At 42.3% G+C, this 144,179-nt stretch overlaps 2 protein-coding genes and 1 non-coding gene across 6 annotated transcripts; 1 reads left to right on the forward strand and 2 right to left on the reverse strand.

Moving 5' to 3' along the window:
- Positions 1-228: 228 nt before the first annotated feature.
- On the forward strand, positions 229-50,882 carry LOC103183823 (speckle type BTB/POZ protein). 4 transcript variants are annotated; one of them, XM_007901516.2, is made up of 11 exons: positions 229-357; positions 14,633-14,699; positions 21,143-21,282; positions 22,432-22,553; positions 26,473-26,624; positions 31,364-31,491; positions 37,087-37,264; positions 39,984-40,039; positions 40,768-40,890; positions 43,840-43,982; positions 50,533-50,882. In XM_007901516.2, exons 3-11 carry the CDS (start codon positions 21,205-21,207, stop codon positions 50,675-50,677), a joined length of 1,125 nt encoding a protein of 374 aa, XP_007899707.1. In that variant the 5' UTR covers positions 229-357; positions 14,633-14,699; positions 21,143-21,204; the 3' UTR covers positions 50,678-50,882. The 4 variants fall into 4 exon arrangements, with proteins under 4 accessions (XP_007899707.1, XP_007899709.1, XP_007899706.1 ...); XM_007901518.2 differs by having other exon boundaries at positions 229-320; XM_007901515.2 differs by lacking the exon at positions 14,633-14,699.
- trnav-cac lies at positions 33,443-33,514 on the reverse strand. The gene has a single exon. It is a non-coding gene; the product is annotated as a tRNA-Val (tRNA).
- Positions 50,883-123,231: 72,349 nt separating the features above from the next.
- Positions 123,232-124,026, reverse strand: LOC103183863 (neurexophilin-1; the record flags this gene model as incomplete). The annotated part of the gene is made up of 1 exon (XM_007901578.1): positions 123,232-124,026. A coding segment is annotated over one exon (681 nt), but the record flags the coding sequence as incomplete, so codon positions are not given.
- Positions 124,027-144,179: the final 20,153 nt, after the last annotated feature.

The raw sequence follows: 144,179 nt of genomic DNA on the forward strand, positions 1-144,179 counted from the left end.
AGCGAAGCTTGCACCCTTGGAGTTGCCATATAAATGCAAATTGTATTGTACCGCAGCAGCATCACACACTGCTGCCCACCCATCCATTGCAGTGGCATTTAAAGCCCACTTTTGCCAGCATCAAAGATGGCGGCACCCGACTTCAAATAGTCACAGGCTGGCAAAAGCGCATGCGCAACGTGGCTGACGGCACCGCCTGGATCCTGCGGTGCCACGGGGTTGGAAGTGCGCAGGCGCGGAGACGCCATTTCCAGTTGGGGGCGCCGGATGCCAGGCTCCCGTTAACCCGTGAGGCGCCGGAGGGGGCGGAGAGTGAAAAGGTGCGCAGCGGAGCGAGCGAGCGAGCGGCCAGAGAGTGTGAGTGCGGTGAGGGAGAGAGGGGAGGGGTGGTGGGGGGGGAGAGAGAGAGTGGGGGGACTCGGCCTTCCCTGAGCGGGGGGCCTGGCCTGGGCCTGGGCCTGGGCAGGGAGTGCGCCTGGCACAGGCCCCTGCGTGTTTCCTCTTGAGGCTGCGGCAGCCCCGCAGGCCTCCCCTCCCCTCCCCTCCACACACTCACCCACGCCCCTCCCTCTCCTACACACGCATTCTCTCTCACCCCCCCATACACACACTCCCCCCTCCCCCCATACACACCCTCCCCCCCCATACACACCCCCCCCCCATACACACCCCCCCCCATACACACACTCCCCCCTCCCCCCAAACACACACTCCCCCCTCCCCCCATACACACACTCCCCCCTCCCCCCATACACACACTCCCCCCATACACACACTCCCCCCCCATACACACACTCCCCCTCCCCCCATACACACCCTCCCCCCCATACACACACTCCCCCCTCCCCCCATACACACCCTCCCCCCCCATACACCCCCCCCCCATACACACACTCCCCCCTCCCCCCATACACACCCTCCCCCCCATACACACCCCCCCCCATACACACACTCCCCCCTCCCCCCATACACACACACCCCCTCCCCATACACACACACCCCCACCCCCAAACACACACTCCCCCCATACACACACTCCCCCCCTCCCCCATACACACACTCCCCCCCCATACACACACCCCCCCATACACACACTCCCCCTCCCCCCATACACACACTCCCCCCTCCCCCCATACACACACTCCCCCTCCCCATACACACACACCCCCCACCCCCATACACACACTCCCCCATACACACACTCCCCCTCCCCCCCACACACACTCCCCCTCCCCCCATACACACACTCCCCCCACCCCCATACACACACTCCCCCCACCCCCATACACACACCCCCCCACCCCCATACACACACTCCCCCCCACCCCCATACACACACTCCCCCCCATACACACACTCCCCCCCCCCACACACACACTCCCCCCTCCCCATACACACACACCCCCACCCCCAAACACACACTCCCCCCATACACACACTCCCCCCTCCCCCACACACACACTCCCCCTCCCCCCATACACACACTCCCCCCACCCCCATACACACACTCGCCCCACCCCCATACACACACACCCCCCACCCCCATACACACACTCCCCCCATACACACACTCCCCCCCCCCACACACACACTCCCCCTCCCCCCATACACACACTCCCCCACCCCCATACACACACTCCCCCCACCCCCATACACACACACCCCCCACCCCATACACACACTCCCCCCTTCCCCATACACACACTCCCCCTCCCCCATACACACACTCCCCCCATACACACACTCCCCCACCCCCATACACACACACCCCCCACCCCCATACACACACTCCCCCGCACCCCCATACACACACTCCCCCCTCTCCCCATACACACCCTCCCCCCATACACACACAGACACACACTCCCCCCTCCTCACCCCCTCCCCCATACACACACAGACACCCCCCTCCTCACCCCTTCCCCCATAGACACACACACACCCTCCTCACCCCCTCCCCCATACACACACAGACACACACTCCCCCCTCCTCACCCCCTCCCCTATGCACACAGACACACATTCCCCCCACCCCCATACTCAGACACACACTCCCCCCTCCCCTATACAGAGACAGACCCTCACCCCCCCCAGACACACACTACCCACCACCCCTCCTCTACATGCACACACAAATAAACTTTCAACTTCATGCGACTCTTATGGGGGGTGTATGTGTATGAGGGGGGAGAGAGTGTGTGGGGAGTGTATGTGTGGGGGGGTAAGAGAGAGTGTGTGGGGAGTATGTATGAGTGTGATGGGGAGAATTGGGAGTGGGGTGGTGTGTGTGGTGGGGGAGTTTATGTGTGGGGATGGGGAATTTGGGGGCGGGGGAGTGCATCTGTGAGACTGGGATGTGGATGCAAGTGATGGCTATGCATGTAGGGGTGTATATGTGTAGGTATGTAGGTATGTATTTATTATTTATTATATGTGTGTGTAAGTATGTAGGTATGTGATTATGTATATATGTGTGTGTAAGTATGTAGGTATGTGAATATATGTATGTGTGAGTAAGTATGTAGGTATGTGTTTATATGTATGTGTGTAAGTATGTAGGTATGTGATTATGTATGTATGTGTGTGTAAGTATGTAGGCATGTGATTATGTATGTGCGTAAGTATGTAGGTATGTGTTTATATGTATGTGTGTAAGTATGTAGGTATGTGATTATGTATGTATGTGTGTGTAAGTATGTAGGCATGTGATTATGTATGTGCGTAAGTATGTAGGTATGTGTTTATATGTATGTGCGTAAGTATGTAGGTATGTGTTTATATGTATGTGCGTAAGTATGTAGGTATGTGTTTATATGTATGTGCGTAAGTATGTAGGTATGTGAATATGTATGTATTTGTGTGTAAGTATGTAGGCATGTGATTATGTATGTGTGTAAGTATGTAGGTATGTGTTTATATGTATGCGTGTAAGTATGTAGGTATGTGTTTATATGTATGTGCGTAAGTATGTGTTTATATGTATGTGTGTGTAAGTATGTAGGTATGTGTTTATATGTATGTGTGTGTAAGTATGTAGGTATGTGTTTATATGTATGTGTGTAAGTATGTAGGTATGTGATTATGTATGTATGTGTGTGTAAGTATGTAGGTATGTGTTTATATGTATGTGCGTAAGTATGTAGGTATGTGTTTATATGTATGTGCGTAAGTATGTAGGTATGTGTTTATATGTATGTGCGTAAGTATGTAGGTATGTGTTTATATGTATGTGTGTAAGTATGTAGGTATGTGCTTATATGTATGTATATGTGTGTAGGTATGTGTTTATATGTATATGTGTGTAGGTATGTGTTTGTATGTGTATGTGTGTAAGTGTGTAGGTATGTGTTTATATGTATGTGTGTATGTAGGTATGTGTTCATATGTATGTTTTGTAACTGCAGGTATGTGTTTATATGTATGTGTGTACGCGCGCGCGCGCAGGCTTTGGTGGGTGGGGTGCATCATCTCTGGATTTGTGTGTTGAGAAGGGAAATGCATGTGGGTGGGTGGAGGGAGAGAGTGTGTATGTGAGTTCTTTCTCTCTCTTGTCGTTCTGAGTACTGGTGTGGGAGGGGAGTTGACTCCTGTCTGTTGTAATGATTTTGATAGCAAAACAAAAGGTCGTTTTCTCTCTGCCCTGATACTATGAGCTGGGCAGTGAACCAGCGGATAGTTCATTTACTGGCCATGAGGAAAGTGTTGAAGTAAATATCAACTATATAAATATATATATAAAGCTATATCAAATGTGAGGATTATTATTATTAATGTTGAAGGTTATTTACATGTGGCCTCTCTCTTCATAAAATGTAAACCTCTCACTGAATTAAATCTACCTACATTAAGGAATATTGTTTGGCGTTAAGGATTAGGTGACAGTTTGTTGCCTCAAATGTTTGCGGAAATTTTTTGTTGTGTTTGGGAAAACAGAGGTTGACTCCTATTTTTGTTGCTCTATTATTATTTGAGGGTACCGAGGATGAGTTAGATTTATTAGGTTTGCAGTTCAGTCCTGAATGGATACTGTTATCGTTTTTCTCCAGGTCACAGTAACTCTGATGTCATAGCACTTACCCTATGACAAGATAAAAGTAGTTTAACTACCATTAAATGTACTACAGCTCAGGACGATAAAGATCCTCTCTCTCCCAGTGTCCTGGCCAACATTCCCCCAAATAAATTTGGTCACTTGTTTCATGGCTCTCTGTGGCACATTGGTTTTATTGAGTTAGGTGATAGTATGGAATGTCCATGGGGAAGAGGAGTATTAGCAATGGTCTGGCAAAATATTACATTGACTGGAAAGGTCATATTTAGATATGTTTATGTGTGATTGTGATGCTCATGATCGCCAAAAGACTGGCAGACTCCTGTATTATCTATCTGCATTTATATAGCGCCGTTTCATACGGGGTAGAGTTTAGGATCACTGATGAAGAATATCTACTTCAGAAGTCCTATTTTTTACAATTTTAAAGGGGTTCTGATCATCGCAAATATCTCTCGAGGGCTTATGCAGTATTTTAAGCTTCAAAGGTACTTTTTTGATTTTTCCTGATTGTTTGCCTTAAGTTTTAGACAATTTTGTTCATTGCTTTTTAAATGTGTAGCGATGACCATTCTCTTCTAGATGCCTTAGTCAGCTCTTCTAGTGCAGTTAAGGATGGGAAGGAATCTTGTTTACAGCAGCAATTTCTTTTCCCTTTTATGAGGAGCAGAATGATCAGGAGATGATCTGGATCTGTCTGACCCTGGGAGGCAGGGGATTCCTCTATCAGTGCTGTTGCTGTCAGTGGAGTACAGATGAAATTAGAAGATTTTGGGTTATACAATGTAATATATTTATAATTTTTCTTTCATAGTTTGGGAGATTGTTTATAGTGTAGATGAAATAGTCCTTTAGACCATTTGGAATTTAAAATGTGAGTTATTGCAGGAATTACAGTATATCTAATAATCTTTGTATTTGATGTAGCACCTTATCATGTCTTTGAGACGTCTCAAATATCTAATAACCCACGGGGAATTAATGGTGTTCTATATTTTTTGTATGGAATTAATCTAATTTTGGAGATTACAGGACTTCCTGTGTCATATGAGTGCATCTTTTACATGGGAGATTGGCTCGCTGCTTTCAGTTTACTTCAAGGTATCTTTTGTTTCTAATATTATACAGATTTACTTGCACCTCCAACGCAGGCTGACTGTAGAGCTTTCCATGTTGCTCTGAAATGTTGGGTGGAGGTGTACTTGATTTAGGACCAGTTTAATGACCCCAGATCTTATTGTACATTTATTCACATCATATGACGTGTAGTGCCACCGGGTTAAATGGATTATCTTGTGTATATTGTAAACCATTCTGCTGCATTATCTTTGCCAGGATAGCTTTGAAGCAATTGAAACAACCTTTTGTTTGGATTCAAATTTTGAAACGTTGATCCACTTGCGATAATTGAACACAATAGTCAAAGGATCCTAAGAGAAAAATCCAACAGAAGGTCATCTACTGTATTATCTGTTGTCGTTTTGTCAATTGTATACACTTTTAGTTATTTCCTCCATATTTATGAATTAAGCACCCACAATACAGACTATCAGAATTATCAATATTATTTTATTCTTTTTCCTTAGAGAACAAGTTCTTTGAAGAATTCTCTGTCCTGATTGAAAAACAAAACTTGAATGGACTAAATATAAAATTAACACTTCCACAAGCAATCATGTCATGGAAGTCGACATTTTGAGTCTATTCAGTTTGAAATTTCAAAGTACAGGATGTTTAAAGACTGAAGTCTTTGTACTCTGCTGGAAAGGTTTAAGATAAATTCATCATTTCTGGCCTAAGATTCTATGGGAAGATAAATCTGCTGTTTCTTTGGAGGAAGGGAGTTGTCTTCTTCCATCTTGTTTACTGAGCGCTATAAGTAGTGTAAGATAAGGTGAACACTGGTGAAATTACTGCCTTTTAATTTTGGGAGGGGAAAATGAAAGCAAATTAATTTAAAACAAATAAGTTCCTGCAGCAGAGAATTATTGCATCTCTCGTAGTCAATCTGAAATCCTATGCAGTGTTGACAAGGTGCAATATCAAATGCAAGGATTATAATACGATAATATTCATTAGGTTTGGTGCATTTCACGTCAGGAGGTTGTCTGAAAGTAAAAGTTAAAGTAAATTCTATTGTATTTTTTGTAGACGAAGGTGGCAGCAAACTTGTGGTTAGATAAGGGTTAACCAGACTCGTGAAGTTAATTGACTACTTTGATGCCTCCGTTCATTTGAGGCAATATTTTAAAGCTATTTTATCTCCAACTGAAGATCTAGATCCATATAAGCTCCAACAGAATTTAATAGGAAATTTGTAAAGAGCATTTGTAAAGTATTTGATTTTAAAAATGTCTAATCCGCAGAAATGGGGGAGGGGTTAATGTTGAAAAAGTGTTCATGAGCACATTATGCCAGGAGATCCTGCAGAGTTTAAACAATGAGCCATTCAGAAGTCTTTCAATATTTGTTAACTCAGAAGTGTTTGTTTAAGAAAAAGTCAATTGTGGTTAGAACAGACTAATATCTTGAAACCTTTTACATAGAATAATTTTGGGTGAGCTGAAAAATTGGTGTTCACCCGTCCAGAATTCCTGTGTTTTTTGTCCAAATGGCAGATCTGAAAATCTGACAGATATTTTACTTTCTCCAGCAGCTTTGTGATTAGTTTTTCTAAAAGGCTATGAAGCATCGGGAAATATTATCTTGCACCAATGGTGTACCCTGGAGTATAATTATTACATAGGTGTGTCTGTGACATTGAAGAGAACTTTGTTCATCCCACACATATTATCCATGATTAAGTTACAACAACTTGCATTTATATAGCACTCTTTCCAAATAGGATAATGTCTCTTTGTTCACAAAGATAGTGTAAGATGCTGAACGAAGGAGGCGGGGGTAACTAAGCATATATTTTTTCTTCTCCCTCAGCGCCTTGGGATGTCCTCCCAATGTGAAAGGCGCTTTACAAATGTCATTTTGTTGTTGTTGTAAAGTTTGCTATAGAATGCCAGTCGATATTCTCACTTTTGGCTTCCAAATTTGAAAGAAAGCATTATATTTTGCTCATAATAAGTCTGCGGAGTTATATTATTGTACTTGTGTATAGCTCGGAACGTACAATACTGCACCAAGCCATCCAAGAATCTATTTGTTATTCTTCAAAAATGTAGATTGTCTCATGCTGTTTGGAAGATACTGTAATGTGGTCTGACAAGGGTTGTACAACACAGATTAAGACCTTTTGACCCATTGTGTTTGTACTGATTCATTGACCTGCTTTTTCCCCAAACCCCTACACATTACTCCTTTTTAGATATCTATCTAGTTCTCTCTTAAAAGCTAATGTGGATTCTGCCTCAACCACTGCACCCGGTAAGTCATTCAACATTCTAACAGGACAAGTTTCACCCAAAAAATATACAGTCAATTCACTTTATTCTGTGAAGCGCGTTAGATGTCTCGAAGACCCGATAAGGCACAATATCAAATAATAATAATAATCGTTGTATTTGATGCAAGGATTAGTATTATTATAACCCTAGTTAGGCTTTTCTTGTTTTCAGATTTGAAATAACTTTTTTCTAAACTACTTGTGTGTTCTGACTGGGTGCGTGTATGCCATTTGGCACGTCCAAATCTCAGGATTTTCACTTGCAAAGGACTTTAAGTGGCACACACTTTTTCTCACTCTGTTAAGCTGTCTGCAAATTTAGCCTTGGTAAAGTTTCTTTAACACGATTGCTGCAAGTGTGTGAGAATGAATTCCACATATTATCTCAAGATTACTAATGCAGTAATAATATGACTACAGTGCTGTCAGTGGGAGCCTGGTTAAGTAAATGAAGAAGTCATCTGTCTCCAAAGAGGCAAAGCTTCAAAAGGGGTGGCTTTTTAAACAAAAATAATTTTTTAAATTAATTAATTAAATTAATTTGGCCACTCAATCCATGATTGTTTGTGGGACGCTGCTGTGCGCAATTGACTGCTGCGTTTTGCCCACAAATATACAGTAAATTCACTTTACAGTATATTCTATGAAGCGCTTTGAGACATCTAGAAGATCTGTAAAGCGCTATATCAAATGCAAGGATTATTATTATTATTTTGCTCCCCCCCCCCCCCCCCCCCCCCCCGGGGCAGTGATGCCCTGATGATAGTGTATTTGTAAACGGAAACGTACAGGCCGAGGCAGCCTTGTTTAGCTGAAAGACAGATTCAGCTTGCCTGGACAGGCTTATGAACCATTGTAGCTCTTGCGATCATGTGTGTGTGGACTGATGTGGGGCTGTTGAGCAATGCTGTATGAATAGGTTTCTGTTTTATTTCCGTATCAGATAACCTTTATACTAAGAATAACCTACTTGAAAGACTTTAAGCCCATGCTTCATGATAAAGTAGGACAGAGTATGCAGTGTTCTGTAAATGAAACTGCATGTATCACTGAATAATTGGTTATTTTAAAATGTGTGAACTAAACTATCAAAGGCTAATGTCAAAATACTGGGAGCTGTCTACTCTGCTGTTGTGTAAGTATGCTTCAAATTTCTTTCCTGCGTCGTAATAGCATGGGATTCCTGTATGATAATGCGATTGGTTTGTGTGTCTTAGTACCGTAAGTTATCATTGACGTTATCTTTTGGAGCCATTGGAGTTCTCTGTTTTTCCCCAAAGAGGTTAGTTTCTCTTTTGTGCACCTCCCAGTTAACCAATAGATTATTCAGTAGGTGGATAGACAGCTTTGGGGCCTTCATTAATGCTGTTTTCTGCTACTAAGTGCAGAGATTCCAGAATTCCATTTATTGTCTCTATGAGAACAGTGTATTGCAGGATATGATTAATGCAGCAGGACATGAATAAAGAGAATCTTCCAATTCAAGAGCAGTAGGAAATTTATACCACAATCCAAAATCAACACTTCATACCATCATCCTTTAAATGCATTTTATAAAGGCAACACATCTTTAGATACGGAAGTTAAGCTGTACTTCATGCAGACGATTACATCTTCTCTAAATGGGAGTGTGGCTATTATTGTATCATGCAGAAGTTCTTCACATTTTACCATCACCAAAATAATAAGTGTCTAAACAAGTTTGGTATTTATCTGCTCCTGTTTTTTCTTCATTCTGAACTTGAAACAGCAAAGTTTTAATGGTGGATGTAACAACAGCCCCTTCATGAGTTTAGGAACTTCAGAAGTTGAGTGATTATAATAATAATCTTTGCATTTGATATAGCACCTTATCACGTCTTAGACGTCACAAAGCACTTCACAGAATATACTGTAAAGTGGATTGACTGTATATTTTATGGGCGAAATGTGGCAGCCAATTGCGCACAGTATTTGTAAATACAGTAAATGTACATATTTGTGTGGAAGATGGTTTGCTTTCATTAAGTTTCCAGGTCACTATATTTTATACAAGTTGTAATGATGCGGCAAGCAAAGTGACCACTCATTTTTTTAAATACAATATTTACTTCAGTTACTGGTTCAACAGGAGTAGTAAGGTTTCAAAGGTGGTTAGGATCCAATTGTAAAATACAAGTAAAATTCTGACACTTGAGCTCGTACCAGGAAGTAAAAACAGAACTTTTTAATTGACCACTGAAGAGAGTGGCTTTCCTGGGTTTAATTTTGGCTTCTTTCATGATGTGATCTACACACATGCTTTTTTCATTCATTCTGACAAGAGCAATAGTTGACACAGTTAAATGGGCGATTTTTAACATTTGACATGCATTCTAGTTATTGTTCTTGTCCAAAATCTCCAGTATTTTTTTTAAGCCCTCTGAGATGCCATCCGACGTGAAGGACGCTATATAAATGCAGGTTGCTATTGTTAAAAAAATATAATTTTACAATTGAAAGGTTGTTAAAGTAGACTTGGAATGGAAACGGACATTCTTTCTACCTCAAATAATGGTGGCAATTTTTGATCAACTCATCAAAATAAACTCAAAGAACCAGCTAAATTGATTCAATACATTCGATTTGGATCAGTGGTAATTTTCTAGTCAATCCTTTGTAACTTATTTGAAGTTGTATCATAATTTAATTGGTTATTCAAAGTAGGAATACTGGTCCTGTCAATTTAGGGGAGTCTTTTCTTTTGGCTCAATAACTATTCCAACTATGTTTGTATGATTATAAGGTGTAGGATATTGATAAAGAAAAGTACAGTGAATCCTGTGAAGTGCTTTGAAATGTCAATTCAGGTTCAACATCACATTTCCTTGGGCAGGAGGGATACAGTGTGGATTACAAATAATTTGTTTTTACGGTGATGCTCACAGATTTTATTTTATTTTGCATTGTTAGCAATGTAAAATAAAGCAACGTTCAATTTCATCTCCATCACAATCTTCACTGTGTAGTGATTTTTAAAAAAAACACTAATTCAAAATCCAAGTTGCTGAAGACTTGCACGAACATCTTATCGGGTCTTTAAGGCAGTAATTCAGTTGTGGGTGTGGGATGGGGGGTTCTGCTGATTTCATATATGTCCTTCTAAGAATCTCTCAATTAAATTACTCATGGAAAGGATACAGAGTATAGTATAGTCTGTGTTGAACATGCCCAACCACATATCAAGCTAGGTAAATGGACGATTATTTAATCGTATTTTAACAGTAATATAAAAATAAATGGAAGGAGAATGATTGTCCATATTGCTTTATACTGAACAGCTCATATGTTTTCAGTTCATGGAGTAATAGATTTGAAGGGCATTGATTTTTTTTTAGCTGTGCTTGGACAGTTATTCATGGTGCTCAAAATCATTTATCTCTGGGGATTGACTTGTTTTGAGTAAATCTGTGGGTGCTAAATTGTGAGAATGTGGGAATCCTGGCTCAATTTTCCCAACCAGGGACTTAGAGGCTAACTGTAACGTCCAAACTATTGCCATGGTTGAGATCAATTTACTCAATACATGTTTCACACCTATGAATCTGTGGTTTAGTGCTACGCTTGATACCGTTAACCACCAGGTCAGCAGGGAGCATAAAATCCAGTCCAGTGTGATGATAAATTTGCAGCTGTTTGCTGCAGTATTTTCCATTTATTTCTGGGTTGAACCCAGACCAATTGAAAGTTCAATTTTCCTATGAATGGTATTTATTACAAAACAGAATTTTCTGTCAGTGTTCACTTGAAACTGATAACATTTTAAGTCATTGTTGTCGTAGAAATTTACAGAACTAGAAAAGATAATTGCAGTGCCATCCGGCTAGTTTCAAAGTTCAAACAAGAGTTGCAGCTTTTGTCTTCAGTATATTTTAAAAATTTGGCCCAATGCCATGTTGGTTCTGAAACGTGCTACAAATTGGTAAGAGGCTGGTTCGTATCTGACTTCACATGGGCTTAGAACACTTAGGTATTCAGTGGACGCCAAATGCTTTGACTCAAAGGGCAAATTGACATTACGAGTTCCTGCAAGCTGTTGAGTTACTAAGCTGCAAAAGCAGAGGCCAGTTTAACGCATTTTAAAAATCCGGAGAATCTGCGAAGAGTAAACTTTGCATGAAATATTTGCATTGATGGAAGGGCACTTTTGTGGCTGAAAGAACATTATGTTTGAATCAGAATATTTGATGAGGTAGATTGTGGGTTGGTGTTGGCAGTAAAATTGTATATTTTTCACTGTACTGAAACACTTCTGGTTTAGCAGGTACCAACCTGTATGTTTTATGTGGGCTGGAGTTTTGCTACCTGTTACTTTTTGGATTCTTTCTTAACTTAGTACGTTGGAACTTGTCATTATAATTGCTGGGTTTCAAAGCGCGTATGGTAATGTTGTTCTAAAAAGCAGGTGAAGATGGTGTTCAATGTAATCTTCGTGGTCTAAATGATAAATGGTCTTTTTTTGCAAGGAATTAAATCCCAGGTACCAATACTGTTGCTTGGTATTAAATGAAGAAAATAATATGCTTGGTGTATGGTGAGGATTTGGGGTATGAGAGGTTAGTTGGCAGCCAGTTACCTAGGTTGCAAATACTACAGATGTGTGTTTGTAATATCAGACTACATTTGAAGCCAGAAATTCGATTGAATTCATGAAAAGACAGTTTTTATTGTTCAAACATGCTTAGTGATTGAGTGATCAAAGCTTCCTTAGTACCCAGTGAATTTTTCAATGGAGCATGATATCTGAAAATGATTTTAAGTGATTTGGTTTTCACTTCACTAAGGCTCTTCATTGCAGAATCACTCTGCTGCCTTCTATCATTCTATCTTCAGATACCATTCCTAATGGAGGTACTGTATTTGTAAGGGGAGGGTTGAAGTACTGACTATTAGACTACATTTCTTGTGGATATAAAAGGCTAGGAACCTAACCTGCATCTAAATTAATGGTTTCAATTTACTATGTAATGTTCTGCTGTGTTTTGAAGATTGCTATCAAATCGAGATGGAAAAGATGTGCGTTATTCATAGCACTGTCTTAATTTTTCTAAAGTAGTTTTGTTTTGGCACAAGTTTTGAAAATATAACGACATTTTAAATAAAGCTATGAATCAAGGCTACCAGTGTAGGTTTCTACCACTTTCATTTAAATTACTGAAGACATGATAGTTTAAAATGTTAACTATTTTGTTCATACAATAATATTTTGTCCTTTGAGTCTGGGTGTACTATCTATCTACATCTGCACAATACCTCAGCTAATCTTAAAACAGTCTAAAGTCACTGTGCTAATGGATTGTAAGATTGGAGGAAAACCTTTCATAAAGGCCAATTTATTCCTGGCGTAAAGTGGAAAAATACCTTTTTTTTCAAGAAGCTTAAACTGCAGGAAGATGACCACTACATATATGCAGCACTCCCCCAGGACCCCAGTGGAGTGTCAGCGTTCCTAGACTATGAGTTTGGATTCAAGTGTGAAGCTTGAACCCACAACTTTCTGCCCAGACACTGGTGCTACCAAATCAGCCAAGCTTTTTTGGGGTTCAGCTGGGTGTCTGACATGTGAACCAAGCTGGCACGTGGACAGGTAGCAGATAAATAGATTTGTTTCTATGACTGACATGAATTCTCACATAGGTTTGGTAACAAATAAGGGTGTGTTTTATTCTATGATCTGTAGCAATATTTGTGGTGCTCTTTATTTGACGAACATGATTCGGTAGCATTTGCTGCACAGTATATTGGGTGAGGTGGTTAAATATCTACTAAATGGGTTAATTTGCTTCAAACAATGTCTTAAATATTGGAATTAAATCAAATTTCTTGCTTTGTGAACACTGAAAAGAATGAACAAATTGACTAGATCCCCAGAGTCTGGGATAAACTGTCTGATCTCAAGAACAAGGTGCAAGTGTCTGAATGAAGAGAGGTTTTAGAATGAGGATGAACGTCTGTGGCCAGATTAGAGGAATTACACTGGGTTGAATGAGTTTCCTAATTTGTTTTACTTGCAGTTTGGGTAGAAGCCAAAAGAACCACCAAAACTGGGGAGCTTTTCTATGGTTTGTTTAAAATGGAAGAGGTAGCAAATTCACCAGATTGCCTGTGGATCATCTTCTCCTACAGGTGTGCACGCTTGTGGAGTTTTGTAGCTCAGTGGTTGGAGCGCTCGCCTCGCAAGTGAGAAACCTGGGTTCGATTCCCGGTAGGGCGAAACGTTGGGCAAGTTTCCTCACTCCACACGCCTCTGTTTACCGAGCAGTAAATAGGAACCCTGTAGTTAGTCGATTAACGGATCGCTTTTCCGGGTGCAATAATTCCTTCATAAAAAATTGGTCACTCAATCCACGATTGTTTGTGGGACGCTGCTGTGTGCAATTGGCTGCCGTATTTCGCCCACAAAAATACAGTCAATTCACTTTATAGTGTATTCTGTGAAGCGCTTTGAGATGTCTGGAAGACATGATAAGATGCTGTATAAAATGCAAGGATTATTATTATAGGTGAGGAGCGTTATAAAAGCAGGAAGGAAAAGAAAACCTTCACGTGTGATCTTGGTTGTCCTGGCTATCTGGCTAGGTTTTCCTGTTTTGAAATTGAGATTCCTGGGACCTTGTTAAGGTGCCAGTTTTGTGGGTTGAAACATCAAGGTAGCCTTGGAAGCCAATGAATAACAGGGAATGCTGAATTCCCAGCTTCCCCCTCCATTGCCTTACCCCACCTTTCCTCTACTACTTTCTCAAACTGTACCAATCAGGCTACTCCCTCATCAACCTGCTTCACCACCCAGCTACACCATCTGCATTCGTGCTTTCAGTGTATATCTTACCCAACTCTCTGGAATTCCATCCCAGAGCCCTTTGACGGGCCCTTTCCTTGTCTCCTTCGAGGTTTGCCTCAAAACCTTGCTGTTTGACCGCACTTTTGGCCATCTTTGACACGCTCCTCATCCCCTCTTGGCCCCAGCCAGCTCGGGTGCAAACCCTGGACTATCCCAACACCTTGGAACGTCCTCCCGACCTAAAAATGTAAATTTGTGTTGTATTATTTTAGTTTGTCACCAATTACCTTGTTCAAAAGCATTCTGTTTTACCCTACGATATTCCAAATTGATATCCACTGGATAGTTTTTTTAAAAAAATACGTAACCCTTTTTATGTTTACAGGTATGGCGCTACCTGAATATTGGGATAACATTTTTCTCTTGTGTTGGAACACATACAAACAGTAAAGGTGAGTCTTAATACAATTGTGTGACTTTTGACTTTGTTGAGTCCACTTTGACGTCAACGGGTTTAAAACAATTTCCTGTTTTGAGAAGGAACACAATCTCATTTTTTATATAGTCTAGTGTGTTAGGTCAAGATTTAATTATCAAATCCATTAGTGTTTAAGACTCCTGTTATATTTTAACTTGCTGCTAGACACCTGAAGATGTATATCTCTACTTGGTACTTGAAATTTACATTCCATAGCAAAAGGCAAAACAGAAAACCTGAAGGAGTAAGAGCTAGATTTCTATATTATGAAGGAGGATTGATGATCAGTGTAGAGGTTAATCTATACACTAAGCAGCAAAATGTGTGGGGATTATCCACTCCACAACCATACAGGGAAACTGTCACATACCATAAACAGTTCTCCCCATAACAAATTTGTTGTGGTAGCACTTGTGAAGTGGAGTGAATGAGTGATGGTATTTTTTGCCTGAACCTTGGAATGTACCAGGGATTTGTGGGTCTTTCCCTAAATTTATTAATATATTACCAGGATTTAACTAGATAACTTCTTGTTAGGAGAAAAAAACACATACAAGATTTCGCCCACAAAATATACAGTCGATTCACTTTACAGTATATTCTGTGAAGCTCTTTGAGACGTCTCAAAGACGTGATAACACGCTATATCAAATACAATAATTATTATTATAAGGTTTGGCAATGACTGCCAAACCAGGCAAGATCCAGAGACTCCATCCAGTGGGACAGTCATTCAATGTAGGCAACACTTTGCCCAATGCCAAAACTGCATTAGTGGCTTGGAAGCTAAGAAGAGACAGTAAGTGTGAAGCAACAACACAATGAGATAAGATATGTTTTTCCTTGGAGAAATGCTGAAGATGAATCATTCTAATACTGTAATTACAGAATTAAGCTGCCACTGCTGCAGTGACAGCTACTTGGATAATTGTGGAAATTTGAGTCCACAGCTCATTCAGAGAGTTGTCAACAGATCCATCTGCCATGTGTCCTTAACACTAACAACAGCTCACCACCTCTTCTCTGGGGAGTAAAATTCAGATTCAATCTAATTCTCCTCCCCGGCCTGCTACCATTCACCTATTTATTTCTTGCAAGACTGAGTGATATTCACGCTTAAAGTTTCTTATTGCATATTAATGCCTGGTTTATACTGAACCTGTGTTACATAGCAAAAGAAGTCAGATCATGTGCAATGCACAAAAACCTGAGAGAACCTGTATTTGTTTGGGCTTTGCATAAATAACTGCAGCAAAAGGCTGGGGCTGCACCCGAATAATCACCAGCTTTGCTCCCAAACATTTTTGTTTTCATCTTACTTTGCTGATCTGATCTTTGAATCGCAGGACGCACTTTGAACAAGAGAAACATTTTGCTATAGTTTTGCAGTTTGGAAAAGGACTGCTTAATCAGGAAGAGAATGACTTGAGTGTTCCACCTTTTTGACAGTCCCAGAGTTTACCAAATTTTACGCTCATTTGCAGAATGAGATCGATACTGGTTCTGTGCACGGGTGGAATTTAAGAAATTGACACTGACCATTCGGTTACTGAGAGCGCCATTGACAGAAGAGTGTTCTGACATCCAGCATTAGGATTAGTGTTCAAGCCAGGCCATTTATTTATCCCTTTGGGTTAGGTGTCAGAAGTCAACCTGAATTGTAAACTCAGCACAAGTTAGGAATAAAAGAGGTGTTTTGTTCCTATCCCACTAAACGCACTACCTATAACTGTTGCTGAATTCCACTGCCAAACCTGCAAATGTTCAGCAGCTGCCACCTGTCTTCTCTCTTTACAGCAGTCTTGCCAGCATTTATGATTATTTATTTTAGAGTCAAATTATTATTTTTTTAAAAGATCAGAGCTAAAATATTCTGTTTTTTCCTGCTCTTTCCATAGGGTGGGTGCTGTCACATATTTTCATATGTCTCTATTGCCTCATTACACAGAATTTTTGAAAATTCTATTAAGTGTAAATGGTGGGATGATATATGGGAAGCAGCGAATGTTGTGACGGTCTTGTTTTTGTCCTCTTGCAGCTTGGCTGATGACCTCCTGATTCAGGAAATTAACCCTCAAACTAAATAGGTCAACTATCTTGCAATACTTGGAATCTGCAGGATAGTTTTGTGTCTTAAGTATAAACAGGATATCAGATTGACAGTGGTCAATCTGCTCCTATTATACTTGTCTTCCGGTGTACTTTCTTGTGCTGGACTTGGGCTGATGCCCACGATTGAATTTTGCTCATTGTGCAGCTTTGAACTTTCATAAATCTCAGATTTTCCTAAGTTTGTCCTCTGTACATGCACATCACCACTGCTGTTGGACATTGCTGTTCGTATTTGACTGCCACGTTTCGCCCACAAAATATATGGCCACTACACTTTACAGTGTATCCTGTGAAGTGCTTTGAGACGTCGCGAAGGCATGATAAGGCACTATATCAAATGGAAGGATCATTATTATTGTTATCACTGATACCTTTGCCGAATCCATTACTTGATCGGCCTCTATCTAAATGACAGTAGCTTTCACTACAGTTATTTAGCGTATGGCTCTTACTTTTAATAGAGTGAACACGTTGATACAGTATGTTCTTATTTGTTCCAATTTTAGGGCTTATTGCACAACATTTATATTGGTGGGCTGGTTGTTTAGCACCTACTGCTCGGGTCTAAAGTTCTTCTTTTTGGGAGTTTTGCTGGATTGTTATTTCTGATTTCATCAACTTGCATTTCCATAGAAAGTTTATATTCTTCAATGCTTGCCTCTGGGTTATTGGGTTATATGGTCTGATTTTAGTCATTACCAATTCAGGACAAATTATGTGACCATTTAATAGAGTGAACATTGTGCATATTTCTCCATATCCATGTAGGTTATACAAACTTGATCAAATTAGTGGTTTCTTGCTTGATCACAATTTCAAGCAAATATAGTTTCGTACAGTATATCATATGCAAATCGTGTTAATTTGTCTTAAAATTATGTTGCTCTACGATGTAATGGGTTCTGCTTCTGAATGGCGAAAGTAATATGATACAAAATATCCCATATCCTATCACATCTATTTACTGAGATCTAGTATAAACCTTCTAAGGAAAGGTTTAGGTTTTCAGTGATATTAACAGCTTGAACAGTACATACGTGTGTTTGGATTTGGCAGGAGGAGAGTTTCTCTATCTATTGAAGCAATATGCCACAGTTTATAAATTTACCTTTGTTCCTGGGAGATTTAATATTGGCTGACATCAGTTTTAAACATAGCAGTTATTTTCAGCCAGAAGCTTCTGTCGCTGATTCTGTTTCTTAGCCATTCTGTAGGAGTAGAAGTGTACAGCCTTAGTACTTGAAAGCACCTTGACAATCTACCACAAACTATTATCATTAGATCATACAACTCTGTGAAATCAAGCGCTCCAACATGCAATCCTGTGTGAAGGGTGCTGTTATATACTGTAAATGCAAGTTGTTCAACAGAACTGTGTTCACTTCAGTTGGAATGATCTTTATTTGAAGTTTGAAACACTCAAGTTTTTTTTAACAAAAATGAAGTTCACGACATGGGTCATAGTTTAGGATAAGTTGATATATTGCAAAACAGTTGGAACAACATCCATTCTGCAGAGGAAGTTGATGGTGATCGAATTCAGATTTTATTTCAATCCAGCTGTCTTTCTGTTTGGGGCTTTTTTCGGCTGTTTGCCATTTTTGTTGGGTGTTGCTTTAACACTAAGTTACTGACTCTATTTGAAATGCAAAACACAGTGGGGTCTGCTGCAGATACAGATACAGGGAGTTACAGCTGTACTTGAGTGTGAATACTCATTGATTTATGTTTTTGTGCAGCAGTAGCAGGCTTCAGAGTTTAGCAGACTGGCTCGCATCTGTTTGGCTAACTATAGCTGACTGATGAAGAACTTTGTTCCCACTAGAGTCAGTCAGTGATTGAGTATTAGGGTTGGTGTGCGATGTTACACACTGCATTCACTGTATTTGCAATCTGTGGTACTGCTTTAGGCTATCTTTAACTGGAGTCCGCACACTTCTGAATCGTTCAAGTCAATGAGAAGCTGCTACAATATCTCAATTACGCTAACTTGCTCTCTCTTTACCAATTGTACTTTGGAATAAATCTGTCAATTTGCGTCCGACACTGTCAATCTAATGTTCCATAAAATAGAAGTATTGATGGTCATCTTTAGGTTAACCCTTGATATTATATTTTCTGTTTCTTGGATTCGAGTATAACATTCTGCTATTCCTGGTAAATTTATGCACTGGATATTCATCTTATTCAGGAGTTTGGGTCATGATGAATGGATGTGTTGCAACACCAATGTTAGTGTCCTCTGGACAAGTGTCGTCCTTGATTTTATCAGTAATTTTTACGTTTGATGCAATGATTCACTCTCTTACAGAGTGCTTGATTCTCCATGTGAAAGTGAAGTAGTGATCAAATCTTTGCAGGCGATAGAGAAGGAAAAGGAGAATGGTGCTAACATTCTCACATTGGTGCTTAGAAAAAAAAGCCAAATGACTCCAGAGAAGGAGGCTATAAAAATTGAGTCATTTTTCTGCGTCGGCCTCTGTAGTCTGATTCCTGAGCCAGGTGGGTCCGATTGACACTGCTGATCATAGCAACCAACTTGGCACATCAGCAGGAACTTGGGAGGGGCAGACCAGGGAGCAGGGAATTCCATGTGTAGATAGCATACCTATGTAGAACTCTGTCTAGTTCGGATACCCTTAATTACGGTCCTGGGTTTTCGCAGGAGCCAGACATCTGGCTGACCAACAAAAAAAAAGTTAGTTGCGGCCAAACTCTCTATGATTGACCTGATTGATCTCAAGTAGGGACTTACAGCCAAATAAATATATGTGGAAGTTTAGCGTTGGCACCCTGATCTCTGTAATCTCTGTCAACTCCAAAGTCTGCAGGATGCATGCCACCAAAAAATTACCACTTTACCACTAATTAGAATATTAATTTTGGTGAAATACACAGACCTATAAAATCATGTCATTCAAGACTTTTTATATAATCTGAAGATCGTTGCTGGATTTCTTTGACAAGCGATGCCTTAGTGGGTTGAATAATTGCGATTCAAAAGTTGCTAGAAATAGGAGAATCCCTGCTTGCACAACTATCTTTGCCAATTTAATAAAGTAAAACTTCTTTCCTTTCCGATTATAATATTTTACTTTAATTTATGATTTAGGGTGCCAACTTCAAAAGGCGACAGTGCTGCAACAATTGGGATAGCTCAGGGCCACATGGAGCTGAATTTTAAAATGTATTGAATTACTGTGTGCGCAGCCATGGGTTTGAGCTGCCTATAATAGTTGTAGAACTTGACGGTTGCAAAACCGCATTCACAAGTGTGCTTTCATTGGCAACTGTAATGGTTTCCAGCTTTCTTTTGATGCTGGCAGGAAATGAGATGCACGGTTTAGCTGCACTATATCTTTCCATATCAGAGTCTTCAAACGTTGCAAGCCAGTTTAATGCAGGTTCTAAAGGAATTCTAACTGCACATCTGTATTTGTGTGATGACTTTGGGTTATCAGATGGTCTGCTGCCTGAGATGGCAGAATTCTACAGCCTGAATATATAGATGCTTTAACTACTGAAAAACATCTGTAGTATGTGCTGTATACAAACACACTTTTTGTTGCTGCCACTTCAGATTCCGGCAGAATTATAATAGTGAACATTATAATTTTTTTTGCCTAGTTCTGCTCTGCTTAAGATCGGGGTAACGTGTGTTTTTTTTAACACAGCTTCAAATTCAATTTTTCCAAGTGAGATGCGACAGCTATCTTGCCTGTCTCAGGGAGTAGGCGATGCTGCTATTTTTCATTTATTGTCTCGTGTTTATTTGACTTAAGAAAATAGTGGTGGGCCTGATCTTTAAACCACTGCAATGTTACATAATAATCTAATCCTTGCTTTTGATATAGCGCCTTATCACTTCTACGAGATGTCTCTTAAGCGCTTCACAGGATACCTGTAAAGTGAATTGATGGTATATTTTGTGAGTGAAACGCGGCAGTCACACTCACTCAATGTTCAGTTTGGATGTGGTGTTTGACCCACTCATGATGAAGGAGCAGTGTTTTTATGTACAAATCAGAGTGGCGTGCGGCTTGGAGATAATTTAGAGATGGTGGTGTTTCAACAACCACAACAAATTAAATTTGTACAGTGCCTTTCATGTCAGGAGGACGTCCCAAGGCACTGGGATTTCAGTGATGCCGTTGCCCTTGGTCCTTAGGTGGCAGAAGTCACTCAGGGTTGGGAAGGGCTGTTGAAGTCATGTTCAGTGAGCTGCAGCTATAGTGTGTCAGAGTGTTCCACAATACACAGATTGATCTTTAAATAATAAATGTGTGAATTTTCTTCCACTACTAGGGTAAACCCGATAAAGATTTCTTTCGCCTGCCTTGTGAAATCCTATAATATTCAAGCTGGCGATGTCAAGGGTACCAAGTCCGCCACCTCCGGCTGAAATGTCAAGTGGACCTGTAGCTGAAAGCTGGTGTTATACACAGGTATGTACAGTGGATCGTTCTTGCAAAATCCGCTATAGCGTGGTATGAGAGCATTGTTCTCTGGCTCAGCAGAGTGCTGGTCACTGTGACAATCCACTGCCCTTCCCCAGAGGAAGTGCAGAGGCTGAACCCGAATGTGGAGGAATAATATAACATCTAAGAATATCTTGCTTTTATATAGTGCCCCTCACGCAGAGTAGTGTCCCAGACCACTTACGTCAGGATGTCTGGAATAAGCTTGACACGTTAGACATCACAGCTGCACTTTTCTATTGGCCCAGCTTATAGCTCATTCCTCTTAACTGGAGATCATCCTTGTCATTCTTTTGGTTGGTTTGGTTTTCATTGACTGGTAATGGAATGCACACAGAGGGATGCACCTTGCTTACCTAATGCCACAAACACAGGTTGGCAAGAGCCACGCTTGGGTCCTCCCAATAGCCTTCTTAACCCCCTTTGAAACATCTCAAAGTGCCTTGTAGGCAATTGCTGCAAGCTTAATGAATACTTGTAAGTAAATACAATGTGAATGACCAATTCACCCATGAAATGAAGGATCAAACAGTTTGCATGCTGGCTGGAGCACAAGCAGAAATTTATCTGTTTTCAAATAGTCTGAAAAGTTGTTTTTTTAAAAAAAACCCACAGAAGTGGGATTTCGATACTCTTGCTAACTTTATTCATCTAGGACTTTGGTTTAATGGTCAACAACCATAAAACTAGTTTGCTTATAAAGCAGGACCCTCGTGACCCACAGTTGGCTTAAGCACATGCACACATCATAAGTGGTTGGGATTTTATGGATCCTAAGCATCATCTTATAATCAGGATTATTATTATTATTATTCTACTGGACCTTATATAAATGCATATAGGAGCTAGTTTAACTGAAAAAGTCTTGGCAAATTCATAATCTGCACTGTTCCTAGATGCAAGGGACACAAGTTACGACTTATACAACCAATACAACGGTGATCATGAATTCTGTGATTTTCTATTTCGTGGCAGTAGGACTTGTGTGGCGGAATTGAAACATTTGTATTCTTTGATTGATTATGAATTACAATATATTGAAAAAATATACATTTCACGTTTGTTGTGGGATAGAGTTCATTCAAACACGTTTTCTTTTATATTTCTAATTGCCAGATAAAAGTGGTGAAGTTCTCCTACATGTGGACCATCAACAACTTCAGTTTCTGCCGCGAAGAAATGGGAGAAGTTATCAAGAGCTCAACCTTCTCATCTGGAGCCAATGATAAATTAAAGTGGTTAGTGTGGAGCTCACTGCAGTCATTTTGCTTTACAAATAGGGGTTCAAATAAGCCTTCAGTTATCTGTTAGGAGCTAGAAACAGAGAGCAAAATCATTTTTGGGGAAGGGGTTTTGTTAGCAAAAGATTTGTGAAGAAGGTAAAATTGATTTGAATATAATATTTTGTAACTTCCCAATTGAAACAGTGGTTTGGCATATTTGTTCAAGCACCGTAACTTCCGTTGTTGAGGTTATGAAAATTTGGTCTAAAATGTTGAAGCGATGAATGAGGAACACTATATTACTTCAGAATCCTTTTTGAACCTCTGTCTGTAAACCTTTTGGACGACGCTGATTGCAGCAACTATTTAAATTAAAGCATTGTATTTGTACTGTAAAGTCAAAGGCAGGTTGTATAAATTTGAAGCTCAGCAGTCAAATTTACCTTAATATTGGCCTGTTTTGCTACATACTCTTTGGGCAAGTGTCCTACTACCTTTTGGGTCCAAACAAGATGTTCATTTCTTTGACATACTAGTTGAAAAGTATTTTTTGAATCAGTTCATTCAGTGTTTTAGGTTGTTTCTCTATCTTTGTGTAAATAGATGTTATTGAGGAGTTAGTTGTATCGTCATGATACAATGTCGACAACTTGAAACACAGTTTCTGTTTCTTGTGGAACTTGTGATGAAATCTAGTTTACACAGCTATACTGGAAAGTTATCTCACTTTGAGCAGCCAGCAAAGGTCCTAAGTCTTGAGTATGTGGGGTGTAATTCAGCACTAGTTCAAATTAATTGAGCAACCTGCTGAGAGAGCACAGAGCGTGCATCTCAACATCTAAACAAGGATGTGGGAAAAAATGACCAAAATCAGGCTGACATCATGTTTTCCTCTTCATTTTTTCATAATTTATTTTAGCTTGCTTTCCCCAGAGCTGCATGTATTTAGTTTTTCCGACTATACATCAGTCTTTAAGTAGGGATACAGTAAGGTGATAGATTTGTTTGTTTGTGTTTGTATTCTGCTTCCTTGTTTATTGCCTTTGTTTTTGGTCGCAGTTTCTCAGCTGATAGAATATGCCACTGCCAGCGTTCCTTGCTTTCTCCTTTTCCTTCTGGCACTATCAGGCAATAGCAAGACAATTCAGTTTGGAGGCAGGACTAGTGGTATTAATAGACCTTCTTTCACTACGCAGATAAACTATGCAGTAATGAAGAAATTGTAAGCTACTTTGGCATCTTCAGAGGCTTTCAATACTTTAAGTGCTTAAAATATGAAAAAGCATTTTGTGGATTAAGGAGCCATCTGTCATCAATTTCTCTGCAGATAGTTACAATGCCAATAGTGTTTATTAATGTTCCAAGACTGTAGATTGAACAGGCTGAGGTGATGCTATATTGATACACCTTTAAAGTCATTTCCTTGCCCCATTTAGTCATTCTCCTTTTCTGAATGTTCTGGCTCGTATTGAAGAACGGTTCCACAGTTTGGGCTTGGTTCTTCCCTCTGGCACTTTGGCGCACTTGACCATTCTTCAAGTGTGAGCTTAGACCAAGAATGTTGGTTGGCCTGTTGTCCCTCAGGGCCATTACTGCCGAGCCTGATCCGAAACTCACACACATGCACTTTCCTGCAGGGTTCACTGTATAGTGATCAAAAGCAGGATCCCTGATCGTTTCTTCCCGATGCCCCACCTCTGCTAACCTGGGACCTTTCCCCTTATGACTATTTTGTTTAAGGTTTACGAACTGTAGTCACCAAAGGAGCCACTTCAATGTTTTAATGGCTGATTGTTCTGTTTGTTATTGCTGTGCTGGTAGCTAATCATTTTGCCAAAATTCTCATTAACTTTGTGAATATTGTCTTTCGTGTTGCATGCAGGGCTTGTTTTTATATAAGTTATAATATATTAAAACCCAAATGGGCTAAAATGATTTGGAATTTGTTGAAAGCTAAATAGAAGATTGTGCTGCTGAAAGACTCTACAGTATTAGAACAGGTGCAGTATTAGAAAAGGTATTTTTGTCAAAAATGTTGATGTTTAATAGTAAAACATCAATTGCTGGTATTTGGTCAGTAATGCATGGCTGTGTTTGATTTATCCTCTAGTTCTAGGATGATTAATTTCTAAATATGCTCAAAAATTGTAGTCAGATTGAAAGAGTAACAAAAATCCATCAATCAGCAGAATATATTTTCCCTTAGCTTGAAAGACAATAGATCATTGGAAAAGAACCTTACATTAATTTCTACTCAGGTCATCGAGTCTGTGCCAGCTCTCAGAGCAAGATGNTTTTTCAATCCCACTGTCCTGCCATATCCCCATGCCCCTTCAAGCACCATAATTGGGCTACTTTCATATTTTAATTTTATCCTGGCCAACTTTCCTCAAGATGAATTGGTCATTCACTTACTTCATGGCAGTGTGTGTGACATTGCTGATGGAATTAATTCCCCTTAGTCGGGAGAAAATAAGAACTATATCCTTGGCAGGTTACTGGGTGATATTGCTTAAATAATTGGGAGGAGAAATGACAGGTTAATATTGTTAGAATTGTTCTATCGGTAATTCTGCTGCTGATATTGACAATTGACATGTGGAACCGAAAATTGCCTTGATTGTTTTGTGGAGTGGGGGAGTAAATCAATACATTTTTGGGCTGAACAGAATCATGAAGAGCCACACATCTCATTTCAGTGAATGTCCTGGCACTGTGTTAATGACCTATTTCCACTTCTAGACAAGAAATGTCATCCTTCAAATCTATAAATGGATAAAGATGGTAGCATTCAAGTGTTAGAAATGTGGGGGAAATGGACAAGTAACTAATTAGAGGGAGCTAGAGTATTTACATTTGTTGTAAAAGGCAAATTACCAAATTAAGGTTTCGTGGTTACTGTATTAATGGGAAAACCAATTTGAACCAAATATACTTTAGCATTTAGCGCAGAATACAAGAATATCCTATTTTCCCATTGTAATTATCAATGTGTTAACACATCAAGTTCATCAGAAATTCTGACAATTTGGTTCTATACTATATCTGCTTCAATAATGTCCCAGTTTTAAGTTTCGTACTGCTATCGTGAAGTAGTGTGTGAATATCCTCTGGTGTGTTTTATAAGCCTTTGTCCTATCAAGGCCAAGTAAAGGCACATAGAACCGTTTCATATACAGTTTTGGTATTCATAGCATCAAAACATATATTGGAATTTTTCTTTTAAGTTACCGGTCAGTATTTTCTTTTGTTTGAATTCGCCCATTTAACCTTTCAGTTGGTGGGAACTTTTAATCATAAACACAGAATGTCAGGTCAATGTTTAGCAATAGATGGTGAACTAGAAAAGGGGAGAGAGAATTGATGTTCTAAATTTGAGCTTAAGGGACAAACATAACAGTGTTACTCACAAGACCGACATGCTTTGCCTTTCAGTGGCTCAGAGGTGAAAAGTAACTTGGCCTGTGGCACTTAGGGAATGAAATAGTGAACTACCGTAATATAGTGTAACAGAATAAATAGGTAATATTAAAAAAAATTAGTTATGAGATTGAGGGCTGGGGAGGTCTTTGTAGGTATTTTGAAAACCCTATAGTAGCAGTAGAATAAGGTGGTAGTTTCTGTATTCAGGTGGGTTATTTGTGGTGTCCTGGATAGTCCTTCAGAATAGTTAAAAGGTAGTAGGTACATAAACCCTGAAGTGATTCATAGCAACTAATTGATGTAGCGCTATCGAGAGTGCAAGGGGAAAGTCAGACAGAAGCAATAATAGCATTTTGAAGTAACCAGATTTTAGAATGGTAAAAGCCTCGATGCCCCAAAAAAAGAGAATTAAAAAAAATAGGCCAGGCAGGCACTTAATGCTTTTATTTTTTTAGCCTGTATGTGATTCATTCATTTTTTTTAACATTTCATTTTTTTATGTATATTTAAGGTGCCTTCGAGTGAACCCTAAGGGTTTAGATGAGGAAAGTAAAGATTACCTATCACTCTACCTGCTGCTAGTCAGCTGCCCAAAAAGTGAAGTCAGAGCAAAATTTAAATTCTCCATTCTGAACGCAAAAGGTGAAGAAACTAAGGCGATGGGTAAGTGAAGTGATGGTACACTTTAGATAGAGGCTCAGCATTTAAATGCAGTTCTCTTCAGCGGTGAAATCTGGTCCGAAGAAAGGAATATATTTTTGGCTAATGCTCCTTTCCACTGCTGTCTGCACGCATCTTTTTTTAAAAAAAATCATTCTCTCTTCTCTTTTTCTCTCTCTCTCTCTCTCTCTCTCTCTCTCTCTCCCCCCCTCACCTCCTCACCACTCCCAAGTTGCGAAGGTGATGGTTTGTTCAAGTTATCAAGTTTAATTTATACACTTACAAGTCGTGAGCGACTGACTACTCCTCACCTAAGGCTGGGATCCTTTCAAACCCAGGCTTGCTAAAAGCAATCTGCAGATCTGGTCTTTTGACCGGTGCAGTCTGTCAAAATACAACAAATTGCCATTGCAGTAACATTTAAAAATACCGATTGTTTACGATAGCAAATTCACTTTGCATTATCTGTAGTTCCTATGAATGATCTTCCCACGATCTATCTTTGAAACAGTACAAGTGCCGACTATAAACAGAACCTAGTTTTGTTTGAAAGCGTGTGTGCCCAGATTTTTTGGAAAAAATAATTAAACGTGACTTATTAGGATCTGGAAGTTTTAGCAAATACACAGCACTTAAAACTCCATTAACGTTTGCCTCACTCATTCTGTAACGATATAGAAATTGCTAATCGTTTTAAGGAGCGAACCCTCTTTGTTGGTTCACTTAGCAAAAAAATCACTGGCTATTAAATGTTTCTATACTTCAATGGTAACTGCACATTTATACCAGTGCAAAGTATTTTCACCCATGGCACTTGACCAGTTAGACCCGTCCTATCCATTAGGAGCTGCAGACACATCTACATCTCTTAAGTTTTATTAATAAACTAGACCAATGATTCCTTGGATTGCTGTGAGCCTGTGTGGCTTCATCAAGTGCGGGACTCTGAGCGAGTTCACCATGGAGATGTCCATAAAGAAGATTTAAGTTCATAATACAGGATGACCAAAAAGTCATGAAAACTACCCTATTATCTCAAAAAATATATATCATCGTTTCTTTTTAAGACTTATTAGACATTGTAATGGTATCACGACTTTTTGGTCACCCTGTATATAGGAAAAATAAGACCCGATGCTCACTTTTATCAACCACAAATGCCTAAACATCGGTAGCCTTAGTGCTGACCTGATCGAGCTACCTGGACTGTTGCTTGTTTTGCTTCCACTTCTTAAGAATTTTTTTTTTAATTGAATTTCTATAAGAACCACTCTTTTCAACCAGAACTGTAAATTTGGCAAGTGACAGGAACAAGAATAGGCCATTTAACCCCTTTGAGTCAATTCTGCTGTATTATTAATGGCTCACTAATAATTAATAATTAATTAATAGTCAATTCACTTTACAGTCTATTCTGTGAAGCGCTTTGAGACGTCTAGAAGACGTAAAAAGCGCTATATCAAATGCAAGGATTATTATTATTCACAGCAGATTTTTTTTAATCATTACCCCACTCTTTCTCCATATTCTTCAATACTCTTACTCCCTAAGTATCCATATCTATCTTGGCTGACTATTTTCTTCTCTACAAGTTTTATCATGAGTCGAATACTTACAAATTCACTGAAATTGATACCAAGTTGATCACTGGTACCATTAAACCAGCTAAACTGAGAGTGCTTTCCTCAATTGAATTAATTTAAAAGTAATAGGAATATTAAGGTTTTTTATTTGGTTAAGAGCTATCGTTTTTTTTAAAAAACGAGCTTAGGGTAAGTGTTCTCATCTCTGAATTATTGTTTGCATGTCGCTTTTTCTGCTCATACCATTTGAATAGCATGTTCAATGCTGATTAAACCCCTTCTCCCAAGCCGGAGGTGATTTTGTGGGCTTGACTTTTCTCGTTTGTTATTTTAAGATTGGAAGCTTTGCTTGTAATAAAACTAGTGCACATTCGGAGAAGGGGACATCCTCTCAATTTCTTTTTGCAAATTTGCTGTTGCTTTCAATTTGGAGAGCTAGCCAATATTGATGGTTGCAGATTTGCAGGTGGAAATTTAGTGGACAGTTTACCATTCCATTCCATCGTCGTGCTTTATAGTAACCCATTCCAAATCTCACACAATTAATTATCCATTGGATTCAAGGTAACTATTGGTAGTATTGTTCTGCCTTTCAGTTTAGTTACTTAGGCTATGAAGGCATCCCAATTGGAAGGTAATTGGCCTTTTAAAGAGAATTGCAATTACAAAAAACTATTGCCCTATGAAAAACCTAATTAATCTAATATTTGAAATCTTTACTGTATCCTGAGATTCAGTTGTGCGACTATGAATTGCAATTGGTGCATCCAAAGCTTTTGCGTATGCACAGTTACATTCCAGCTTAATTATATAATTGCTATAACCATCCTATTCCTTTATTGTATTAAGAAATATCAACTTGTAGCTTGGGTCTTATATATAACACTCCTCTGCAAATGCTGGACTAATATTTCTCTTAACAAGCTTAACATAAAATCTGTTTCCTCAGTCAGTGTGTTGAGTCAATCATGTTTTTTATAGATTCGGGGAGGGGGCTTTGCTTATCCAGGTTAGGGATGAGTCACTGAGAAGTTGCGAATGATTTCAAGGGTCAACTTCCGACACTACCAGGGAGTCTGGTATTTATAGCTGGAGAGTAAAGCTTTTAATTTTGAACAATGAAAGTGCTTCAGCTGCAACTTAAGAAGATTGCTCCAATTGTGTGCCTTTTTTTAATCTACTTCATTAACCAATTTTATTATTATCCATTTGTTATGAGCCCAGATCAATTAGGAACCGAATTCCAATTGCCCAGATTAATTTCAAATATTACACATCAGATAGACTAGAGACTTTTAGCCGATCAGTCTGGGCTGGAGTCAACCCCAATTCCTGGAGGTAAAAAGCAATAATCTAACTCACTAAACTGCCCAATCCTTAATATTTCCACGAGTGCACAAGAACATTTCAGAGGAAGAAAACGTTCTTATCCCATCCATCCAGAAAAGTGACACTATTTTCTTCCCATTCCTGAATTGAGCAGTTTGTCCTATCTCCCAGCTTCAACTACCCTTTCTGGTGACTTGTTCCAGCTGTTGATTACCCGTTGTAGAAATAAATACTTCTGGTATCTGTCTTGAACTTTAGTCGTCATAAGTCCCCCTCTGACTGCTGTTTTCCTGCTATAATATTGGGGAAAAAACAGCATTTGTTTCCACCTGCTGCTATATTCCTTTTCAAATCTTGCTTGGCTCCTCAAATCGTTTAACTTGCTTTTCTATATTTTATAGAGTTCTCTACTTGGCCCAAGGGTCCTGCTCTCCTCTCTCTGCTTTCTATTAGCTTTATAAATCTTATTTTTCTCATGATCTGTTTCGGAGCATTGCTATTCTATTTTGCTTCTAATGTACGTGTATACGTATTTGTCCTGCATGAATCACCTTTCTTTTTGAGGATGTCCATTTAATTTTGAACTGATTTATTCTTAAATAGTGTCTTTTCCCACATCTGTTTGGCTAACTAGCATTGCATAGTAGGTTTTGGTTACACATTGCTGTTTCTAAGTTCTATTGAATGTTATAATTCGGTTGGTTGCTATATTCTGGTAGTCTAAATACTATTCCTTCAATAGTCTCTAGGTCACCTATAACAATTAAATCTAGGAGAAAGCATTCAGTGCATATCTCTACCTGGCACAGTCATACATTTTCTTCTTCCCAATTTATATTGGGTTTGGGTGAAGTTCCCCATCAGTATCATCTTTCTTTTTTCACTCACACGAATATTGGCGCATTGCCGAGTAGTTCTGGTTAAAGACCAGAAATGCCAACCATACCCTTGTCTTAAACACTCCAGAGAATTTCACACCACAGTTTTTCCCTGTGATAATGGCCCAATTGCCTTAAGCTTCCAGGTGTCGTTTGCATATAAGCCAATCCTTTTACTTTTCCTGTCCATCCTATCTTTCCTGAATGCCATGGAGCCATGGAAATTATATTCACTTCTGCATTTTATTTTGGTTCAAGCCAGATAAATCTAGCACTTTCTGCAATGAGTCATCAGAACTGTTTATCTATGGGCATTGTAATGCTTTTGACGGGATTTGGTAATGTATTGATTATTTTAAAGATGTAAACCTATAAAGATCTATAATGTTTTTTAATGTTTAGCTTCTATATGCAATCAAGCTGACTTATTCAGGTGGAAGAGTAGTAAAACTGCAGTTGACAAATGCAAACTGCTCTAACAGGCCAGTGTTTTAAGTAAAAAGCAATCAAAATATTTGTAAAAATCTAATTGTTAATCTTTTATATTTCTGCTTTCAAACTTTTAAGATTTAGTTTTAATTGGGGTAAATTACAGGCAAATTTGTGCAAAGAGTTTTTGAACAGATGGGTTCACTGGCATACTGGAAGTGTTCAAATTATAACTGAATCCCTTTTCATGCTGAAGACTAAAGGCCATATTTAGATTAGGCCAGCTTCACGGCATAATAAATGGGTGTGTCTGGAATCTGAAAGTCTATTTTACCATGCTGTCATCTGTTGCTTGACCAAACTTGTATCACAGGATGTTGTCCAGGTAGCTGCAAATCTTTTTTGTTGATATCCATCTTGAATGAGTTGAACTGTAAAAAGTTGGCGAGACTTTCTCTGATTGATCTAGGTGACATTCTTGAATGTTTAGCTAAGCAGAAATGAATCTAATCTTGTTTTGCAGAGAGCCAGCGAGCATATCGATTTGTACAAGGGAAGGACTGGGGATTCAAGAAGTTTATTCGAAGGGATTTTCTGCTTGATGAGGCCAATGGCCTTCTTCCTGACGACAAACTCACATTGTTCTGTGAAGTAAGTTATCGAAAGAGATGAATTCATTGGGATTGTTAAGAACTATCAATATGTGTGTGTGTGTATATGTATATGTGTATGTATATATATATAATACATTCAAATACAAGACCTGCCATGATCCACAAAGATAACAGAACAAGCTCAAAGTATTGAAATCCCAATGCTATTTCTAATAATAGTTTTGCCCACAAAATATACAGTCAATTCACTTTAGAGTATATCCTGTGAAGCGCTTTGGGGCGTCTCGAAGACGTGATAAGGCGCTGTATCAAGTGCAAGGATTATTATATGAGGGCTTTAACAGGGAGAATGTGAATCAAGAAATTTATAGTTTCAGAAAATAATGCCTGTGTCTGTAAGTTCAGTGTCTTGAAAAATATTGTGATGTTCGCGAGATGGTGTATTCAGAAAACTAAATTGCAGCTGTGGCATGATTCAAAAAGAAATTAAGAGCTGAGTGTATATTATAATTCACGCTGCCAACCTCAAGTACATGCTAGATAAGCCAACTGTTCTTTTATTAATCTGCAAAATTGAAATTTTTTTTAGTATGTGTTCTAGTTTGTGCCTTTTCTGAATTGACTTCTGCACATTCAAGTAGTGCAATTAACCCTGGATTTTCACTGGACATCAATTCTTACATCTGGTTTAATGCAAAGCTTCATTTGCATTTAGTTTCACATCGAGTCCAGTCTCATGAAATTTGGGCTAAGTTCAGTTATCCTGAACTCTGTTTCTACAATACAAAATTATATTTGTATAGCAGCTTTCACGTCAAGAGGAAGTCCCAAGGTGCTTTGATTCCAACGTTGTGCAGTATTTCCCATTTGATTGTGCAAATTTGTTGTGCCACTGTTTTTTTTAAAAAGAGATTTCTACACTTAAGCAAATACAAATATGACTCTCCTTTGATGGATTACATAACATCTTGTAACCACGAGAAGCCTATTTGTGTTAGCCTAATGAAACGTAGCTTTGAGCAAGTAAGTTTCCCTCAAGGGCTTTCAGAGAGCTGATAGATTATTTCCTGTAGGAAGACAATATTAGTGTAAGCGTTGTCATTTCATGTGGTGGTAAACTGTTTCAAGCCAGTCACATGAGCTTGTTTAAGCTTAATCATTACTTGTGTTTGAATGCTTATGGTTTGGATTGTATGTCAAAGGCCCTATACAAATGTAATTTGTTGTGTGCTTGTTATTTTGACCAGTATTTTCATCTCGCCGCATAAGCCCAAATTGATTGAATTGTGTGCTGTCAACAATGGCAGATTTTACGCTGCGTTGTTGATATCTAAAGTGTGATATTTGCAAACTGGATTTGTTGTGATAATAGTGACTTCTGGTTTGTTCATGGTTTTGAGATGCAAAAAAAGCAAGCTGACTTTTGAGTCCATGAAATTGGTCAGAGAAGCCTACCTTTTCAGAACACGTGTTGACTGTCATTTTACAGTATATTCTGTGAAGCGCTTTGAGACATTTCGAAGACCCGATAAGGCACTATACCAAATGCAAGGATTATTATTATTATTTATTAGATTCTTTTTATTACAAATAATCTTCCATTTTCTTTTAAGGAGTCCTTTTCCTGATCCAACACTGAAAATATAGGGCTCCAGTAAATAAGAAGCCTTCTCAATTTTTTAAAAAATCTTTTCCTTTGAGACTGTTAGGCAAATGATTCTGCTGTAATAACAACTATCTTGGAAGTTTGTGGTAATAATAAAAATCCTTGCATTTGATATAGCGCTTTTCACGTCTTCCAAATATCTCAAAGCGCTTCACAGAATAGACTGTAAAGTGAATTGACTGTATATTTGCGGGTGAAAAGCAGCAGCACAACAGTGTCCCACAAACAGTCATGGATTGAAGAGACCTACCTATTATTGTTTTTCTTTTTTTCTTGAGGGATTATTATCAGGCGTGTGGAGTAAGGAAACTTGCCCAAGGTTTCGCCCTGCTGGGAATCAAACCCAGGTCTCTCGCTTGTGAGGCGAGCGCTCTAACCATTGAGCTACAGGACTCCATGGTACTTTGATTTGGAACGCAGTCTTCTAACCTTTGAAGTCTGGGTTTAATCTAGTGTAAAAAAAATGGAATCATCCTTTGATGGAGTTAGCAAATCAAGTATTTTTGAGCAGCTTGAATCCATTTCCCAGCAGACATAGCAAGTAGTTGACCTTAAAACTTGAGGTAAATCAACTGGATTAGAAAATAGAAGTTTGCTTGTGCTGTCTGAGGCAAGGTGGTATGAATTCTGAGTGCAGGGAGATTATCTGAGAAATGTAGGGAATTAGTGTCCCAAATCAGTGTGAACACAGACCAATGAAAGAAAGAAAATGATCTTTGTCTCAGGCCTCTACAGAAGANGGGGGGAATCATAAAAAAAAACCTGATTTAGTATGTCTATTAAAAGTTTTATAAAAATATACTTTTTGTGTTTGAAACAGCACCTTTCATGTCAGGAAGAAGTCTCAAATCATTTCACAGGATGTACTGTAATAATAAATAACAAGATTCCTTGCATTTGATACAGCGCCTGCTCAGAATATATAAAGTGTATTTTGTAGGCAAAAGCGGTTAACCAGTTTGCACACAGCAACAAAGTGAAAAAAATTGGTGAAAATAATTACAAACGAAAAGTTATATTTATATAACGGCCTTCACGTGAACAATGTCCCGGAGCACTAAATCAGTGTAACTGCAGAAACAGCTACAATATTCTGATTGCCAAGTTATCTATACAGGAAACTCTGGGTACATTTTTTTGCCTTAAAAAATTGCTACAGTGTAGAATTTTAAGTGGTTTACTTTTGACAATGCTCATCATTTATACCTTTCTCGCCATATGGCTGTTTGCCTGTCTGTGCGATACCCACAGGTGCTGCAGGAGTCTAATGGCAGAGTGCCAGTGACCTTGGTCTGTAGAAACATTCCTTGAGGTATCTTTATTCTGTAAATCTAATGTCTGAAGAGGGAAGGAGTTATCCAGTGGTCCCCTTGGACAACGATAGGAACTACCATTATCACCTTCACAGTGCCTACTCTGGTATCTTGTGCAGAGCACACCCTGTTGTTAAAACCGACTCCTCCACATTGGTAGAATGCTGAATTCTACCAATTCTACCAGTGGGCATTTCGCCCACAAAACCCACAGTCACTACACTTTACAGTACATTCTGTGGAGCGCTTTGAGAAGTCTCAAAGACATGATGAGGTGCTATATCAAATGAAAGGATTATTATTATTTGAATAAGATTTTACTTGAACAGGTGCATATTTTAGCAACATCTGTATTTTTTTAACCTGATTTTTTTATTTAAAAAAACAAAATGGTATCAATAGAAGCTAGAATACCTTGTCTTATTTCAGTATTGCTTCATACACTTTCACCTGTTAGTTGGCCTATTGTGTTTTTAGTGAGTTATTGTGGCTAGTATGTTCTTTTAACCTGATTTGCAGGCTTTTGCAACTGATGTCCTCAACAATTTGTTTATACGTCCAGCTGACAGTTGTGCTTTCCTCTTGTGGTTTAGGTGGTCTAGCATAGTTGCTCGATTTAAATTACCACCTTGTAATTTTCTGCTAGTCATTCGTTCTTCAGTATAAACCCAAACCAGTGAAATGCAAAAGGAGGCAAAACAAAAGTATTTCATTTTAATGGCACAGTCGTCCCAGGCTAAAATAAACAAACACAACTAAAGCTCCAGGATGAGCAAGTGCTTTGTTTTTGGTCCTTGCTCCAGTCTTCGCTTGTGAAAGTGATTTAGAATTAGATACAGTTCCTGGAGTGTCTTCTGCCAGCTGATACCTCACCAAATTGCAGCCTGTTCCAATGACACTGTGCTTTTTTCCAGTGCTGGTTTCTTATCCTTTATAAACGGAATTTATGATAAACTTAAGGTTTCTGGACAAAGAACTGAAGGCACAGACCAGAAGGATTCCTCTTTCTTGTTTGGCTGATTTAGTTTAGTGGGGGAGTAAGAAATCAAACCAACTTCTTGATAGTTCAGTAATTCTAGTGAACTATTTCTGTCTCATGGGGTGAGATCACAGTTGGATTGTTTTGTTTGTTGTTACCTGAAATCCTTGAAACAAAACTGACACAGCTGACTTTTGTCCTTCGAACCCAGTGCTTTATTTTGTATAGAAATCTTACCAGTTTACATGATTAATCACATTACAGTGGATGCATTGTTTAATCACTCCCTAACTAGCTATGGGTGATAGCTAGCTAGGTATATTCAGTTGTCCAGAAAACTTGACAGTGAACCACAAATTACACAATAATAATAATAATCCTTGCATTTGATATAGCGCTTTTCACGTCGGGAGGACGTCCCAAAGTGCTTCACAGAATATACTGTAAAGTGAATTGACTGCATATTTGTGGGCGAACGCGGCAGCCAATTGCGCACAGCAATGTCCCACAAACAGTCGTGGATTGAAAATGACCAATTTATTATTGTTTTGGGTTTTGGAGGGATTATTATTGCTGTTTGCTTCACAGCAAACAGATTGCTTCACACAATCTAATGAATCGTTTTTGGTAATGATGAGTATTCCACAGTAGTTATGAGCCTGTAATTTCATTTTCAAGGTGGAAGATGAATTGCTTTACATACTTGCAAGTCTCGAAGTCATTCCTTCAAAGTCATCAGCGCATTTATATATTTGTATAATAGCTTGTCTGTTTCGCCCACAAAATATAACATAACTAACATACCATGTAGAAGCAGGAGTAGGCCATTCGGCCCTTCGAGCCTGCCCCGACATTCAATCATGGCTGATCTTGTAATCCAACTCCAGCTAAATATACAATATATACTATGAAGCGCTTTGAGACGTCTGGAAGACGTGATCAGGCGCTATTTCAAATGCAAGGATTATTATTATTATCAAGAGATGCCTGAACACAAACTAAATGTAGTTGCCTCCTGTTCCAGGTTGTCTTGGTGTTACCATCACCATCTTGAGTGGACTTTATTGCACACAAAAGCTTCAAAACCATGTGAATGTATTTACGTGCAGAGAACCTTTAAAAACGATTATACAAAGAGAATTTTTCTTGGGGTGGTGGCGGGAACTAAATGAAATCTGTTTCAGTAATTTTAATTTGAAGCGACCATGAAAGAATATACGATCCCTTTAATTTATGAATTGCTGTTTCAAGCATGAATAAATTTTTCAATTGTTGCCTTTCAAGCCTTGGGCCAAATTCGTGGATTGGTATTTGAATTGATAAGGAAGCTGGCATTTCAACAAATCAATCGCTTATCAAACTAGGAAATGCATTGTAATGATTTCCAGGGTACCCTTCTAACCTGCATTATATTTCCACGGCCTGGCTACACCTGCTTTATACAAAGTTAGGTGATAAACTCTGTCAGTATTGATGCTTGTTTTGGTTAGTCAGTTAGTTATCTGACATGCATTGGAAAACCCATGACTTTGCTTGTGAGTAACCAAGCCAATGAGACTTTCACGTGTATATTGTTTGGGTAAGAGCCATGTGTCAATCAGCACAACTCTGGGTAAAAAGCATGGAATGCACGTTTGCTTAATGCTGCTGTTTTGTGTTTTCTCACTGCTGTAGGTTAGTGTGGTCCAGGACTCGGTGAATATCTCCGGCCAGAACACCATGAACATGGTGAAAGTTCCCGAATGTCGGCTGGCAGATGAACTTGGAGGCTTGTGGGAGAACTCCAGGTTTACAGACTGTTGCCTTTGTGTAGCAGGGAAGGAATTTCAAGCACACAAAGCAATCTTAGCAGGTTTGGAACATTCTAGCTCCCACAGATATTTTAACTGTATAATTATGGTCTGTATTATATATAGATATTATACCATAATCCACATTTTACAATTAAACAATAATATTAATCCTTGAATTTGATATAGTGCCTTATCACGTCTTCAAGACGTCTCAAAGCACTTCACAGCATATACTGTAAAGTGAATTGACTGTATATTTTGTGGGCGATAAGGTAGAAAATGGAACTGTGTTGACCTGAATATCAGTACTTTGCAAAAGAAAAGCAGTATTCAGTGTATCTTGGACTTTGCAGTCTTTATATAACCTGCTTTATGGCATAAAAACACTTTTGATAATGTGACGTTTAACTCTTCAGTAGGCGCTACACAACGTTATTCTGCTCATGAGATAAATGCTGCACTTAATGGTTTGTCATGGAGCATACTCTGGGTATCAATTCCACTCTAGGAATTGTTGGTAGAATATGTAAATCAATGTCACTTCCAATTGAAATTGCTCATGGATTTTATTCCGTGTCCCCACCGCCAAAAAAACATTCCTGCATTTATATTGGTTTCTGCACCTGCGTATGTTCTTCTAAATATTTTCTGTCCAATAGAGAGCTGGCAATAGCTACAATATTAAATTGTTATAAACTATTCGGAAAAGTTTAAGCCTTTCATGTGGAACAATTTTTAGATCAAGCCTCAGTAATATCTTTGTAAATTATCAGGACTAGTTTATTTTTTCTACTTGATTTGGAGAGTATATTTGTAAGAATGCTCGTTGTTTTTTTCCTCTCTCTTTCACAAACAAACCAGCACACACTTTCTTACTTTCTTCCAGACAGACTATTTAAATTTTAGTCGCCATGATCCCATGAATGTCTCATTTATGCTCCTGGAAGAGGTTTGATACACATGGACAGCCCACAAACTTCCAGTGGCAATTTATTCAACATCATTGAGACTGACTCTGAATTACTTTCTTTGGTAACACCATTTCAAGGTCCTTTGAGGAGGTTTTCTACAGTACAATGAACTCCATCGCCGTGTTACTCAACCCCAATTTATTCTGAGATTTTAGTTTGATCCTTTGTGTCAAATTAGCGTGAAAAATGCAGTATAAAGAGGGCATAAAGTGCTATGCGTGACAACTTGGCTCAGTTGTAGCACATCTACTTGTCTTTTGTTCAGAAGGCAGTGGGTTCAAGTCCCATGTCGCAGACACTGAACTCATGGTCTAGGTTGACATTCAAGACCAGTATTGAGGAGCGCAGCATTGTTAAACGTGCCATCCTTCTGGATGAGATGTTAAACTGTGCTCTCATCTGTTTGTTCGTGTGGATGTTAAAGAACCTGTGACCTTTTAGGAAGAGAAGGTAGTTTCTCCGAGTGTAACTTCCAACAATCCTCCAGTTAATTGGTCGTTCACTTGGTTGTTCATGAACCAAGTGAAGTATTGCTGTGCACAAATTGACAGCTCCATTTGTCTACAAATGCAGTCTCTGCACTTAATAAAAAAACAACTGTGAAGTGTTTTGAGACTAAATCTCAATGTGATTATGCACTATCAAATGTGGGGATGATTATTATGCTCAAGGTGTTGACAGATGGATCTGAGGACCGTAAAGGGATGAGATTGTCCCACAGAGACTTTAGACTTAATGGGTTCCCCTACGTTTCTAAACATTTAAATGTTTTAGACTTTTACAGTGTTCAGTTTGTAATTATTCCATCCACAAGGTAGAAACGGGATTTAAAGTGCACTTTTTCCACCGACCTTAGTTATTGAAGAGCAAGAAAGAGTTTGCTTTTTTTTTATCACCAGATACTTGGTACTGCTGGGAAACATGCAGTGAGCAAGTATATCAGTGAAGGGTGACTTTTGTAATTTATGCATTTTTCTGAAACGTGATGTGGCCAGAAGATATCACCATGCAATTTGGAAGAAGAAAACTCAGTTTAAAAATACAGAGTTCTAAATTTTCCATTTAATAGTTTTAAGCAGCAGCAAGCCGTATCATGAAGGAAAACTGATCTCTCTGTTTGCTCTCAAGGTGGAAAGCATCCACTTTTAACCATGGTCTCCTGCGTATAGCTGAAATGATTTGAAACTAATTGGTGCTTGGATGTAGAAATGCTCTGTGTATTAAATATAAATTGTTTGCAATTAGGAGTTTACTTTTATCTTGAGTAATGACCATTGAATAAATCAGAGATGGCTGTGCATATGGTATATTACTGCTGTGCAATGTCCCATATTAAATGGGCTCTTGGCATATCCATCAGAGCAGCTTTGATAGAAAGTGAAAATCTTTTTAAAAATTGATGCCTTCATTTAAGAAAAAGCTAGAATGGAAGCATGTGTGGAGGCCATTCTGAAATCTCTCTCTTTCATTTCATCAGGACATTGCTGTACGCAATTGACTGCTGCATTTTGCCCACAAAATACACAGTCAATTCACTTGACAGTGTATTCTGTGAAGCGATTTGAAACATCTCAAAGACGTGATAAGATGCTATATCAAATGCAAGGATTATTATATATCTCTCATAGTTCAGATTGAATTCGTCTTTAACATTTGGGCCGAATATGGCTTCTTTGCTCCTGGTTTGTTTAGCAATATTATTAACAGTCTAGGTGCAGGGGAAAGGTTCTATTGGCATAACATATGTATTATAATTGTGAAGTCCTGTTGGCCGATTTTGAAATTAATAAAATCTTTTTATGTTTAGCACGTTCCCCAGTCTTCAGTGCCATGTTTGAGCATGAAATGGAAGAAAGCAAAAAGGTAATGGAACTGATCTTAAAATATGCGCTGTATTCTGTGGTATCTTCAAGAAATGTAGTGCAGGTTAAATGAACAAATGTACCGTAATAAAGAGAACTCTTAAGATCCTCAGTGTGAATCAGAATATACTATGGAATGTAATTCAGAGTGTGCATTATTTACAGATAACTCGCCGCCACAAGCGAAAAGGGCTCAGTGGCGAGTTATCCAGAGTGGCGAGTTATGTGTGTGTGTATGTATATCTATATATATATATATATATATAAAGTGTGTGTGTATGTATGAAGACATAAATAAATGTGGCCGGGATATCGACAGCATGATAACATTACGGGGTGGTGACAAGTTAAGCCAGGGTCGAGCTATCAGGACTTTACTGCATGCAAAACCTTAGAAAATGAGTGAACTTTGCAACTTTGCAACAGTAAATTCCCACCAAATGTTACCATTAGAGATTTGGGTAACTTGAGCCATGCTTACCAGTGGGCAATGTCCTCAACCACTTCCCGTCCTCAAGGAGGATAGAACTCACTCCTTTGTCTCGAGGGCAGAATAGCAGGTTAAATGAGCGAGCGGTGAAAGCCTACCACCCTTGTAATCACATTCCAGCAAGTAAACTCAGTAGAAAATAAAAGAAAACGAGATGCATTGAGATAGACTCATTGGAGGAATTTCATTTCACCCTTTCACCCTTCTTCGTTTTCAAAAAAAAATCTGATCTTCTACAGAATCGAGTGGAAATCAATGATGTGGAGCCCGAAGTTTTTAAGGAGATGATGTTCTTCATCTATACAGGAAAGGCTCCAAATCTTGACAAAATGGCAGATGACTTACTTGCAGCTGCTGACAAGGTAAGATGGCGGATACGGGGAAAGATTCTGTACCATTGTTGACCATTATTTACACTTATTATTGGGACACTGCTGTGCACAATTGGCTGCCGTGTTTCGCCCACAAAACATACAGCAATGTCCCACAAACAGTCGTAGATTGAAAATGACCAATTTATTATTGTTTTTGGTTTTGGAGGGATTATTATTAGGCTCTGTGTGGAGTAAGGAAACTTGCCCAAGGTTTCGCCCTCTGCCTGGAATTGAACTCAGGTCTCTCGCTTGCAAAGCGAGTGCTCTAACCACTGAGCTACAGGACTCCACAATCAAATGCAAGGATTACAACAACAACAACAACAAGATTCCATTTATAGAGCGCCTTTCACGTCAGGAGGACGTCCCAAGGCGCTGCACAGTTGGGTCATGACCCGAGCAGGGGGGAAATGGTCAGGGTGGGGGGAGGGAAGGGAGGGAGAGAGGAGGGGGAAATGGTCAGGGTGAGGGGAGGGAAGGGAGGGAGCGAGGAGGAGGAAGAGAGTCGAGAGGGGAGCTGAAGGCACGGTCAAAGAGAAAGGTTTTGAGACCGGCCTTGAAGGAGGAAAGGGAGGAAGCAAGGCGAAGGCACTGGGGGATGGAGTTCCAGAGCCTCGGGGCTGAGAGGCTGAAGGCCCGACCACCGATAGTAGGGCGGTTGGGGCGGGGGACGTGGAGCAGACCGGAGCCAGAGGAACGGAGGGTACGGGCAGGTAGGTAGGGGGATAGTAGGTCAGAGAGGTAGGAGGGAGCGAGGCCGTGAATGGCCTTGTAGGTGAGGATGAGGATCTTGAAATCAATCCTCTGGGGGATGGGGAGCCAGTGGAGGCGAGCGAGGGTGGGAGTGATGTGGTCCCGAAGCCTGGTGCGGGACAGTACACGAGCTGCAGAGTTCTGAATGACCTGCAGCTTGTGGAGGGAGGTGGCGGGAAGGCCGGCGAGGAGAGAGTTCCCATAGTCCAGCCTTGAGGTGACAAAGGCGTGAACCAGGGTTTCAGCAGCGTGAGGGGTGAGGTAGTGCCGTAATCTGGCGATATTCCGGAGGTGATGGAAGGCGGTGCCAGTTGTAGTGCGGATGTGAGGGAGAAAGGACAGCTCATATTATTTAGTATTTATTTTAAAAGTATAGTTGCTAAAAAGTGCAAAAGCACGCTGCGTTGTTGCAAATTCTTAGATCAGCTCATTTTCTGTTTCAAATCTCACACACCTCTGTGCTTTCAAAAAGAGAAAACGACAATCTTAAGCCCTTAAGTGCTGATTCAACTCATAACCTGAGCTAAATTCTCTTTCAAAGTAATTAAGCCGCTGCTGTCAGAAGCTGAATACATCTCGCTTGGGCTTTGGGATTTAAATTAGCATTGTTTATTTTTTTTAACTGAAGCGTTGCAGGAATTTGGTTTGTCTCACTTCCTGTACTGATTGAGATTTCTTGGAGTTTATTAATAAACCATCTGCTCCCATATTTAATAACACATCAGCAGTAAATATGATTAAAACATTTCCATTGCCTTTTCGGGTGCTGGATAGATAGAGCCAGAGGTTATTATCCCCGGGAAAGCGATCCGCCAATCAACTAACAAGCGGGTTCCTACGTGCTGCTAGGTAAACAGAGGCGCGCGCGCGTGTGTGTGGATTAAGGAAGCTTGCTTAATGTTTCACCCTGACCTGGTAGCAATTTCTGGTGAAGTGTAAAGAAATGAATGTGAGAGAAGGGTACTCTTCTTAAGAAGAGTGCATGAAACGTAAGCAGAGAAGACTTCGGGAGTTCTTGGGGTGTTAATGGAATCGTGTGAAAACGCTTGTTAGTAACGAGAACGTCATCATTTTATCTGGGTCAGAAAGAGTGAACGTGTCGAGTAATCTTGTAAAGGTGCGTACTGAACAGTGTGATTGTTAGCATTACAGAACATTACCTGTCTCAGCAAGTACCAACAGTGCAGTCTATTGTGTTCTGCAAACCTAGTGGTACTGTACATTAATGGAGTTTGAGATTGCTTACCGTTCAGATTAGAATTCTACTTCCCTGCTGACAGTCTTGAGCCCTGCATATGTAACACAAGGTGGCTGTAATTCATCTCAGCTGCTATCTGAATGTTGCTTCACATTTTCCACAGGATTTGGAATCCACGTTTGATTGTTTCATATTCTGTTTCGTATTTGATCGTCGGTTACAACGAGATTAAAAGTATTTTGCGGGCATATTTGGAGGGAAACAATCCATTGGCGTATAAATTCAATTAATGTATTAGCAGCTTTTATGGTGCTAGGCTAAGGTCCATCTCAAGATCTAGCTCTTTGACCGCACTTTTGGTCATCCTTCCCCTCCTTGCCCCCTTTGGATCCCAACCCATTTTATGTGCAAAGCCGGTATTGTAAGCGCCTTGGGATAATAATAATAATAATCCTTGCATTTGATATAGCGCCTTATCACATCTTGAAGACTTCTCAAAGCGCTACACAGAATGTACTATAATGTGAATTGACTGTATATTTTGTTGGCGAAACGCAGCAGCCAATTGGGCACAGCAGCGTCCCGAAATGAACGGCACTGTACCAATGTAAATTTTGTATTGTATGTTGACTATCGTTGAATATTTTGCTGCCATTCCTACTCTTTTTCATTCTAGTGATGGAGGTCAAAGGGTAGCCAAATGTGTTGGACATCATCTTTTATTTTGCCTCTGTGGTCTTACGGTTGCTTTTGCACAAACATGCCTATATTCTTCTATATATTTTCAAAACTGCAGATGAATTAGTATTGAAATGACGAAACCCATGAAGATCGTGCACAGATATATTCAGCTTTTGTGTTGTCGATGGAATACGCATGTGTTTGAACTTAAAATTAAAGCTGTTTACACACCTAAGGATATTTGTTCGATTTTAGTGGTGATAACCTGTTTAATCGATTTGTCCAAACCACTTGTTCCGTTTCAGTATGCTTTGGAGCGCTTGAAGGTGATGTGCGAGGATGCTCTATGTAGCAATCTTTCTGTGGAAAATGCAGCAGAAATTCTAATCCTGGCAGATCTACACAGTGCGGATCAACTCAAAACACAAGCGGTAGACTTCATTAACTAGTGAGTATCTTTTTTAAAAAAAATGAAGCATAAGCACAGTGTGTTTCAGGGGATTAGCTTCAATCTGGTTAGGGTTTTAATTCAGGACAAATGATGGGATGAAAGTCCATTCTCTGCAGGGTTTTAAAGGTCTAAATCTACAACAACAACAAAATGACATTTATAGAGCGCCTTTCACATCGGGAGGACGTCCCAAAGCGCTGAACAGTCAGATGTCAGGGTCCGAGCATGGGGGAGGGTTGGTGTAGGAGTGAGGGAAGACAGAGAGGTGGGAGGGAGACCAAAGGTACAGTCGAAGAGAAGGGCCTTGAGACCGATTTTGAAGAAGTTAAGAGAGGAAGCAAGGTGAAGGGACCGTGTGATGGAGTTCCAGAGTGTGGGGGCAGAGAGGCTAAAAGCCAGGCCACCGATGATAGGGCGGGAGATATGGAGCAGGCCAGAGCCTGATGAACGGAGGGAGCGGGCAGGTTGGTAGGGAATCAGCAGGTCAGAGAGGTAGGAGGGGGCAAGGCCATGGATGGTCTTAAAGGTGAGGACGAAGATCTTGAACTCGATCCTCTGGGGGATGTGGAGCCAGTGGAGTCGGGCGAGGGTGGGAGTGATGGGGTTCCGGAGCCTGGTGCGTGAGAGTTTTGGATGATCTGCAGCTTGTGAAGGGAAGAGTCGGGAAGGCCGATGAGGAGGGAGTTCCCGTAATCAAGCCTTGATGTGACGAATGCGTGGGTGATGGTATTGGCAGCCTGAGGGGTGAGGCTGGCAATGTTGCGAAGGTGGTGGTAGGCAGTATCAGTTATGACGTGGATGTGGGGGAGAAAGGACCGTTCAGGGTCAAATGAGACACCCAGGTTCCTGACTGGCTTAGTGAGGTTGAGTGTGCAACCATGGAGGCTGATGCTGCCAGCACCTGAGGTGCGGAGGCGCTGGCGCGAACCAATCAGCAGGGCCTCGATCTTGCTGATGTTGAGTTGGAGAAAGTTAGCCCTCATCCAGGACTTGATGTCGGACAGGCAGTCGGTCAAGACGTCAGTAGTCCTGGTGTTCAGGATGGAGGCAGAGAGATAGAGTTGGGTGTCATCCGCATACATGTGGAAATTTACCCCATGTCTGCGGATGACGTCACCAAGGGGGAGCATGTAGAGGGTGAAGAGGAGGGGACCGAGGACAGAGCCCCGAGGCACACAGCACGAGACAGTGGAGGAGAAGCCGTTTGCCGCGACGAAATGGAGGCGGTGTGAAAGAAGGGACCTGAACCAGTTAACGACAGAACCTTGAAGGCTGAGGTGGGAGGAGAGGCAGTGGAGGAGGATTGAGTGGTAAATCTACCACCTAATCCACCACCCGGCGCCTCCACTCGACTGGCAAAAGCCTCCTGCTTGCCCGCTCTGCCATTGGAGGTCGCGCATTCAGCCACTTTGCCCCGAAACTCCGGAAAACTCGCCCTCTAACGTTTTGCTAGGAAAATATGCCGGATTGCTGGTCAGAAAACTGAAATGTTACTCTGATATAACAGACCCTCTTGAGATTAGCCATGGGACATTGAAGGATTTCCGATGTAGAATAAAGCAGCCTTTACTACTGTCTCTTTGTAAAAGAGGGCACAAACCATCAATGGAACCACCTGTAAAACAGCTGCGTTTGAGTTTATGGATTTTTCGAAATGAACAATTAATAAACGACTTTAACAAAATAAGAAGGTATTGACGGAAATCCGGTTCCTCTGAAATGAATATTTTCTTCAAAATGGTATAATCTGGTGATAAATATATTTTATATACTGCTCCACCTCTCTTCTTGCACCCCGCTTTCTTTCTACCCAAACCCCAAATATACCCAAATATATGCTGTGGTGTCCCGAACTTGTGAGAAGGTTTCAAGGTTTGCCTGCAAAGGTTTAGAAACCTTTGTGTTGAGAAAATTCTGGCTACCGAAAAAGAGAAATGGTTATGGAAGTAAGTATATTAATAGAAAATGTAGATGGGGGCGGAGGGAAACAATTGACCAGCATTTCATTTTAAGTGTCTGCTATATTCTTTTATAGTTTGGGTATGAAATAACACCCCAATATTAAAAGTTGTTCCACCAATCGAATATTTAGTAAAACTATTCAATTAGAACTGCAATTTGTTCACCAGTTTTACAACGTTACGGAAGTGGTATTATTAATTTTATGCATTGCTATTAGACTTGATGTCATAAGCTAAAATGTACCTTTTCATCCCAAATGATGCATGGCACTCAGAAAGTTGGAACTAGCCTGCAGAAGGAGAAGAGAAGTAGAGGAAAAGTAGTTGTATAAACTAAAGCTGCCCCAATAGCAAGAGATTATCACTTTAACACGGCTCCTGCCACCCTCCTTCTCTTGCAAAAAAAATTTTTTTTTCTTTCATGGGTGGGCAGTCATTCAGCCTTTCTGCCCCCATCCTCTGGAACCCACGTCCCTCCGCCTCGCCCCCTCCCTTTTCTCCTTCATGTCCCGTCTCAAGACCCTCCTCTTCGATCCTGCCTTCAGTCACACTCCTACCCCTACCCTCCCCGCCCTCCACCCCTCCTGATCCCAACCACCAGCTCGGGTGTGGATCCCTGACTTGGGACATCCTCCTGACGTGTTGTTGCCAGAGCTCCTGCATTGATTGGTTGTGTGAGCTTTTGACAGGCCCGAGGGGAAATCAAGAGCTGCTCAAAGCCAAGAAAACATTTAGTTTTAAGCAAAACTTTTAGTTTATAAGCAGAGAGTAGAGATGCATTTAAGAGGAAGCTAGATATACACATGGGGGAGAAGGGAACAGAAGGGTTTGGGAGGATATAAGGAGTGGCTGGAGATGTGTGTGGAATATAACGTCGATAATAGCATCGACACAAATCGGTTGGGTTGAATCGCCTGTTTCCTTGCTGTACAGTAAACATTTGCCTTCATTTTGCACTTCAAATATCAAAAGCTGCATTTGGGATGACTTTTTTGTGGGGTGTTTGAAATACTAGACTTTTAAAGTAGAGTTGAAATGAAAAACAGTACGTTCCCATTGGGTCAAGTAAGTTAAGAAAGAGCAACATTTCATCTTGGACTGCAGCAGAATCTACCATAATGATCCAAAACTTTGTCAACACATTCAGACCGTGAATTAATTTAGTTAAGACAACATTAACGTGTTCTTTTCTGGAAATGTTGCTGTCGACTCAGGCTTTCTACGAATATATAACCGTGTTTGATTATTCCTGCCGTTCAATGCAAACAAATTCAGAAAATATTGAGCCAATCTATAAAGCTAAGAGTGATTAGATTGCCAAAACATGCTGTAGTCTGCTGTTAGTTTCCCATGGATTGTACTGAGCTGAAACAGGGGCAATTTATGGAGACTTTTTCCTTCGATCAGAAAAATAGAGTTTGTTGGCTGGTTCAAAAATGCTACACTGGCATTTCCCGTAACCAACCATAGATTGGAAGGAAAGTACATTAGAGTTTATCCTAACCCTAATGTGTTATAATATTCCCCAAACTCCCGAGAATAAAAGTCTTGAGCTGTAAGGTTATTTAAAAGAGAAGCTAAGTCCAGGGGAAGATCTTAGGTGCTTTTTTCTTGATTATAATAATAATAATAATAATCCTTGCATTTGATATAGCGCTTTGCACGTCGGGAGGACGTCCCAAAGCGCTTCACAGAACACACTGTAAAGTGAATTGACTGTATATTTGTGGGCGAACGCGGCAGCCAATTGCACACAGCAATGTCCCACAAACAGTCGGAGATTGAAAATGACCAATTTATTATTGTTTTTGGTTTTGGAGGGATTATTATTAGGCTCTGTGTGGAGTAAGGAAACTTCCCCAAGGTTTCGCAAGGCCTGGAATTGAACTCAGGTCTCTCACTTGCAAAGCGAGTGCTCTAACCACTGAGCTACAGGACTCCACAGGATTAAAGAGTTATCCACCAGGATTTTGTGGGATGGCTGTTCTGACCCTCCAAGATGGGCTGCTACAGTCATGTCTGCGATTGAGAGGATTCAGTCTGGTTCCCGAGCACCTCATTTACAATGGAGTCCAGTAGCTCAGTGGTTAGTGCGCTTGCCTTGCAAGCAAGAGACCTCGGTTCAATTCCGGGGCAGGGCGAAATGTTGGGCAAGTTTCCTTACTCCACAAGCCTCTGATTACCTATAGTAAGTAGGAACCCGATGGTTAGTCAATTTGGTGGATCGCATTTCCTTTTTTAAAAAATTGCGACACTGCTGTCCGCAACTGACTGCCACGTTTCGCTCACAAAATATACAGCCAACCCACTTTACAGTGTATCCTGTGAAGCGCTTTGAGACGTATCAAAGACGTGATAAGGCACTATATCAAATGCAAGGATTATTACTAATTCAGTGCTAGTAATGTCTGACTTGCGTGGGATCAGAGTATCTCTATCCGAGAAAAAAGACAAGAGTGAGCGAGTATGCTCGATAGAAGTATTCATCATCACCAGAGAGATGTTGGTACACTCATTAATATTCATCTTCAATTGAAAGGTACAGATAGAATTAAATAGGAAGAAATTCAGGACATCGGCTGACTTCCCTGAGGAAATATAAGATTGAGTAGAAATGTAAAATGAAGATTTCAGTCTCTTCGACCAGTTTATTATATAAAAAAAATCCATAACACTAACTCTGCATTTTTATAGCCTGGAGCGTTTTCTTTTCGAATCAGTTGTATTAGTAATTTCTGGGTTTATTGCGGTATGTTCTCCTGCTGAGGAAGCGTGTTTTTTTCTTGATTATTGGAGTTTTTTTTGGTCTGTTGCTTCCCCTGTCTTGATGCTGCCACCAGAAAGTAAGGTCGCAATATTTTATTTAAACATTTAAGAATGCATATTTTTCTTCTTTTTTTTAGTAGGCGTTGTGTCTTAATCTGAAGTTGTTCCAAGCTGTTGCTAACGTTTTTTTTATTGCTGCTTTAGTTTGATTCGAATTTCTTCAAACCATTTTAACGTTCTTTTTATGTTTTCTTCTCTACCCGCTCGAAACACTTTGATCTCAGCTTAGAAGATAGAAGGAGAGGGCAGCCAGCTGTCCGCCACAAGGTGGTTGAGCTGGAAAGAAAAGGAAAACTCCCCAGGCGGTAGAGGTTGCAGGAGAAAGAACATAGAGTGGGAGACTTTAATTTCTTCTCCTTAACCCACCACCACTCCCCTCCCCACCCACACAAACACACGCAAAATGGAGGCTAATCGAATGGTGTTGGACAGAAACCCGCCCGCCCGAAAATTGTCCAAACTCCCCTCATAAATTCCCTCCTTTGAAATAAAGTGAATGGTATACAAGCAGAGCCCTCGAATCATTAGTATAAGTTGTTTTAGTTTTCCTTTTTGGTAGTTATCAGACAGTGATTTGCATGAGGACAGAACACGATACATTTGAGAGCTGTTCCCTGTTGGAGAGAGCTGCTGGAAATGCCTGTGACACTGATCTTTTCGAAAACATTTGCAATCTGCATAGAGGAGCAGGAAGCATCTCAAGGGAGTGGATTTTATTTTCCCTGGGAAGATGCTTTGTACAAACCTCGCTCCTATATAAAAGATTAATTTGTTTTCGGCCCTGTTTACTAATTCGCAGAATTCTTTTTTTTACTAAAATCTGACATTGATAGAGGGTGAAGGGCAACTTGATGGCTGCCTGTCAGTGGTTTATTGATGTTGAGTACATATGGAAATGTAAGCAACTATGAGTTTTATGTAGGTGGCAAAAGTATTGCTGTTGTGCTTGATACCCTTGGCACTGTCCCTAATTTTATGGATTGTCGCAGGACCATTTGGACTCGTTTTCAACATGTGAGGACTTTTTGGCCCAGCATTCACAGCTTTATGGTTTCGTTTCCAAATGGCAATTTGCTTACCCTGAACTGACTGCTAACTGCCAAACAGAAGACTGGACTGAGAGAAAAAGGAAAGGTCAAACCCTTAGCTTGCAGACAAAGTCCTGGGATTCATGCCTTTCACGTGCTGTAAATTAAGCCAACACTTGGACCAGAGTACAATATAGTTTTAAAAAAAATGACGTCTACAGTTCCAAAACACTAGGAAAGGAATGAATGTTTCTCCCTTAATTGTGGGAAGTCCTGCATGTTTTAGCACTGCAGATTTGGAATGGAAATGGAATTGGGGAGCTGATATGACTCGTGGACATGAAAGATATCCTGACGTCCCATTTATCATCTGGTAACTGATCTGGCAATCTCTAAAATTGAGCATTACAGGACACTTGAAGGTTGGGAGGTATGTGTTCTTGAGCACAGAAATTGGGGACAAGTTTTTGACACTTGCACCCGTTTTACGAACCTCACTTACAACAATACTTCAACACACAAGCCTTATTCGGGTATAGAGCAAATCGTCTTTCATCGCTGCGTGGCAAGGCATTATTTTGTTTGATGTTGTCACTCTCGTGGGTTTTACAGAAGGACCTTGTGGGGGGAGGAATCCCCACGCAAAATGCAGAAAAGAGAAGTCATTAACTGTTGGAATAATTTTACATCTTTATTTCCTTCCCTCCCCCTCTCTCCTTTTCATCTCTACAGTCACGCATCTGACGTAATGGAGACTTCTGGCTGGAAATCTATGGTGCTCTCTCACCCTCACCTGGTGGCTGAAGCGTACAGATCCCTGGCATCAGCCCAGTGCCCCTTCCTCGGTCCTCCCCGCAAGCGGCTCAAGCAGTCCTAGATCGGCCGACGTCCAGCAAACTGCGCATTTTATTTTTAACAGCACTGACCTGATCACCAACGTTGCACAAGGCAATTTATGAAGCTTTCTGACGCGCCTCCACTGTGGGGAAAGACCGTGCTTGGTGCGCTAACGACCTTTCTGCACTAAGCACTTTGGGGAGAAAAAAAAACACAACTTTTTTGCCGCATTGTCTCATGCCCCCACCCACCCTTGTCCCCCTGCCCACCCACCCACCCGTTCCCTCCCTCCCCCCACCCCGCCCGCCCATCTAGACTTGGCTGAACGGACTCCCGCTGTTTTTTTTAACCAAAAAAAACAGATTTTTTTTTAAAAGATGTTGGCACAGGAGCTTTCATTGTTGTGTGTGGGGGAGAGAGAGAGAGAGAGAGAGAGAGAAAAAAAAAGTAGCTGTTTTAACTTGAACTACTTCCATCTACATTTCCGTGAACTCGAAGCCAGCTTCTGCCCAGCACAAGGAAAATAGACGGGGCATTCATCTAGTGTCAAGAGGACATCCTCCAAAGTGGAGAGAGAGAGAGAGAGAGAGAGGGAGAGAAAGAGAAAAAAACAAACAAAAAAAAACAAGGCGCCCAGGCCATGGATGCCATTGATGTGAATGGGCTTCCTTGTCCTTCCAGTGAATGTGCACAGCGGTCAGTGTCTTTTAAGTATACCTGACTGAAAGCGTGCACATTTTTGCAACAGTAAAACAAAAAAAACGAACTGTCTCAGTAGCACTTGTATAATAAACAAAAAAACTGTTTTTCAAGGGAAAAAAATGAAATCACACACATTTGGGTCAATCAAAATTTTAAAAACGTGGGAAGAAGCCGTTCAGTTTAGACTTTGCCCTCTCGTCTGTGCTCCTAGCGTTCCGAGCTCAACTAAGGTTAGATACGTAAGAGCTATGGCTGTGTAAATGTGTTTTCCGATTAAAATACTGAGGTTCTGTGTTGTCGAATGTATGAAAAATGTATATTAACATTTTTCACAGATGGATTAGCAAACAAAATGAATTGATGAACACGTTTTCTTGTTCAATGGAGAGCTAGAGAGAGAGAGAGAGAAAAAAAATGTTACTTCAGGTCCTGAATTCAAACCGTTGTCAAAACACTCGTATCAACTGTTTCTTACCCGAGAAGAAAAACCCTTCGTTTGTAGGTTACCCCCGACCCCCAAGTTACAACTGTCTCCTTTGATTTATTGCTGTTCAGAAGTTGGGAAACAAAGTTTAAAATAGTTGTTTAACTGCCTAGACTCTCTCTTTTTGGAAATGTAAAATAAAATACTATTTTATATGAAAATGCCTTGTGTACTTCCTCTTCAGAGGAAAAAAAAACTGTTTCCCTAGTCTATTATTATTACTCTACATTTAATTGGTTTTGGCAGTAAGTTCAACTTTTTGTTTCTCGAATAATCTTCCTGCAGAAATTATTATTTTTCTGAAAGGATTAAATCACTTGATTCAGCAGAATTTTTGTATTGGGCGTCTTTCAAAAATTTTATTTATTATTAGAAGTCTGCTTTTCCCAAAAATGGGTTGTTTCGATTTGGTGCAGTTAGCGTTTGTAAATTTATAGGAGCTGAGGAGACCTCAAAACAATTGCAAAATATCCTCTTGAGATGGTCATTAAAGCAACTCTTCTGCAGCACATTCAAGTTGTACTGTTCTGTTGTCGAGGTTTTAGTTTCTTTCTGTTTCATAAGATTTTCCCAATTTTTGTTTTTGGTTGAAGTTGAAACGGCAAACATTTCAGTATTGTATATTTAATTCTGAAACTCACTAATTTGTAGTTTCAGTAAAGAGCAGTGTGATCATCAATAACTAAAGGAACATTTTCCATCACCCATATTTTTCCGCTTCCCTTCCATGGACCTTAATTATTGAGATCGAGCCGATGGCGTGATTCCTATCTTCTCCCAAAGGTAGTTTCTCACAGACCATTCCAGTAATAAAATAATAATCCTTGCATTTGATATGGCGCCTTATCACATCTTCGAGAAATCTCAAAGCGCTTCACAGAATGTATTGTAAAGTGAATAGACTATATTTTGTGGGCAAAATGCGGCAGCCAATTGCGCACAGCAGCGTCCCACAAACAGTCGTGGATCGAGTGAACAATTTTTTTTGAAGGAATTCTATGGTAAGAGTGGCCCAGATTGATTTTTCCTTTCCTTTTTTCTCTCCCCACCCCCCACCCCCCATAAAAAAAATTATGACCAGACCATCTGGAACTGAAAGTCTGAAATTAGAGGAGGGAGTTTGCATCATCCTGTTCCATGGTGCTTTTATTACGTTTAAAGTTCCGCTGTATTGTAATGGCAACACAGCTTTGTGTTACTGAAACTACGAGCTTCAGTTTATGCTGTACATGGTCTGCGTTTCATCCGTCGTGAACAAATGGCAAAACTGAAATTTTGCACATGAAAGGCTGCTATATTAAAGAATGTGGCCCAATTGTTATTGTCATTCTATCGACATTCCCATTCCTTGTGTATATTGTACCAGTGCATATCATTATTGCTTATCCAAGAGTTCACCATTACATTTTATTCTAATATCCCAAGACCCTTGACAAAGAATTTTATAGAATTGCCTTTGCCAAGTTCACCTTGCTTCATTTCTATAAGCACAACGGATTTGTGTACAACAATAACAAATTACATTTGTATAGCGCCTTTCACATCAGGAGGACGTCCCAAGGCCCTGGTTTTATCCTCTTCAGAAGGGAAAAAAAGTTGTTTCCCTAAATTTATTGTGATCCATTGGTTTGGGCAATAACGGCAACTTTTGTTTATTGAATAAACATCCCATGCACCACTTCTCCAAATAAAACTTGGGGACACAAGGGAGCTTTGGCAAGTTGGTTTACTGAAACGCAATTTTTTTTAGGTTTGCCCATCTTCAACTTGTTCCGTTTTTGTGACAAGTGGAGAGTTCAGCTCCTGACTTGAGACAGGACACAAAAGAGTGCGCTTTCCATTCCAGACAGAAATTTCAATCATCATAATCTTCGCATTTGTCATAGCGCCTTATCATGTTGTTGAGGCGTCTCTCAATGTGCTTAGGATATACTGTAAAACGGGTTTGAATATGTGTATCTGTGGGTGAATCTCAATCAGTGCGTGGGTGGCATACACATGCAAAACTTGTCTAGTTTGTATACTCTCAAACATGATGATGGGTTTCCGCCAATCCAAAAGAAATTCTCTGAATGTTTAGAGAATCTCACAAATGTAGGTGTTCAGTGGATCCCATATAGTTCAGAACTGTGATCTGCAAACATGCAAACAGCCTGGGACTGCTGCATTGTTACTGTTTTAAGGGTGGTGTTGTTTACCCCACAAAATATACAGTCACTCTACTTTATATTCTGTGAAGTGCTTTTGAGATGTCTTGAAGGCATGATAAGGTGCTATGTAAAAATGAAAGTATTATATTAATAGTCTGACAAATTAGTACAGCTTAGATTAAGTTGAGGCGGTTTATTTCCTACAACGGTTTATATTGCGCCCTTCACACGAAATTGGGGTCTCAGTCAGAGTGCTTAAAGCTTCTACACAGGAAGAGAGGGGGAGAGACGGAGGGAAATTATTCTGGGACACAATCATACAATGTGGGGGAGAAAGGAAGAAAAACTTAAGTGAGGTTTAAGACGAACGTAGAAATAGGGGGAAAAAGAATGTTAAATATTTGCTTAATCCCTATTAGATTGGTTTTAAGCAACATTTCCTGTGTCTGCGGTATTCAAACTGCAGGCACGGTAACATCAGTGGGCAGAGATAATTAATGATAGTAATTAATGCACACTTTACCAGAGAGATGTCCCTTCCCTTGGAAGCGGGCAATCAAAATTAATTTTCACAGGCGCAAAATGAAGTGCATTCCAAGAAAAGGAGATCAGACTGTAGCTAAATGCAGAAACCCAGGTCGAGAATGAAAGTGAATTTAAAGTAATCTTTCAGATGTGAATTGCGAAGGAGCTGGGTAATACTGCCTTTTAAGAAAATGTTGTTAATTAATTTCGCAAGAACTTCCTTGCTTTCCTGTGAGCATTTAAGATGGTAAGTGTGCAAGTGTGCTTAAAAGCAAACTAATCAATGTAAGTACACCTCACTTCATTTTAAGAGACGCATCTTGAAAGTTATGAATTAACGAAACTCTTGGCAAATGAAAATATTATCCACAGTGCTGAAGTCCTCAGCGGTCTTATTGAAATTCCTGTTCATTTTTATAGTGAAATTTAGTGTTAGTGTAGTATTAATTTGAATATAATTAGCACTATTTAAATGTTTGAGTGCGGGCGATTAGTCTGTGCTGGAAAATAGATAAGACTTGTATGAATCATTTCGAATACATTAGTCAAGTCAAAAATTAATTTCAAATCTCCAGTGCACATAGACTTCAAATATAGTAATAATCTTAGTAAAAGGGCCTACGCAGAATGTCTTCATTAGATAAAAAAATGTAACTACTTACCCCATTCCACTCATTATTTCCTGCTCAATATTGCAAATGTATGGTGTGGAGCGACCAAGTACTCCAAATAAACCAAGTGACAGCTGTCAATCAAGGTGCCACCAAGGCATTCATCACACACACCACTGGATCAATATTACCACTGGTAACATTTAACATCCATCTGAATAGGCAGATAGGACTTTGGCTTTTAACGTCTCATCCGAAGGATGAAATTAACAGCAATTTACATTTAATCCTTGCATTTGTGCTTTGAGACATCTCGAAGACGTGATAAGGCTCTATATCAAATGCAACAATTATTACTATCACACCTTATAACGAGACGTCTCAAGGCACTTTCCAGGTGGTGTGACTATAGTCTGTGGGCAAAACATATTCCTACAGCATCTCGGAACTTGGGTCCTGAAACACCTGACTTCACAAATAAGCTTTTGTGGTTGTGTGGTTGGTTGGTGGGGGTTCAAGCAGAATTTAGTTGCTGTTATTTACTCCTCTTTTCAAATAGCAATTGGCAGATTAAGTCGGGGTAGATTCTCAGTGGATTCCCACGTCTACTAAGCCTTTCTCTTGAGCACGGTTCAGACTCTATAGTTTTGTCCAGTTGAGATCCAGCATGAAGGAAGCTATCTGTGGATTACTTTAAAGCCTAATTATCGGTAGAAATTATTCAATCAAACACCAGGACGCTGATAACAGGAAAGATGAATTAGCTGAAAAACACTGAAACTTTCTTTGGTCAGCCGGGTGTTTGACACACATGAAAACTTATCGCCAAATGGCATCCTGTGCTGAAAGATTTGATGAATAAATGGTTATTCAAGGCTTCTATCTGCCGTGGGATAGTTCTATGTAAATCTCTGAAGGATATCAAACAGTTCTTCATCCAACCCTCTGTTCCTTAGCATAATACATCCTTAGTATTATTATCCTCACTCCTTTACGTCTTCAGTCTTGCACATGGCTACCTGTATTGCATGTTGTGTGTCTATAATCTACCCAATGTCCACCAATCAAATGTATCTTTTCAACATTTAAAGCTTCTGTAGGTCAGGATGTATTGAGTTGTATAAACTGGCAGAGAAATGAATTATCCCACAAATGCATTAAACAAGAAACATCTGCTTTTTAAAAAAAACCTTCAAAGTGACAGTCTCGGGAACCAGACCCTGCTGAGCCTCGAAGAATGAGACATAAGACATGTTAATGAAAGTTGCGTTATTCCTCAAATTTAGTTACATTCTTGCAGAAATTGTCAACAGCTCGATTCAGCTTTTTTGTAAATGCCCTGGATTTTGGCAACGTAAAGAAATCACTTGGTATCACTTGCACTCAAAACGTAGGAACATAGGAACAGGAGAAGGTCATTCAGCCCCTCGAGCTTGTTTTATCATTCTATTAGATCATGGCTGACCTGTACCTCAACTCCAAATACCTGCCTTTGCCCCACATCCTGTGCACAATTGGCTCCCGCCTTTCGCCCACAAAACAAATAATCAATTCACTTGATAGTGTATCCTGTGAAGTGCTTTGCGACGTCTCAAAGACGTGATAAGGCGCTACATCAAATGCGAGGATTACTAATATTGTTATTTTCCCTTGACAACTACCTAACAAAAATCTACCCACCTCAGTCTTGAAAATTTCAATGGATCCAGCATCCAGAGCCTTTTGGGGGGGAGGGAGAGTTCCAGATTTCCTATGAGGGGGTAGGAAATTGCATTGAATAAGAAGACAAAACCTGACCTCGATGTTGGTACATTTCATGATGACCTACATTGAGGATTATCAGATGTGTTTCTTACAGTGATGTGGAACTCAGAACTAGGCACCAGGGCATTGATGCTTGTGACTGCCAAATTCTGGCTTTTAAATATTGCTATCAACTGAGGATTAGCACACAGTTCCTTTAAGGCATAAGTTGTTTGATGTAAGATTTCATTTCCTTCTGATTTTCTTTTTTATAAAAAACAACTGAAAATACTATTAACTCCAAACTTGCTTCCGATTTTCATCTAGGCACTGGATTGCACTTGTGTCTCGTTACATCAATACAACAAAATTGTGTTTGTATTAGCGCCTTTTACGTCGGGAGGATGTCCCAAGGCTCTGGCGACTCAGGAAGGCATTTGGGCAACAGCACAGAGCATTCTAAATGGGGGGATCAGAGTCAAACTCAATCTGACTTGTTCCATGCAAATTGTACTCTTGGAGGCTACAGCAATCTTTTCTCCAGTGCCTCACTCAGACTTCAGATCTATTTAAAGTTCTTTAGGAAGGAACATCTCGCATGCACGGCTAGGACAGCGATAGTTGACCTAACTAACGGGGCGGTGGTGGGAGGGGGAGAGGAGTTGATTAGAATGTGACTGGACAGATAAACGATTATAGAGTTTACGTGAGATTCCAAATGGGAACGTGGGGTATTTTTCCAGATCAGATCGCTGGGAAAAATCCCCTGTGTAAATAAATAGAAGGCACCTGTGTCTGTGTACCCCCTACATATACAGTTGTAAGACACTGACTGTGGATGTTTTGACACAAGGTCTCCTGTGATGATGGGCAGAAATCAAGGCACCGAACAGACATTGCTTTGTCTCTTTAACACGAGTTGTCATGTTGGCTACAAGCAATTTCGAAAACGGCACCAAGCAGATTTTTTTTTACTTTTTTTAATTAACTCGGTTTAATTGCATTTGCTTATCTTGTAATGTTCCTTTTTCATTTTCTTTTTCCTTTGTTGTCAAGGTTTTCATTTACGCTATTGTAACCGAAGGAAGCAAAAAAAATTTCCCGGGGAACTGTCTCCGAGTGAACGGTGACCCGCGAAAGCACTCGGCATTCTGCAGATAACGGGCGCTTGATTCTGCGAACGTTTTCCATTCGTTTTTGATAAGCGAGGGGCAAGTCCCTCTGGCTAATCTTCATTTTCTAAGCTCTCTCTCGCCAAAAGGCTTTCTCAATTTGCGATTCCTACAAATACGGCCAAAAGCGCGATTGAAGAGGAAAGTCTTGAGTCGGGCCCTTGGAAACACAAGGGAGGGAGGGAGGGAGGGAGGGAGGGAGGGAGGGCCTGAGACAAAGGGATTTCCAGGCTGGAGTTCAAGAAGATAGGGATAAAACAGCTGAAGGCCTGACATCTAATGGTGGGTGAGGTGGAATGGGGACATGGAGCAGGCCAGTGCCTGCTGAGCGGAGGAAACGTATAAGCATATACCAATCATACTCTCTGCAAGTAGACCGCAATCCATCAATGCCTCTGTTTAGTTTGTGTGTTTCCCTCTGAGCCTGAAAGATGTCTGGACTGCAGACTCCTCCATCATCGCTGCCAATAATCTCCTCACCATCTGGCAGGAAGTGTGATTCAAGTGGAGAGAGTCCAACAATGTCTGTTTTGCTATTTATATGTGATACCTAGGGAAGATTCTGTGTCAGCATGGCTCCGTGCTCGCAGTCTCACCTCTGAATCAGAAAGTCGTGGGTTAAAATCCCACGTTGGAACTTGAACTCACATACTCTAAGCTGAGAATGTGCTGTATTGTCAGAGGTGGTGTTATAATAATAATAATAATCCTTGCATTTGATATAGCGCTTTTCACGTCGGGAGGACGTCCCAAAGCGCTTCACAGAACACACTGTAAAGTGAACTGACTGTATATTTGTGGGCGAACGCGGCAGCCAATTGCGCACAGCAATGTCCCACAAACAGTCATACGGATTGAAAATGACCAATTTATTATTGTTTTGTTTTTTTGGAGGGATTATTATTAGGCGTGTGGAGTAAGGAAACTTGCCCAAGGTTTCGCCCTGCCTGGAATTGAACTCAGGTCTCTCACTTGCAAAGCGAGTGCTCTAACCACTGAGCTACAGGACTCCACTAAGTTGTTCACTGTGTTGTTCGGATGAGATGTTAAACCGAGATCCCGCCTGCCTGTTCAAGTGGACGTTAAAGACAACTATCACATCAGGAGGACGACTCAAAGCTCTTCAAAGAGTATATTGTGTGAAGCAGAGCGATAAAATAATTTGTAGGCAAATGTAGTGAACATTGTGCACAGCAATGTTCCAGAAACAGCCTTGAAGTCGATGAACAATTTTATCCGGGGGATTTTTGCTCAGGACGCCAGAAAAAATTCCCTTTTTTTTGAACAGTGATCTCTAGCGTCCACTTGAACATAAGAACATAAGAAATGCTAGACGAGAAAAGACCAAGGTCCATCTAGTTCACCTTCCACCTTCCTGGTGGTCGGGACATCCAGATGGGACCTTGGTTTAATGGCACATCCAACAATGAAGCACACTCCCAGCACTGCATTGGAATGTCAGCTGAGACCATAGGTGTTCCAAGTCTGCCTTGAACTCAGAACATTTTGAGGCACTTGTCTTGGAAGACAGAGCCATTTCCCTTCAGCTCCATAAGTTCCTACCACCACATGAAGATATTCCTCAGACTTTGCAGCCTTCATCAGCTCTTGAAATTTCTTCCAACAACCCAGTTTGTAAACCACTAGAGCCTCTTACACGATTCTAGTACTAAAAGGACTAATGATCTGCTGAGTGCACCTCCACCTCTGCCAAGTTATAGAATAATAATAATTATTATTATTATAAGTTGCTCGGTAACTGGCATTGATGCATGTTGGACTGTAAAATTCTCATGCACCCTGAATCTCCCTCACTCTTCCTGCACCTTTTTGTCCTTGTAAATATTTCAAAATTATAGTTTTATGGAAGAAAACGACATATCGGAGACACGGTGATGAAAGCTGTATAATATGTGTTCTTCCACATCAAACATAATTGCAAATCCGTAAATTCAAATAACTCAAAAATGGTTTCGTTTTTGTTCAGTGCATTTTACTGCTGTCAGATTTTTCTTCCCCACCCCCCCAAACGCACACACACACAATCACACTTCACAGCACAACGTGAAGTCATTTGTTTTCAAGCGATGCGCTTATCAAACAACTTGGCTGAAAACTGATGATATTCACCCAACTGAGGCAAGCAAGCTGAAATGACAGACAGTCCTGGGATGGGAACTCCTGACCTTTTGGATGGGAGACAAACATCTTATCATTGGAGCCACCAACCTCCGCAGTAAAGCTTGGCGCAAGTGTTACTGGCAACCACTATGCCCGGCATGTTCTGCTATAAACAATTCACTATCTCGAATGCTCTGTTCCTAGCCTTGGGTCAGTCATGTCTTTGACTTAGAACGTTTCCCTTTGGAAACCGAGCGTATTCGGGCCGTGGACACTGAGATGACTGTGGTGGAGGCTTGTGGCATCTGCAAATGCGCGAGAGCTTTGGATTACATGGCCTTTGAAGGGGCATTAGCTGTCAAAGCAATGCATTTTGCAACGATTTCACACACACACCTCCTGCACTTGCTTTGCTTGAGACGTTACTTTTTGATATGGAAGGTGCGACATGAAAGCTAACAGTTTGCGAGATCAGGGGATCAGGGAGAGGGGGCGGGTAGGTGGGGTGAGCGTGGGGGGATCGACACTTAAGTTGCCATAGAACAATGCATGTTAATGCATAAGAACAATAACCCTTGCACTTGGTATAGCGTCTTTTCGCACAGTCAGAATGACTCAAAGTGCTTCACAGGATTTACTCGCGTGAAGTGCTCCGGGACGCTACCCCATGTGAAGGGCGCTGCATAAAGGCGAGTTGTCATTGAGTATTGACTACGTGTTTGTAAGCGATGGCTATTTAAAGCCTCTTACAGTGTTAGGTTAGCACTTCAGTGCAGTATTGGAGGAGCGTAACACTATTCAGAGTTGCTGCTGCTTTCAGCTGAGATGTCAAACCGAGCTCCCGCCTGTTCACGTTGACGGTATTTCTGATTAGCCAGGTGCTTGACGAATGCAGAAACCCATCAGCCCCTCCACCCTCCCCCGCCTGCACCCACCCCCCCTCCCCGCCTGCTCACCCCACCCCACGCTTGAGTCCTGATCTTGATATATCATATCCAAGGACTATTATTATTTTTATTATAATTGCCTGGAGGTGCCAGGCAGTGGATGTAATTGCTCTGCCATTCTAACAGATGAAAGGATGGTTTCCTGTAAGACTGCATTTTACGTAGAGTAAGAAAATGAGTCACTGTAATCTTCTCCCACTCAAAGACAGCCTTCTCAATTTGCACAAGAAGACTCTTGCATTGGCCAAAATTCTTTCTTCGATTTTGTAAAGACACAATGAGTTAGTAGGCTTTCCTCCCCCTCAAACATACAATCCTGCAACAACACTCACGTTAAAAGGGGAAGTGTAACATCAGTTAGATGTGACATAAACTGCTCAGCGTTCTATCTGCGTTCTATCCAGTGCCTTGGGACGTCCTCCCGATGTGAAAGGCATTTTGCAAATAACAACAACAACAAGATTTCATTTATAGAGCGCCTTTCACATCGGGAGGACGTCCCAAGGCGCTGGACAGTTGGGTCGGGAACCGAACAGAGGGGAAATGGTCAGGGTGAGGGGAGGGAAGGGAGGGAGCAAGGAGGGGGTAGAGAGTCGAGAGGGGAGGTGAAGGCACGGTCAAAGAGAAAGGTCTTGAGACCGGCCTTGAATGAGGAAAGGGAGGAAGTGGCGAAGGCACTGGGGGATAGAGTTTCAGAGCCTCGGGGCTGAGAGGCTGAAGATCCGGCCACCGATGGTAGGGCGGTTGGGGCGGGGGATGTGGAGCAGACCGGAGCCAGAGGAACGGAGGGTACGGTCAGGTAAGTAGGTGGATAGTAGGTCAGAGAGGTAGGAGGGAGCGAGGCCGTGAATAGCCTTGTAGGTGAGGATGAGGCCCACACCACCCGGCTACACCTCCCACCACATCCCTCGCCCCAACCGCCGTGGCGGTGGTGTAGCCCTTATCTCAAGGATACCACTTTCCCTATCCCCCTACTCCTCTGGCTCTTTCTGCTCTTTCGAGCAACTCACCCTCTCCCACCCCTCCTTCCGCTCACTCAAAATCCTCCTCCGCTACCGGCCCCCTAAAAACTCTCCCACCTTCATCTCCGATATTTCGACACTTCTTACATCTCTCTGCCTCTGCTCTAATCGCCTCATCATCCTGGGCGACTTCAACCTGCACTTCACCCCGTCTTGCTCCATCTCCTCGGACTTCTCCTCCTTGCTCTCCTCGCTCAACCTCTCCCTCCACATCAACTCCCCCACTCACAGTCACGGCCACCCACTCGACTTGGTGATCACCCGGGGCCTCAGTGTCTCGGATGTCACCATTACCGACAAGGCCGTCTCCGATCACCACTTCATCTCCTTCACCACCTCCACCCCCCTCCCCACCTCCACCAGACCTACCACCATCTTCTACCACCTCTGGAAGAAGTTGCCCCCACAATCCCTAACCGCTGCCTTGGGGGCCTCTGACCTCCTCTCCTTCTGGCCTTCAACCCTCACTGACCCCTCTTCTCCTCTCACCCTCCTCCACAACACCCTCTCCTCCACACTCGACACTCTTGCCCCCATCACCTCCCGTACTGTCTCCTACTCTCGCTCCTCCCCCTGGTTCACCACCCACCTCCGCTCACTGAAGAGCCAGGTGCGGGCCGCTGAACGCACCTGCGTCAAATCTGGCCTAACGGTCCACCGACAAATCTGGCTGGACCTCCTCAAAATCTATCGCTCCACTTTAGCCTCGGCCAAGTCGTCCTTCTACTCCAGGATAATCCTGGAGGCGAAGAACAACCCCAGGCTACTGTTTTCTACCACATCCCGACTCCTCCGTCCCCCCCGCCACCCCGCGCAGGTCATCTCCTCCAAGTTTCACTGTGAGGAGATGCTGGATTTCCTTGAATTCAAAATCAAGGGAATCCGCTCCGCGGTCACTTCCCCTCCAACCTCCACCCACCTCCCAACCCCTTTCTCCCACACTCCGACTCCTACCCATCCTCCGCTTCACACTTTCGTACCCGTTTCTCCACCCTCTGTCACCAAACTCATCCTATCCCTGAAACCCATCACCTGCTCCCTTGACCCCATCCCCACTCCACTCCTTATCTCCCAGCTCCACCTCCTTGCCCCACATATCACAGACATCATCAACCTGTCCCTCTCCTCTGGCTCTGTTCCCATTCCCCTAAAAACTGCCATCATCACTCCCACCTTGAAAAAACCCTCCCTTGATGCGTCGCAGCTATCAAGCTACCGGCCCATCTCCAACCTCCCCTTCCTGTCCAAGGTCCTTGAAAGGGTTGTCACCTCCCAGCTGCGCACTTTCCTCTCCACCCATTCATTATTTGAACCCCTTCAGTTGGGTTTCCGTGCTGCCCATAGCACAGAAACTGCCCTGGTCAAGGTCACCAATGACATCCTGACCATCTGTGACCAGGGCTCCCTCTGCCTCCTCGTCCTCCTCGACCTATCGGCAGCATTCGATACGGTCGACCACGCTATCCTCCTCCACCGCTTGTCCTCCCACCTCAACCTTCAAGGCCCTGTCCTTGAGTGGTTTAGGTCGTACCTCTCCCACCGTCTTCACTTTGTTTCCACGAATGTTTTTTCCTCCGGCCCCCGCACTGTCTCGTGTGGTGTCCCTCAGGGCTCTGTCCTCGGTCCCCTCCTCTTCACCCTCTATATGCTCCCCCTTGGTGACATCATCCGCAGACATGGGGTTAACTTCCACATGTATGCGGATGACACCCAACTCTACCTTTCCTCCTCTACCCTCAACTCCACGACCACCGATGTCCTGACAGCTGCCTGTCCGACATCGAGTCCTGGACGAGAGACAACTTTCTTCAGCTCAACGTGCGAAAAACTGAGGCCCTCCTGATTGGCTCACGTCAGCGCCTCCGCACCTCAGGCGCTGACAGCATCAGCATCCAAGGCTGCACTCTCCACCTCTCAAAGCCAGTCAGGAACCTCGGCGTTTTGTTCGACCCTGAGCTGTCCTTTCTCCCTCATATCCGCACCACAACTGCCATCGCCTTCCATCACCTCCGGAACATCGCCAGACTACGGCACTACCCCACCCCTCACACGGCTGAAACTCTGGTCCACGCCTTTATCACCTCAAGGCTGGACTATGGGAACTCTCTCCTCGCCGGCCTTCCCGGCCCTCCCTCCACACTGCAGGTCATTCAGAACTCTGCAGCTCGTGTACTGTCCCGCACCAGGCTTCGCGACCACATCACTCCCACCCTCGCTCGCCTCCACTGGCTCCCCATCCCCCAGAGGATCGAATTCAAGATCCTCACCCTCACCTACAAGGCCATTCACGGCCTCGCTCCCTCCTACCTCTCCAACCTACTATCCCCCTACCTACCTGCCCGTACTCTCCGTTCCTCTGGCTCCGGTCTGCTCCACATCCCCCGCCTCAACCGCCCTACCATTGGTGGTCGGGCCTTCAGCCTCTCAGCCTCGAGGCTCTGGAACTCCATCCCCCAGTGCCTTCGCCGCTTCCTCCTTTCCTCCTTCAAGGCCGGTCTCAAGACCTTTCTCTTTGACCGTGCCTTCAGCTCCCCTCTCGACTCTCTACCCCCTCCTCGCTCCCTCCCTTCCCACCCCTCACCCTGACCAGTTCCCCCCTGCTCGGGTTCCGACCCAACTGTACAGCGCCTTGGGACGTCCTCTCGACATGAAAGGTGCTCTATAAATGGAATCTTGTTGTTGTTGTTGTTGAATTTGATCCTCTGGGGGATGGGTGGAGAGGAGTGGTGGCAGTTTTTAAGGGAATGGGGACAGAGCCAGAGGAGAGGGACAGGTTGATGATGTCTGAGAGAATGTAATTTTGTTCCTGTTTCTTCCAAGTCCACCTGCTTTGTTACAATAATAATAATAATAATTTGAGATGTCTCAAAGTGCTTCACATAATATACTGTAAAAGTGAATTGACTATATCTTGTGAGTGAAAAATACAGTTGGTAGCACTCTTGTTTTCTCGGTCACGTATGTTGTGGGTTCAAGCTACATGTCGTGACTTTGTCCTGACCTTCTTGTGCTGGGAGTTATATTAATAATCAATAATAATAACAATAATAATAATAATCCTTGCATTTTTGGTTTTCATGTCACAAGGAAGTCTCAAAACACTGATGTGTTTCATGCATGCGTGCACCAACAGAATTGATTCACTTTAGTTCAAACTTCTCCAAATCGGGAGTAACTAATATGAACTGATTGAGAATTTTTCTGATGTAAACAATTATAATATTCTGCTAGCCTTCGCTGTTCCATCATCAGCTCGAGGGTGTTACAAAGGCAACCCATCCTCATCTGAAGAAATCTTAAACGTTAGAGGTTCCACAACAAATGTGTCTGCAAATTGTCGTTGCTGCAGTCATCCATCTCCAGTTGACGTGAAAGGCGCTGTACAAAGGTAATTTTGTTGTTGTTGGTGTTCAGACACTCAGTTTACGATTAATACACCCACTAAAGAGAACGCTCTTCACCTCCCTCTGGCCTCCTTCCGACCCAGAAATAATTGATCCACTTTTTACTTTTACTCCCCCAACAAAACGAATTGCTTAAAATTCTGCCAACTCCTGTTTGTTTGAATCTGTGACTGATTGACAACAATAACAATCATCATAATTCTTATTTCATTTGGTATTGGGCCATTCAGACTGAGAGAATAATAATAATAATCCTTGCATTTGATAAAGCGCCTTATCATGTCTTCGAGACATCTCAAAGCGCTTCATAGGATATACTGTGAAGTGAATTGACTCTACGGTTTTGCCTACTACTCTCTGATATTGAAGTCTGTCCCTCTAGGGAGAGAGTACGCATTGCATTCCAGACACGGGAATTTCCATGTGTAGACGGGATGCATGGAATTCTCAGTCTGGTTCAGAGACCCTTAAGAACGATGATGGGTTTCCATGTGTGTCAAGATACCCGGCTCAAAAGAAAGACTTAATAAAGCTGGAGTGAAATCAAAGTCCTGGCATCAAAGGGAGTTTTCAATCTACAGCTGTTGTAAACATTAGGACAGGTTAGAAACTGCCACCATCTTGGACCAAAGGAAGGGATCCGTTTTAGTTCCGAACAAGGCTCTCATTTCCTGTATATATAATTGCCAGGAATACATAACAAAGGGACATTAATTTAATATGCTCCTTTTATTGCTCTTCCACTGCGAATAACAAGTCTAAAATAAGAACGCTTAAAGTCAAAATTGTATTTTTACACATCGCTCTTTCTTAAAGATCAAATCTTTTGGAAAATCTCTATTCTGAAACTTGTTTATGACTCATGGTAACTGACTCACATTTGTATGTTGATGGAATTAAATTGAGCTGCTGAGGGAAACAGAGTTTGCCTTATATGGTGTCATTTTGATTTGTGACAGTTTTGGAAAAAAGTCGCCATAAAGAGTCAGCAAATAGGTCCTTCGGGTCTCTGAAGGTTGATAACGTTGGTGGAATTTATAGTTTTGCTCTTTCAGTGAGATTCAGAGCAACGTACATCCTTACAACATATTTATATATCTACATATCTATCTATATGTCCCGTGAAGCACTTTGAAACGTCTCAACAAAGTGATGAAGCGCTATGTCAAATTTAAGGATTATTATTACTATGATTATTATTGTTATTATTGTCATTATTATGGTCATTTTATTATTATTATCATTATTATTGTCATTATTATTATGATTTATCATTATTTTTGTCATTATTATCGTTATTTTGTTGTTATTATCATCGTCATCATCATTAGTCTGTTGTGTTCAGAACTTTGTGGAGATGTGCAAATGACAAAATACCAAGTTACATTTGTTAATGGGTCAGCAAAGGGCTCACTGCCCAGAAATTAATATTTGCAATTGTCTGTGCAGAAATAATAATTGCCAGGAATTAATGTGAAATTTTTAATTGCATGTTTCTCTCTCCTTGGTTTGCATCAGTGCCAATTGTCTTGGATTGACTTTACTTATGTGAGAATTATCAAGGCCAGTGCTATCCATCTCTGTTTCTTTTGTTTGCAGGAGAGAAAATAATGTTAGTAAACAGATTTAATCTGAAATTGTTAATTGCAGAATATTGTCACATAGTTTAGGCTGACATCCCAGTACAGTGCTGGGGGTGTGCTGCACTTGTAGGAAGGTGCCATCCTTCGGATGAGACATTAAACCGAGGTCCCGTCTGCCTGTTCAAGTGAACGTTAAACATCCCATGGGACTATTCAAAAAGACAAGGGAGTTTTGCCCTGTGTCCTGGCCAACAATCCCCCAGATAAAATTAGTCACTCGCTTCATCGCTGTTTGTGAGGCGTTGCTGTGTGCAATTCACCTGCCACATTTCACTTACAAAAAATACAGTCACTACGCTTTACAGTACATCCTGTGAAGCACTTTGAGGCGTTCTCCTGGTGTGAAAGTGCAAGGATAAATTTGTATATTATTATTGTGTTTGCCAACATTCTTGTTGGAATTCAGGTACAGATCATCCCTGATCTAACAGAATGGCGGAACAGGCTCGAGAGGCTGAATGGTCCGCCCCCTGTTCCTATCTTCCCAATCGATTGTCGAGCTGGGCCTGTGGTGAAGCGGTCAGGGTTAGGAACGCTGAAGACGACACCCATTCCCTCATCGCTGTTGATGCCACATCGCTTCCCGTTTTCCAAATAATAGGATAGTAACCCTTGCATTCGCAGCACGCCCTTCACGACGGGAAGACGTCTCAAAGCGCCCTCTAGGATGCATCATAAAGCAACGGTGGCTGTACTTTGTAGGACGAATGCGGCAGCCGTTTGGCGTGAGGCGACGTCCCACAAACAGCCACCAAGCGAGCGAACGGCTTCATCGCTTGTCTTCTCGAGCAGCGAATCGCAAAACCCGACAAATACATCACGGTTCAGCTGAGGAGAGCCAGACGCACTTAGATCAGGAGCTTCTATTAACCACAAAGGCTTTGTTATTTCCGCGAACCTCCTCACCAACCGCCATGTAATCATTCATCCAGCAATTCAATAAACACACACAGCAGCAAATGCCGACAAGGACAGATTTCACACACATCATTGATTGGACTTTTAAAGCGTTCTGCTGTTTCTGGGCGAGCATTGGCAATCAGTTGACTTCATTAAAATCTCATTAACTGAAGAAAATATTTTGCTGGAAACAACAGTTTTTTTGGGGGGAGATTCAGACGACACCAGACAAGCGATCCATACGAGCGGAGGATGTGGAAAACTTTTCCCAACGTGTTTTGTAGATTTTATTTTCATTCCTTTGGAGCTCGATGTTACACCGTGTCTACTCAGTGCAGGAAGATTAGTCATTTCTTGCGGTAAGGAGACTTCAAAACTTTACAGCAGCTAAAAAAAAACTCGAGGGACCTGGATTTAATCTCTGGGCAGCTGCTGTAAATTGGTGTATCCTATTAAAACTGAATGAGATACACGGACTTTAAGGCTGCTATTTGCTGATTACAATCAAGCTCCAGGCCTAAATAAATGAGGTTTAACAGGAAAAACATAGAATTCTCCCCCAGTCTGTAATTGCCAGTTATAATTTATTCATAACATCACGTCTGCACGTGCTCAGTTCGCACGTATGGTTTCCGTTGAACCATCCATGCCCACAAAACACACAGTTGATCCACTTTATAATATATCCTGTGAACCGTTTGAGACGTCTAGAAGACATGAAAAAACGCTATATCAAATGCAAGGATTATTATTATGATTGTTATTTCACTGTACTGGCGAAATGCACTGACCTGACAGCTGAACTCAAATAATATAACATTAATTCTTGAATTTGATACAGCGCCTTATCACATCTTCAAGACGTCTCAAAGCGCTTCGCAGAATATACTGTAAAGTGAAATGACTATATATATTTTTGTGTGGGCGAAACTTGATCACCGTTCCTATGAACACGAGGTGAAAAATAGGATGTTCTGTTACCAATTCAGTGTGATATCACATCAAGCCTGTTACAAAACGTTGCTTTATTTTCACTCCTTTAAGTGCAATCATGGCTCATCTCCAAGAGTGAGCTCAGTTCTGGTTCGAAGAGGACATTGAAAAGAGGAAACCACTTTAAAAATAACAACATGTTTAGAATGGGTCTCAGTTTCGATCGGATTTCCCCCCCCAACTCTGTGACAGGTGTCAATTGGTGAGCCAGAGGCTAAAGTACATAAAACCCATCCAATCTTCTGTTCATGTCTCTCTCGACCTGAGGAAGGTATTTTAGATCCTGGATTGAACCATAAGAATTCATCCACCCCAGCCTTATTGTGACTTCTTCTTCATAAAACACAAATTGAGCACTAGAAAAAAATGATAATAATAATAATTAATCCCTGCATACAGCCACTTGCACGGCAGATGGATGTCTCAAAGTGCTTCATAGGATGTACTGTGTAGTGACTGTGTTTTTTTACGGGTGCACACGGCAGCCAATTTGCGCACAATGCTGTTCCACAAACAGCCGTGTATTAGTGAATGATCAATTTTATCTGGGGGATTGTTGATGGAACTTCGGTTTAATGTCTCATCCAAAATAATGCACTGCAGTGCGTTGGAGCAATCAGCCTATATTGTGTGAGTTCCACAGCCCGACGAGAATCTTGAACCCGTGGCCTTCTGACTCAGAGGCAAGAGTGCTACATTAAATATCAAGCAATCAGTTGTTGCCTCAGATCATTGCAGAGCCTCTTCCTAAGATCTCTCTAAGGATATTTGTGTAGGTCGATTCTTCCTATGAAAGAGCTCCCCCATCGAATGATTTGTGAGCCATCATTTATTATACATCTGCATCCATTGTTTTGCTTCACAGTCCTCAAATGTGGTAATGGAAGCTGCAATACGATAGCGATCAAGAACGGGCTGGGATTAATGGGCTATGGCCAAAAACTAAGGAGCTAAAGATTTCTTTCTTTTAAAAAAAAGCTGTGGGAACACGTGGTTCAAGTTCTTTCAAATTGCAAAGGGATTAAACAGAGTCAAAGTTCTTTGTGGTTTAGAAATGATAAATAAAATCCTTGCATTTGATAGACCACATTTCACGTCGGGATGAGGTCTCAAAGTATTACACAGGATTTACTGCGAAGTGTCGTGACTGTGTGTATTTAGGCAAATGTGGCAACGATTAATCTGTGCCGACAGTTTACCGGTAGGAGGCGGAGAACAAATGCGGCAACAAACTAAACAGAGGGAATTGGCCAATGTCCAGCTGAGTGCATGTTGACCTGATTGAAACTTTCATAGGCATAGAGCAGTTGTGATCATCACTGCAATGGATTGTGCACAATTGGCTACCACATTCGCCCACAAAATACACAGTCGCTATACAGTCACAGTAAAATTTTGTGAAGCGCTTTGAGTCGTACTCCTGAAAAGTGCTATATCAAATGTAAGGATTATTATAACAACATCAGTGCTGCAGAATTGAACGTTCCTGCTCCTTTTTTTAACTTTGCGATCTGGGAGCACAGATTATTTGTAGGATCAAGCTCCCTCTACTGAGCCCAGCAAGGTACTTGACTGGCAACCTCACAACACTCTCTGTCCTCTGTTAAAGTGTTATATTTCCATTTCTCATATCAACCAACCGGGTCAATGGGTGGAGTTATTTGTAAGGGTTGACACATGCCCAACTCTTAGCTTTGAGATCAGGGTCATCAGAACAAATCAAACTTTACTTCCCAAGTTGGTTCAAACCTGATTGCAGATGAATCTTGGGAGGACGTCCCAAGGCGCTGGACTGTCAGGGATTTGGACTCGAGCAGGGGGTTGGGATCAGGAGGGGTGGAGGGCGGGAGTGTAAGAGGTAGGAGGGTGACTGAAAGGCCTGTCAAAGAGGAGGGTCTCGAGACAAAAAAATCAAAAAACTCAGATGATTGTCTCCTACAGTACATTGGAAAAATAATATCCATCACTCCAGTACTAGAAATAGGGTTTATAGCTTGTTTATTTCTTAATGCTTTCTGACAGCCAAGTCCTACCTTAGGAGATGTTGATAAGATTCTGATTAATTTAAGTCGCAAATGTTCTCTGAAAGTTTTTTTTGTATCTGAGACTCTGAAATGTCAGCAACTCCACACGACAAATTGTTTCTTAAACATGACATCTGCCAGAATCACGGGAGCGAAGAGTAGAGAGGTCATCGAAGGTCATTATTCACAAGCCATTTTTTTGATAGTAATGAGACTTTCTTAATTGAATTACCTGCCCATCTGTCACTACACACCAAGCAAGCAATAAATGTCTAATTATTTTCTAATTCTCTTCTTAATGAGGGGCTGGTGAGTTTCTAGCACGAAAGGGAGGACACTAAATGCCAGCAGGGCAAGCACGAATACTATGCCTCACACATGCCCAAGCCCATGTATCCTCCATGAGCCACATCTTAGAGTCTCAGCAGACACATGGGTACATTAATAATTATAATAATAATAATCCTTGCATTTGATATAGTGCCTCATCACGTCTTTTAGATGTCTCAAAGCGCTTCACAGCATACACTGTAAAGTGAATTGACTGTATGTTTTGTGGGCGTAACGTTAAACCCAGATCCGATCTGCCTGTTCAGGTGGACATTAAAGATCCCATGGTTATATGTAAAAAGAGGGAGTTTCTTCCGATGTATGTAGCGACCAACCATCCTCCACATGAATAGATCATTCAGTTCACAGCTTTTTGTGGGACCTAAACTGCCTGCACGGTTTGCATACAAATTCAGTCACTGCACTTAACAGCAATTATCTGTCAAGCACTTTGCAATGTTTCGACGCTAGAGGTGTTGTATCAAATGTGACAATTATTATTTAGGCGTGACATGATTGATATTATTTGTAAGATGTAGCTAGTGCAAATTAGGTGCCCACAAAACTTTATTCCCTTCATTTCCAATTAATCTCATACTTTTTTCGTTCGTCTCGAGTAAACACTGTGAAATTCTTTGAGATGTCTTTCAGACATAATAGGTCCCACATTCAATAGCAAGGATTATTATTATTATTCTGTCTGTGTCTGTGTCTTGCTGCAGTGAAGGACTGCACTGGTTGATACCTGCACTGTAAAAACTTTTCCCTACCCAGAGGAAGATGCAATGCAATATGAAATGTATGACCTAAAATAGCTTAAGGAAGAGCAGTATAAATAGGAGAGTACAAACAGGTCTGTCTAGCCTTCAGTACATCTCTCGCCTTATACTGGGTGCCTGCATACAATGGAATAATAATAATAATAATTATCCTTGCATTTGGCATAGTGCCTTATCATGTCTTCGAGACGTCTTAAAGCGCTTCACAGAAGATACTGTAACTTGAATTGACTGTTATATTATGGACGAAATCTGGCAGCCAATTTAGCACAGCAGCATCCCACAGACAGTTGTGGATTGAAGTGACCAATTTTTTTAATGCTGATTATTACTCCCAAAAAAGCAATCCGCCATCAATTAACAACTGGGTTCCTTCTTACCACTAGGTAAACAGAGGCGTGTGTGTGGGTAAGGAAACTTGTTTCATCCTACCCAGGAATTGAACCCGGGTCTCTCGCTTGCGAAGTGAATGCTTTAACCACTGAGCTACAGGGACTGCAGGACAACTTAATGGGGATGTCTTGAGCCAAGAATGAAGTGAGTGTCTGTTACTCCGTTGACTTTGTTTGACTGTGGCTCCCTTGGTTTATTCTCTTTCCCTGTGAGTGCCATGCTTTCCCAGCTCAGTGCCTCTCCCAGATGGTGTCGGAAGCTGAAGTCACTGTGCGAGGAATTTCAGGCTGGAGCTGGATTTGTGCAGAGCTCTGCAGCAAGACAGCATCCAGATTGACTGCCAACCCTCATCTGCTGCACTTTCATTAAGCCATTTCTGTACATCCCCTTTCTCCAGAGATCTTACAATGTGCGTACGTGGAAGTAAAAGCAACTAGTCGCAGTTTTAATGTCCGCAAACACGGTTTAAATCTCCGATCTGGGTCTCTCCCGATTGCCTGCCTGCGGTCATTGGGAATGAAACTTTCAGTGAATTCCTACACACTGCAGGGAGTTCCGCCAGTGATGGGCTACGGAGCAGAGGCAAGGTCAAGGTTCTGAACGGGCAAGAGTTAAACATGGCAATGATCAGAAAAGAGCAGTGAAGCTGCAGTGTGTGAACAGCTGTGTTGCTCTGTCCTGGCGGGATGTGCCAATGAAGCACTTCCTCTGAAGCCCTGAGGTATCCTTGGCCTCAGACCCGGTTGTTACAGCACAGATACCACTGGCTTTATTTATCAGGACGGAAACAGGAGGTGACATCTCTGCTGGATAGAATAATGCAAACGTGGGTATGATGTCTTGAATTTTTTGGAGTCTCGGAAATGGCTGGGAAACTGGGAATAGCAACTCAATTCCACTTCACCCCCCTCCCCCCTCCTTCCTCCACCCCTCAAAGGAAGATAGATTTTTACAAGACCGGCAAGATCTGGGCATTGTACATTTGCAACTCGATAAGGCTTCAAGGAAGTAACTGTTGTACTTTGAGCCGCCTGCTCTTTGCTCCACTGACCCCCTTCTTATCAAAGAACGACAGACTTTGGTGGATGTTACAATTACACAATGTGCAGGAACATCCATCATTTTTACCGCTTACCAAAGTTCCACGTTGTGCTTGGTTGATCGCCGATGCGCTAACTGGCTCAAGCTGGGACAATAACTGGGTCAGAGTCATTCTGAGAGGCAGGTCGGCTTCCAATTCAGCTCCCGCAGAGCAGTCACTTGTCTGAATTGTTCTCCTGTCATTCGCAACCAAAATAATCTTAGCCACAACGACAAAGACTCAGCTCATCTCTCCTTAAACTTGATGGTCACTTCTATCGATGTTATGATGTTGAACGATGGCACCCACATCAACTGAATTTCAACCTCCGCCTTGCCCCCTCCCTCCCCTCTGTTACATCCAGACTGAAGACCTTCCTCTTCGACCGTGCTTACAGTCATCTCCTCCCTCCCCCACCGTTAAGCTGCCCCACATGAACGGCCTACATAAATACAAGTTGTTCGTCGAATAGCGAAGAACTCTCTCTTAAAGAGGTGGCTAGATGGGAATCTTTGACATAAAAGTTGGGTCCAAACCAAAAGGGGTCCCAGAGCAGTTCCTCAGCTCACCAGGTTTCAGATCCCTGAACTGTGTGTGACATTCTAAGGGTTAATATATGTTGAGTTAACTCTAAATCAATCCTCGCCCTGTTAGTCATGGATTCCTGCAATGCTGCCAGGGTTTTCACATGACAAAGCCTGGCTCGGCCTTTAATTTACCAGGTTGTGAGTTCAAAACCCACGTTGGGACTTTATAATAATAATAATAATCCTTGCATTCAACGCCTTATCACGTCTTCAAGGCATCTCAAAGCGCTTCACAGAATGTGCTGTGAAGTGAATTAATTGACTGTATGTTTTGTGGGCGAAAGACCTCACTTGGTCTAGGCTCCAATGGATGGTGCAGGAGCGCTGCATTTAAAAAAATGGTTACTCACTCTGTGGCCTTTTGTAGGATTTCGCTGTGTGCAAATCTGCCACATTCATCTACTACACACACAGACACTACATTTCACAGTAATTTCTGTGAAGTGCTTTGAGAAGTCCTCCTGATGGGAAAGGTGGTATGTCAAATGCAAGGATGGTGATTATTGTTGTTAAAAAAAAGGAAATCACCAGGAAGTGGAGCATTAATTCTAACTCTGGACTGACCTTTATTCCTGACGTGCCTTGTAATTATAGTAACTGTCTTGAGGGCAGAACAGCTAAGAATAAAAGAAACTCAGAGGGAAGTGGGGGAGAAACCGTCTCCAATTCTCGCCTTAAGTTTGTCACTTTAGAGCCAAGATACTTAACTATTCCTGGAAATAATTCCACTTCTGGTGACAAGCATAGAGCAAGAACATCATTGTCAGAACCTAATTGGCTATATACAACAACAACAACAAAAACAACAACTTGCATTTATATAGGACCACAGGGTAGCATCTGGAGAGCAAGGCAGTGATTTCAGAAATGTAGACCAAAAGAAATACAATAAAAAATTACATTTGCACAGCGCCTTTTATGTCGGGAGGACATCCCAAGGCGCTGGGCAGTCAGGGATTTGGACCCGAGCAGTGGGGGTGTTGGGATTAGGGAGGGTGGAGGGCAGGGAGGGTAGGAGGGTGGCTGAAGAGGAGGAACTTTACGATGACAACAACTTATATTTATACAGTGGCCTTCACACATCTCAGGGTAACGTCTCAGAGCGCTTCACAGTGGAGGAGTTTGACGCTGAGTTGGGCAGAGAGGGGAGGTGACCGTAGGGACGGTTGAAGAGGAAGGTCTTCAGGTGCGATCTGAAGACTGGCAAAGTGGGAATGAGGCAGAGAGATAGAAAAGCATTGAACCCGTCTAACCTAATCCTAATTTGCCCACAAAATATACACTCAATTCACTTTACAGTTTGTTCTGTGAAGCGCTTTGAGACGCCTTGAAGAAGTGATAAGGTACAAAAACAACAAGATTACACTTGCTTCGCGCCTTTCACACTGGGAGGACGTCCCAAGGCGCTGGATAACATACAGCATTTCAGGCCCGAGAGCTGGGGTCAGGGGGGGAGAAGGGAGGGGAGGAGCAAGGGGGTGGCCGATGGCATGGTCAAAGAGAAGGGTCTTGAGGAGACTAAGAAGGGAGCGAGGCGGAGTGATTTAGATTTAGGTACTATATCAAATGCAAGTATTATTATATTATATATTATTATATAATTCCCTGCTCGTTCCCTGCGCCCTCCAATAGCCTTCTTCCACATGTGTTCTTGGATGTATCAAGAGATTTTTTTGGGGTGGGGGAAGGTGGTCTTTACTCTCTCTCTCTCGCTCCCTGCTTCCGAGTCGGCCGCAAGATAAAGTCTCTGCTGCTTTATGCTGCAGTCTTTGGCTTCATTATAACCCTCTGCCCACAAGCCACAAGGGAATATTTGGTGACACTGCCAGAAAACCATCATATTTCCCACTGTCACTGGGAACACTACTGATAGGGATCAGGACATAAGCTGTCATCCGTCAGACACTAGATGTAATGTCCTGTGGTTATTCATGCAATAACTCAACTGCAGATTACAATTCATAATAAGAAATATTTGATTCATTTTCCAGACAATCAGTAATAATAATAATTTAAAAAATCCTTCCACTTGCGAGCAATTAGGAAGGCGAACGGTATGTTAGCATTCATTATGAAAGGATTAGAGTATAAGAGTAGGGAAGTCTTGCTGCAACTGTATAGGGCCCTGGTGAGACCACACCTGCAATACTGTGTCCAGTTTTGGTCTCCTCATTTAAGGAAGGATGTACTTGCCTTGGAGGAGGTGCAGCGTAGATTTAGTACCAGGGATGAAGGGGATGAGTTACGAGGATAGGCTGACGAATTTGGGCCTATATTCTCTAGAATATAGAAGAATTAGAGGGGATCTTATAGAAACCTATAAGATCATCAAAGGGCATGATAAAGTAGATAGTGGGAGATTGTTTCCCCGGTTGGAGAAACTAAAACCAGGGACCACAACCTTAAAATCAGAGGCCCTTTCGCACTGAGTTGAGAAAGAACTTCTTCACTCAAAGGGCGGTGAATGTATGGAACTGACTACCCCAAAGGGCTGTTGATGCTCAGTCCTTGAACATATTCAAGACTGAGAGAGATAGATTTCTTATTGCAAAAGGTATTAAGGGATATGGGGATAAGGCAGCGTCAGGTTATTAGCTGGAGTTAGATTAGAAGATCAGCCATCAGAATGGCGGGGCAGGCTCGAAGGGCCGAATGGCCTACTCCTGCTCCTACATGTTATATTATGTTATGTTATGTTATGTTATGTTATGTTATGTTATGTTATGTTATGTTATGTTATGTTATGTTATGTTATGTTATATTATGTTATGTTATGTTATGTCATGTTATGTTTGCAAGGATTTCTTAAAGCGCTTCACAGGATTTTATCGTGACATATAGTGACTGCGTTTTTGCAGGCAAACGTGGCAGCTGGGTTGCATGCAGTGATGTCCCGCTAAGCAGCCGTGAATGATCAGTTTTCTTCGGTGGAATATCAGTTGATCGCGAGCTCAAGAAACACAACAATTTGGACCCCAGTTCATTTTGTAACAAGAACGCCAGCAACACGATTAGACAGCGCCCTTCGCATGGAATAGTGTCTCAGAGAGCTTGACAGCAGCTGGGACAGATACTGAGCTGGGGGAAGAGAGATAGGGGGAGATGACCTCGGGTGCAGGATGAAGAGGTAGATTTTAAGATGGGACTTGAAGACAGATAGATTGGGGGTCGGGGCAGGGGGTTGGAGACAATCGAGATGGGGGAGAGCGTTGAGAAATTCCAGTGGTTAGCAATGTGGAATCAGAAAGCTCGGACCTGGACTGTGGCACAGAGAGGGTGGAGGATATTGAGTTAGCCGAGCGGAGGAAGCAAACAGAGAAGCGAGGTAGGAGATCAGAGAGAAGGGTGGGTGCAGGGGCGTAAAAGTATTTACAGGTGATATATTTTACTTTAAGGCTCCGGTAAAATTATGGTCAAAAGTAGTTAATGAACTGGCTAGACCTATTCGGTATCCAGTGGGATTTCATAACCAATATGCTGGTGCTCACCTACTTCCATTGAGGCTGTAACAAGCAACAACAACAACTTGCATTTATACCGCACCCTTCACGTTGGGTGGCACCTCGGAGCACTTTGCAGAATACAGCATGCGTCTCAAGCAGAAAGCATGCAGACCCCAAATAAGTTTTTAATATAAAATATGAATAATAATAACACTGATAATAATAATCATCATCATCCCTTTTATCGCGCTGTTCGAGATATCCCAAAAGGGCTTCCCATGTATATTGTGGGCGAAATATTCTGCAAAGTGTCCTACATCGTTGCCATCAATCTTAATGGCAGATGCTTTCTGTTTGGGTGGCACAGAAAACATCAGCGTTGTTGCTTTATCATATTGCAAAGTGTGGGTCGGTTTATGTCTGGATTATCCCTCCTCTACTTGTTAGCTACAGCAAGGTTAAGGCTCTAAAGTTAATTTCCCGCTCCCCTACACCCCCATCGTGTTTGTGGGACACTGCTGTGCGCAATTGGCTGCCACGTTTCACCCACAAACTATACAGTCACTACACTTTACAGTATATGTGAAGTGCTTTTAGTTTCTTTTTTTCAGTGAGATTCAGAGTACGTAAATCTTTGCAACATATCTATATATTTGCATATATATATATGTATATATCCCGTGAAGCGCTTTGAGACTTCTCGACGACATGATAAGGCGCTATATTAAATGCAAGGATTATTATTATTATTATCCACCCCCACCCCCACATACATGCACACAAACACACATCTGGGCAGTCACAAAACCTTGTAAAACAGCAACAACAACAACAACTTGTAGTTTATTTTTGCCCTGGCTCTTAACAAGAAATTTAATGTGAGATCATTAAGTGTTACTCTCATTGGAACAGTTTTAATTACATGCGACTAAAGTGCTGCTACAATGAATTCTTTCTGCTCATGTGGAACATCCCTGGGAAGCAATGATGGTTAGAGTATTAAGAGATAAATAATGGCAGGAATCGTGCTTTGTGACCAAATTGTCATTCCTTCGACATTAGTTGTTAAAAAGTAAACTGTTTTCAGTGTCTGATGCACCTTCTTCAGCAAGGTTGCGTTTAATTTAAGCGCTCTGAGAATCTATCCCGTGTGAAGAGCGCTATATAAATGTTGTGGTCGACAAGTGCTCCATTTTAAGGTGAGTAACATTTTACATGAGATTGATTTTAGTTCTTTCTTTCATCGCCCATTTATTTCTTATTTTAAGAGGACGATATTTTCTCAAAACGTCTGCCTGTTCAAGGTGGACATTAAAGATCCAGTGGAGCTATTGGTAAACGAGAAGGGAGTTTCACTCTCCCAGTGTCCTGGTCAACTAGCCCCCAAATTTAAAAAAAATGGTCATTCATTTCTTTGTGGAATCTTGTTGTTGTTGTTGTTTGTGCTGTTTGTGGGATGTTGCTGTGCGCAAATATGTTGCCGCGTTTGCCCACAAAATACGCAGTCACTCATTTCACAGTTGAGACGTCCTTTTGACAGCATCAACAACAACAAATTGCCCTTCACATCGGAAAGACGTCCCAGGCCAAGGATTATTATTATTATTACCAAATATAAGGATTATTATTATTAGGATGATGATTGGATTTGAGCGAAGGAGAGTTACGGTTAAAAAAGAATTATCCCACTGGTAACCTAGACAAAAATTGGCCATTTTCTCCCAAAAAGAAAGGCATCGCTGGAATCCATCCAGAGTCCCAGCGTGGCTCCATCAACACAGAGCTAAATGTTCAGCCAAGCAGAGCTGTGTTCTGCACCATTGACAAACCCAACCAGAGAACATTAAAACTGCTCACTGAGATACATGAAATCAGGCTCGCAGTGATATCCGAGAACAGCAGCAGCCTGGATTGAAAGTTATTTTTCATCAAATGAAAACCGGTTCTTCGGCAGTCAATAATAACTCCTGTTATTGGGAAGGTGTGTTGAAGGGGAACATTTGCTCATTTGCAAGATTGCGATTAATAAACTATAAAGGGATAAAGGGAATACCGGCAAAGCACTGTTCCATTTGAAAGCTCTCTACTTTAAGCCATATTAGGTTAATGCAGATCAAAAAGAGACGTTCGTTATGTAAGCTTTTTGATGAGCAAGCAACCTGATTAATATCTGTCTTCTTATCATTGAATGGAAAGGTAACTCGCCCCATTTCCTCGCCAAAACCTTTATCAGTGCGAAGCTTATTGCAATTTGCAACCAGGCAGGTAGTGAATGCAAATTAATATACAGCGAGTGGACATTGATTAGACTTGTATTTAAGCAAATCACGCAACTCAGATCTCATATTGTAGAGACCACAGTTTTGTTTTACATTAAAAGCTTGATTTGTTCAATTTGGATCATGTTTCCCTTTCAAAATGAAGTGTGTAATGAATAAGGAATCAGTATTAGGCACATAGCAGTTGATTCCTGATATCTATTGGGACACTGCTGTACGCAATAATAATAATAATCCTTGCATTTGATATGGTGTCTTATCACATCTTCGAGACATCTCAAAGCGCTCCACAGAATACACTGTAAAGTGAATTGACCGTGTGTTTTGTGGGCGAAACACGGCAGCCAACTGCGCAAGGCAGCGTCCCCACAATCAGTCGTGGATTGAAGTGATCGATTTATTATTATTGTTTGTTTTGAAGGGATTATTACTCCCGGAAAAGTAACCCGCCAATTCCTACTTCCTGCTTGGTAAACAGAGGCGTGTGGAGTAAGGAAACTTGCCCAACATTTCTCCCTGCCCGGGAATTCCTGGCTTGTAAGGCGGAAACCCTTGGCGACGTTGCCCCTTTAAATACCTTCGTGTTGCTTAAGACGAGGAGGATTTACAGATGACTTACTCAGTCTGCGTAATTAACATTTGTGAAAACAGATCTTCTGAGAGACTCAGCCTTGTTGATTACATGCTTATGAAAAGACCACTGTGGTGCTCTTGGCCTTTAACCAGCCAGCTTTAATTATACAGAGATCAGAGACTGGTGTCACCTCGTGTTCTAAATTGTATAATAACCGTTGTTACCGTGATCCACCAATTGCTTGCATTATTTTCTCTCCTCATAAACTTTATTTGTCCAGGGAGTTGTGAAGGTATTGAGGGTCTTAAACGTCGCCAGGAGACATAAAGGGGCATCTGCGGCGAATGCACGCTATCAATAGCTCAATTACTTGAGTCTGATAATGGTCTGAGTGTCACATGGCACCCCCCCACCCCCATATTGGTGAACAATTCAATCCATAATTACGAGTTGTCTAATTCGATTACCGTTAGAACTGAAACGTACAGTTACGCTGCAAATATCAACCCTTCCCTCGGGTTTGTGGTAAATAGATATCGATTGATCATGGATCTCGAGCTAATTAACATTAGCCGAGATTGTTACAGCAAGTAAAACCTATCTGGGACTGATGATATGGTTCCAGACATTGGTGAGGCTGCAGTTAGAATATTGAGCAGATCAGTTTGGGCCACGTCATTGTAGACAGAACATTAACACTCATGGAGATGGCACGCAAGAGATTACATTAGGAAGATACTAACAAGAAGTTCAGAAGATTGGTTTGGATGAAGAAGTCCCTTCGGCCTATTAGATTTCATCCTTCCAGAACATCCGCCCTACTGTCTGTCCTGTCCCTCCTCCCACCACAGCATCCAGCTGTTTTTTTTCAAATTAATTCAACATCCTGGCCTCAACCACCTTTCTTTGTGACCTGTTCCAGTAGTTGATTACCCTCTGGATAAAGAAAAACTTTCCGGTCAGGATAGATCGTGTGTTCAAATTCCAGACACAGGGGCTTGAAACCCTTATAATAATAATAATAATAATATAATAATCCTTGCATTTGATATAGCGCTTTTCACGTCGGGAGGACGTCCCAAAGCGCTTCACAGAATATACTGTAAAGTGAATTGACTGTATATTTGAGGGCGAACGCGGCAGCCAATTGCGCACAGCAATGTCCCACAAACAGTCGTAGATTGAAAATGACCAATTTTATTATATTGTTTTTGGTATTTGGAGGGATTATTATTAGGCTCTGTGTGGAGTAAGGAAACTTGCCCAAGGTTTCGCCCTCTGCCTGGAATTGAACTCAGGTCTCTCGCTTGCAAAGCGAGTGCTCTAACCACTGAGCTACAGGACTCCACATGACCATTCAGAGAATGGCGTGAGATACCAACAACAACAACTTGCATTTATAAAGTGTCCTATAGGCGTGGTCGAAGAGGTAAGTTTTAAAATGGGATTTAAAGATTTAGAGAGGGGAGAGATGGTTGGGATTGAGGCACGGAGTTCCAGAGTTTAGGAGGGATAAGGACTTTTTTTGGGTCAGCCGGCCAATGTGGAAACCCATCACCGTGCTTAAGAGTATCCAAACTAAACTGAGAACTCCATACTTTCTCTCCCTACTCAGAGGGATACACCCTACTTAAGTAATTCTGTGACGTATTAGGTGCAGTTTGGCAAGAGCCAAGGTAGGGACATATGAATATGGGACTAAGGGCAAGAAAAGCATAATGAAGCCCGAATGAATAAGGAAGGCCTGAGTTCTCTTTGCGTTATGCAAACACGTGGATACACCGTGTCTCGATAACCTTGGATCCTGGGCCGAATCCAAGCTTCGCAGCAGAAAGGCAAATTGAATTTCTTTCTTCCCACTGGAACAAAGAGCCAGCGGGAAGCCAATGCGTGTGTAAACATGAATGCAATGAATGGGCTGGGAATGGGAGCTGTAATCCAGTGATAGCGTCGGCTTCACTCAAAGTCTCTCTGCCTCTTTTGTCTGAGCGAGCCTCTGTGGGCTGAATTCTCAAACAATCCAAATCAAACGCTTACCCTTAATCGTCAGTCATGTCCTGCTCACTCTCGTCTCCTCGGATTTTCTCCCGGAAACCATGGTGACGGGCAGCGGTTCTTATAACCCCTCCACAAAAAAAAATCTGCATGTCAAGAGAGAACGAGGATTAAAATGTTTATTTCAAATCGTTCCGTGGATATGCCCAGTTTCCTCCTACGTCCAGCGAACCAGATGCATCCAGCATTAACCTGAAGAACATGCGAAAAGTTAGGCCAAGAGAAGACCATCTAGTTCGCCTTCCACCTTCCTGGCAGTCGCCTGCGCATATGTGCCGAACTACCTTTGTATTTTATTCGTACTTTACCGTTAAACGCTCCCCCACGTGAACGGTGCTATGTAAATGCAAGTTATTGTGGTGGTTGTTGCATTGCTCTCTGTACCGGCCTCTCTACGCCACCTGACAGCTGAGATTGGGAGCTCAGGCTGAGAGGAGATAAGAACAGAAGAACAGAAGAAGGCCATTCTCTGATCCGCCATTCTATTAGATCATGGCTGATAATAATAACAATCCTTGTATTTGATACGGCAGCTTAACACGTATTTGAAACGTCTCAAAGCGCTTCACAGAATATACTGCAAAGTCAATTGACTGTGTATTTTGTGGGCAAAACACAGCAGATTATTTATGTATTTATTTTTGAAGGAATTATTACCCCCGGAAAAGCGATCCACCAATCGACTAACAGATGGATTCCTACTTCCTGCTAGGTAAACAGAGGCAAGTGTGGAGTAAGGAAAGCTGCCCAATGTTCGCCCTGCCCCAGGTCCTCTTGCTTGCGAGGCGAGCGCTCTAGCCACCGAGCTACAGGACTCCACTGATCTGTGAGATGTAGGTACAAACCTCTGTCCCAGGACACAATCAGATGGAGCTCTGGTCAGTCGCTGCCTTGTTATTCTCCGAGCTTTGCCTATTTTTAATCTTGTTCTTTTGGCCGCGGGAGAGACTGCAGTGGAATTGAGCGCTGCCTGGGGATTGGCAGTCAGTCTGTCTGAGCCAGATTTGGTAACATCGCTGGAGCTTGCTCTGTGTTGTGTGCTGACATTAGTGTTTCTGTGCCGGAAACACTGCAGGCAACACTGTGTAGATGCCTGAATCCTTTCATACTCTTGCATCAAAGGCTCTCAAGCTTCAAAGCTTGTAGTGGGAAAAACATCCCCGTATTGTTTTTTCGTGCGAGTTCTAATTAGTTTGACACCCAGACCCACGGAGGTGAATTCCTCTGAATTGCCACCCAAACCCACATCTAGCAAAGGAAGCTCTCTCTCACACTGTCTCTCTACACTCGCTGCCACCTCTCAATCTGATAATTCTTTATCATTATGTTCACTTTAACGCAGCTGGAGAGAGCCAGGAAACAACAACAACAACAAGATTACATTTGTATAGCGCCTTTCACATCGGGAGGACGTCCCAAGGCGCTGGACAGAGTACAGCATTTCAGCCCCGAGCTGGGGTCAGGGGGGGGAGAAAGGAGGTGCGGGGAAGGGCGGGGGTGGTGGCCGATGGCATTGTCGAAGAGGACAGTTTTGAGGTGGGACTTGAAGAAGGCTAAGGAGGGGTCGAGGCGGAGTGACTGGGGGATGGAATTCCAGAGGTTGGGGGCAGAGTGGCTGAAGGCTCGCCCGCCAATGGTGGGGCGGGTGGGTCGGGGGACATGGAGCAGGCCGGAGCCAGCGCTGAGCGGGGTTAGTGCACACACCCTTGTGATTTCGAGGTGTGAAATTATCAGCCTTCCCCTCAAACCCATGATATCACCAGGAACGTTCTGCCTTATCACCCACTCTCCGTCAATTCCTGTCTCTCAGCACATAACTTCCTCCCAGCCTTAGTCTTGTTAATGCTGTTTTGTCTTAAAATTGTAAGTTAGAATAATTGTTACATTTGATATAGCAACCTTATCATGTGGCTGAGGCTTCTCAAAAGCGCTTCACAGAGTATATTGTAAAGGTGTGCGGCATTGTCTCCATTTGGAAGCGTGTCTCTTTAGGAACTGTGAACAGAGCTGCTTCTCAATTCAGATTGAATTAAACATTTTTTTTAGCGATTCCGGGTTTTAAATTTTAAGGCAAAACGGCCTTACAGGCCGAGACCAGGTGGAATTTCAGGGCCTCTGTCAATTCTGACCACTTTCACCTCACCATGTATGTATGACACAAAGGCCAAACACTGACATTACTGAAATAAAATGTGTCTCAAAAATCTTTTGCTCTTGTCATGGAAACACAGGAAATGCTAGATGAAAAAAGACCAAGGTCTATCCAGTTCACCTTCCACCATCCTGGCAGTCGCATTTCCGTCCAGTTCCCACCGTGTACTTTGCAAGGTTAATGGCAACTTTACAGCCAAAGTAAAGCAAACATATGGTAGACAGAGATAGAGGATAGGCCAAAGGCTTCCCCCTGTGCTATATCTTTCCTACCGTTGCTTTTAGAACAACTAGTCAGGAGAAACAAAAAGTAATTCCAGGTCAATCTAGACTTCATTGCCCAGCTTCACGCTCCTGAATTATCCCGTTATTCCAAGCTCATGGCTGCACTTAACGTGATACCTTGTGACTTCTCGTCTTACGTGTCCAGCGCCTTGGGATGTCCTCCTGACTTGAAAGGCGGTACACAACATCAACTTGCACTTTTATAGTGCCCTCCACGCAGGGTAGCATCTCAGAGCGCTTAAAATGTAATTTGTTGATGTTGTTGTTGCCCTCAGTGGTTGTCTCCTAGCTCTCTCCAGCCACTGAACTGTGGATGTTTCAGACACTAAAAAACGCACCTTTATTGATGTCTTTATTTTTATTTATCTCTTTTGCCCAGAAACAGTACTCTCTTGTTCTCGATCCGTCAAAAATCCACTAACCCGGGAGAGTCAGACCAAAATCACAGAACTCCCGCAGAGGAATTGGAAGAATAGTTGGGATGTGATGCTCCAATGTAGAGACAGAATCTCCCCATCAGGAGAAATTTTGAGAAATCAAACGGCTACAAAGAAACATAAGAACATAAGAAATAGGAGCAGGCGTAGGCCATTCGGCCCCTCGAGCCTGCCCCGCCATTCAATAAGATCATGGCTGATCTATTCTAACTCCACCTACCCGCCTTATCCCCATATCCCTTAATCCCTTTATCCACAGGAAATCTATTAATCTCAGTCTTGAATATGTTCAAGGACTGAGCATCTACAGCCCTAGAGAATTCCATAAATTCACTACCCTCTGAGTGAAGAAGCTTTCCTCAACTCAGTGCGAAAGGGCTTACCCCTAATTTTAAGACTGTGACCCCTGGTTATAATTTCTCCAACCAGGGGAAAAAGTCTCCCACTATCTATTCTGTCGTGCCCCTTTATAATCTTCTAGATTTCTATGAGATCACCTCTCATTCTTCTATATTCTAGAGAATATAGGCCTAAATTGCTCAACCTATCCTCATAATTCATCCCCTCATCCCAGGTATCAACCTAGTGAATCTACATTGTACCCCCTCCAAGGCAAGTACGTACATCCTTTCTTAAATAAGGAGACCAAAACTGCACACAATACTCTAGGTGCGGTCTCACCAGGGCCCTATACAGTTGCAGCAAGACTTCCCTACTCTTATATTCTAACCCTTTTGTAACAAATGCCAACATACCATTAGCCTTCCTAATTGCTTGCTGTACCTGCAAACTAACTTTTTGTGACTGGTGTACAAGGACACCCAAGTCCCTCTGAACGCTAACACTATCTAGTCTCTCCCCTTCTAAAAAATAATCTGCTCTACTGTTTTTGCCACTTAGGTGGATAACTTCACACTTCCCTACATTATACTTCATCTGCCACCTATTTGCCCACTCACCTTGCCTACCTATATCTCTTTGCATTTTTCTAATGTCATCCTCGGTGTTTGCTCTTCCTCCTAGTTTAGTGTCATCCGCAAATTTGGATATATTAAGTTTGATGTCCTCATCTAGATCATTGATGTAGATTGTAAATAGTTGAGGTCCAAGCACTGATCCTTGTAGCACTCCACTAGTCACATCCCGCCAATCTGAGAAGGACCCATTTATCCCTACTCTTTGTTTTCTTCCCGTTAGCCATTCTTCAATCCATGCTAATATATTCCCCTTAATTCCATGGGCCCTAATCTTGTGGATCAACCTTTTATGCGGCACCTTATCGAATGCCTTTTGGAAATCTAAATACACTACATCCACTGATTCCACCCTATCTAATCTACTTGATATGTCCTCAAAAAATCTAAAAGATTTGTTAAGCATGACTTCCCTTTTGTAAAGCCATGTTGACTCTGTCTAATCATATTGTGATCCTCTAAGTATCCCACTACGACATCCTTAATTAAGGATTCTAGAATTTTCCCTACCACCGATGTCAGACTAACTGGTCTATAGTTCCCCATCTTTTCTCTCCCACCCTTCTTAAATAGTGGTGTGACGTTTGCGATCTTCCAATCAATGGGAACCGTTCCAGAATCCAAAGAATTTTGGAAGATCAGACACAAGGCCTCCACTATCTCATGAGCTACCTCTTTTAAAACCCTAGGATGCAAACCATCAGGTCCAGGGGACTTGTCACTTTTAATGCCAACAATTTCCCTCGCACCAATTCTTTGCTAATGTAAATTTCTAAAGTTGCTCCCTATCATTAGCTCCTTCGTTCATCTCTATTTCTGATAAACTTCTTGTGTCTTCTAATGTGAAGGGACTCTGCCATATCTTTATCCCCCATTATATTTCCTCCTGTCTCTGCCTGTAATGGACCCACATTTACTTTTGCTCGCCTATTCCTCTTAATGTATTTATAAAAACTTTTACAATCTGTCTTAATGTTCCTAGCTAGCTTGCCCTCATAATCCATTTTCTCACTCTTAATGAGCTTTTTGTTTTTCTTTGTTGGTCCCTAAAACACTCACAGTCCTCAGGTTTACTCCTCTTTTTGGCAGTTTTAAAGGCCTTTTCTTTTAGTTTTATACTTTCTCTAACTGCTCTAGTTAGCCACGGATGAACTGCTTTCCCTGTGGTACTCTTATTCCTCAAGGGAATATGTGACCGCTGAGAATTATGCACTACATCTTTAAACGTTTGCCATTGTTGGTCTATTGTCATATCCATTAATCTAATTCCCAGTCTATTTTAGCTAATTCCTCCCTCGTACCTGCAAAGTTAGCTTTATTTAAATTTAAGACCCTTGCTTCAAATTTGACTACATCGCTCTCTAACTTAATGCTAAATTCTATCATGTTATGATCACTCTGCCCTAGAGGAGCCTTAATATCTATATTACCGACTAGCCCTGTTTCGTTACACAAAACAAGGTCGAGAATGGCCTGTCCCCCAGTTGGTTCCTCAGCTACTGCTCCAGAAAGCTAACTCTCATACATTCTATAAACTCCTCCTCTACCCTACTTTTGCTGATTTGGTTTTCCCAATCTATGTGAAGATTGAAATCACCCACTATTTCTGCATTACCTTTGCTACATGCTCCTCTAATTTCTTGATTAATACCCTGCGATATGCTGCGATCACTGTTTGGGGGTCTATAAACTACTCCCACTAATGTTTTCTGCCCCTGGTTATTTCGTAATTCTACCCATACCATCTCTACATCCTGGTTATCTGATTTGAAATCCTTCCACTCTACTGTTTTTATTCCATCCTTTATTAACAAGGCTACCCCCCTACCTCCTTTTCCACATTGTCTATCCTTCCTATAAGCTAAAAACTCCAGAATATTTAACTCCCTCCCTAAATCTCCCGGTAACCATGTCTCAGTAATGGCTACTAGATCATACCTGTTTGTATCTATCTGTGTCTTTAATTCGTCTATCTTATTCCGAATGCTTCACGCGTTCAGATATAGCGATTTTAATTTCTTACCATTTCCCCTCTCTCTGATGCCCTATCTTCTTTACTGAGCTTCTTACCCCTCTTTGACCTATTCTGTTTATCTCTCTCGCTATTCTGTTCTACCACCTTTAATTTTCTTAATTGCTGGCTTGCGATTATTTCTAATCGTATCCCCCTCCCCTTTACTAGTTTAAAGCTTTATTTACCTCTCTGTGTATTCGGTTTGCTAGGACATTTGTCCCAGCCCGATTTAAGTGGAGTCCATCTTTTTTAAATAAACCTCTTTTCTCCCAATACTGGTGCCCGTGGCCCATAAAATGAAACACCTGCGTTCCGCACCACTCCCTCAGCCATACATTTAACTCTCTAATTTGCTTATTCCTGTACCAATTTGCAAATGTCAAAGCAAGAAATCCAGATATCACTACCTTTGATGTTCTTTGTTTTAATTTAGTTCCCAGCTCCTTGAAATCCCTCCTCAAATCATCGCAATTAGCCCTACCTACGTCATTGGATCCTTGCCCTCGTGTTTTAGATTCTCTTCCAGCCCCATCGAGACGTCCTTCACCCCGGCCCCAGGAAAGCAACAGAGCCTTTGGTCTCCTGGTTACGGCTGCAGATAAGTGTATCTGTCCGCCTGATAGTCTCGTCCCCAATTACTACAACTTTCTGTCTGTTTCCACTAATATTGGAATCACATTGTCCTTCCTCTTCACAGGCCTCCTTGTCCACACAGGTTGCAAGGATCTCGTACCTGTACCTGTGGAGTCCTGTAGCTCAGTGGTTAGAGCACTCGCTTTGCAAGTGAGAGACCTGAGTTCAATTCCAGGCAGAGGGCGAAACCTTGGGCAAGTTTCCTTACTCCACACAGAGCCTAATAATAATCCCTCCAAAACCAAAAACAATAATAAATTGGTCATTTTCAATCCATGACTGCTTGTGGGACATTGCTGTGCGCAATTGGCTGCTGCGTTCGCCCACAAACATACAGTCAGTTCACTTTACAGTGTATTCTGTGAAGTGCTTTGGGACATCGAGAAGACGTGAAAAGCGCTATATCAAATGCAAGGATTATTATTATTATTACCTGTCAGCCAATGTTAAAGCCTGAGGCTTCACTACCACTCTCTCTGGTGTTCCGTTAACCTCCTGCCTGTCAGACACCCTATCCTGTCCTTGACTGATGCTAGTATCTATACATTCCCTGAGCCTCAGGGGAGTGGCTGCTCCAGGATGAAACTATCCAGGAAGCTCTCACTGCCTCTGTGCTGCACAATGTCTGCACCTCGGATTCCAGCTCAGACTCTCTGACACTCTGAGCTGGAGCTGCGTCAGTTGCAGACATTTGCTGCAGGTGTAGTCGCCCGGGCTCAGCCTGCCCGCCAGCAGCTCCCACATGGCACAGTCCTCACACACCTGCCACCCCATTGCCCCCTCTCCCGCCCCAACTGTCCTCACACAACACCTGCCACCCCATTGCCCCCTCTCCCGCCCCCACTGGCAATTAAAATTTTATTCAATTAATTATTATTATTTTTTATTCTTAGAGAATTAAAGAGATTCTTAATTAATCTTTTTAAAAATATATATTTTTTTTAGTGTTGTTAATGAGTAGTTAGTGTTAGTTTACTTTTAGTAGTTAGTGTGAGCTGTTAGTTTATGGTTAGTCAGTAGTTAGTGTGAGCTGTTAGTTTATGGTTAGTCAGTAGTTAGTGTTAGCCTTTACTTTACTTTTAGTAGTTAGTGTTAGCTGTTAGTTTACTGTTAGTCAGTAGTTAGTGTGAGCTGTTAGTTTACTGTTTCAGAATGTTTTGATGGTGACGTTGCTCTGACGTCGCTGTTTAATTTTCCCGCTGGTCGCTTGGTTTTTGATCTCTCTCCGGCCTCTGCTCCTGACAATCTGATCCTCCTGAAAAGATTACTGAGTAGGAGCTCTTCACATACATCAAACGTACAAGTGTCACAAAAGGCTTTATTTCCACTCTTCGATCGGATTTCCTCCTGGTTCGTCCCTCCCCCCACTCCCCCAAGGATCTGGCACTGTCTTACCAGAAAGCTGCTCAGCTGATGCCAAACTTGATCTATGCCACGTCACATTGCAAAGACAATCTTGACTCGAAACACAACAAAACATCATCACAAAGAGACTCCTAATCTCATCCCTCGCGTTCTGCCAAAGGGACTGTTTCAGAACTTGTTTCATATAAATAGACGGTTATATTGATTAAGCATTCGCGTGAGGGCGCTATATAAATGCAAGTTGTTGTTATATTTCCATGAGAAGTTGAATTCAGACCAACTCAGTTCAGTGTTATGGTCTCAATCACCATTCTTTTGGCAACTTTAATTTAATTATCCTCTGAGCAAAGATAAGTCTGTTCTACATTGCCCATTATATACATTATACTTTCACCCCTCCTGATCCCAACCCCCAGCTCGGGTGCAAATCCTTGACTGTCCAGGGCTTTGGGACGTCCTCCCGACATGAAAGGCGCTGTACAAATATGACAATGTATATCACAAACTATGTCTCCTTGTTCTGTTATCTCGGCGCATCTGAAAGTATCGTTCTGGCTCTACGTTTTTCAATCCAATTTAAAGTTTTATACACTCCTCTGAGATGTCCCCTTTCAAGACTGATTTTTATGTGTCTCTCCAACACCAACAGCAAGATAGCCACAAGACTGGCACGGACTGTCAATGCCTCCAAGCTTCTGAAGACATTATGTAATAGACACGAAGAAACACTTTCCGACTAGTTGTTTTCACAGTCAATTTTGTGCAAAAATGTCAGTGAAACATCATTGAAAACACTCCCCAATTTATTCACAAACAGCATCAACACTTTGAAGCCTGCTTGTAACCTGAAAATGGTTGATTTGGGTTGTGTTTATTGTAGAATGTTTGCCCACCAAATCACTACACTTTACAATCATTTCTATGAAGCGCTTTGAAATGTTCTGCTGATGGGTTGAAGGTGTGTATCAAATGGATTGAAAGGCTAATTATTAGTAGTAGTATTATTGATGTGTTACTAGTTCTGTTGGGAAGAAATAAATGCTTAGTCAATGATTTGGAGAACAGCACTTGCTTGCAACTGTAAAATACAAGCAAAACGTGAAACAAAAATCTTGTAAATCTACAGAACACATAGTCCCTACGCTTTACAGTAAATCCTATGTAGGATGTTGAGATGTCCTCTCGACGTGAAAGACTGTATCAAATGCAAGGATTATTATTATTATAAAACAAAGCCATTGGTGCAACATAAAATGGTTAAGTTACTTGCTTTATCTGATGTGAAAGACCGAAAAAGAAACAATGAATGTAAACAGAACTTGCTATCAAGTCAAGCTGGTTTCAGTTTTGGTCATGTAATGACTCACTGTAATAATCTGCCTCTCGGTGGGAAACTAACTTATATAACAGCTGTGAACATCTAATTTCCCAAGGTGTTATATCAACAGAACAACATTTTAATTTCAGACAAGTTCGAATTAAAGAAGCGTTGAGGTTACTGAAAAAGTGTTCAGTGAACTTTTTTTTAAAAGGAGGGAGAAAAGACATGTTTCTCCACGGCATTTTCATCCCGCTATCAAATGAAAAGACTAAAGTGATGTGTTGCAATGGATAATAGTAATCCTTACGTTTGTTGAGGCACCTGTCATGTTGGGAGGGCACCTCATACCACTTCGCAGGATACACTGAGAAGTGGGAGACTGTGTTCTGAGGGCAGAACGCAGCAGCCAATTTTGTGTACAGCAATGTCCCACAAACAACCATCATGCGAGGGACCAATTTTAATCGGCAGGGAAATTGTTGGAGTCCTGTAGCTCAGTGGTTAGAGCACTCGCCTCGCAAACGAGAGTCCTGGGTTCGCTTCCCGGCAGAGCGAAACATTGGATAAATGCTCTCGGGTTCATCTGTGGCAGGAAGTTCACGTTTCCCCAGCAGATGTTGTGGTCTCTGGGAGGTAAGAGCTTTATGCTTGGCTTGCGGTGGATGCTCAGGGCTTCCCAAACAGATGCTCAAGGAAGGCTCTGTGGTCAGACGCCTCACGCATCAGTCATGGGTGATGCTGCCGGCTTTATTGATTGAAGCCCGACAATGCCCAGATGGTGCTCCACGCTTCACCTGTGTGGTCACTCTAGGCACTTTTAACAGCTGTTTCTTGTTGCCCTCAGACTGGATTCTCCTGGTGTTCCTCATGGCCACTTTCTCAGGGCAGATGTTCCACCTGTGGGCAGTGTTCCAGCCTTTGCCCAACTGATGCTTCAAGCTAAACAGCAGAGCCTGTCTGAGGACTTAAACTTGTCAGGGAGTCAAACACACTTGACTCTCTGTCAATCAGTATATTTTCGTTCCAACTAAGCAGGATGCCATGCTTGATCTACTTGTAGGAAATGAGAAACTCAGTAACGTAAACGGTAAAACTGTAGTAACAATAATAATCCTTGCATTTGAGAACAGAACATTATTGAGCAAAACAGCCACGTAACGTAATTAGATTTGATAAAAAATAAAAAGCGGGGGGGAACACTCAAAGCACCGGAACTGAGTTGAAAAGGGAATAAGCAGAGATAATTTTGGCAGAAAACCTGGCAGATTAAAAAAAAAGGGGATGAAATGCGAGAAATTTTCAAAATCAACAGAGAGAGAGAGACTGCAAACTATATCTATTGCCACACAAAGTAAAGGAATCAGTGTAGATCGACCAACTAGAAACTACTAGATCTATAAAATGGTGGAACAGGCTCAAGGGACTGAATATGGAGTCCTGCAGTTTAGTGGTTAGAGCACTCACCTCGCAAATGAGAGGACCTGGGTTTGATTCTGGCAAGGTGAAACTGCGCAAGTTTCCTTACTCCACGTGTCTCTGTTTACGCAGCAGTAAGTAGGAACCCTAATCAATTGACGGATCACTTTTCCGGGGGTAATAATTCCTTTTAAAAAATAATAATCAATAAAACACTCAATCCACGACTGTTTGTGGGACGTTGCTGCGTGCAATTGGCTGCCCGCATTTCACCCACAAAATATACAGTCATTTCACTTTACAGTATATTCTGTGAAACTTTGAGACATCTCGAAGACGTGACAAGGCGCTGTATCAAATACAAGGATTATTATTCTCCACCAAAAGGGCTTTCGGAATAATCTCAAAACTAATTAGAACTCTTGTCTTTTAGCTTGCCTTGAGAGATGAAGCGCTCCTTGTGCTAACAAGTCAGGGGCCGTGTGTCTGTGGGAAACCAATTTGTTTGAAGTAAGAAGCAAAATAAATATAAAAGGACAGGTTCAAAAAGTCTAGACTGGAGGGACGCAGGGCATTTATTTCTGATGTGGTTGCACTTTGGGTTTCACGTAATTAAGTTCTGAAAGACGACAGCGCAATGTGTGACAGTCAGCTTCGTCGAAATTGCCGTTTGCACAGATAAACTTTGATTTTAACTTATTTCTTAACATCTGACCCTGCGCGATGCAATCTTTCTCTGCTGCCTTTGCTTCCCGACACGTACAGTAAAAGGCCCGTAGTTTAATAAGATGACCCGGGAGTTTATGTTGCGAAAAAAAACCTTGTAAAAATCAGCCGCGTGCCTCAGTATTGGGTTAATTCATTATCGCACGTTGTAAATAGAAATGAGCGAGTTTCAGTCTTGAGTGAGGTTTTAGATTCAGGTCGATCCACGATGCACAAAAACAACAGATTGCATTTGTACAGCGCCTTTCACGTCGGGAGAACGTCCCAAGGTGCTGGACAGTCAAGGGTTTGCACCTGAACTGGGGTTAGAATCAAGAAGGGGGGACGGCAAGGAAGGGTGGGGGTGGGAGGATGACCGAAAGCACGGTCAAAGAAGAAGGTCTTGCGACAGGCCTTGAAGGAAGCAAAGTTAGGGCCGAGGAGAAGGGATTCTAGAATGGTGTTCAAGGGCCTGTGGGCAGAAAGACTTGAAAACCCAATTGCTGATGGTGGGGCGGGCAGGGCGGGGAGGCATATAGCAGGCCAGTGTTCGATGAGCAGAGGAAGCGGGCAGGTTAGAAAGGTTTCAGTGGGTCACAAAGATAGGGAGGAGCCAGACTGCGGAGGTGATTCCCTAGCCCACTGAACCAGAGCTGTAGAACATTAGAACTCGACGACACAGTAGAAGGTCAATCAATCCATTATTTTAGTGTTGGTGTTTGCTCCTCCAGTGAAGTCATCTGCCCTAATGTCAATTCCCTGCTCTTTCTCCAAGCAGTGCGGCACCAGACTGGCTCAGTTGGCAGTGATCTCGCCTCTGACATAGAAGATTGTGGTTTCGAGACCCACCTCTGCACTTTGGACTCATATTCTCAGCTGACGAGCGTGTTAACCTGGCTCATGATCCACAAGAGTAGTCTGGTTATCAACACCGTGCCTATTTTCACCTCATTGAAAGAAATTGTCGACGAAATACGCAATCACATCACTTTAGAGCAATTTTCTGTCAAGGCCTTTGAGGCGTTTGGATGTTATGTGGCGTTCTGTAGCATATTTTGGTTAGAACACTTGCCTCGCAAAGCGAAAGGACCTGGGTTCGATTCCCGGGAAGCCCGAAACATTAGGCAAGTTTCCTTACTCCACAGCCTCTGTTTAACTAAGCAGTAAGTAGGAACCCGGGTTGTTATTCGATTGGCGGATCGCTTTTGCGAGGCTAATAACCCCTTCAAAAGATAATAATGCTACTGATTTAGTCACTCAACCCACGACTGTTTGTGGGACGCTGTTGTGCAAATTGGCCGCCGCATTTCGCCCACAAAATATACAGTCAATTCACTTTACAGTGTATTCCGTGGAGCGCTTTGAGACATCTTGGAAGATGTGATAAGGGCGCTATGTTTAATGCAAGGGGCATTATTATTATGTGATATAGACACCGCAGGAAACGAACGCGGAGATCGCAAATGACTGCAGATATTCACAAAACAATCCAGCGAAGGCGCACAGCATCACACCACAGGATGACAGATGTGAGGTAATGGGAAAGAGTTTATGCCATTTATGCAAATACAGTCAATTTTCTTTTTAATATGCTAAATAATAACTGTTGCACTTCAGCATTATCTAAATTTAGTTTTAACAAGGGAGACATTTGATGCTCAATAATTACGTTTGATTTGCCTTGTAGGTGAAAGCAAAGATATCAAATGGCGCGCTCCGACTGCTGTGGAATACATTAAGGCAAGTCATGTGAGAGAGAGAGCGCGGGCTTTGGGAGACAGAGTCGCTGCGAGGGTTGTATTTAATGAAGATTTGCGCCTCAGTGTAAAATGAAGCAAGAGCAAACGATATGTCAGCATCTGACCACAGCAGCCTTGTGGTGTGAAACTAGTAACTAATGAATTACAGGGGGATCGTTTTGACTGTAAACTGATGGGGCGAGTAGTTTGCAAATTATCACATAGATCTGTGAGGAGGGCTGCACAATAATAATAATAATAATAATCCTTACATCTGGTGTACATCTGGGCTTTCAGCCTCTGCGCGCCTCCTCCACCCTTTAGATCTCAATCCCACATTCCCTTCACCTCGCTCCCCCTCCCTTGCCTCCTTCAAAGCATGAATCAAGACCCTCCTCTTCGTCCGCACCTTCAGGTCACCCTCCTACCCCTACCCTCCCTGCCCTCTACGCCTTCCCAACCCCCTGCTCGGGTCCAAATTCCTGAGTGTCCAGCGCATTGGGACGTCCTACCGACATGAAAGGCGCTGTACAAATGTAAGTTGTTGTTCTTTAGTGCCCTTCACATCGCGAGTACATATCAAAGCACTTCCACAAGATATAATAATAATAATAATAATAATAATAATCCTTGCATTTGATATAGCGCTTTTCACGTCGGGAGGACGTCCCAAAGCGCTTCACAGAATATACTGTAAAGTGAATTGACTGTATATTTGTGGGCGAACGCGGCAGCCAATTGCGCACAGCAATGTCCCACAAACAGTCATGGATTGAAAATGACCAATTTATTATTGTTTTTGGTTTTTGGAGGGATTATTATTAGGCGTGTGGAGTAAGGAAACTTGCCCAAGGTTTCGCCCTCTGCCTGGAATTGAACTCAGGTCTCTCACTTGCAAAGCGAGTGCTCTAACCACTGAGCTACAGGACTCCACGTTGTAGTGGAGTGTATAATTGTAGTGTGGAGTGACTGTATGTTTGTAGGCAAATGTGGCAGCCCAATCGCATACAGTAAGTTCCTTCAAACATCCATGAAATGAAATCACCAATTTTTATTTTGGGGGGAATTGTTGAGAATGGAACCAGTGTGTCTTCCGGCACTCTAAGGGTTAGTATTCTATACCAGGGAGTAGATGATATCGGATGTCACCCTATGTTGCCCATTCCAGGGAGCTCCTCTCAAACAGTTAGCGTTTCGTGTTGATACAAGCAGTTTCTTTATTTTTAGTCAGATAATTACGGCTGATATTTCCAACAAGCAGGTGGTCGAGTGTATAATTGGGATCTTTCCTTTCATCAAATGTGTTTACACATCAATTTCCTCCTCTCTAATAACCTGCGCAATTTAAAACTGATTAACATCTCATCACATTTGACATTTCTATTCATTACGCACTGTTTTCTCCTGAAAGATTCAGTTTTTCTCTCGTCTTTCTTAAATCTGACCAGCACATCCCACCTGGGATACAGAGTGTTACACTTGTACAATCCACCACATAATAAAGCAACACTTTGTTTCTTGTCAATAAAGGTCAATTTAGCTCAGTTGGTAGCACTCTCCCCACTCTGGTCAGAAGATTCAAGGTCAATGTTGGTAACTTTGAGCTCATAGTCTCAGCTGTAATAAAAAAATAACTTTCGCATTTGATACAGCGCTTTACCGCGTCTGCAAGATGTCTCAAAGCGCTTCACAGAGTATACTGTAAAGTGTTGTGACTATGTGTTTTGTGAGCGAAACGCAGCAGCCAACTGCGCACAGCAGTGTCCCACAAACAGTCATGAATTGAGTGACCAAATTATTATTTCATTTTTTGAAGGGATTATTATTACCCCCGGAAAGCAATCCGCCAATCGACCGACAACCGGATTGCTTTTCCACACACCGCTAGGTAAACAGAGGCGTGTGGAGCAAGGAAACCCACCCATGATTATCTGCTTTGTGAGAAGTTTCTTTATCCTATATTTCAGTCTGTTATCTCTGTGCTCATATCCCAGGTTAAACGCCTTGCTTGCGAGCCTTGCAAATACTTTACCCAAGTACAATGTCTGAGGTACACAAGGAGGTAGGATTTTATGTTGCTCTCAAAGATAATATCACTAGGTTGTGCATCATTACAGTCACTGTTTTTACTGCTATCAGAGTTAAAAAGCAATGCAACATTGCATGTGTGTAAACAGAATAGCAGGTTTAGGGGAGATTGTGCGATTAGGTTTTTTGATAGTTCTGTAAGAAATTACGAAGGCATGGCATGAGAAGAAGTCATTTGACTGATCACTTCTAGTCTCTCTACCCTCTGTGCAAACCTTAATCTATTGACTTCCCTCGCCTCAGTCGTATCTCTGTGCATGTTCTGAATATTCTATTCACATTCTGCATAGATATTCCAAAGGGCCTTTCTTCCTCAAAGCTGTGTGCTCAGAAGGAAGTCTATTTTTATGATATTTTATGATAGGGAGTCCTGTAGCTCAGTGGTTAGAGCACTCGCCTCACAAGTGAGAGACCTGGGTTCTGTTCCTGGCAGGGTGAAATTTTGGGCAAGTTGCCTTACTCCACACGCTTGATAATAATCCCTCAAGAAAAAAAAAATTGGTCACTTCAATCCATGGCTGTTTGTGAGATGCTGCTGTGTGCAATTGGCTGCCGCATTTCACCCACAAAATATACAGTCAATTCACTTTACAGTGTATTCTGTGAAGTATTTTGAGACGTCTCGAAGACGTGTTAAGGTGCTATATCAAATGCAAGGATTGTATTATATATTATAGGTAATATCCAGGACAGTAATATACTGCACTCGATTCCTTAATGTTTAATGCTACACTGCACTCTGCATCCATAATGCATCAAGTTCCAAGACAAGTGAAATGTTCTGTAAATTCTCCATTGTGGGAGGTCCACTCCCAATATAGCGCTTTGATGGTGTGAAGCAAAAGTCATTGTCCAGCATCTGTCAGCTGTTTTCTGGGGGAACTGCACAGAATTTCACCCAGTGCAGCATTTGCCATTATTTTTAGAGAATTCTGGAAATCAAATACCTCTCGGGTTCATCTCAGAGTTTACCTGCAAATGGATTTTGCCAGAACAGGTGACAACTATAACAATGAAGGGATCAATTTCTGGAAATCTAATGAAAAGGCATTGATTGCTCTTTCTTCGGGGGCTCTGCTGACTGAAGCAGGATGTCCAGACATTAACTTTTTCTGGATCCAGTAGGGCAGGTGCACAGAGGAGGAAAATTTCCTATTTTACTCGGAGTCCTGTAGCTCAGTGGTTAGAGCACTCACCTCGCAGGTGAGAGGACCTGGGTTCAGTACATGTAATTTGTTGTGGTTGTTCTTGAGCTGGAAGGATCTGAGTTTAAGGCCCGCATCCGTACACTGAGCTCACAGGCTAAGATGACACTCCAACACAGTGCTGTGAGAGAACGCTACATTGTGGGCAGCTTTGAGTTGGGATGAAACATTAAACCAAGGCCCCGTCTGCCTGTTCAGGTGGACATTAAAGAGGCCGTGAAACTGTTCAAAAAGAGAAGGGAGCTCCTCTCTCCAAGTGTCCTGGCCAACAATCCTCCACATAAAATCGATCGTTCACTTCATGGCTGTTTGTGGGACCTTGTCATGCGCAAAATGGCTGCCACGTTCTCCTACAAACTAGACTTTATAGCAAATCGTGTGAAGTGCTTTGAGATGTGCTCCTGGCATGAAATTAAGCTCTAACAAACACAAATATTATCATATATTAATAATATATTATTATAACGTTCTTCACCAACAGATGATTAGCAGCTCATCTCTGGAAGGTAAAACGTAGGAGTGTGTTGGCTCCCAGTATGGGAGTGGCTTATATGAAGAATCATCCACAGCTCGTCAATGAGAATTATCCTCTCAGGAGCTTCTATATTTGCATATAGTTAATGAACTGAACATGTATTCACGATTGTAAACCGTGTGGGTTTCAACACAGCAATGTGAAACGATGCAAACCTTCTGAAGGAAGAATTAATGAAGGCGATTATTTTTACAAATATGGGTATTATGGGTAAATTGCCCACAAAATATACAGTCAATTCACTTTACAGTGTATCCTGCGAAGCACTTTGAGACGTCTAGAAGATGTGATAAGACGCTATATCAAATGCAAGCATTATTATCATGATAATTATTATTCGCCTTACTTTACTTTTTGATTTCTCGCTCATCCCCTTTAATTCCCTCTTTTACCAGGTCTCATTATGTGCTGAAAAGAGAGAATGTGGGGGTAGGGGTGGTGGTGGGGGAGAGGTGTGGGTGGGGGGAGCGTTCACTTTGACAAATTGCCCTTTGGCCCCCAACCCTGGACCTGTTCCGTCTTGCCCCACTGCCTTGGCGAACTGACCCACACTCTGAAATTCTATCCCGCAATCCCTCTGCCTCATCCCCTCTCTTGCCTCCTTCAAGCCCCATCTAAAGACCTTCCTCTTTGACCCATGGCTCTGACCACCCTCCCACCCACACACCCCCACTCCCCCTACCCTCCACCCCTCTTGATCCCAACTCCCAGCTCGGGTCCAAAAACCCCTGGTTGTCCATCGCCCTGGGAGGTCTTTCTGCCCTGAAGGCCGCTACACAAGTAAAGATTTGTTGTTGTTGTAGGGACAAGAGTGGGGCATTCAGACCATTCGCATCTGCTCCACCATGTCCTCAGATCATTGTCTGATAACATGGTAACAGAACAGATCCAGCCAAGCTCAGTCTTTGAAGAAAACCTGAATATAGATGTCAGTCTCGGCTGGGAATCGAAACTGAGGCTCCCAGCGGGAGCTCAAAACTGCACTATTGTAGCTACTGGATTGTGAGGAATAATGAAACTTTTAACAGACCAGCACGGAAATATTTTCTGCAATTAAATATTTAACGGTTGACTAGATATAAGATTCTTGAAGCTGATGATAATGGCAGTTATTGCTTACCACCACAATATTTTTTGAGCGTTACACCAAAAAAAAATCCTAGATCAGACATTCAAAGTGACTTTTCTCAAGCTTCTTAACACTACTGTGAACTGATGCTGAGAAACAGAGAAACAAGATCAGCAGAAGCAGAAGACCACTCTACAACAAACAACAACAACAAAATTACATTTATAGAGCGCCTTTCACGTCGGGAGGACGTCCCAAAGCTCTGAACAGTCAGGTGTCAGGGCTCGAGCATAGGGGAGGGGTGTTGTAGATGTGACGGAAGGCAGAGAGGTGGGAGGGAGACCAAAGGCACGGTCAAAGAGAAGGGTCTTGAGACCGGCCTTGAAGGAGGCGAGGGAGCAAGTGAGGCGAAGAGACAGTGGGATGGAGTTCCAGAGTGTGGGGACAGAGAGACTGAAAGCCCGGCCACCGATGGTAGGGTGGGTCGGGCGGGAGACATGGAGCAGGCAGGAGCCTGATGAACAGAGGGAGTGGGCAGGTTGGTAGTGAATCAGCAGGTCAGCGAGGCAGGAGGGGGCAAGGCCATGGATGGCTTTGAAAGTTAGGATGAGGATCTTGAATTCGATCCTCTGGGGGATGTGGAGCCAGTGGAGTCGGACGAGGGTGGGAGTGATAGGGTCACGGAGCCTAGTGCGTGAGAGTTTCGGATGATCTGCAGCTTGTGAAGGGAAGAGTTGGGAAGGCCGATGAGGAGGGATATCCCGTAATCGAGTCTTGATGTGACTTGATGCTCCACTGGGCAAGCTTGCCTTGCCATCATTGTAACACAGTAAAAACATTGCAGGGTATTCAAGTAATAATAATAATCCTTGCATCATCAAGTCTTCGAGACATCTCATAAGAACATAAGAAACACAAGAAATGCTAGACAAAAAAAGACCAAGGTCCATCTAGTTTGCCTTCCACCTTCCTGATGGTCGCATGCACATACGTCCCAAACTACCTATGTACTGTACCCCATAATGTTATTTCTCAAAGTACTACACAGTAAAGTGAATTGACTGTATATTTTGTCCCACAAGCAGATATGGAATGAGTGACCAATTTTACTTGAGAGATAGGTGGCCAGTGACACCGGGAGAGAGAAACTCCCTTCTCTTTTCGAATACTGTAGTGCCCATGGGATCTTTTGATGTCCACCTGAACAGGCAGAGGGAACATAATTTCACCCAAAGGATGGCACCTGCAACACATACCGTATTGAAGTGTCAAGCCCCAAATGTAAAGGTTATGATATCGTACAACGACGGGAAGAAAATGGGACTAAAATAATTGGACGCAATAAAAAAGAGAAAAAAGGTGTCGCTGCTCATTACTGGAGCTTCAAATCCATCACATGCCGGATCTTAATCAGAAAATTTCACAGAGATGTAAAGCGAGAGGTACAGCCGGCAATGGCGATGCCAACTTAAACCCTGCAGGAAGGCGAAGCGATGGCTCCCTGCTGGTAAACATGCAACGATCCGAGCCTGGGATTTCTGCCCGCCACAGCAGCAGATGGTCACAAACACTTGGCACAGGGTTTGGGATGTCACAAAGCTTCTGAAGCACATCAGTCTATTAAAATATTTTCCTGTTTTGAGTGTGGTTGACTGTAAAAGATTAATCACCCTGTTAGTAAGATTCTTTACCCCAACATTTGGAGCTGACTCTCTTTTGTTGTCGCCTTTTCCAACGCTTTAGGATGTTTTTTCCTTTCGGGCTTCTAATCAGAGTTTGTGTCACAATTTCCAGGTTTTGTTTCTGCTGCCCAGGGCAGTCATTTTGCCCACAGCAGTTCCATATTGGCTCTGTGCCACCTGACAGGAAGAGGAAGAGGGGATGTGTTTCTGATTATAATACCAAACCAAGACAGGTCTCCAGTCTGCTGCCAGGGTGTGATTGTTTCAATAATAATAATCACATCATTGAAACATCTCAAAGTGCTTCATAGGATACACTGTAACGTAGGTTGACTGTGTATTTCGTGGACGAAATGCGCCAGCCAGTTGCGCACAGCAGGATCCCACAAATAATTGCACTCATAATTTAATAAATCAAATAATTTATTTGGGGTCTTGTCGACCAGCACACCGGGAGAGTACCTTTGACGATCTTTAACGTCCAGCTGAACAGGCATAATATATGAAATATTATAACATACTGTCATCATGTCCAGCCCTAGCATAATCAGAGTATCTGATCAGAGATAATAATGTATATTCACTGGACAATTTGTATATTTGATAATAATGTAAAGTCCAACTGGTTCCACAAACAACCGTGCTTTCACCTGGAGAAACTACCTCCCTTTTTAAATACAGCGTTCCTTGGGTGTCATAATGTAATTTTATACACACTCTCTTCACTTGAAACTCCCTAGCTTTCCTGAGAAATTGATGAAAGGTCGCGCTCTCAGCTTCCCAACTTCAAAGCAGCCAATTATAATGTCAAATCAGAAGATATTATATTGGAGAATTTCAAAGGATTCCTTTAATTTCACTTCTGGGAGCCAGATTTTTGGTAACTTGTGTGTTATTGCTGTAGGGCTTCTTTGGATTTGAGGTCATGTTACCGAGAAGATGCAGAGGAAGCAAACGTCTTAAACTGCCTTAAGTAAATAGAATATGTTCTGTCGAAGGGTCATGGACCTGAAATGTTGACTTATTTTTCTTTCTCCATAGATGCTGCCTGACTTGCTGGGTGTTCCTAGTAACTTCTGTTTTTGTTTCAGATGCAGAGGATATCAAATTAACTGTTGCTTGGATTTTCCAGTGCGTTACTGTACTACGCTGCTTTTTACCTCTGGAACAAAATATAAGAAAACAGGGAACAAAAAACCATTCTGTCCATCATCAACAACAACAATAATAACTACCAGGCAGGACGAAACTTTAGGCAAGTTTTCTTACCTCACACATACCTTTTTCCCTAACTGTAAGTAGGAACCCGGTTGTTAGTCAATTGGCAAATCACTTTATGGGGTAATAATCCCTCCACCCAAAAAATGTTTGTTACTCAATCCACGACTGTTTGTGGGACGCTGCTGTGCGTAATTCGCTGCCACATTTCTCCCACAAAATATACAGTCAATTCACTTCACAGTATATTCTGTGAAGCGCTTTAAGTCGTCTCATGGACGTGATAAGGCGCTATATCAAATGCAAGGATTATTATTAATATTATTATGTTGTATTGTATCGCTTTCACCTACAAATGCACAGTAACTACATTTTACGGTAAATCCCGCAAAGTGTTTTGAGACGAACTCCTGACGAGAAAGGCGCTGTATCTAATGTAAAGGCTTAGCCTTCCTCAATGCTATTCTCTAGTACATAGTTACCTGGTTGCTTTCGTGTGGAGCTAAGCCACTGAGCATTACTGTAGCTAATTTTTGTTGGGAATCTGTTGAATTTAATGGAATCACAAGAGATTGACAACTACAGTATGTGGAAAAACTGTAAAATTCAGGAGGAAGATTGCTACGTAAGACAGAATCTCGGGTATCTTTAATAATAATATGATAATAATCCTTGCATTTGATACAGCTCCTTGTCACGTTTTCAAGACGTTTCAAAGCGTTTCACAGAATGTACTGTAAAGTGAATTGACTGCATATTTTTGTGGGCAAAACGCAGCAGCCAATTCCGCACAGCAGCGTTCCACAAACCGTCATGGTTTGACCAAATTATTATTTACATTTTTTTTGGAAGGGTTTATTACCCTTATCTGTCCAAGGTAGCTTAAAAGGCCATTTCCCCCCCTATCAGGAGCAGTTGGAAATAGAAAGGGGCTGCGTCTCTGAGCAGAATGCTTCCCCGCTGGATCTATGCCTCGCTCAACAGCCAAGAGCCTGCGCTCGATTGTTTACCATGTCAACACTTTGAAAAATTAGACCGAGGATCGGAAGCAGAAAATGCAGTGCGTGATTTATGATGCCTGTGCTTCATTACACTCACGAACCACAAAGAGCAGAGAAAAAAAACACAAGTGTTAACCTTACTATTAATCTGCCACTACTTCACCACTCCACCTCACTGCTCCAGCTGCACACATTATTTGCACTATGTGGATTTAAAGCTTTACTGGGAGTTGGGACTGGGATCACAGAGTAAGATATTTCTGAAGCAGCCAAGGTCATACATTCACAAAGTGGTGATACGTTAAGTAAGCGGGATCCCTTGGATACATTGGTAGTTTGTTTCATTTCATGTGAATAATAATATTTCATGAATTTGATATAATAATAATCCTTGCATTTGATATTGCATCTTATCACATCTTCGAGACGTCTCAAAGTGTATATTTTAGCGCTCTTCGTGTCAGGTGAGTAACTCAAAGTGCTTCACGGAACAACAGCAACAACAACAGCAACAAGATTCCATTTATAGAGCGCCTTTCACGTCGGGAGGACGTAGTAGTGACTGTTTTTGTGGATGAACACAGCGACAAATTCGCACAGAGCAGTGTCCCAGCCATGAAGAGACTGACCAATTTTATCTGGGGGGGAGGGAGGGGTGTAGTTTATAGGCAGGGTTAACGGGAGACATTCCTTTTATTAAGAATCTGTCAGCTGCCTAGGATTTGTCGGTGTAGTCGAACTTTCAGAAAAATGCAAACATAAATCACAATTGGGTGATGTGTGGGGTGAGGGGAGGGAAGGGACTGAGAAGGGAGAGGGTATGGGGTGGTGGGGGGGGGGGGCAGGAAACACCTAATTTTTCATCCGGGGATTTTGTGACTAATTAACACTTGTAGGAAAACAACATAACTTGGATCGGCTGAGCTGTCAATCATCTGATGTTTGCATCAGGCTAAGGTGGATAGATATTTGGTAGATCAGGGTATCAAGGGATACGGGCCAAGTGTGTGTATTTAGAGTTGAGTTACAGATCAGCCATGTTAATAATAATAATAATAATAATAATAATAATAATAATAATAATAATAATAATAATAATAATAATAATAATAATAATAATAATAATCCTTGCATTTGATATAGTGCCTTATCACATCTCAAAGCGCTCCACAGGATACAGTGTAAAGTGAATCGACTGTATGTTTTGTGCGTGAAATGATCTTATAGAATGGTGGAACAGGCTCGAGGGGCTGAATGGCCTCCTCCTGTTTCTGTGTTTCTAACAGGACACCCAAATCTTTCTTGGCAAGGAAGCCCCCCAAAAAAATTGGCGCTCACGAATAAAAAATAGGACTCGGACTTTTAGCTTCTGTTCCATACACTGGCTACAAAATTAGAAACATGACTTTTCTTGGTGACGAAAGTGTGGTTCCATTCTGCGGAGGGTTTGCTGACATCGGTGTCAACAACGTGAGCGAGTCAGCCTGGGCAGGCAGGTACCTCTCTGATATAACACCCAGATCAACACAGAGTAAAATTACAACCTTGATTTTTCATTTGGAGAAATGGGATGACGTATGCGTTCGAGTGGGGGCCGAACAGATCTGTTTTTCTTTAAATAACTAATTAGCCGGACCATTAGGAGGGGGCACTGCGTGTTTTAAGTGAAGGCGAGGCTGGATGTAGGAGGACAGATGATCCGATAAAATATCAAGCAACGATTCTCTAGATGTGGCTAGAGAATCGCTGTTTTCCAGCGAGCACAAAGATCTGCACTGAAATCATGCGCTTGTGTTTGGAGCCGGTGATTTCAGCAGGTAGGCCAATTAGGGAGTAACAGACTGTGTCACAGAGTAAAGAGTGTTTTCTTTTAAAGCAACTTATTGCTTTTGGTGAGTAACTGTAGGAATGTAACCAATCCACCCTCTCTCTGTCTCTCTCTCTCTCTCTCTCTGCCATTTCATTAGCTCAAGCCAACTATTCACATTCCCAATTCTCGCAGAATACGTGAGAATAGTGTAGCCTGTGAAGCGCTTTGAGACGTCCCAATGACGTGATTAGGCGCTATACCAAACGCAAGGATTATTATTATTATTACCATTATTATTAATAAGGAGTCGGAGGAACTTCAGGATGGGATTCCAGTGAGTGGGGGCAAATAGGCTGAAAGCCTGACCGCTGATGGTGGGGCGAGAGGGGACATGAAGCAGGCTGGTGCTCACCAAATACCATCTGGGTACAGAAATACTTCCTGTCATAAACCCCAAATTGGCACTTGTTAACCCTAAACCTGTGACCTCCTGATGCAGCGCTATAAATAGTGCAATGGTGCGAATTTCCTTCAAGTGTTTTTAAATTTGTGTGTGTATATGTGTGTGTGCTGCCTTCTCTGTGCCGTGTGAGGTGACCTTTGCTATTGAGTGTGGAATAGCAAACCCTTCCCTTATGGCCATTGAAGCTGATGCAAAGATGGTGATGATGCTTGCGAGACCAGAAGATTTTTTTACACACAACTTCCCATCTGTCTGTGCTGGATCCTTGAACACTTCCACCCCAACCTCAAAATACAAGCTCTAACCCATCGTGCCAGGCAGATAGGTTTTAACAGCTTTGTTCTCTTTTGGCTTAAGTTGAACTTAAGTTCTCAACGACCCAAATGAGTACTAATATTAGGCAAACATGTATCTAAAAGTCCAGCAGTTAGCTCAGATTAAAGAAGGAGGATGCTTAATAAAGAGTAAAGCCTGTGTGTCGAACAGGTTTTTTAATTAAATAACTCCCATGATTTCTTTTCGAAGGTCAGCGAAACTTTACACTGGAAATTGCTTGAGAACAGTCAATATTTTACATGTTAGTAGCTTATCGGGCATGCAAGCACATTATTGTTCAATCCAATCAAACCTGGCACTGAGGTGCAAAAGTGAAATCAAAGTGCTCAACAGAAGGATGAGATCATGGAGTTATTTAGAGCTTCCCCTAAAAAGGCTGATATTCCCTCCGCACTATTTTCAACTTCAAGAAAAACCCTCAGTGGTTTTGTCGATGTTGCACATCAGCCAGTTTCTCGTATTGGCACTGGGAAGTTGCAATTCACTAATTCAATCCTCTTTGTGAATTGCACAGATCAACCCCCCACTCACATTTACATGGAGTCCTGTAGCTCAGTGGTTAGAGCACTCACCTCGCAAACGAGAGGACCCAGGTTCGATTCCTGGTGGGCAAAACCTTATGCAAGTTTCCTTACTCCACACGCCTGTTTATCCAGCAGTCGGTAGGAACCCAGTTGTTAGTCGATTGAGGATTGCTTTTCTGTGGGTAATAATCCCTTCCAAAAAATAAATTAATTAATCATTCAATCCTTGACTGTTTGTGGGACACTGCTGTGTGCAATTGGCTACCTCGTTTCGCCCAGAAAATACACAGTCAACAACAACAATAACAACAAGATTACATTTGTATAGCGCTTTTCACATCGGGAGGACATCACAAGGTGCTGGAGTCCCACAGCCTCACAGTCAATCCACTTTACAGCATATTCTGTGAAGCGCTTTGAGACGTCTCAATGAGGTGATAAGGCGCTGTACCAAACACAAATTTATTAGTATTATTGACGATTTAGAATTGACGGTCACGTGATCCTGATTATAATTTTTCATGGCAGAGTCTCTCCGCTCAGCCAAAAGTCTAATTGGAGTCGAGTCCACCATTAAACTGAACTTTGCCACAAAAATCAGCTCACGCTTACAATATCAATATGTTGTACCGATTTCAGGAAAGGCAGTACTTTGGAAGCCTCATATTATATGTCAGGGTTGTAGCCCGTTCATTAATCAGCCAGATACAGATCGCTGTGCAACCAGACTAGTCAATCAAATACTGGAGCTCACTCACTACAGGTCTGTCTGGCTCCTGAAAGACTTGATGCATCATAGCAAAAGATAAAAAGTGGGGCAATTATATTTATTCTGTCATGACAATGGATGAAAACGTCCTCATTTTAAGGAAGATCAAGTTACCGCTGCTGGAGTAGGACAGGCCAAACCTCAACCCAATTGAAGTTGAAAGCTAGTAGATTGCGACACTCCCCAAAGATAATTCTAAAACAACCAATCATTAACCAACAATGAGGGACACTCTCTTGGCTTTTCGCACTGTTAAGATGTAAAGGAACCGTTTTTTATCACACATCATTGGGACACTTTCTCACTATTGTTATTATTGTTATTGTTATTATATTATTCATTATTAATATTATTATTAATTATTAATAATCTTTACATTTGGTACCAGTGCCTTTTCAAATCAGGAGGGTCTCAAAGCGCTTCACAGGATTTTACTGTGAAGTGGAGCAACTGTGTATTTGTGGGAGAAAGTGGCAGCCAATTTGCGCACAGCAATGTCCCACTTACGCTATAAATGGTAGCTCCCAACGTCCCATCAGCTGAAGTTGACAGCCTGTATTATATATAACCTTATTATGTTCCTGTAATAAATCAGGAATCAGAATCCTGTCAACCCTTGGTTTCTCTGCCCACACCCTCTGGAACTCCATCTCTGCTCCGCCCCCTCCCTGGCCCCCAACTTTGCTTTCTTCCAGTCCCGCCTCAAGACCCTCCTCTTCAACCGAGCCCTTGGTCACCCTTCAATCTCTACCCTCCCCGCCCTCCACCCCTCCTGATCCCAACCACCAGCTTCTTCCCAACCAAAACGAAGAAGCTGAGCAAAAAAAAACTGCGCACTGACTCATCGGTCGTCTATTAATGGAGGTAGCTATCCCTTCAAGGTGAAGATGAGTGGAGGTAGATTCTTGTCAATTCTCATCGGTTGGGCACACAGGTTGAGTAACTACAAGGATGCAGATTAAGTTCAATCAGTTTATGCAATAATAGAACACAAATTGGCATCTGACTCAGCTACCACAGTGAATCAGCAGAAGATGCATTTCCACGAAGGTATTGGCCGTTAGGAGCTGTGGATAATAATAATAATAATAATAATAATAATAATAACCCTTGCATGAACATTGCATAATAAATTAGCCATTGGGGGCAGGGAATCTTCCCACTCAGCTCCCGTTAACCCTGCAAGTCAAAGCCCTAATGGGTAGGATGGTCCTAGCTGGACATGTAGCAGGAAAGCTTGCGAGGCAGCAATATCAATGGTAAACTTTGCGGTTTTAGGTGGTTAGATTCCAGCAGTTACCCCAATGCACACTCTGAGCTCCCCCAAGCCTTGGTTCTCACCAACCTGTGCCTAATACTTTCTGGAATTAGGTAAACAGGATGCGTCCCTCCAGGTAGTGAGAGACTGTGTGTTCCATTCCAACAATCTATCTCTGGGTGTACAAGTGGGATGCATGAAATTCTCAGTTTAGTTGGGATACTCTTAAGCATGATGATGGGTTTCCGCATGTGTTAGACACCCATCAGACCCCCAAAAAATCATCCTGTACAATAGCACCTGAGATAAAGAGTAACGATAGCTGGGTGATTGTCGACAAATTAAATGGTGAATATTGCTTTGATTTAATGTATTTAAAATGCTTGCTGCTTGGAGGCGTCTGTTATCAAACATCTCTTCAATCTGGCTAAGATCTGGAACAAATTGATGGAATACAATTTTCTCCCTGACAGTTGTGGGCCCCAAAGTCAAATGAGTGTTGTCAATCTCAGCCCAAATCTTAGTGAGACAAAAACGAATGTTAAATTCAGTCACACGCAGACAAGCTGCAAGGATGAATTGTGTGGGAAATAATAATAATAATAAATATCATCTTCGCATTTGAAATAATGTCTTATCACGTCATTGGCATGCTCAAAGCGCTTTACAGAATACGCTGTAAAGTGAATTAACTATACATTGTGGGCGAAACGCAGCAGCCAATTGTGCACAGCAGTGTCCCACAAACAGTTGTGGATTAAGTCACCAGTTTATCGCAGTGTTGGGGCAGAGTGAATCCTTGGAGGGATTTGAAAGTGACCTGCAATGCTCTTTGAGTGCTCCACACTGTTTGGTTTGATCACTAGGGTGCTTCAATGATTAGAACTTTTCAATGAACTACATAAAGTCTGTGTTGAAATTGCTTTTAGTTGACATTTGTCTTCCCTGCCACTCAGTCCAGTTGATGCACAACCTGTTGGAGTATTTCCTGTAAGTAGGGAGCTTTGTGTAACTCAATAGTCTTTAATAAACTGCATCTGCTGTATATGTCTGTTCATTAACCTCTCAGCTTGTAAAACTAACTCCCTAAAAGCTTTCGCTAAAGTGATAAAGTCTCACTGATGTGGCTCTATGTCTGATTTTTTTTGCATGATTCAACTTGAAGCCTTAAAGGGATGTTCTCCCTCAGTGCTAGCTCATAGGTCTATGAGGTGAGCGTGTGCAACAAATCCAGTATAACTTAAACCGCAATATCATCCTTGTGATCTTCATAGAGAATCCCGCTTTTGCTAATTAAACGTTAAAAGAAAAATTATGAAAAAGTTAGCAACAGCATGCTACCATGTTGCATAATAATAACAATAATAATAATAATCCTTGCATTTGATATAGCCCCTTATCATGCCATTGACATATCTCAAAGCCTTCAGAGAATGTACTGTAAAGTGAATTGACAATTGGCGGATCGCTTTTCTGGGGCAAATAATTCCTTCGAAAATAATAATAATAAATAAATAATAATAAATAATAAATTGGTCACTTCAATCTACAACTGTTTGTGAGACACTGTCATGCGTAATTAGCTGCAATGTTTCATCCACAAAAATATACAGTTAATTCACTTTACAATGTATTCTGTGAAGTGCTTTGAGACGTCTCAACGAAGTGATAAGGCGCTATATGAAATGCAAGGATTATTATTATTATTATTATCAAGGATGTTTGAACCACAATGAGATGTCCACATCTGTGGCCATCCTACCCATGGAAATGTCCCTTTGAATGGGAAGTGAACTCTCTCCCTGAAGGCACGCGTCCAGCTTATCTATTTCCGCTTGAAGTCTACTTCTCAATGGCCTTCCATGACATAACAGTAAAGAGAGGATTCTGGAGCTCAGTTTGATTTGATCTGTTTTTTCTTGAATACCATTCGGGCACATCAACTCCCGATGTGCATTTTAATTCAAGGCTGAATTTTCCAGCGTATCTGAATTGAGACCACGTTCAACGTTTAAACGTGTTGGAGAAACAGTGGAGAAACTTCAACAGCAGGTGACCACAAAAGGTTAATTCAAAAAGTAGCCGAGATGCTACTCACAAATGGTGCTTTTTAATTTAGATTAGTGGGTTATTCAGATTTATTCTTAATTAACCGAGTCCCCATGTAAATAAAGATTCTAAAGGACGTTGAAGGAGTTGAGACAGCTTATCCCTCTGAGCAACAGAAAATCTGTTGCCTTGTGATAATAGTGTTTCTGTCTTGGTATTAATGATGCAGACCATTTTTTGAAAAATGTGGCTGTCTGCCTTGCTGACAGAAGTGAAGGACATGGCCAATCTTCACTGAGCTTGAGTGATAAGATCGTTCCTTTGGTAAGAACACTCCAAAGAGTTATATCAGTTGAAAGCAAACACATAAAACACTGCCTCAGTGATCACAGCATTGGCAATCCGCCTGTCAGGGACATCTAGAGGCCAAACTGGCTGATGAGAAACCTAGTCTGGAGCTGGGGGAGGATTAGGGAGTTATAATAATAATAATAATAATAATAATAATAATAATAACAACAATGATAATAATCTTTGCATTTGATATAGCGCCTTTTCACGTCTTTGAAGCATCTCAAAGCGCTTCACAGAATATACTGTAAAGTGAAGAGAATTGACTGTATATGTTGTGGGTGAAACGTGGCAGACAATTGCGTACAGCAGTGTTTCACAAACAGTCGAGGATTGAGTGACCAATTTTTATTTTTTATTTTTGAAGGAATTAATATCCGCGGGAAAGCGAACCGCCAACCGGGTTCCTACTGACTGCTGGTAAACAGAGGCGTGTGGAGTAAGCAAACTTACTTATCCAGTTATAAGGGAAAAGGATAACTCATTCTGTGAGCAGACTGAGTGCCTGTAGCAAAATCCAACAAGTGGGATAGGTTTTTGACAAGGTCGTTCGGGGGAGCTGAACAAGGCAAGGGTTTGGCAAGGCTGGAACCCGGATTTGTCAATGGAACTCGGGAACCTGGATGTTATTGGACACTGTGCAATGCAGACTCACTGCTTAGTCTATGTCCTGTGTAAACAAACTCTTCTCACTCATGTCAAGGGAAACTTTTAAAAAACTTGATCGACAGTCATCTAGTCAAAACTCTTGAAACGCTGAGCACTTAAAATTCAGGCATTAATTCCCACCAAAATGCTGGAGTCCTTTGTTGGTTCCACAACAGGTGATGTTTTTTTAATATTGAAAAGACCGGTTGGTAATAACGACATATGGAATAGTAGATTAATGGGATGAGTTACAAGACAGTAATTGTATCTGCAAATTTAGATAATGTCACAGATCACCAAAGTGAAGCCCTCTCTCTCACGATTTACTCGTGTCACTTCACCTTGAGATGGAATTACTCCCCCCGTAATTCACTGGTTGCCGTTTCATAACGAACTTCAGACAATGCTCACATTGACAATATGAATGTATTTATTCGCATAACTAAATACTTATCTTATTGAAGGGAGCTAAAGGCATTTGGTATTCAATGAATAGTTCAGTAATTTAGTGTTGGAAGGTATTAACAAACCATTTCCATTTCCAACCAGGTAGAAAATTGGATTGAGGATGGTCACTGATGTCTACGGTGATATAATATACAGTGGCCTTGCTGTTTCTTTTTAATATAAATGTTCTCCCTGCTTCCCTTAACCAACTGAATTGCATTAGGTTGTGTTCTCATATACCCTGACCACACTTCATCATCTCACCTATAGCTACTGCACATGTGTGTCAGCCTAAACAGGGAGTAAGATAGAGGGCAGGGGAGAGCAATTCTCACCTAATGGTTACATATACCTACTTTACAGGCCTGAGGCTTCAGCTGTTTCCTAAGCGAGACCACAGACAAACAATGAATAACAAATAATAATCCTTGCATTTGGTAATGCGGCTTTAACCATTGGATGATTGGGTATTTCCAATGCTTTGAACCTGTGAATCAATTTTTTGGGGGGTGAGGGGAGGCATGATACATGCAGAAACCATCACCATGCCCTGCAATACTGCGGATCCACCCGGTTCAGGAACCGGACTACTAGGACTGCCACGAAGGGCTGGCTCGATTCCGACTTTCTGTTGCCAAACATATCACCTTGGAGCCAGTTCAGCTCCAAGGACACCCCGCTTACCTCCCCACCTCCTCGCCCACACCCCCACCCAACCCCCCACCCCCACCAAGGGAGGATAGTTCTTGGAGATCAATAGGAGGATAGTGTGAATCCATTACAAACCAAGCCATTTCCTGGAGAATCTTTATCGGTATTATTTCATTTGTGCAAAGGAACATAAAGATCGATAGAAAAGAAGAAAAATGAATATATGGAAGGAATGAAAGATAAATTGCTGGGAGTACTGAGTGGAGACAGGGATGACAGGGAGATAGGTAGACTGATTGATGGAATTAAAGACAGGCCTTCAGAAAGGGATGAAGGACGATGACTGAAATAAAAGGACTGACCAACGTTCTCAAGGCTTTTTTGAAATGATTAAGTTGCAGCAATACCAAACAATGCAATTCACATTTACATATAGAACGGCTTTCTCAGGGGGAGGACGTCTCAAAGCACTTCACGCTGCTGGCTGGAATGGGAGCTGAAGAGGTTGGGGAGGGGAAGGATGACAGAAAGCGCGGTCAAAGAGGTAAGTCTGAAGTAAGGCTTTGGCCAGGGAGGGGGCTTAATCGACAGGGCGTTCATTCCACATCCCAACCACTTTCCTACTAATTTCTCCTTTTCTAGGGCTTCGAGAAGAGTTTTGATGATAAGGAGGGAGGGTAGGGAGTGAGGAGCAGGGATTTGGTGAAAGGGTTTGCAATTAAGCTGCAATGTCATGCAAGGTAAATAATAAATGCAGCAGCCAATTACGCATGGCAGCGTCCCACAAATAGTCATGGATTGGGTGACCAATTTATTATTATTATTTTTTGAAGGAATTATTACCCCTGGAAAAGCGATGCACCAATCCACTAACAACAGTGTTCCTACTTACTGCTAGATAAACAGAGGTGTGTGGAGTAAGGAGAGTTGCACAATGTTCCGCCCTGCCGGGAATCGAACTCAGGTCCTCTCGCTTGTGAGGCGAGCGGTCTAACCACTAAACTACAGGACTCCAAGGTATCTTTTGAGTAGCAGTCAAACAGATTCATCCCTCATCCTGAATCACATTGTCTCGTATCTGTGTTTTTCGACAGCTGTGGAACACATTTTGAGAAATCTCGCGTTTAAATATTTACAATTGAAAGCAACATTCGAGTCACAATAAAAGCCACATTTATCGTCTTCTCTTTTTCATGACATTTTAGACAGTCTTTTGGAAGTTACAAGTGAGCAAGAAAGGTAGGAGGGAAATTTTGCCTTCAAGCTATACAAAGTTATTACTAAGAAGGACAAGACAGCTATGACTGGTCTGTGACAAATACTGCACGAGAAACAGAATGAACTGTTCATACAGCTATCGGCACAGCCTCTGGGCATTTTCTATTCAATTTGATTCAGATCGAATTACTTATTGCAGACTATTTCAAAATAGGATGTTGAAACTAAATGATGTATGATAGAAGTGTGGATCACCAGTCCTGTTTTCTGTACAGAATAATAATAATCCTTGCATTTGATATAGCGCCTTATCACATCTGCGAGATGTCTCAAAGCGCTTCACAGGATATACCCTGAAGTGAATTGACTGTATTTTGTAGGCGGAAGTGTCAGCAGCCAATTGTACACAGCCACTAACCTAACCTTTCGTGGATAGGTTAGAACAGGTTAGAATAAAGTGTTTGATGTTCTTAGGGGGTTGGGGGGAGATTATCCCCAGATACTATGAGCTATCCCTTTGCATATCATTGACCAATTGGCTAAAACATGTGACCTTGTGAAACTGAAGAGTTACTCACACAATCATATAGTTCCTGGTAGGAAGCCTCATTGAGCTGTCCTCCAGCAGTGAGTGTCTTCTCCCTACATAGGTCAAGAGCATTGTGTGATAAGACTTAGGGTTTGATGCTGAGTTTTAATGTGTTTTTCTCAGTTCAAAATATTCATGGATTAACTGGAGTGTGACATGTGGGCGGAATTGTTCCATCTGTTTACTTTTCCTTCCTGTAATGTTTCTCTGACTTTGAGATGATGTGTTGTGTCGTTCCTCACTCCCTATGGTCTGGCCACAGGTGGCTAAGCTTTCAACCACCCTGTTGTGACCACTTTTGCAACGCTGACAAAATCACAAGATCACAAGATTATTGGTTTGGATGAAGAAGCCCACTTCAACCCATCTAATCTTGTCTTTCCTGAACACCCACCCTTAGCTAACTCTCATTACAGCATCAGGCTACTTTTTTAAACGAGTCCCAATGTCATGTCCTCAGGCAACCATGTGCACATTAAAGAAAAACACAGGTTAAGAGAGAATAAAGTTGAGGGATTTGGGGGAAAATGCCTAGATATGGGACTAGGGTTAGCATCTAAGATGGGCATTTGTGTGGAGTGTAAAAAACGGCCAGACTGGATAGGCTGAATGGCCTGTTTCTTTTAAGTGCTCCGAGACGTTGCCCAACGAAGTTGTTGTTGTTTCTGAGCCGTACCTTCTAAGAATCTATAAAACTCTGAAAAACCTTTATTTTTAGCTAACTTCCCCCACGTTCTCGTATTGCCCAGCAATTACCCTTCCCCATTGTGTGTGTGTGTGTGTGTGTGTGCCTTGTGTGTGTAGGTGGGGGTGTGTGGTGGCTGTTCATCTAATGTTCTTTCTCAGTCAAACAATTTCCCTTCCTGTCATGTCTCCGTATAACCGCTGTGATACCTGAGGATTGATGCTTCAATCAAAAAAAAGCAAATTGCACATGTATTTAAGGAGTAATAGACATACAAGTGTGGTAGCCAAGTAATTGAGGAATGACTGCGAGCAACTTTGATTGAAGGACAAATCTATTAAGTTGACGCCTTCAATCAAAGCTGCCTGTCATCAATTACCTCCTGCTGTTTACTGACGTTTTCCGATTTGTTTCGGAAAACTATTAAGTGAACGTTAACAGATGTCGGCTGGCAGCAGCACTGAGAGGCTTTGCCTAGTGTTCTTTAAAAGAACGAATGGGATTATTTTTTTCAACTAGGAAATGAACAAAAGTGTCAACAACAGCAACAAGTTACATTTGCACAGCCTCTTTCATGTCAGGAGGATGTACCACGGCGCTGGACCATCAAGGATTCGAGGGCAAAGATGCAGTTCAGAGTCTCGACAGTGAAGGAATGGCAAAATATGATCGTGTTATAACAGGTGAGAATTATCAAGGCCTCGTGCAAGCCAGCTACAATGTTGGGACGGTCAACACGACAGCTACTGAGTCTCGAAACGTTGAGAAGTATCTTCTAGCAGTGCGCGCATAATCGAGTGAAATTTATGGTGTTTCGTGATCCGTTCCTTGTATTAGGAAATAATATTAATATTAATGCAGACACAATGAGTCGATAGGCCTTCTTGTGCATCATAAGTTGCTGTGATTCTTTCTATTCTATGCATTTGATAATCCTTGCATATCATCTCTTTCAGTCAGGAGCATTTGTCTCAAAGCGCTTCACGCCACTTTACTGTCAAATATAGTGACTGTGATTTCTATTCTACACGCATTCAATTTCTAAATGTATTGCCACATTCAGAGATGTTCCACAGTACTCCTGAAAGTCACTTCACTCCAAGCAAATACCTGGAGTGAAACTGAGATCTAGGTATATCCTCGGACCGTGCTAGGTTAATTGTTCTCACCCTGGTCACCAGTGACTGTGCTACAATTACAATACATGTTAATAATATAATAATCCTTGCATTTGATATAGCGCATGACTTTGAGACGTCTCAAAGCTCTTCACAGAATATACTGTAAAGTGAATTGACTGCATATTTTGTGGATGAATCACGGCAGCCAATTGCGCACAGCCGCGTCCCACAAACAGTCGTGGATTGAAGTGACCAATTTACTATTATTTTTTTTGAAGGGATTATTGCCCCAGAAAAACAATCCTCCAATTGCCTAACAACTGGGTTCCTACTTACTGCTAGGGGAAGAGGTGTGTGGAGTAAAGAAACTTGCCCAACATTTCGCCCTGCCCGGGAATTGAACCCAGTCTCTCGCTTGCGAGGCGAGTGCTCTTCATAAACATCACACATATTTAGTGACTTGCACGTCGAGGGGACGTCTCAGTGGTTTCTGGAATACAGAAGGGAAAAATCAGACAAGTTTCCTGTTTCTGATTTCAACAATCCAGTGACTCTCTCCCGCCTTGCAGAGCATCTGGGGGACCTCTCAAGTTCTGATGCCCACCGTAGTCAAATAGCTCAAACATTTCTCATTTGAGGGCTCACCCTTGACAAAGGGGCACTGAGACAAGATGCCATTATTACTGCAGCTCCCCACAACCAACACAACACACTCAGAGGAAGAGGGAGGAAAAACTGGAAAGGACAAACAAATTACATCAAGAGTGTTTTCATGTTATGGGTTCAAGTGTTCAGGGACGTGAGTTGCGACAGAACATTAATTCAACCGTGACCTCTAACAGTTGTCAATGAGAGAATAGTTTTTTTCTCTCTCTCCGTAAAGAGCAGTAAAACAGCTCAACTGATGGCAATGAATCTCAGCAGAAATAAGGCTCACTCGGGTAAAACAGATCTGTCACGGGATAAATCAATGCGCTGTATCACGGGTCAAATGCGCGATCGGATTATTTATATGAAAACCTTGCTCATATCAATGCGTTTTGGTGTAAATTTGGTGGTAAGTTCACGGCTGCGTATTGTAACAAATGTACTCATTTAGAAATGATTTCCAGACAATCAATTTAATGAATACATTCATAGTGACACACAGGCAACAAAACCTTTAATGAATAACATTAAACAGAAATGAACTCACAGGGGAGTAAGCACGGGAAGTCTTAATAATGTATTATAAAATTCGGTCTCCCATGAAACATAGTAATAAATAATTCTGAATGGATGTATGTGTGTGTCTTTAAGTCCCATCAGAGTACTCAATTCCCACCTTGACACCACTTCAGTCAAAAAGCTCAGAATTATGTATATCCATCAAATTATTAATTGATCTAAGATCAAAGACTCACGTTATACTAATTCACACTTACCATACAAACCATTGATACAAATTTCATCTAAAGGCTCATTTACATTACTTTTAAGAGCAACTCTACAGCTATATTTTGTCCTGCGTTACTCCTGAGTTGAGATATAAAACATTCGTCTGTTTGTGAATGTTTATTTACAGTAAAAGGCATTCTAACCATCACAATCTGGGATCTGTGCCATTCCCTGCTCCTTTCAACTCTCTCTCTCTCTCTCTCTCTCTCAGTAATTTCTTTTGAAAGACAGCCAACTAATGTTCCTGTTATTTGTTGATCCGAAGAGTTAAAATGAACCCGTGTCACAGAGCAGTGAGCAGTTTGGTGAGGGGAACACTGAGATCGGGGATATCTTCACTGCTTTCATTTGTCACGACGATGATCTTCAGATGATCTAAGATGATTTTCAGTCGTTTCCATGAAACGTGTAGTTGGCTGTGAGTTATTTCGTCAATCAGACAGCGAACTTGGAGAGAAATTTCAGAGAGATCTGATAAAAACGCACTAGATTTTGAGAACAAGATCTACTAGATGTGCTGGGAAAGATATAGAAAATCAATAACAGTGCATGAAGTTAGACTGGGATCTTTATAGCGACACTGAGCATATCCTGACAACGTTTAATAATGATATAAATGAGGAGGATTCTCCAGTGTTGGTGGAATGGGCCAGTGAGCACCTATTAGACAAAGTAGGTCTCTTTCAGCTTGAAAGGAGACTCAGAGAGGATCTCATAGGGATTTTAAAGAAACTAAATATTTTTAGGTATGTCGAGACAACAAAAGACCTCCTAATCCCCTACAACCTGTCCGCTGCCTCCAATCAGCGGGCTCCAGCCTGCTTCATGCTCCCATCATGCCCGCTCCACTATTGGCAGGCAGACCTTCAACCGCTCTGCTCCCACCCTCTGGAACTCCATCCCACAGTCCCTCTGTCTTACCTCCAACTTTGCTTCCTTCAAGATCCGTCTCAAGACCCTCCTCTTCAACCATGCCTTCGGTCACCCTCCTACCCTTACCCTGCTCTCCACCACTCCTGATCCCAATTACCAGCTCGGGTGCAGATCCCTGACTGTTCAGCGCCTTGGGACGTCCTCCTGACGTGAAAGCCGCTGTACGAATGTAATTTATTGTTGTCGGATACAGGTTTAGGGTTGTAAAGGGCAATTTCAGGTCAGGCACCAGGAAGTATTTCTTTACCAGAAGATAATTAACAGTTGGAATGTGTTACCAGGAAGGGTGAACTATTTAAAAATTGCTTGATGCTGAGATGAGAGTTGGTAGAGTGAATATTCTGGACGATAATAATAATAATAACAATAATAATCCTTGCATTTGATATAGCGCTTTTCACGTCGGGAGGACGTCCCAAAGCGCTTCACAGAACACACTGTAAAGTGAATTGACTGTATATTTGTGGGCGAACGCGGCAGCCAATTGCGCACAGCAATGTCCCACAAACAGTCGTATGGATTGAAAATGACCAATTTGTTATTGTTTTTGGTTTTGGAGGGATTATTATTAGGCTCTGTGTGGAGTAAGGAAACTTGCCCAAGGTTTCGCCCTCTGCCTGGAAGTGAACTCAGGTCTCTCACTTGCAAAGCGAGTGCTCTAACCACTGAGCTACAGGACTCCAATGATGAGACCAGGTGGGACAATGGACCTTCTTCATTAAAACTTCTTTGGTGATCTTGTGATATACCTAAAGTCATCTCTACTCTGCCCCATAATGTAACTCCTCTGTCTTTTTGCCTTGTTACATGAAGGCAGAAATTGACTGACTGACACTTCCTATTTACTGCTAGGTAAACAAAGGCTTATTATGATGCAGGTTGGTGTTAATTTCAGTACTCTTTGCCCGTGAGTTGAGTGTCTAACAGGTGAAATTCTCCTTTTCCCAAGCCATGTGATGAGGCTATCAATTGAGCAGCTCATTTGGGTTGAATTACCCAGATATGAGCATCTTACTCACTCAACTGACCAGCAATAGGCATGGTCATCTGTGAAGTAGTTTACACTACTGCTCATTATAACAAAATAATAATAATAATCCTTGTAATTGATAAAGCGCTTTATCACATTTTTGAAACGTCTCAAAGTGCTTCACAGAATATACTGCAAAGTGAATTGTCTGTGTATTTTGTGGCCGATGATATGTCCCTTATAAAAGGGATATCATCTCCCCTTGCATACCTTGATTTAAAACATTCTTTGTGTCTTTGTGTGGTGACAGCGAATAAAGCTACAACTGAAATGAATCATTACTCAGGTCGAAAGCTTGAATTATCTTTCTTTCGTTTAACTTTTGTTTCTAACAGAAGTCACAGAAAGATGCCTATCATGAATGACTTTGTGCTTTATTGATATCTCTAATTCCATCTAATAAGCAACAATATTTACACTGAGTTACGTTTCCCAGATGCACAACAGAAAATAGGTTAGGTTTTGACTCCTCCAAAGAGCCTCCTTAAGAGACAAAAGGGCAAACAATTATTGAAGGAATGGCTCTCAAAGGCTGATATCACCGGTCTGACATCTCCAGAACGTTAAATGTTTATCTGATCGGTTGTGCTGTCGCTGCAACAAGCAGTTACTGAGTAGGACTGCGGGAGTGGAGCTCGCCCGGGCAGATCACAAAGAGATATGGATTTAACATACATGAGTGCGGAAGAGAGCATTTGTCAGTGCAAACAATGACATTATTTATGATCATTTAAGCTTTTGTGCTATTATCTATAGTCAAATTCTCGCCAGACCCTTTATCTCCCTAGTTTCTGCTGTTACAGGCATCAGTTTAATAGTCCCTTTTTCACACCTGCATGCTAAAGGCATTAATAATAATCCTTGCGTTTGATATAGCCCCTTATCACGTCAAAATGTCTCAGAAAGCTCTTTCTGAGTGTAGTGACTGTGCATTTGCAGGTAAATGTAGCAGCCAATCTGAGCACAGCAACATCCAACAAACAGCCAAAGGGTAAATGGCCAATTAATGGAGGTTTGTTGGCCAGGGAAAATCTCCCTGTTCTGTTTGAATGTCCATCTCCCTTTTAATATGTTTCATATGTTCACCTCCACAAGCCAGGAAATGAACTTTCGTTGCATAACCGATTTAGGAATAGAGGTGCACTGAGGCGATTCCCAGCTTAGTAGCAAGTACACAGCGAGCTGCAGATGTGGGCAAATTGGACAAAAAAGGAAGATGAAAAGAATGTTAAGCAGAGGGGGAAAGAGGAGACAGAGAGATGCGAGTTAAATACACGGGGTATGGGGGGAAAAAGAGGCAGGTAAATGGGACTGAAAGGATTGCTCTTGAGGGAGATGGCACAGACACGATAGGCTGAATGGCCTTGTTCTGTGCGATAAATTTCATGGTTCTTTAATAATAATGCTTATATTTGATATAGAGCCTTATCACGTCTTCGAGACGTCTCAAAGCACTTCACAGAATATACTGTAAAGTGAGTTGACTGTATATTTGTGGGCAAAACGAGCAGCCAATTGCGCACAGCAGCGTCCGACACTCAGTCGTGGATTGAAGTGACCAAACTATTATTGTTTTTTTTAAGGGATTATTATCCATGGAAAGCGATCTGCCAATCGACTAACAACTGAGTTCCTACTTACTGCTAGGTGAACAAGGTGCATGGAGTAAGGAAACTTGCCCAACGTTTCGCCCTTATCAGGAATCCAAGTCTCTCGCTTTCGAGGCGAGTGCTCTAACCACTGAGCTACAGGACTCCACTATGAGTTATCTTCTCTCTTTTTGTTCCTCCCTTTCTTACCCTGCTACACGCTTTCAATCCCTTGGCACAAACAAATCAGAAATGTATCATTCCCGGCCCAGACTCCTACCATGAAGGTAACCTGCCAGGGACAAGGAGAAATTAGTGTTGCTAAACTAGTGAAGTGCCTGTGAAGTATAGGCAGTGTAACTGCAATTTATCAGTGTCCCTGACTAAAGAAGAAGTTAATTATTCCATTACTTATCCAGTTCGCTCTCTTTTTAGCTTTCCTCTTCACTCCAAAAAAGCCTTAAAAGTTTCCATGTTAATACTTAACGTGCTGGCAGGAGTGGGTGGGGAGGGAGGGGGAGAGATGGTTGGAAACGGAGAAGGACAATTAAGATAACAATGAGACATATTAATCTTTTGTGATTTGAGCGATTTGGCAAAATCGAGCACAATTTTTTTTTAGCAAAACAAAAACACCTTGGATTATTTTTGTATTTAAGAATTTTTTTTTGTGCATCTGGGACGATGGTCAGATGGAGTGGGTCAGCTTTAACCATGAAGGGTTATCAGTGGCACTGTCCGTGCAAAATTCTCCATATTGTTCATTAGCCTCTTTAGTCTTTGTGTGTGTGTATGCATGTGGGTGAGGTGGGGGAGGGTGGGGGGGGGATAGAGTGGGGGGAGGAGGAGGAGGGAAGTCTATTTGCCTTTCCAGAACATTTGGCACAGAACATCTTCACAACAGTTATTAAATAAACTGCTACCATCAAGGCCTTTAGCGCGCAAATCATCCCGCTTATCATCCCAGAGCCACCACGTCACTGAAGCAAGTCAATAAGCTTCATCCGGAGGGAAAGTATGGCGTATCGCTGTGGTAATTGTAATCAGGACACACCTTTTGCACCAGTCTATAGTCCGTGCTGTAAAAGGAGATGTAGATACATATAACCTTAAAGGGCTTTGAGCAGATCCAGGACACGTGGCTTTGAGTCTGCTCCTGGTAGCAAGTCTTTGACGGGTCGTAATTACACAGCGCCGTCTTCTTGGCCCTATCGATCTTCTCGTACTCCACGCGACAGTTAAATATTTTCGAATCTTTGGCGTCGATCGCTGTCTGTTGCGCCAGGTCGAACTCCACCGTTTTTGTCGGGGGGACGAGGCTGACCGATATGTTGCCCTGGCCGGTCGAGTTGTGGCGGAAATACACGCTGAAGGTCCCGTTGCCGTGATCCACGATTTTACCCGTGATCAACAGGTTTAGTTTGACGGTTTTGATGTTCGAGTAAAAATCGCCCCAGCCGAACATTTTCTTGAATTTTCCGGTCTTAACAATCGGCCTCCTCTTGATCCTGGTGTGGGATTCCTCCCGCTGATCCGAGCCATTCCCCAGCCAATCCCAGATATCCTGTTCAGAGTAAGAGTTCGGCGACGTGTACGGAAATCCCAGGAGAGTGGTGTTCCCGGCTCCGGGCACTGTTTGTAACATCCACTGACTCAGAGCCGAAGCTTTGCTGCCTTTCGTTAACGCATGTTTCGGAGCGCTCTCGGTCTCGCTGTGCTTCACGCCTTGGGTTCCGTCGGACGCGTTTCCTTGCCCAACAGCGACCTTTGGAGGGGAAGTAAAAAGGAGAAGGTTTCATATCCAAAGCAAACTTGGACGCGTACAATCCACAGAATGTCCCAGCTCTTAACGGGGCATCGTAAAAATAAATAATAATAATTTATTGGTTTATAATAATTTGGTCACTTCAATCCACCACTGTCTGTAAGACACTGCTGTGTGCAATTGCCTGCCACGTTTTGCCCACAAACCATACAGTCAATTCACTTTACAGTATACCCTGTGAAGCGCTTGAGACGTTTCTAAGACGTGATAAGACATTATATCAAATGCAAGGGTTATTATATATTATTATTACTCCCTGAACGCAACCAAGCTTTGGCATAGCCTTCACTAAGCTCTGACTCTGACTGATTAATACTGACAGCCTTATAAGAACTTAACATAAGTGCATTTGGCTCATTGAAGGTCAACCTCCGGACCATTAACTGTCTCATCATGGTACCCACTCATGGTTTGAATAAGCCCTCTATCCCCTCTTGTGCTTTGTTTGCTACATTATTCCACACGTTTATCACACTTTCACTAAAGTATTTTGTGACGTCTGCACCCTTTCTCTAAACTGCCTTCTTTCCAGACTGTAAAGCATCATTTTCTTTATCCTTTTATCAGAGCTCGTTGCCCCTGTACTTGGAATCAATTATCTTCCTCTTTATTGCATCCTTTTTTTTTCGCTGCAAGGATTTTTCTCTTGTGGCACGGTGATCGAAGCAGAACTTGGCTTTGCAAATGAAGTGTGACCAGCGAGCACTCCAAAGCCTAAGCATAGCTCCGCTGACGTTTACTCAATCCCTTCGGCTCTGTATCCAGTATTCTGTCCACTGCGTTAATTGTGAGCCAAAGCTCTGATGGCTGAGGTGGTCCTAACGGGACTGGTGCCCCTGCTGTGCCCTTACCTTTTACTTCTTAATTAATCGCTTCACCACATTTCGCAGACATTGAAAGCGACATGTCCACTGATAACCCCAGGTCCCTATCTAGGTCCCCCTGCTCTAAACCTATTCTGTTCATTATTGTGCGCCAATGAGCAGGGATTATATCTACCAAAGTCAAGTTTCTTTTGCGAAAAAGAGATTTTTGTTTCACGCAGAGTTGTTCGAATATGGAATAATAGCCCTGCCAAGTAAGGTGGTGGAGGTAGAGGCCATTGTGGGTTCCAAAGGGAAGTAGACAGGTATATATATATATGTAAGACAGAGGCTTGAAGGAGATGTGGGGATAGGGCAGGGCAGTGGGATTGAATGAACCACTTGCTCCATGATCTGATCCAGACCCAATGGGCCGAACGGCCTCCTTTTTTGGGGTGTAGATTTCTATTATTTCAGGATTTGTCTTTCCAATTGCAGAACCAATCCATACCTGTAGCTCAGTGGTTAGAAGCATTCGCCTCGCAACCGAGAGACCTGGATTCGAATACCGGCAGGGCGAAACCTTGGGCAAGTTTTCTTGCTCCACAAGCCTGATAATAATCACTCAAGGAAATAAATAAAATAATAATTTGGTCACTTCAATCCACGACCATGGGACACTTCTGTGTGCAATTGGCCCCCACGTTTCGCCCACAAATATACAGTTAATTCACTTTACAATATATTCTGTGAAGTGCTTTGAGACTAGAAGACATGAAAAGCGCTATATCAAATGCAAGGATTATTATTACCTCTTATTACATCATCTGTCTCCTCTGATCTGCTTACATTTTTGGGGGGGGGGGTGGTGGTAGGGGGAGGCGTGGCAGCCGGGTGTCTGACATACGCGGAAACCATCACTCTGCTTAAAAGTATCCCAACCCTCTTAGATACTTTGCGTCATACAACTTTCACCATTTCACAGTTTGGTTCCAATATCCCACTTGATTTATCTGATTGGAACCGATCAGAATCTGAAGGGTGTGCATTGTGCCTCTCGTCCAGTTCCCACCTCTGATTTTTATGAGGCTTTTAGTTGAATTATAATCTCTATTTACTTTTTATTTGATATTTTGTTGGACTACGTCTTCAGCTCGATCAGCTTCGAGTCGCAGCTGCTATAAAAAGTACATATATCTTCCCACAGTGAGATCCTGAACGCGCACAACTCAACACTCCATCAGCTGCCGCTTTGTAACAATGAACAGCTTTGTGTGAAATGAAGCCTAAAGTACAAAGTGTCGTACGGGAAGCTTTGCTGCTTCCTCTACTGTTGCAGACAATATTAAACGGCGCACATGAAACCTCACTGGGAATGGGTGGGCTGTCTGGTTATTGATAAGTACTTCACAAATATATTCCATTAGACACCCAGAAATATTAATCTTGCGAAATGAAGAAAATAGCATTTCTCCAGCAAGGAAATATCACCATTCAAAGACGTTGTAATATTTCCCCCCCCACCCCACCACCTCATGTTAAAATCAATAGTCGTTTTCAGTCAGTGGAATTTGGGGAATTTGACTGCCAATCTGTGGCAGTCGTTGTGACTTTGGATTGTAGACTGAGTTCAGGAAATCTTTTGATTCGCTTTATAAAGAACAGGTTAGTTGAGAAACAGGAACAATGATATCTCTCCTGAAGCTAGGACATTGCTGCGCGCAATTGGCTGCCGCACACAAAATGCACAGTCACCACGCTTTACAGTATGTTCTGTGAAGCGCGTTGAGACGCCTCGACGATGTGATCAGGCACTATGTTAAATGCAATTATTATTATTATTCCTTTGGTGGTTGAGTGAAGTCGCTGCCTCTTGTGAGTGGGTTTGCCTTTGCCTGTTCAGACGGCTTTTGGCATTGCTCAAAAGACATGGGAGTTTCTCTCTCTCCCGGTTCCCTGGCCAACAATCCCCCAAGGTAAATAAAAATTGGTCACTCACTTCATGGTTGTTTGTCAAACATTGCTGTGTGCAAATTGGTTGTCTCCTTCACCTCGAAAATACAGTCACTACACTTTACTACATTATGAAGTGCTTTGAGACAAGCTCCCAACGTGAAAGGTGCTACAACAACAACAACTTGCAATTTCATAGCTCCCTTCATGCAGGGTAGCATCTCGGAGCACTATATAAACTGCCACAATGATTATTACAGAGATGTGGGCAAGGATGCCTGAAAAGCCAGACCTCAGTACATCGAGGAGAGCAGTGAACCAAATAAACTGAACAAGAAATATACCTTTGACACGTTTAAATGCAGCAGTAGGATATCTCTGTTCCTGACACAGACGCATCAAAGCTAATAAAAATCCAATATGCAAAACTGCTATTAATATTTAACAACTTTGCCACCAATCTATCCTTTATTTACCGAGGGTAAAGCACAAGAAGAGAGTCCGGGATTAAGGCTGGCGGCAGATCCCATGGTATTTTGAGATGTCGGGTGCAATTTAAATAGATGGCAAGCCTTCGTGTTTCATTAACCATTTCACTCCCACAGCTGCTGAAACGTCATTCCATTTATTACATTCTTTCAATTCTTTTGCCTTCCTAACTCCCATCAGCAAAACAACAGCAACAACTTACATTTATAATAATAATAATAATCCTTGCATTTGATATAACGCTTTTCACGTCTTCTAGACGTCCCAAAGTACTTCACAGAATATACTGTAAAGTGAATTGACTGTATATTTGTGGGCGAACGCAGCAGCCAATTGCGCACAGCAATGTCCCACAAACAGTCGTGGACTGAAAATGACCAATTTATTATTGTTTTGGTTTTGGAGGATTATTATTAGGCTCTGTGTGGAGTAAGGAAACTTGCCCAAGGTTTCGCCCTCTGCCTGGAATTGAACTCAGGTCTCTCGCTTGCAAAGTGAGTGCTCTAACCACTGAGCTACAGGACTCCACTACAGGGCCCTTCACGCAGGGTAGCGTCCAGGAGTGCTTATTATTTTAACACAACATCTCAAGTACAAATAGTCTGTGTGTGTATGTGGGTGTGAGTGTGGGTGTGAGTGAGAGAGAGTTACAGATAGTACAATGCACCATTCTACATAACTGCAATTTTTAATATGAAGATGTTATTGCCAGGATGTGTGTGTGAAATGCACCACAATGCGGCTCTGTCTGAAATAAATTGACACAAATTTCTTATTCTCTGCTCTCAGGCGGTGTGGCCAAGTTGCCTGGACAAGGCAAAACAAATAATAATAATTTGGCCACTTCAATCCACCAAGGCACGGTTGAGGACACAAGTCCTTGGACAGAACTTGAAGGAGGCAAGAGAGGGGGTGAGGCGGGGGGATTGTGGGATGGAGTTCCAGAGTGCGGGGGAGCAGAGATGCTGAATGCCCGACCGCCAATGATGGGGCAGGAGGTGCAGGTGACCTGGAGCAGGCTGGTGTCCGCTAAGCGGAGGGAACAGTTGGGCTGATAAGGGGTTAGGTGATCAATGCCACAGTGAGCACTTCTATAACAGAATGAAGGTCCCATCTCCATCAGAGGGGATGGGTGGAGAGTTTGGGGTGGGGGGGGCGGGTGGGGGGGTGCAGACAGAGAGAATGGCCCCACAACAAACACATGGCAACATGACTGACTTATATTTCTACCAGTCGCAGGTTTGTTTCAACGTACGTTGACAAGAGGAGATGTTTCCTCGGATACACTCCACTCATAACCATTGAAGCCGATACACTAGAGGAAATCTACCAGTCCACGATTGACCGCAGAGAATTCTAGTCTGCTTAACCAAGAGGCAGAAAGAATATAGCTGTCAGATGACAAGAGCAGCGCAGGTATGTTGCGTTAGCTCAGCTGATGAGGCTCGTTAGTCAGCAGATGCCAGGACACCAGCTAAAAGTCTTATCCTTCCAGGTTCTATAAGTAAACACGTCACTACTACGCACAACCTGGCTCAGTTGGTAGCACTCGTCTTAGAGTCAGAAGGCTGTGAGTTCCAGCCCCCACGTCAGGACTTTGAACTCCCAGTCCAGGTTGGCACTTGAGTGCAGTGATTGGGAGAGCGAGGGCTGAATTGCTGGAGATACTATCCTTTGGATGAAGCGTTAAACAGTCTGCCTGTTTTAAGGGGGAACGTTAAAGATCCCAGCGGCACTATTCGAAAAGCAAATGGTGTTTCTACTAACTAACAATGCCCCCCAATCAAATTTGTCATGGCTGTTTGTCAGACATTGCTGCGTGCAAATTGGCTGCCATATGTGTCTACGAAATACCCAGAGCCTCCACTTTACTGTAAAATCCCGTGAAACACTTCGAGATGTTCGTGTAGAACGTCTCAAAAGTTCACCTTAACAGGACTGTTACATCCGTCAGCAGCGGAGTCAAACATTAAGCACAGAGGGTAACAGTTTCGTCCGGTTGTGCGATGCTTTCACAAGGCTACGTCTTCCAGCACTGACAGCTGGCTAGACTTCTTCCAGGCACAAACCAGCTGTTTTGTCAAAGCATAATGAAGCCTGCTGATAATGGTCGCCATCTGGCCTGGCGTTCACCTGATGGTCTCTTTCTACCCGAGATCTGATCAACGTAGATACCTTGGGGGTGGATGTGGGTAGGTGGGGGGGGGGGGGGGGGAAGTGACTGACTGAAGCCAGGTTGCACAAACTGAAGCACCAGATGTCACCCAGTCATTCAGTTAATGAGTCCCCCGTCTTTTTGGCTTTTTGTCTGTGCCACGAAATGTGGTTTGGCTTCCAGGCAAACATAGCTTTTCGATGGGCAGCCAAAACTGTCCCGGCTGGACACGGTGGAGATTTCTCCTGTGGTGCGGATTTTGTAAATCAGTCATTTTCTCTCTCCCACCAACACTCATTGATTTTAAGCTTCTGGAACCTGCCGGTGTTTTCGAATGCTCCATTGCCTCCATTCCATTTATTTATTTGTTTCCCGGATAATTTGTCAACAACAACAATTTGCATTTACACAGCTTCTTTCACACGAAATAATGTCCTGGAAAGCTGCACAGTGAAGGGAGCACGGAGAGGCAGTAGAGTGGGGAGATTACCATAGGCGTGGGGGGAAGAGATTCTTGCGCCATTATTGCCATTACTCAGCCATTATTGCGTCCTGGTTAAAGCAATCCGAGATGCCACATTATCGGATGGGAGCTACATAAATGCAATGAGTCGTCGTTGGTGTTGCAAAACAGGACTGAAAGACAAATAGGGTGGGGAGGGGTGGGACAGAAGGTTAGTGGGCGATAAAGGGTAGGGTGCCCTTTCGGGTGGGTGTTTGAGATCCCATGAAACGATATGAAAAGAGAAGGATGATTTCCTGGTGTCCTGTCCAACAATTCCATCAGAAAAAATAATGTGGCCTTCACTGTCACAGCTATGTGCGGGACATTGCTGTGTGCAAATTAGCTGCTCTGAAATACACAGTCACTAGACTTCACAGCAAAAAAAACCCAAAAACTTCATGCAAGCCTTATTATACTTATACAAATACAGACGTCGCTGGAAACACGCAACAGGGCAAGCAGCATTCATGGAGAGAGGTAAACGAGTTTTGGGTCAATGACCTTTTTGTCAGGACTTGTTCTGTTCCAGGTACTTTTCGCTACCATATTCGCTGTTATGGACCGCGAGTTATTCTGCTCCAGTCACTAAAGTTAGTAAATGTGTCTATTTGCCACAGCTGTACTGTCTTTTTATACGACCGTTTACTTCAGCATGTTAACAGTGCAAAGCTGTGCTAATTTAATGCAGCTTTCCAGTTATTTACAAGGAACATTTTCTCTAACCCACATCTCGTCCACATCAACAAATTTGTCATCAACTGAATGAACGGAGCACAGTAACCGCAATGTGTTAACCTCAATCTCACACGACGACCCTGTATTTAAACCAGCTTGACATTGCCAATTCCCTCACCAACCAGCCTTATTGCGTTTGAATGAGATTGCCAATTCCGTGTTGAACTGTGAGCCGTACGGTTTCTGTGGATTCGTAGCGATCAGAATCTGGATTGAGACTAACTCAATTTATTTAACACTGAACGCCTCCAGTCAACAAGTAGCAGAGGCTTTATTGCATTACTGTGTGGAGTCCTGTAGCTCAGCGGTTAGAGCAGTCATGGAGTCTTGTAGTTCAGTGGTTAGAGTATTCGCTTCGCAAGCGAGAGACCTGGGTTCAATTCCCTGCAGGGCAAAACCTCGGGTAAGTTTCATTTCTTCACACGCCTGATAATAATCCCTCAAAAAAGAATTATAATTTGGTCCATCAATCCACGACTGTTTGTGGGACACTGCTGTGCATAATTGGCTGCCGCATTTCGCCCACAAATATACAGTCAATTCACTTTACAGCATATTCTGGAAGCGCTTTGAGACGTCTAGAAGATGTGAAAGCGCTATATCAAATACAAGAATTATTATTAGTTTTCAGTAGAGCACCCGCCTCGCAAGCGAGAGGACCTGGGTTGGATTCTCGGGCAGGGCGAAACGTTGGCCAAGTTTCCTTACTCCACACGCTTCTATTTACCTAGCAGTAAGTCGGAATCCGGTTGTTAGTCGATTGGTGGATCGCTTTCCGGGGGTAATAATTCCTTTAAAAAAATGTGGTCACTCAATCTATGACTGTTTGTGGGACACTGCTGTGTGCAATTGTCTGCCGCGTTTTGTGGCGTTTTGCCCAAAAAACAGTCAATTCACTTTACAGTGTATTCTGTGAAGCGCTTCGAGACGTTGAGGTCAGAATTTGGCCCAAGTGGCTGTTGTATGCGATGTCCTGCCTTTGATTGGCAGTGGGTTGTCATTCAGGGTCAGGATAAGTAACTGTGATTGACCGACTGGGCTCTGGGCTGCCAGTCAATCAGCGGGCAGGCTGTTGAGAAAGGCTAAGTGATCACGAAAAAGTACAGGCTAGTGAGTCAGTGCCTCGGGACATCCTCCCAGTGTGAAAGGCGCCATATAAATGGAACTTGTTGTCAGATTTAGCCAACTTTGGCCGACCTCAAGGTGATTGGGAGGCATGTGTGTGTGTGTTTAGGTGGTCAGTGTGTGTGTGACCACCTACACACATACACCCCACCCAATCGCTCTGCCACTGGATGGCACAAAGGGTGTGGGAGCCCACAATAAACTGGCATTACCCGAATTAATCACTGGTTGTTCAATGGCAGTTTGCGCTGCCTGAAATCACAAGGTGTCGAATCCCTGACTTGAAAGCAAACAGGCTTCAAGCTTCAATCCGAGCTTTCTAATGTCCTGACAATTGGACAATGGGAAGAGATAAGTGTCCCCGGGAGTGAACTCTTATCTGTCAGTTTAGTGAACAGAACAGCCTGAAAGAGACGTATCTGTCTGGGTAGCATGTATCTGTCTCGGGGTGGGTGGGGGTGGTTTCAGCGAGACTGTGCATTGTAGGAACTGCAATGGGGTGAATGGAAGTTATGAAACCTCATTCGAAAGCACTCAGGAGCTCCCACAGAAAGGATCTATCTGAGATTTAAAATACAGAGAGGCCATTCCCTCTGATGGGGGAAATCCAAAGCAAAGGGTCTTAGTCTTAAAATTAGAACCAGGCCATTTCAGAGTGAAACCAGGAAACATTTTTTCTACTCAGAGGGTGGTAGAAATCTGGAACTCAAATGCAAAGATTATAATAGTAATAATCCTTGCATTTGATATAGCGCTTTTCACGTCTTCTAGACGTCTCAAAACGCTTCACAGAATAGACTGTAAAGAGATATTTGTGGGCGAAATGGGCAGCCAATTGCGCACAGAGTGTCCCACAAACAGTCGTGGATTGAAATGACCAATTTATTATTTTTTTTGAGGGATTATTATCAGGGGTGTGGAGTAAAGAAACTTGCCCAAGGTTTTGCCCTGCCGGGAATCAAACCCAGGTCTTTTGCTTTCAAAGCGAGGGCTCTAACCACTGAGCTACAGGACTCCACTCCATTATTATAAAGTGCTATGTGTAGGAAATAAATATTTTCGGAACAAACTTCCTAATTTCCATAATTGGGATCATTTATATAATTATAATCCTTGCATTTGATATAGCTAACTTATCATCTCTGCATGACGTCTCGAAGAGTTCCGTGAATTATACTGTAAAGTGAATTGACTGCACATGTGGGCGAAACAAAATTAAATTTAAAATGAGGCGATTCCCGCCGGTAAGATAAGTGAGGAAGTGGAGTCCGTCGGGAAAGATCAGTGAAACACTCTTGAGGGTTCAGGTGACAAGTTTAAAGCTTAGGGGATTCAGTGATGTATCTCTATGCTTACATTACAGATTCACGCTGACTTGCCACTCTCTATTCCACAATATTATACAACAGTCTCAATAGTGCTGATCACAGTGCAAGCTGTGTTGACACAACATTAATTGAAGACGTGAGAGGCTATTATGATGTTATTACTGCTGGAAAATATCGAGCGATTTTGTTGGAAGGTAAGAACAATTGTGGAATTGTTTGCAATCTTAAAACAGTATTGACACAAGGATTAGAACAAACGTTCTAAATTCATTCACGGCTTTCCCTTTTGCGATGAATGTGAAGCTTGAATTTAATGCTCATGATCAAATCCAACTGGAATCTGAAGCTGCAACAACAACAACTTGCATTTATATAGCACCCTTCACGCAGGCTAGTGTCCTGGAGAGCTTAATGGAGACGGATAGACTTGTAGTATCAGTCTGTGCTGTGTCCGCTGATCTCAATTCGAGTGGCACTCCAGTCCCCCAAATTCCACCTAGTCTTGCCTACAAGACCATTTTACTTTGAAGTATTTTTAAAAATGCGTAATTATGTAAAACTCTTAAACGCACCTGAAAATTGAATGCCAGTTATCTTAAAAAGAAACCAGCCTGCATATTGATAATAATAATAATCCTTGCATTTGATACAGGGCCTTATCACATCGTTGAGATGACTCAAAGCGCTTCACAGGATATATTGTAGTGGATCGACTGTGTATTTGGTAGGTGAAACACGGCAGTCCAATTGAGATTGGATTTAAGAATTTTTCTGCAATTCTGTACAATCTTAACTTTTAGGATGAAGTGGGTCTTACAGTCTAAGACCAGGTGGAATTTGAAGGCCTTAGGAGAACTGCAGTTGGCATCAGAGGCTTGGCTTAGGATGAAAGAAAATCACCCAATTTTGAAGTGCCTATGTGAGTCCAGGTATTGGCAGACTAAATAGGCTGATACTATCTGCCAAGGCTCAAAGCAGATTGCAGACACTTTGTTACGATACCAGAGGCCTCCCAGTACGTGTCGAGTCTTAACCCAGGAGAGAGAGGAGGGATAATTGGTTATGGGGGAAAACTATCCCTGCAAAAGAAATCCAGATTTTCTTTCTTGTGAGCTTGGCTTTATGCTAAGGGCATGAGTCACCATGTCACTTGACCAAAGTCCAGCACGATTCATTCATTAATGTCACTGAAGATCCATAGAGAGATATGGCAGAGTGGAGGTGCCCTTACCGTAGCCAAATGAACTGTGCTATTGGGATATACACAGTGATTTGCATTGACTTCTGTCAACAATGGTGAAAATTTCACTTTGTGTGGTTCACTGTTAAGTGTTTTTGGTTTTACTTTAGGACTGAACTTGGCCCTTGGAACACTGCCCTTGGAAGTTGTCACTTTCTTCAGGAAGTCAAAAAAAATCACAACTCCCTATCGTTCTGGGGAAATGTCAAGCAATTGCCAATGTTCTTTTCGGGTGTGTGCATGTGCAGGCGTGTGTGGACATGGTCTGATGGAGGGAGTGGGAAATCTTTCTTTGTGAACGGCTCTTTATTTTCCTCGGAATCCTTCAGTTTAGCTGAAGAATTCTGTCTTCCGCCTCCCAATTACTCCCACGTTATCGATTCTGGGGGAATTCATAAAGGGTGTTGAATAAATGCAAGTTGTTGTTGTCTGAACCACTCCTGAAATGGGGATGTTTGTAGCCGTCCACTGCAATTTGGTTTAACAAATCCCTGACGTTCCAGCGCCTTGGGATGTCCTCCCAACATGAAAGGTACTATACAATTTTGTATTGTATTCTCACAGAACACAATCCATATAACACTCTCCCACCCAAACTGAGATATTCTAACTGTGAGGCAGCCCCACCGTCTGGACTGCCTGAGTACTGACCACATCTAATCTCACAATAATAATTCCTTATATTTGTTATTGTGCCTTTCACGTCGAAAAGAAGTCTCAAAACCCTTGATGTAAAGTGGAGTGATTGTGTGTTCTTAAGTGTGAAAGCAATGGCCAATTTGCTCAAGGCAATGTGCCATCTAATCCGAATGTCCCTTATGTATTGCTTGGTGAATCTGACTTTCCCAGGTTTGTTAAACTAGACATTAGGTCCCAGAGGAGATATACCTTCAGATGCCCAGGGGATGAGCCAGTACAAAATCCAAGCACATTTTTCTCACCTGACCCGTGCTTGAAATGGTCTTAAACGGGGTGCAATCCATCACTGTTTGTGGGACACTGCTGTGTGCAATTGGCTGCCGCGTTTCGCCCACAAAATATACGATCAATCCACTTTACAATATATTCCATGAAGTACTTTGAGACGTCTCGACAACATAATAAGGTGCTAGATCAAATGCAAGTATCAAATGCAAGCAAGGAGCAATATTACTGCAAAGTGAGAAATTACTGTTTGATAGTTTTTGTTTTAACTCCTGGCTTTAAGTGCAAAATCTAATTCCGTATACATCCGCCAACAAAACACTAGTCACGACAGTAACTTCCTTGAAGCGCATCGAGACATCCTGCAGACATGAAAAGTACGATATCAAATGCAAGGATTATTACTACTGTATCTTATGCAGAAAATTTAATTAGTAGTGAATTAAACTTAAAGCCATATTAAATTGACTGCAATATTTGCCCCAATTTGCAGTGAGTTACAACATACAACGGTATAATTGTTGAAAAGGCTGCACTTTCTGCCGTCTGAAAAAACTACCACTGTTCAGAGTGAGAATTCCCACATCAAATGCTGCTAACTTCAACCCGGTATTTAATAATAATAATCCTTGCATTTGATATACTGTATAGCAAGAATAATAACTGACAAACAATTTTATACCATTTATATCACACTCACCAGGGGAATGTGTGCAACATTGCCATTCAATGCTTGCGAGTCAGAAGAATTTTCCTTTCCTGTCTAATAAAATCCTATTCAACACTCGTTTGTTTCATATCCAGAATATATCGCCTCATTGAATGAAAAGCTACCTGGAGCCATGGCTGTGTTTCAGAGACACATTCTGGGAAGGAGATACAACTAGATAGATGCCTGTTACACCAGAACGTGGGAACAACTATGAGGAGCAAGAAATAATAATAATAATATTCCTTTGATTATTTGATACAGCGCATTATCTCATCATCAAGATGCCTCAAAGGAATTCACAAGCTGTACCATAAACCCACGTCGTTCACAAACAAATGCACAGTCACTCCACTTCACAGTGAATCCTGTGAAACGCTTTGAGATGTCCTCCCAACAGGAAAGGTGGTACCACTGAATGCAAGACTATTTTGTAGTCGAATGTGGCAGCCAATTTGCATACAGCAATGTCCCACAAACAGCCACTTGATGTAGTGCTGTTCACACCAGCAGGATGCCTCAGAGCGCTTTGCAGGGCACACCATCAAGGGTAGTGACCGTGCATTTTGTGGGCGAGTGTAAAACGGTTCAAAGTGTTTCAGCAACAACAACAAGATTACATTTGTATAAAGCCTTTCACATCGGGAGGATGTCTCAAGGTTTCACAGATTCATTGTCACCATCCATTTGTAGGATGAGTGGGGGAGATCTTTAAATAGGATTGCAAAATCCATATAAGGCAGGCTGCACCTCAAGAAGAATTAAACCAGTTCAACCCAAACGTGCATATAAATGCTAACAGGTACCTCTAAATAAACGTAACGCCTTTTGAACTGTATGTTCACCAAGCTCAGATTTCTTGCTTTTAAAATCACCTTGAATCCCTGCTTGGATCATAGCCTTGCAATTCCCTCAGAATTGCCTCTCGCTGCCTTTTTGTTGCTATGAGTTAATGGAAAATGCATTTATGTTCTGCTATGTGCAATGGGGAATTAATTACTCAGGGATTTAAGTGTTGCTTTGACCTGCGTAACGTTCAGATTTGAGATACTTGAGAATTATTTTGCCGGTTAGCATTTTAGTTAGTAAATGATTTTTTAAAAAATATTGTTTAAGGGTTTATGTATGCAATTGAGCTCAGGTCTCTTGTGTAGGGTAGGATAACACTCCTTTGTAAAGGGGAATCTGTCCAATGCAACCTCTTTATAAATAAATCAGCAATCCATATTAACAGAAAACTTGGATATGAGCGCATAGGTTACACAATAAGTGCTACGACCATTATTAGGTGAACTAGCTAAGTTGGAGGAGTCTTTAACAATGTCGGAAAGCGAATTAACACACACACACAGCCAAAATGACAAGCTCAATAAAGCATTGGGCATTGCTGATTTTATCTGTTGATTGGAACCCAGTTCTCCCCATTGTCAGGCTGAGTGACTCATTGTAGTTATCTCACCAATTATTAAGGGCTCGATCTTTAAAAGCAAGGAAACCCCTCCAAGATAAATGGAAAAGGGACATGAAAGAGCCTTTGCTTCACATTTAGCGTTTGCCAGTGTCACTAACTTGTAGCGGCTCGCAAACTGTTTAATAAGATTCATCCAGTGAGAAATATTCCCACGAAAGGGATTAATAAAGAGCTACGCAAATAGAGGCTGAGTGAAGCTGAGTGGCTGAGTGAAGGAAAAGGCAACAGATAGAAACTGGATTCTTAGGAGATTGAGCCACTCTTCACATCCATCAGGATCTGTGTCTCTGGCCAACAATCCCTCAGATATAATCAATCGCTCATTCACTTCATAGCCGTTTGTGGGACATTACTGTACTCAAATTAATCGCTCCGTTCACATAATAAAATATATAGTGAAAATACACAGTAAAATCGGTTATTCACTTTGTGGTTGCTTCCGAGACATTGCTGGCTGCGTGTTCATCTGCATAATACAGAGTCACTACACTATACAGTAAAATCCTGTGATCGGAGACGTCCTCCTGCTGTGAAAGGCGCCGTTTCAAATGCAAGGACTGTTTATGACACACCATCCAGCGAATTTTGTGAAGCGCTTTGAGACGGTTTGATGATGTGATAAGGTGCTCCATCAATATGCAAGGATTATTATTATTATTACCAGCTGGTGTCAGTGGTTTACCAATTCACTGAATTAAAAAAGGATAAACGCTGGTCTCTGGCTCACTCAGCCCACATCACCCGTATTAACTGATGTCCAGTCCACCCACCCAGTCAGCAAATGAGGCACTGGTGAGACAGAGATTAGTGCTCTTCCTGTAAAAGACAAACTCCTACTGAATATTCCCACACGCTGATGCAATGACGTCAAGTGAAGTCCCATAGAAGGACTACATAAAAGCCAGGCTGATGTTTAAATATAACCACTTCATTCCGTTACAAAATCTGCCGTGGCGCTTTCTATATTTTCGCTATAAGAATTATTTAAGGAATCGGTTCAGTCGGGGCTGCTTTCAACCAACGAGCAAGTTTCTAAATCTGAAGCGCTGTTCCTGAGACAGGTTCAGAAACATAAACCAGCCCAAATGATGTTCCCAATTTATATATATATATCTCATTTGCTGGGAAATTGTCTCAAAGAAACGATTGCTTTTGGTTTAGAAAGTAGTTTGGGATGTTCTGCGCACGGGAGGGCGGTGTGTGTGTGTGTGATCTGTCCTTTTTTTTAATATTTGTTTCCTGTCATTAACTTAAACTCCTAGTTAAATTTTAAAAAAAGTTCTTACCAGACACAGCCCCCACTGGAGGAGAAACAGGGCACAGCAAACCCCGCCCACCTGCATGTTTCCATCCAACCTCCAACCCCCAACCCTGCAAGGCGGCCCCCGGGCCACACCTAGCCTCGCAGAGCGAGTTGGCTGGATGTGAGCAACCAAATGAACCATAGCATCATCACGTCTCAACCCTCTCTGTCACATATACACACCTGAAAATCCACTGGCACCGTTTCTCCCCCCAATTCTAGGCAGCGAGGGTAAGCTCTTTTATAAGCTTTGAAATTTTTTTTTTTTTGGGGGGGGGGGGGTGGGGGGTGCTAATAAGTTCAAGATTCGCGACTCATAGTAAATGCAAACACTTTCTCCTGACCACCCCCCACCACTCAGATAATACCTTCCCTCCTCCCTCCTGTTTAGTGCAACGTATTGGGATTCTCACTGGGTTCTGTGTCTCAGCAAAGCTCATCCAACACCTACTGTGTCCATCCCACACAGCAGTCTGGGCTCTGGGAAAGACTACAGACTTTATTGATCATGTTTTTTTAAACCAACAATCCAAAACACCCAACTACAATACCCCCCACACCCCACCCACCCACCCACCCCCACACCCCCAGCAAATCCCTAACACACAAACACACACACTTTGCTCACACCTTAAGATGTATTCCTATCTGAAAGAGACAGCTTTATATTCAGATTATGAGCACTTCATTCTCTCACTGAATCGCCCCTCGGCTCTGTACTATTTATATTTATTTAGGATTATTTAAAGGGAAACAGTTAAAAGGGATTTTTTTTTGGAGCAACTGGAATTCACTGAAACCACCACCACCCACGGGGGCAATGTCTTGTTGATTTCAGTGAAGGACAAGTTTCTTTGCAAGAATTGATCTCTGTCTGTTCCTGAGACAGTTTCTCAACGCTTCACTTCCTCACTCCCTATATTTCTCTCCCCCTTTCTCCCTCTCTCTCTCCCCCCCCCTTTCTCTCCTCTCTCTCCTCCCCCTCTTTCTCTCACCCTCTTTCTCCTCCCCCCAACTTCCTCTCTTTCTTTCTCTTTTCCCCCTTTTTATCTTTCGCTCTCTCTCCTTCTTTCTCTCCCCCTCTTTCTTCCACACCCCTCTTCCTCTCCTCCCCCCATCATTCCCTCTCTTTTCCTCTCTCCTCCTTTCTCTCTCTCTCTCCATCTCTCTCTCTCCATCTCTCTCTCTCTCCTTTCTCTCCCTCTCCCCATCTTTCTCTCTCCTCTCTCCCTCTCTCTCTCCCCATCTTTCTCTCTCCTCTCTCCCTCTCTCTCTCCCCCCTCTCTCTCCCCCCCTCTCTCCCCCCCCCCCCCCCCCTCTCTCTCTCCTAATGCCACAGCCCAGGACTTGGCTTCCCAGTCTGAGCCAAAGCGCTGATCTCAGCTACTGGGACGCAAATCACACCTGAGAAATGAATGTGGGGGATGTCCCACCATAGATGATACTCACAGACACAGAGATAAGGCAAAGTTGATCCGCTTTGGGGAGGGGGGAGGCTGTGGGTTAAAGACCCACTTCCCCTCCCCACAGGGCAATGCCTTCAATGTCCCACCTACAGCACAAACTGCAGCACAATTCATCTCAAGCCTTCCCCCCCCTTCACCATCCTCCAGACAAGCACAGGGGGAACCGAGATATGTTACCCCTACAATAATGATAATAAAGATAATAATAATAATAATCCACAGTAACAGATTCAGAGACTCGCATGTTTACCTGCGTTGGAGTAAAGAAAAAAAAATGCCTGAGAATGTGAGACGTAGTCACAAACAAACCCTTAACAAACACGAATAGATATTATCATAGGCGAGACTTCAACTGAATGAACTCACCCCCTTTTCCTCCTCCTCTTCTCCCTATTTATATTTTTTTTATCCTTTAGAAAATGGTGCGTTAATGGTGAGACCGATGGTAAATTGATGCTATAAATATATATATATTATTAGATTGTATACAATAATAATATATATATATTATGATATTATTATATTGTATATAATGTGCTATTAAAAAAAAGAATATTTTAAGACTGCAAACTGGGCACTTGTGAGAAGCAGTGGTTTCAGTGGCTGTGTGTTTCGCACTGACAGGTGGAAACCTAAATAAAAATGATTGCGAGATCAAATCCATCAGCATTTACAGCTGTTTGAAAGCATCTGCTCGGTTTTTTTTACACGTACACATCTATAGAACACATATGTATATATTATATATATTACACATCTATATCTCTGTATCAAAGACCAGGCAAAGTCTTACCAAACACAGACTGCGGTGGAGGAACAGGAGAGCGCACCAGTAACGCACCCACAGCATCTTCTCCCCCTGAGTGCTAACTTGCTCGCCTTCGCTCCTTCGCTTCACATTCGGCACCAGGTAACCAAAAAGCGATCACAAAGCGGGGCTGGTGCATCCGAAGGCGAAATTAGCCATAGCACCATCACGATGGGGTTTCACAACACACACACACACAGACACACACACACACACACACACAGGCAGAGAGAGAGGGAGAGAGGGAGGAGAGAGACACACACACACACACACACACCTTTCCAAGTCAGGGTTTGGATATTGTCAGTGTTGCCCTAGAGCTCAGTGAGTGAGTGACTGGCTGAGTGACTGAGTGAGTGACTGGCTGAGTGACTGAGTGAGTGACTGGCTGAGTGACTGAGTGAGTGACTGGCTGAGTGACTGAGTGAGTGACTGGCTGAGTGACTGAGTGAGTGACTGGCTGAGTGACTGAGTGAGTGACTGGCTGAGTGACTGAGTGAGTGACTGGCTGAGTGACTGAGTGAGTGACTGGCTGAGTGACTGAGTGAGTGACTGGCTGAGTGACTGAGTGAGTGACTGGCTGAGTGACTGAGTGAGTGACTGGCTGAGTGAGTGAGTGAGTGACTGGCTGAGTGACTGAGTGAGTGACTGGCTGAGTGACTGAGTGAGTGACTGGCTGAGTGACTGGCTGAGTGACTGAGTGAGTGACTGGCTGAGTGACTGGCTGAGTGACTGGCTGAGTGACTGAGTGAGTGACTGGCTGAGTGACTGGCTGAGTGAGTGAGTGAGTGAGTGAGTGAGTGAGTGACTGGCTGAGTGAGTGAGTGAGTGAGTGACTGGCTGAGTGAGTGAGTGAGTGAGTGAGTGAGTGAGTGAGTGAGTGAGTGACTGGCTGAGTGACTGAGTGAGTGACTGGCTGAGTGACTGAGTGAGTGACTGGCTGAGTGATTGAGTGAGTGAGTGACTGACTGAGTGACTGAGTGAGTGAGTGACTGGCTGAGTGACTGAGTGAGTGAGTGACTGGCTGAGTGAGTGACTGGCTGAGTGAGTGAGTGAGTGACTGGCTGAGTGAGTGAGTGAGTGACTGGCTGAGTGATTGAGTGAGTGAGTGACTGGCTGAGTGACTGAGTGAGTGACTGGCTGAGTGAGTGACTGGCTGAGTGAGTGAGTGACTGGCTGAGTGATTGAGTGAGTGAGTGACTGGCTGAGTGAGTGAGTGAGTGACTGGCTGAGTGATTGAGTGAGTGACTGGCTGAGTGACTGAGTGAGTGACTGGCTGAGTGACTGAGTGAGTGAGTTAGTGACTGAGTGAGTGACTGGCTGAGTGACTGAGTGAGTGACTGACTTGGCTGCTGGCTGATGAATTAATTACACTGAGAAAGAACACCTTTACCTCACCGACTCACTCACTCATTCACTGTCTCACTCATACACACACACTCATTCAGTCCAGATACCTTCTCGCTCCTCCCGTCTGAACCAAAGTGGATTTCACCATGTGCCAAGGGTCTGTGGTTGGCAAATCACCCTCTCCTTTTCAATCCAACGCATCAGAATGATGAGACAGAGAAAGAGACAGAGAGAGAAAGAGGGTGGGGAGAGAGAGAGAGAGGTGGTGGGAGGGAGAGACAGAGAAAGAAATCACCTGCAGCAATAATAATAATAATAAGAATGATAATAAGAGGGGGAAAAAACCTTAAAGATCTGCGACTGGCTACTGGGAGCCTGGGGAGGGAGAAGGAATGGGTTAAACACACACACAAGATATTTTCTGCCAGGTTGGAACTTTTAACCATCAACCAACCAGCCCGGTGAAGGATAAAGCTGCGTGGCTGAGAAACAACACTGTAGTAACAAAGATGGACCCTGCTCTGTGTTTCGCCCCCAAAAAGAGAGTCAATTCACTTTACAGTATAGCCCGTGAGGCGCTTTGAGACGTCTCAACGGCGTGATAAGGCTCCGTATCAAATGCAAGGATTATTATTATTATTAACTAGAGATTTTTAAAAAAAAAGATATGTTTACTCCAAGTCATGATTCAGAGATTTAAAAAAATGTAAAGTGTAGTGACTGTGTGTTATGTACATTCGGTCTATCTTGCTCAAGAGCACTGCCCTCATTCCAAATCTTCCCCCCACCCCCACCCCTGCGTACATTTATAGAGCGCCTTTCATGTCGGGAGGACGTCCCAAGGCGCTGAAAACATCTGTAGCATCTGAAACATGGCACAATGTCTAAAATGTTCAATAAAACAAACATTAAGGAGAGAAGGTTTGGTGGATAAAGAACAGATGGATCACAGAGACTGACTGAGAAACTACTGGATCCCTATATCAACAATAGCTCCTCCCCCTCAGCACCAGCCCCTCCCCTGCAGTGCCAGCCCCTCCCCCTCTCAGTGCCAGCCCCTCCCCCCTCAGTGCCAGCCCCTCACCCCCTCAGTGCCAGCCCCTCCCCCCTCAGTGCCAGCCCCTCACCCCCACAGTGCCAGCCCCTCAGTGCCAGTCCCTCAGTGCCAGCCCCTCACCCCCACAGTGCCAGCCCCTCAGTGCCAGCCCCCACCCACAGTGCCAGCCCCTCAGTGCCAGCCCCCCCCCCACAGTGCCAGCCCCTCAGTGCCAGCCCCCACCCCACAGTGCCAGCCTTTTTCTCTCTCACATCTATTCTCATGTATGATGTGATGAGTCGCTATATGAGCATTCACTGGAGAAACGCCAGTACTCACTAACACTGGAATTGTTTGGCATTCATACCGCTCATGCCCAGGATCCAGCATCGCGCTCTCATGGTATGTTCTCATGGTTCTGATTGCACCTAACACTTTATCCTTAGCACAGAACCCTGTGGAGGTTTCCTCATGCGTATTTATTGGCTCCAGCACTGAGATTCCAGGGAAGGGGGTTCACCACCTGAGCTCAATCGTATTCTCACGTGACGTCCACATACAAATAACCAATAGACGTCGCAGTGGGTAGGAACCCTCACTGATTTCTCC

Source organism: Callorhinchus milii, unplaced genomic scaffold, assembly GCF_018977255.1.
Source record: "Callorhinchus milii isolate IMCB2004 unplaced genomic scaffold, IMCB_Cmil_1.0 Scaffold23, whole genome shotgun sequence".
Taxonomy (NCBI): Eukaryota; Metazoa; Chordata; class Chondrichthyes; order Chimaeriformes; family Callorhinchidae; genus Callorhinchus; species Callorhinchus milii.

Coding starts and splice junctions, on each gene's coding strand:
- LOC103183823 (XM_007901516.2), top strand. CDS start 21,205: ATGTCAAGGGTACCAAGTCCGCCACCTCCGGCTGAAATGTCAAGTGGA. Junction 26,625..31,363: donor TGAAGAAACTAAGGCGATGG/GTAAGTGAAGTG, acceptor CTTGTTTTGCAG/AGAGCCAGCGAGCATATCGA. Junction 40,040..40,767: donor AAATGGAAGAAAGCAAAAAG/GTAATGGAACTG, acceptor GATCTTCTACAG/AATCGAGTGGAAATCAATGA.